Consider the following 136,329-nt stretch of genomic DNA (forward strand, 5'->3'; position numbering starts at 1 on the left):
ACTTCTAAGGAAGGAGATTCCACCACCTCCCTAGGGAACCCATTCCAGTGCTTCACCACCCTCCTAGTTAAATAGTGTTTCCTAATATCCAACCTAAACCTCCCCCACTGCAACTTGAGACCATTACTCCTCGTTCTGTCATCTTCCACCACTGAGAACAGTCTAGAGCCATCCTCTTTGGAACCCCCTTTCAGAGAGTTGAAAGCAGCTATCAAATCCCCCCTCATTCTTCTCTTCCGCAGACTAAACAATCCCAGTTCCCTCAGCCTCTCCTCATAAGTCGTGTGTTCCAGACCCCTAATCATTTTTGGTGCCCTCCGCTGGACTCTCTCCGATTCGTCCACATCCCTTCTCTAGTGTGGGCCCCAAAACTGGACGCAGTACTCCAGATGAGGCCTCACCAATACTGAAGAGAGGGGAATGATCACGTCCCTCGGCCTGCTGGCAATGCTCTTACTAATGCAGCCCAATATGCCATTGGCCTTCTTGGCAACAAGGGCACACTGTTGACTCATATCCAGCTTCTCGTCCACTGTGATCCCCAGGTCCTTTTCTGCAGAACGGCTGCTGAGCCAGGTGGTCCCCAGCCTGTAGCGGTGCCTGGGATTCTTCCGTCCTAAGTGCAGGACTCTGCACTTGTCTGTGTAGCTGTTCTGCACTGTCAGAGGAGGGCAGGGCATTCAGCTCCTTTGCCAAGTCCTCCTGGCCCCTTTCTGCTCCCCGGCACCCCACCAAACTCTACAGCTGGCCATGCCCGTGCAGGTTTGAACCCCACTGACGGTGCCAATGGGCCATGTTGGCGCCTGCTTGGACCGGTACGCAGCTCCGTCACCGCCTGCCCTGTAACATCAGGGGCCTCTGCGCTGTGGGGGTCTGGGTCAATTCCCTGCCATCAGCCGCCTGCCCACGAGCACCAGCTCTCACTCTGGCTCTCCCCAGCCTTGTAGGGCAAGGGCAACACCCCTTCTGGTCCTGGGTCTCCCACATCCACCCTCCGAGTTCTTAATGCTCAGGCCCTGGGACCGTCCCCTCTGGTGCGTCAGCATGAAACCAGCCCCCCAGACACCAGCTCACTTTGGGGCACGCGCTCCCCCCAGTTTGCACCCCAGTGACCGGCTTGGGGGGAAAATAAACGTTTATTTCATGGGAAAACTGCAGATTCCCAGAGGAAATAGGGCTGTGGGGGGAGGGGAGCAAACCCACCGAGTTACACAGACAGTAACGATGCACCCTCGGGTGTTACACTTCCAGCCTAGACAAAGTCCTGGGTGCAAGTAGCGTTCCCTGGTGCCCTAAACCAGTCCCACCGTGTCCCTGCAGCTACAGGAGGGCTCCCGGCTTCCTGGCCAGCCTCCTGCCGCGGGACTGTGCCCCAGGGCTGCTCACTCAAAGCCCTTCCATTGTGGCCGGGTTTGCGGTTGTTTGCGTCACTCGCTGTAGAGACTCCAGTGGGGAAAGTTCCCTCCTTTCTCAGTGGCCGAAGCCTGGCGCTTCCTTTTCCCGCAGTTTTATCCTGGGACGGACAATGGCTCAGGGCCCGAAGCCGGGCTCATCCGCTAGCCCCTCCCTGCCAGGCTGCGAGGTGGGGCTGGTCACATTGCTGTTGCAAGGGCCTAGGCACACATCCCTTCACCCCTGACCTGGCCGCATGGTGCCTGCCGGCTGGGAGGGGCCATGCCGCAAACTGACATAACACGCCAACGGCTGGTTTAACTGCTTATGGGCGGGTGGGTTTAAACCTCTGGTTCTCCCCCTGGGGTCTCTGGACCCTGATTGCCCAGGTGTGCTGAGTGCCGGGCCCTAGAGCGGGGCTGGGTCGGGGACCCAAACCATGTGTTTGCTGCACAGCCCCTTCCAGCCGTCCAGCCCCACTGCTCCCTCCCGCCCACCACCTGCACCACACAGGCTGAGGGCAGAGGAGTCGGTTCTCCGTTGCCCTCTGCCGGGACCATGGGCCGAGAAACTGGAACTCCCGGCCAGCCTAGGGGAGCGCCTGACCCCAGGGTGGCTGCACCGCTGGCTCACCAGACCTGTCACTATCCCGGGGCAAAGCTGGCTGAGCAGTGGGCCCCTCTCCCCTCCCGGCTGTGCTCTGGCCATGGGGGAGAGGCAGCGGAGAGTCCAGGTGTCATGTCTTGGGCAGGCTCTTTCCTGGCAGGGTGACAGACGCTTGTCTGCTCCCCGTGTATGGGGCGTCCCGATGGAGGCCTGTTTGCAGACTGAGCCAGATGCTGATTAAGAGATTGTGAAAGCTACACGAAAGACGGATCCAGGCAAAGACACCCGGGGGTGGGGCCGGGGTTCGTGAATAAGGCAGGTGGATGGTTCTGATACATCTGGGGATGCAAACAGGTGTCTGGGATCTTTCTCGGGGGGCAGGGAGCTGCCAGCTGCCCCGTCCCACTGGTGGAAGATGACAACCAGGCCTGGCTGTCCAACGCTGGAAGGACTCAGAGGGAGCGTTGCTCTCGAGGTGAAAGTATCTTGTTAAAGAGCTCGAGGCTCCAGAACGTGTCCGATGGTTTTCTTTGACAGGTGGCCATTTGCTGCCCGCCTGTCTCCTGCCCATCACTCGGCTCGCTGAACCTTGTGCCATGGCCTCTGCCTCGGTTTCTCTAGAGCCGTCTGGGAGCGCTGGGTGTGCGTCCGTGCGGTGACGGGGCAGCCGGCGTCACTGTTCCCAGGGAGCTGCAGGTGGGTGAATGCCGCGTGCCCAGCGGAGCAAGGGCCGGGTGCTCCTGGGGGCGCTCCGAGGGCCTGGGACTGGCCTGCCGGGGACGGGGGGGCCTGGCAGGCAGAGCGGGGAGGGCTTGTGCAGCTGGTGGCCGGCAGAGCTGGGGAGCTGGTCCCGGCCGGCACAGATGGTCCTCACACTCGGGGCAGGTGTAGTGCAGTGCCGCACAGCCCTGGGTCCCCCCCGGGCAGCATCACACCCCTCCCCTAGTGCTCTCCGCTTCCTCCCCATCCCCAGGGGGCAGTTTTCTTGGCTGCTCTCCCCATCTAACCCCTCCCACCTGCCCCAATGCCTCCTCACCTCCCTGCCCCCCCCACCCCTCACCTTCTCCTCACACACCCCGTCACCCTGCCCATCCCAGAGCTGTCCCTCTTGGTCCTCACCTGCCTCTGCAGCAGTGCAGGGTGGGTGGCAGTGAGCGGGTGGGCAGTGGCAGGGGGCTGGGTATTGGTGAGGGGGGGTGGATGGCAGTGAGGGGGTTGGTGGTGAGGGGGGTGGGCAGTGGCAGGGGGCTGGGTGGTGGCAAGGGGGGTGGAAGTGAGGGGGTGGGTGGCAGTGGTGGGTGGCGGGTGAGGGAGATAGGCAGTGACATGGGACTGGGTAGCAGCCAAGAGGTGGGTGGCAGTGAGGGGTTGGGCAGTGGCAGGGGGCAGCGGGGTGGCAAGGGGGGGTGGAAGTAAGGGGCTGGGTGGTGGTAAGGCAGCCAGGGGGTGGGCAGCAGCTGGGGAGCTGGGTGGTGGCGAGGGGGGTGGCAGTGACATGGGGGTGGGTGGTTGTGAGGGGGGGTGGGCGATGATGTGGGGCTGGGTGGGTGGTTGTGAGAGGAGGTGGGCGGTGATGTGGGGCTGGGTGGTGGTAAGGGGGGTGGGCGGCAGCCAGGGGGTGGGCAGTAGGAGGGGCCTGGATGGTGGTGAGGGGGATGGGAGGTGACGTGGGGCTGGGTGGTGGTGAGGGGGGTGGGCAGTGACGTGGGGGTGGGTGGTTGTGAGGGGGGTGGCAGTGAGGGGGTGGGTGGGTGGTTGTGAGGGGGGGTGGCGGTGATGTGGGGCTGGGTGGTGGTAAGGGGGCTGGGCGGCAGCCAGGGGGTGGGTAGCGGCAGGGGCCTGGGTGGTGGTGACGGGGCTGGGCGGTGGTGAGGGGGATGGGCGGTGGTGAGGGGGATGGGCGGTGGTGAGGGGGCTGGGCGGTGGTGACGGGGCTGGGCGGTGGTGAGGGGGCTGGGCGGTGGTGAGGGGGCTGGGCGGTGGTGAGGGGGCTGGGCGGTGGTGACGGGGCTGGGCGGTGATGTGGGGCTGGGTGGTGGTGACGGGGATGGGCGGTGGTGACGGGGATGGGCGGTGATGTGGGGCTGGGTGGTGGTGACGGGGATGGGCGGTGATGTGGGGCTGGGTGGTGGTGAGGGGGCTGGGCGGTGATGTGGGGTGGGTGGTGGTGAGGGGGCTGGGCGGTGATGTGGGGCTGGGTGGTGGTGAGGGGGCTGGGCGGTGATGTGGGGCTGGGTGGTGGTGAGGGGGCTGGGCGGTGATGTGGGGCTGGGCGGTGGTGAGGGGATTGGGCGGTGATGTGGGGCTGGGTGGTGGTAAGGGGGGTGGGCGGCAGCCAGGGGGTGGGCAGCGGCAGGGGGGCTGGGTGGTGGTGAGGGGGCTGGGCGGTGACGTGGGGCTGGGTGGTGGTGAGGGGGCTGGGCGGTGATGTGGGGCTGGGTGGTGGTGAGGGGGATGGGCGGTGATGTGGGGCTGGGTGGTGGTGAGGGGGCTGGGCAGTGGCAGGGGGCTGGGCGGCAGCCAGGGGGTGGGCAGCGGCAGGGGCCTGGGTGGTGGTGAGGGGGATGGGCGGTGATGTGGGGCTGGGTGGTGGTGAGGGGGATGGGCGGTGGCAGGGGGCTGGGTGGTGGTGACGGGGATGGGCGGTGATGTGGGGCTGGGTGGTGGTGAGGGGGATGGGCGGTGATGTGGGGCTGGGTGGTGTGGTGAGGAGGATGGGCGGTGGCAGGGGGCTGGGTGGTGGTGGGGGGGCTGGGCGGTGATGTGGGGCTGGGTGGTGGTGAGGGGGCTGGGCGGTGATGTGGGGCTGGGTGGCGGTGAGGGGGTGGGCAGCGGCAGGGGGCTGGGTGGTGGTGAGGGGGCTGGGCGGTGATGTGGGGCTGGGTGGTGGTGACGGAGATGGGCGGTGATGTGGGGCTGGGTGGTGGTGAGGGGGCTGGGCGGTGATGTGGGGCTGGGCGGTGGTGAGGGGGATGGGCGGTGGTGAGGGGCTGGGTGGTGGTGAGGGGGCTGGGCAGTGGTGAGGGGCTGGGTGGTGGTGAGGGGGCTGGGCGGTGGTGAGGGGGCTGGGCGGTGGGTGAGGGGGATGGGCAGTGGCAGGGGGCTGGGCAGTGGCAGGGGGCTGGGTGGTGGTGGGGGGGCTGGGCGGTGATGTGGGGCTGGGTGGTGGTGAGGGGGCTGGGCGGTGATGTGGGGCTGGGTGGTGGTGAGGGGGCTGGGCGGTGATGTGGGGCTGGGTGGTGGTGAGGGGGATGGGCAGTGGCAGGGGGCTGGGTGGTGGTGGGGGGGCTGGGCGGTGATGTGGGGCTGGGTGGTGGTGAGGGGGCTGGGCGGTGATGTGGGGCTGGGTGGTGGTGAGGGGGATGGGCAGTGGCAGGGGGCTGGGTGGTGGTGGGGGGGCTGGGCGGTGATGTGGGGCTGGGCGGTGGTGAGGGGGCTGGGTGGCGGTGAGGGGGTGGGCAGCGGCAGGGGGCTGGGTGGTGGTGAGGGGGCTGGGCGGTGATGTGGGGCTGGGTGGTGGTGAGGGGGCTGGGTGGCGGTGAGGGGGCTGGGCGGTGATGTGGGGCTGGGCGGTGGTGAGGGGGCTGGGTGGTGGTGAGGGGGCTGGGCGGTGATGTGGGGCTGGGCGGTGATGTGGGGCTGGGTGGTGGTGACGGAGATGGGCGGTGATGTGGGGCTGGGTGGTGGTGAGGGGGCTGGGCGGTGATGTGGGGCTGGGCGGTGGTGAGGGGGATGGGCAGTGGCAGGGGGCTGGGTGGTGGGGGGGGGGGCTGGGCGGTGATGTGGGGCTGGGTGGTGGTGAGGGGGCTGGGTGGCGGTGAGGGGGTGGGCAGCGGCAGGGGCTGGGTGGTGGTGAGGGGGCTGGGCGGTGATGTGGGGCTGGGTGGTGGTGAGGGGGCTGGGCGGTGATGTGGGGCTGGGTGGTGGTGACGGAGATGGGCGGTGATGTGGGGCTGGGTGGTGGTGAGGGGGCTGGGCGGTGATGTGGGGCTGGGCGGTGGTGAGGGGGATGGGCAGTGGCAGGGGCTGGGCGGCAGCCAGGGGGTGGGCAGCGGCAGGGGCCTGGGTGGTGGTGAGGGGGCTGGGCGGTGATGTGGGGCTGGGTGGTGGTGAGGGGGATGGGCAGTGGCAGGGGGCTGGGTGGTGGGGGGGGGCTGGGCGGTGATGTGGGGCTGGGTGGTGGTGAGGGGGCTGGGCGGGTGATGTGGGGCTGGGTGGTGGTGAGGGGGCTGGGTGGCGGTGAGGGGGCTGGGCGGTGATGTGGGGCTGGGCGGTGGTGAGGGGGATGGGCAGTGGCAGGGGGCTGGGTGGTGGTGGGGGGGCTGGGCGGTGATGTGGGGCTTGGGTGGTGGTGAGGGGGCTGGGCGGTGATGTGGGGCTGGGTGGTGGTGAGGGGGCTGGGTGGCGGTGAGGGGGCTGGGCGGTGATGTGGGGCTGGGTGGTGGTGAGGGGGATGGGCAGTGGCAGGGGGCTGGGTGGTGGTGGGGGGGCTGGGCGGTGATGTGGGGCTGGGTGGTGGTGAGGGGGGCTGGGCGGTGATGTGGGGCTGGGTGGTGGTGACGGAGATGGGCGGTGATGTGGGGCTGGGCGGTGGTGAGGGGGCTGGGCGGTGATGTGGGGCTGGGTGGTGGTGAGGGGGATGGGCAGTGGCAGGGGGCTGGGTGGTGGGGGGGGGGCTGGGCGGTGATGTGGGGCTGGGTGGTGGTGAGGGGGCTGGGTGGCGGTGAGGGGGTGGGCAGCGGCAGGGGGCTGGGTGGTGGTGAGGGGGCTGGGCGGTGATGTGGGGCTGGGTGGTGGTGAGGGGGCTGGGTGGCGGTGAGGGGGTGGGCAGCGGCAGGGGGCTGGGTGGTGGTGAGGGGGCTGGGCGGTGATGTGGGGCTGGGTGGTGGTGACGGAGATGGGCGGTGATGTGGGGCTGGGCGGTGGTGAGGGGGCTGGGCGGTGATGTGGGGCTGGGTGGTGGTGAGGGGGCTGGGCGGTGATGTGGGGCTGGGTGGTGGTGAGGGGGCTGGGTGGCGGTGAGGGGGTGGGCAGCGGCAGGGGGCTGGGTGGTGGTGAGGGGGCTGGGCGGTGATGTGGGGCTGGGTGGTGGTGACGGAGATGGGCGGTGATGTGGGGCTGGGTGGTGGTGACGGGGATGGGCGGTGATGTGGGGCTGGGTGGTGGTGAGGGGGCTGGGCAGTGGCAGGGGCTGGGCGGCAGCCAGGGGGTGGGCAGCGGCAGGGGCCTGGGTGGTGGTGAGGGGGATGGGCGGTGATGTGGGGCTGGGTGGTGGTGAGGGGGATGGGCAGTGGCAGGGGGCTGGGTGGTGGTGGGGGGGCTGGGCGGTGATGTGGGGCTGGGTGGTGGTGAGGGGGCTGGGCGGTGATGTGGGGCTGGGTGGTGGTGAGGGGGCTGGGTGGCGGTGAGGGGGTGGGCAGCGGCAGGGGGCTGGGTGGTGGTGAGGGGGATGGGCGGTGATGTGGGGCTGGGTGGTGGTGAGGGGGATGGGCAGCAGCCAGGGGGTGGGCAGCAGCAGGGGGCTGGGCGGTGGTGAGGGGGCTTGGGCGGTGATGTGGGGCTGGGTGGTGGTGAGGGGGATGGGCGGTGATGTGGGGCTGGGCGGCGGTGAGGGGGCTGGGCGGTGATGTGGGGCTGGGTGGTGGTGACGGAGATGGGCGGTGATGTGGGGCTGGGTGGTGGTGACGGAGATGGGCGGTGATGTGGGGCTGGGCGGTGGTGAGGGGGCTGGGCGGTGGTGTGGGGCTGGGCGGTGGTGTGGGGCTGGGCGGTGGTGAGGGGGATGGGCAGCAGCCAGGGGGTGGGCAGCGGCAGGGGCCTGGGTGGTGGTGAGGGGCTGGGTGGTGGTGAGGGGGATGGGCAGCAGCCAGGGGGTGGGCAGCAGCAGGGGGCTGGGCGGTGATGTGGGGCTGGGTGGTGGTGAGGGGGATGGGCAGTGGCAGGGGGCTGGGGTGGTGGTGGGGGGGCTGGGCGGTGATGTGGGGCTGGGGCGGTGGTGAGGGGGCTGGGCGGTGATGTGGGGCTGGGTGGTGGTGAGGGGGCTGGGTGGTGGTGAGGGGGCTGGGCGGTGATGTGGGGCTGGGTGGTGGTGAGGGGGCTGGGCGGTGATGTGGGGCTGGGTGGTGGTGACGGAGATGGGCGGTGATGTGGGGCTGGGCGGTGGTGAGGGGGCTGGGCGGTGATGTGGGGCTGGGCGGTGGTGAGGGGGCTGGGCGGTGATGTGGGGCTGGGCGGTGGTGAGGGGGCTGGGCAGCAGCCAGGGGGTGGGCAGCAGCAGGGGGCTGGGCGGTGATGTGGGGGTGTCTGTGGGCACACGTGTGTGGGTCTGTGTGTGCTAAGGCAGGGGCAGGCAGGTGTGTGTCTCTACGCACCTCAGCCCAGCACGGAGGAGCCCAGGAGGACCTGGCCCCGGGGCAGCTGCCAACCGGAGGGCAGAGCCCTTTGCCAGGAGGAGACCGGCTGGGCTCAGCCGTGCCCACGGCTGGCTGCCAGTCACCTGGGCTGCGTGAACACGCGCTCTGGCCAGGCCAGCCCCAGCACCCCTCCCTCGCCAGCACAGGGCACCTCCAAGCAGGCGCTGGGCTAGTGCTCGACTCCCCGCGCTGCCCTGCAGTGACGGGCGCTGCTCTCTGGGCTGGGGGCCCACCGGCCGCCGGCATCCTTCACACACCTCAGCACTCTCGGGCTCCCCAGCCCCATGGCCAATGGGGAAACTGAGGCACAGACAGGGACGGGACCTGCCCAGTGTCACGGAATCCCCTTGGTCACCTCTTACCCCGACCCGCACATCCTCCTCCCCCAGTTGCAGGGCCCAGTTCAGCCAGAACAGCGCCGGGGGGCCGGGGTGTGTGTGTTTGATCCTAGGGCTTTGCAAACCGCCCCCACACCCCCCCCCCCCCACACACACAGCCCAGGGCTCGGAGCCACCGAACTGGTTGGAGTGTGACGTGCCCCACCTAGCGGGGGAACATGGCATGGCAGCCCCGTGGCTAGGAGAAGGGAAGGCAGCAAGCCGCAGACCTCAGCCGGCGAGGCAGGGACTGGGCCCCCATTAGCCCAGGGGCCAGGACTTGCTCTGTCTGGGGGGCCGTGCAGGGCAGCTCGCACAGGGCAGTGCCATGGGCCGAAACATTGCCCGATGGTTTCCAGCAGGCCGGAGCAGAGAGACGCAGCCAGGTGCCCCTGCCCTGCATGGCTGGAGCATCCCCCAGGTCCCCAGCACGGGACAGGGATGGTCTCGCCCATCCCCAGCCTCCATGGACAAGCGTGCCCACAGCCTAGACAGCCCCAGCCCCCTCCTGGCCAGCACCTCAGGCCTGGGCCAGCCCTCGGGGGAGGAACCGGGCCAGCTGGGTGATGCTCTGAACAGGCGGATCTGGGGGAGCCCGGAGCACTGCGGCAGCCTGGGGGCGCTGCAATCCCCAGGGCTAGCTCTGTGGCGGGAGAGGGGCGGGTTTGAGACCCCTGGGGGGTCAGGCAGCTGCTCCCTCCTAGACGTGACGGGGGTCGGCCCCTTGCAGGCCCGGGGGCTCTTTTCAATTGGGTGGTTGGCACAGCCGTATGGCCGATCGCCCAGGGAGTGACGTGGGAGGTGCCCGCCCTCACCCGGAGGAGGGACCATCAGACACAGCCTCTGAGGCAGGACGTGGGGCTGCTGGCCAGGCCGAGGTGCCCAGGCTGCTTCCCGCGGCCCCCACTCCCGCGGCCCCCCATTGGTTCCATGTCCCCACCCAAGGGCCAGCTGTGGAGGGGCGGGGGGAAGCCTGGCTGGCTGTGGGGCTGGCAGGGGGGTGACAGTCGGCGGCAGGGTGGGGGAGGGATCGGGGGGGAGATCTGCAGGGTGGGCCCCAGGGCTAGGGATGGGGCAAAGCCCCAGTGGATATACTGCAGGGGCCGCTCCCACCCCCGCCAGCCCCAGAGTGGGGGGGACCAGCAGGGTCCCCCAGTGCAAACAGCTGCGAGCGGAGAGGGAGGCCAAGTTTTACTGGGGCTTGGCCCCCCCCTCAAACCTGCAGGTCCCTGTCCCGCTCCAGCGGGGGCCGGTGGCGGATCACGTGGTGTGTGGACACATCCAGGTAGTCGAAGTAGTTGAGTTTGAGCTTGCGCGCGATCCGCCTGCCCAGAAACTCCATCTGCTGAGGGGCGACAGGCAGGGCAGGGGGCATGAGGCCGGGGCAGAGGCCCAGGGACAGTGGGTGGGCACCTGCAGGGTGGGGACATGAGGCCAGGCGAGGGGATGTGGACGGAGATGGGCGTACCCCCACCAAGCACCTGCCCCAGGGTGTCTCCCCCACACCCTGGAAGAGGGCACTCAGCATCCATGGCCCCTTCACTGCTTGACCTTGCCATGGGGCCTGGGAACACGAGCACCCCCAAACACCCCCCTCCCACACACACACACTTGTCCTGAGAGCCCCATGCTCCAAAGCAGCCCCCCGGCCTGCCAACAACTGTGCAAACTCAGCTGGGCTAGCAGGGTCAGGGTTGAGGGGCACCAGCAGAGCTCAGGGTTGGGGGGGAGCCCACGGCTGGGCTGGCAGGGGCCTTCAGGTTGGGAGTGCGGGGCGCTGGGAGTGCGGGGCTTGGGGGGACCCAGGGTTGGGCTGGCAGGAGCTGTGGGTTGGGAGTGAGGGGCATGGGCAGAGCTGGGGGGGCAGGGCTGGGCTAGCAGGGGCTGTGGGTCGACCGGCAGAGCTGGGGGGCACCCAGGGCTGGGCTAGCAGGGCTGTGGGCCAGAAGTGAGGGGCACCGGCAGGGCTTGGGGGGCACCCAGGGTTGGGCTGGCAGGGGCTGTGGGTTGGGAGTGAGGGGTACAGGCAGAGCTGGGGGGCACCCAGGGCTGGGCTAGCAGGGCTGCGGGCCAGGTGGTGGGGTGGAATTGAGCTCTCGCTGATCTCTCAGGTTCACAGCAGGCTCGTGGCTTTGGTGGCGGCATGCACCAGGGTCCAGCGCGGTGCCCGGCAGAGCAGGGCCAGGCCGGGCTGCTCACCTCGTACTTGTCGGACAGGCTAGCCAGGGCCAGCACCTCCAGCCCGTAGCCGTTGATGATGAGGCTGTAGAAGCATTTCCCGTAGGCTGCAGGACAGGACAGGACAGAGGCAGCCGGTGAGGGGTGAGAGTCCTGTGCAGGGGGCGGCTGCCCCAGGCCCCTCTCCCTGGGCAGGGGCCGTACCGTCCGTCTGGGCCGTCAGCCGGACGTAGATCTGGTTCCTCCCACAGCTGCCTCTTGATGTAGATCTGGTAGCAGCCCCGGGCGTGGTTGATGACCAGGTGCCGCTTGTGCATGGAGCTGAGGAGGAGCCAGAGGCCGACCAGGATCCCGTAGATGAAGAAGCCGGAGTAATCCTGGGAGACCTGTGGGGGATGGACCTGGGAGCCAAGACCCAGAGCTGGGGGGTGGAGGCAGGGCGAGCAAGCGAGAGGGACCTGCTGGCCACAGCTCCCAGGATGGGGAAGTAGCTGGAGGACTTGGGGGTGAGGGGTTCCCAGTTAGCTATAACCCACCCCGGGGGCGGGGAATGGAAACAATGCCCTTTGCCTGGCCCCAGTCGGGGGGCTCTGGGGCACAGCCTGGGACCAGCCACGGGCTCTCCTACCTTCTCACTCTTGAGGTAGAAGACACCGCCCAAGACACAGAGCAGGAAGATCAGGGCCCCCTTCCACAGCGTGTCCTTGTAATACTCCATGACAAACACTGGGGGTGATAGAGAGAGCTCAGCATGGGGCCAGGACCCAGACCCACCTGTCCCCATGCAAGCAAGGCCCCAGGAGAATCACCACACTGGGGGGACAAGCCTGGGGCTGCCCCAGGCAGGCCAGCAGCAAGGATCAAACCTGGGACCTTCAATTCTAAGACCAGCTCACTCTGTCCCCTGAGCCAGAGGGCCGAGCACACAATGGGAGCAGGTGGCAGGCTCTTCCCTTTGGCGTGTGCCAGTCAGCGTAAGGTGCCATAGGCACTCGCGCCAAGGCAGTGAGTTCCCTGGGGCAGGCAGAATGCCAGAGGGTTCCAGAGCAAGGAAGCTGAACGGTTGCACAATTTGGAGCAGGGAAGGCAGCGCATTTGTGGGTTCCAGATCACAGTCTGGAGCAGGGAAGGCAGAGCAAGTGCCGGTCCCAGAATGGGCTCTGCAGTATGTAATGCAGAACTCTTGCTGGCTCTGGAGCAGGAAGACAGAACAATTGTGGTTTCTGGAGTGGGGAAGGCAGAACCTCTGTGGGGTCCGGAACAGTTTCTGGAGGAGAGCAGACAGAAGCAGGTTCCAGAGCAGGTTCTGGAGTGCAGGAGCCAGCATGGCAGTGAGTTCTAGAGTGGGCTCTGGAATGGAGGACAGACGATTGCTATTTCGGAGAGGGGAAAGAAGAGTGTTTGCAAGCTCCAGAGCAGAGTATGGAGCAGGGGAGGCTGGTTGTGGAGCTGGGAGGGCAACCCTTGCTAGTTTTGGAGTGGGTTCTGGAGCAGGGAAGGCAGGAGGCGTGTGGATTCTGGAGTGGGGCAGGCTGAACATTTGTAGGTTCTGGAATGGGTTGTGCAGAACGTTAGTGAGTTCCAGAGCAGGCAGGAAGCCACTGGGTTCTGAAGAGGAGTAGGCAGAGCACCAGTAGGTTCTGGAGCAGGGTGTGCAGAACATTAATGGGTTCCAGAGCAGTTTCTGGAGTGCCGAAGGCGGTCTCATGGTCCCTCTTCATGACACACCAACCCCACGACGCTGCATCAGACACATCCTCCTGTGGGCATCTCAAACACCTCCAGGAGCTTCGGGTGATGTGGGACCATGTACCCTGGAGACCTCCAGGGCCTGGTGCCGGGGAGTGCTCCTCACCATTGGGCTGCTGCACCTGGAAGGGGTAATGCGCGTTCTGCTGCATCCTGCGTGCCAGGGTCCTCTCCACATTGAAGAAGCTGAGGTTCCAAAGCATGAAGGCACCTCGTAGCATGGCTGCTCCTGGGAGGTGGGCGTTCGCCCACACCAACGGGGGCTGTCAAGGGAAGGGCGAGGAGCCAGTCAGCAGGGAAATGCACCCTGTGCTACATACCGTGAACCCTGGAATTCATCAGGCCCATGTCAGCAGTGGGGAAACTAAGGCACAGAGCTGGGACGTGCCTCCACCAAGTCACCCTGGAGTCAGTGGTAGAGCTGGGAAAAGCCCCAAGAAGCCAAGCCCCAAGTTAATATCTCATGTTGCCATCTGGGAGGATCCCAAAGGGCTCCATAGACTCTGTCCACAGCCACCACTTCCCCAGCCACTGATATGCAGCCACCTCTGGGGTGGGATGCAGCAGCTGCTTAACAGCCGCTGTAACACCACACAACAGTAGGGGCAAAAGAAGCCCCGATCTACTTGAAAATACAGGGGGAACTGAGAGGCAGAATGGAATCCCCCGAGCTGGGCTTTGGCCAGGACATCAGCACGTCACAAAAACCGGGGTGGGATCTCAAAGGACCACAGGCAGTTAGGACCTTGGACTCATCTCAGTCAAAAGAGCACATCCAGCAGCAAGTACCCCAAGCATTGCTGACAGCAACACAGCATCCCCAGTGCCATGCTGGGGCATTGAGGTCAGCGCTGACTCAGAGAGGAGAGCACCCCCTCTCGAGCTCCCTGCAGCACAGCACCCCTCGCACCACCTGGGTCCTGGGGGTCAGCACTGATTCTATCCTGAGAAGTCTCCCATCTAATAACTGACCTGCCCCAACCCTGCTGAGCCAGTACGAGCTGAGAACATCACAGCCCCAGCTGGGGGCTCCGGAGAGACACCCACTGCTGTACCCATGACCCCACAGAGACTCTGCCACGCTCAGCACAGAGCCCCCCGGTCCCAGCACTTGCCAAGTCACCTGGCCAATTGTCAGTTCCCCCTAACCGCAGGAGCTGGAGAGTGCCGGGCTGGGGAACAGCGGGTCAACGAAGACTGATTCAAGGGCCTTGTCTGTGGCAAGGGAGGCTCAACAGCAAGGCCCTTGTGGGTGGCGGGTGGCATGGAGTGCACTGCTGTGCCATGGCAACCGGCCCCTGTGGGCTCTAGAACAGGCGGACAGAATTCTAGAGAACCCAGGACCCTGTTTCCGTGGCAGCTGTGCTCAGAGAAGGGCAGTGCCAAAGCAGGCCGTGTCTTCAGCCCCGGGCACCAGGCTCTAGAGGAGGAATGTGGGAGGGCATGGGAGTACGGGGGGGGCTTGGGAGGGACTAGCACCAAGACATTGGGCAGCATGCACATTGGCATGTGGGCCTGGGGGCAGCCTGGCTCCAGCTAGCACCCCATGCTTTCCTCGCTGGCTCCTAGGGAGCCTTGCCTTTAAAAGCCAGGACCTCCTGGCTAAGCACTCAGCTGCCAGCATTTCAGTGGGAAGGTCCCAGGCACCTGCTAGGAACCAACCCGACTCAGCAGGCGCCAGGCGTGGCCAGGCCAAACAACAGCTGCTGAGCACCCCTTACTCCTGAGGGAATTCTGCACCACTGCGCATGTGCAGAATTCATGTCCAGTGCAGAATTTGTTTTTCTGTGCAGAAAATACATTCTGCCTGAGAAGTGCTGCAGTTCTGCCTTTCTCCCACCAGAGGCTGCTGTAGCACCAGAACAGACTAACAGCTGACCACAGTTGCATTCATCACAGCACCCTGCCCACAGAGCCAGGTTAGGAGGTCTGACAAAGTGGGACTGTTCTTAATGTTTCCTCTGAATAGTGTGGGGTGCCTCAGGTTCCCCTGTGCAGTTCTTAAGTATCTAGGGGGTGGGGTAAGGGTGTATGATCACTGCAGAGCCCTAAAGGGCAGGTGTGTGCAGGGGTCTGGACACAGAGAATGGCCGACACCCTGTTTCCTGGCAACTGATGGCCTGGGTCCTTCCCCCCTGCAAGTTGAAAGCTAAAGAGTTGGAGAACAAAGGAATCAGGTGCCCTCCTGGCCGGGGAAAGGGACAAAGACCGGGGGGGGGGCTGGAGAGAGTTTCAGTTTGGGGCTGGTTGGGGACATGGAGTGAAGTGCAGACGTGGTTGTCTGGCTCACTGCCCCCCAAAATGGACCCAGCTGAGGGGTCCTGTTCTCTGCACCTACAAGCTCTGTTTCAGACCATGTTCCTGTCGTCTAATAAACCTTCTGTTTTACTGGCTGGCTGAGAGTCACGTCTGACTGCGAAGTTGTGGGGCAGGACCCTCTGGCTTCCCCAGGACCCCACCTGAGCGGACTCACTGTGGGAAGCGCATGGAGGGGCAGAGGATGCTGAATGCTCCGAGGTCAGACCCAGGAAGGTGGAAGCTGTGTGAGCTGTGTGTCCTGAAGACAGGCTGCTCACAGAAAGGAGACTTCCCTAGAGTCCTGCCTGGCTTCATGGGGAGCAGTTCCAGAATATCGCCCAGGGACTCCGTGACAAGAGGCACAGGATGTGTGTGTGTGTGGGGGGAGGGTCAGAGAGTCGTGCACATGGGGCTGCTGGGGGGGACACAGAAGCTAGCAGGGTGACAGCATTGAGCCAGGGGCTGAGTGGGAGGGGGCTGCAGGGCCACATGGGGACAGGGGCAGATGTGCTTGTCTAAATGGGAGAGGCTTGGGATCAGCCAGGGTCTGCATGGGGAAAGCTCCCCAACAATCCCTCCACCCCCCACAAATCTGTTCCATACTTCTCCCACCCACACCCAACACCCCTCCAGGTTCACTCCAAGGCTCCTTCTCCCTCCCTCAGCTCCTCCATTACTCCTGACTCCCCCAAGCCTTTGCACTGCTTTTTCTGGGGGGTGCAGGCAGTGGTGAGCTAGAGCCGGTTCGCTAGAACTGGTTGTTAAATTTAGAAGCCCTTTTAGAACCGGTTGTTCCACAAGGGAGAAACAGTTCTAAAAGGGCTTCTAAATTTAACCAGCCAAAAGTGGCGCCTTAAGTGCTGACTCCACGGGCGCTCCATCCCTGGAGCCTCCACGGGGAAAATCTGGTGGGTGCAGAGCCCCCACCTGCAGCTCCCCACCCCGTGCCTGGCCCCAGCTCCCCTCTGCCTCCGCCTCCTCCCCTGAACACGCCGCCCCGCTCTGCTTCTCCGCCCCGCCCCCGGCTTCCCAAGAATCAGCTGTTCGGCGGGAAGCCAGGGCAGGCTGAGAAGCAGGCGGCAGCTTCACGTTCAGGCCCAGGGAGGCGGAGGCGGAGCAGAGGTGAGCTCGGGGGGGGGGGGGGGATGAGGAGGGCCGCCTGCACCGCAGCAGGTAACCTGGGGGGGGGGGGACGGAGTAGGGGCACCGCTCCCCACCCCAGCTCACCTCCACCTCCCTGGGCCTGAGTGTGAAGCCACCACCTGCTTCTCAGCCCTCCCTGGCTTCCCGCCGAACAGCTGATTCGTGGGAAGTGGGGGAGGGGGGCAGAGAAGCAGAGCCGGGCGGTGTGTTCAGGGGAGGAGGCAGAGTCGAGGTGAGCTGGGGCTGGGCATGGGGCAGGGAGCTGCCGGTGGGGGCTCTGCACCCTCCAAATTTTGGTCCAGCCCTGGAGCACCCAGGGAGTCAGTGCTTAAGGCGACACTTTTGATGTGATCAGTGTGGGGAGCAGCCGTTCCCCCTGCTCCCTCCCTAGCTACGCTCCCCCACCACCTAGGAGCCAGAGAATCATAGAATCATAGAATATCAGGGTTGGAAGGGACCTCAGGAGGTCATCTAGTCCAACCCCCTGCCCAAAGCAGGACCAATCCCCAATTAAATCATCCCAGCCAGGGCTTTGTCAAGCCTGACCTTAAAAACTTCTAAGGAAGGAGATTCTACCACCTCCCTAGGTAACGCATTCCAGTGCTTCACCACCCTCCTAGTGAAAAAGTTTTTCCTAATATCCAACCTAAACCTCCCCCACTGCAACTTGAGACCATTACTCCTTGTCCTGTCATCAGCTACCACTGAGAACAGTCTAGAATCATCCTCTTTGGAACCACCTCTCAGGTAGTTGAAAGCAGCTATCAAATCCCCCCTCATTCTTCTCTTCCGCAGACTAAACATCCCCAGTGCCCTCAGCCTCTCCTCATAAGTCATGTGTTCCAGCCCCCTAATCATTTTTGTTGCCCTCTGCTGGACTCTTTCCAATTTTTCCACATCCTTCTTGTAGTGTGGGGCCCAAAACTGGACAGAGTACTCCAGATGAGGCCTCACCAATGTTGAATAGAGGGGAACGATCACGTCCCTTGATCTGCTGGCAATGCCCCTACCTATACATCCCAAAATGCCATTGGCCTTCTTGGCAACAAGGGCACACTGCTGACTCATATCCAGCTTCTCATCCACTGTAACCCCAGGTCCTTTTCTGCTGCCAAGGACCTGCCAGATGCTTCCTGGGAGCTGCCCCAGGTGAGCACTTCCGGGACTCCCCACCTCGCCCCCCGCCAGGTCCCTCTGGCTCTTAGGAATAGGGTGGGCACCCACTATGGTGGCCCACGAGACCCTCCTGCCTGGTTCTGGGGACAGGGGAGGGGGGTGGATGGGGCAGGTGTCCTGGGGGGGGGCGCGTCAAGGAATGTGGGGGGGTTGGATGGGACAGAAGTCCTGGGGGGCGGGGGTGGGCAATGACCCCCTCGTGGGGTGAGGAGGGAACCCATTGTTAAGATTTTGGCCGCTCATCACTGGGTGCAGGAAATATGGTCCTGTATTGTAGTTTAAATGAATTACTCCCAGTTCTGTAATAATATGCCTAGTAAGCAATCTGTTTGTCAAAAAACATTGTCTGAATCCTTTTTTGTTGTCTGCATTGTTACAGATACACTTGCTGAAACGTATTTTGAAATAAATTACCAAAATAATGGAACTGGTGTGATTATATTGTGTTATTTTGAAAAATAAAATATGCAGAATTTTAAAATATTGTGCACAGAATTTTTAATTTTCTTGGCACGGAATTCTCCCGGGAGTAACCCATGGGCCCAGTAACCATGGGTGGATGAATCTGGGAGCCAAGGACACCTATGCCTCTGCGGCGGGAAGGAAAGCCCTGCAGAGATTGCCCATCCCTTAGTGACTTGAAGGGCTCAGGGTCCCCAGGCCTCTGGGGAGGCAGGAAGGGTGGCCGGTGGGCCCTGCTCTTAGCCTGCTCTGCGTAGGCTCTCACTGGAGCTGTCCCCATGGGAGAGGAGCACCTGCCAGGCATGCATTAGGCCACGTGACTGACAGTCGGCATGGGTCCTTTCTTGGGCAAGCTAGGTCCCAGCTCTAGAATGGGGACAAAGCTTCCTTTCTCCTGGCCCCAGATCCAAGCTGAGTTGGCATCACACTGGCTCCTTTGAAGGCCTTTGAAGTAGCCGCATACAACCTCTCAACCCTGGCCTGCCTCCCACTATCCTATTGGCCTTGGATCTCTGCACTCAGGATATGGCTGGGCCTTCCAGAGAAATACAGGAGCAGGGCCCTGCCCTGGGAGATCACAATCCCCCCATCCTCCAGCACTCACCTGCCACCTGCAGAGCTGGGCTGAGAGGAGGTGATGCGGGGCCTGCCCAATCTGGGCACAACTGTGTCTATGCGTGGGGGGGGGGTGGTTGGTCCCTGGAGCGAGGGGCCAGGGAGGGGAACTGAGGCACAATGGAAGGGGAGGTCAGGGGGGGTCCCTGGAGCGAGAGGCTGAGGAAATCAAGGCACAGTGGGGTGGAGAGGCAGACAGGTTACCCCGCCCATACGGCTCCGGCCCGTACTTTGGAGCCCGGTCCGGGAGCAATCAGTTCAGTTGGGCTGGGGGGCAGGAACAGCAGCAGCTACTCCTCCCACCCCTGGGTGGCGGAGGCCGGTTACTGCAGGTAACTGGACTTTTAACATCCAGGCAGCTGGGCTGCCAGTTCCCCTTCTCAACCAGATGTTCCCCTCGAAAACTGGACCCCTGGCAACCCTACCCCTGTATCTGACCATCTTCACTGGAAGGGGTCGAGTGGGGTGTCAGCCAAAAGCTCAGAACTAGCTGACTGTCATGGCCATTGCAAGAGGTCTGGACGGGAAACGACTTGCAAGGAATGTGATGTGCAGGGTCCTGGCTTTCCAACCTGCTGAATAATAGACTCATAGACTTTAAAGTCAGAAGGGACCATTATGATCGTCTAGTCTGACCCCCTGCACAACGCAGGCCACGGAATCTCACCCACCCACTCCTGTAACAAACCCCTCACCTATGTCTGAGCTACTGAAGTCCTCAAATCGTGGTTTATAGACTTCAAGGTTCAGAGACTCCTCCAGCAAGTGACCCATGTCCCACGCTGCAGAGGAAGGCGAAAAACCCCCAGGGCCTCTGCCAATCTGCCCTGGGGGAAAATTCCTTCCTGATCCCAAATATGGCGATCAGCTAAACCCCGAGCATGTGGGCAAGACTCACCAGCCAGACACCCAGGAAAGAATTCTCTGTAGTAACTCAGATCCCACCCCACCGAATATCCCTGGCTGGGATGATTTAACTGGGAATTGGTCCTGCTTTGAGCAGGGGGTTGGACTAGATGACCTTCTGGGGTCCCTTCCAACCCTGATATTCTATGATTCTATGATCCCACCTCAGGCCATTGGGCAAATCTACCGCTAGTAGTCGAAGATCAATTAATTACCAAAATTAGGCTATCCCATCATATCATCCCCTCCATAAACTAATCAAGCTTAGTCTTGAAGCCAGATAGGTCTTTTGCCCCCACTGCTCCCCTTGGAAGGCTGTTCCAGGACTTCACTCCTCTGATGGTTAGAAACCTTCATCTAATTTCAAGTCTAAACTTCCTGAAGGCCAGTTTATATCCATTTGTTTTGTGTTCACATTGATACTGAGCTTAAATAATTCTTCTCCCTCCATGGTATTTATCCCTCTGATATATTTACAGAGAGCAATCATCTCTCTTCTCTGCCTTCTTTTGCTTAGTCTAAACAAGCCAAGCTCCTTGAGTCTCCTTTCATAAGACAGGTTTGCCATTCCTTGGATCATCCTAGTAGCCCTTCTCTGTACCTGTTCCAGTTTGAATTCATCCTTCTTAAACATGGGAGACCAGAACTGCACACAGTATTCCAGATGAGGGCTCACCAGGGCCTTGTATAATGGTACTAATACCGCCTTATCTTTACAGGAAATACCTCGCCTGATGCATCCCAAGACTGCATGAGCTTTTTTCACAACCATATCATGTTGGCAGCTCATAGTCATCCTGTGGTCAACCAATACTCCGAGGTCCTTCTCCTCTGTTACTTCCAAGTAATGTGTCCCCAGTTTATAACAGAAATTCTTGTAATTAAAACCTAAATGCATGACCTTGCACTTTTCACTATTAAATTTCATCCTATTACTATTACCCCAGTGAAACTTGTCACCTGAGCAGGCAGGTCTGAGCTATCAAGCCATGCTGAGAACAAGGCACAGCCATGGAGACAGCCGGGATTTCCTGGCTGGCCTGGCCGGAGAATTACAGACGGGAACCCCAGGCGAGCTCCTGGAAAAGGAGTCCTGGGCTCAGAGCCACTAGCCTGTGATTATATAAGCAGAAGTGGTTCTCCATTACAGGACAGACTTTGTCAGGGGACGGGGGAAGGTGTCTCATTAACAGTGGGCCTGAGCTGTAAGGACTGGCCGGGGGTGAGAAATCCCCTATTAGACAGGACAGGAACTTGCTAACGAGTGTCGACTTTTGATTGCGTCTTTTGTTGTTCCCTTGCCTGGAACCTTACGTTTCCAAACCCTTCTACTTGCTTTGATTTGAATCTCTGGCTCAGGCTCTGTTAAATAAACTTCAGTTTGGTTTCACTAGAACCCTAAGTGCCTGGTGCTAAGGAGACTGATGAACTGGGGTAAGACCTGTGAACTGGGGTGTTGTGTCCATGGAGGTAGCAGGTCAGTGTGCACTGCAGGTGTCCAGAAGACAAGGCACTGGGCACTTGGGTAGAACAAGGCCGGGTGTATAAATTGCTGGCCTGTATAAAGAAGGAGCCGGGCTGGAGAAGTTTCCCTGGGGGCACAGGCAGGGCTCCGTCCTGCTATGAGCCAGTGATAGCGATTCATCCCAGAAACCCTGACAAATGCCACAACCTAGCCTAGGAATTCAGCTCAGGAGAGGTATGGGCCAGAGAGGTGGTCTGTGTCCTGAGGTCCTCCAAGCCTCACAAAGCCCCTGGTGGAGAAACAGGGTTACAAAAGCCATGTGTTTGCTGGAATCCACTGGGCTTGATGGGCTGCAGTTCCCCACTCCTCCTGCCCCCAAGGGCTCTGACTCCCTGCCAGGCTGCAGCAGCGGGCAAGTCCCTCCCCGCGGTATCTGCGCCAGGCCCTGGGGACAGACCCACGAATTCCCTGCAGGAACAGCCCTTTATTCTGTAGCACCGGGCGCTGTGCTGGACAGTACAAATGCTGCAAAATCCAAGAGGAATGTCATACAAAAAGGGGCGCTATCAAAATGGGAAGCAGGGAACCAGGGACAGCTGCTCCTCCCGGGGGAACAGGCTGCTTGCTGCTACAGCACCAGGTGGGTGCCCAGGTCCCAGGTGCTGGCTGTGAGCTGCCCAGCACCCTGAGGGCATGGAGCCCCACTGCTCTGCCCACACTGCCAGGAATGTCCCAGTGAAACAGCAACGCCTGGCACTCAGCCTGTGCGTGGGGTTGCTCCAGATGCAGGAGCAGGGTCTGGGCCTCAGGCTGGTCTCTGGAGAGGGGAGGTGCTGGTGTCATTACGACGTATCCTGTGCAGCTGCCGGCTAGTCGGTGCTGGCCAGCAGCTTGCTCAAGCACTGGCGGATGTTGTCCTGGCCCCGATACACCTTCTTCATGCCTCGGGGCAGGTAGCGGCAGGAAGACAGGTTGAGGTAGCTCAGGGCAGGACAGCAGATGATCAGGGCACTGTGGGGGAAGCAGAAATGCCTTGAATTGCACCCCTCAGCGACATGGTGCTTCCCCCTAGACTTTAGCCCGTGGAGCAGCAGACCCAGAGCAGAGCAGAGCCATGGTGGGAGGCTGACGGAGGCAAGGGGCTGGCCCACATGCAAGTGGTGGCACAAGAGAAGGTGGGAACTGAGCAGAAGGGCCCAGCCAGGAAGAGGTGGCCCAGTGGGGCAGGGAAGAGCCAAGCAGGGCCGCAATGCGGAGGGAGAGCGGGGCAGTGAAGGGACTTGGGGTGCAGAGCCCTGCGTAGCAGGAGAGGCTGGTTTTCGGGGTGGCATCTGACAGGGGGAGAGGAGGTGCAGCAGCTGAGCTGCGAGCCAGCCACGCACAGAGTCACTTACACACAGCAGCTCTCCTGGCAAGAGGGAGGACAGAGGGCAGCTTTGCAGCTCCTCCCCAGGGGGGAACACAGCTGTGGCTGATGAGCCCCAAGCCTGGAAGTGCAGAGGGCTCCCAGCTGGCTGTGCGCTATGCGGATCTCCCTCTGCCTGCAGCCCTACCAGCCCCTCTGCCAGCACTCACCTGACAGTGCTCACAGTGACCTTGGTCCCGGTCATATTGAGGGATCGCAGGGCTGCCCGGCCACTGCCCTGCCCAAAGGCGGCCATGGCAAGCTCCAGGTCACGCTCGCTGAAGCTCTGCCCTGCCAGATCGAGCTCCTGCAGGCTGTGGTGCCACTTCCAGGTGAGCAGATGGCTGCCCTCCGAGGGCAAGAGCAGGTGGTTATCGCTGCAATATAAGCCCAGGTATAGCTGCTCTAGATCTGGGATGCAGAGAGAGATACAAAGTTACTCAAGAGAGTTAAGTCCCAGGCTGACTGCGAGGAGTTCCAAAGGGATCTCCCAAAGCTGGGTGACTGGGCAACACAATGGCAGATGAATTTCAATGTTGATAAATGCAAAGTAAGGTACATTTGAAAACATCATCCCAACTGTACATATAAAAATGATGGGGTCTAAATCAGTTGTCACCACTCAAGAAAGATCTTGAGTCAGTGTGGATAGTCCTCTGAAAACATCCACTCAACGTGCAGCGGCAGCCAAACAAGGTAACAGAATGTTAGGAACCATTAGGAAAGGGACAGATAATACGACAGTAAATATAATGCCTCTATATAAATCCTTGGTTCACCCACCCCTTGAATATGGCGTGTAGTTCTGGTTGCCCCACCCAAAAAAGATACATTAGAAAGGGAGAAGGTTCAGAGAAGGCCAACGGAAATGATCGGGGGTCTGGAATGGCTTCCGTCTGAGGGGAGATTAAAAGGCCTGGGACTGTTCAGTGTGGAAAGGAGATGGCTAAGAAGGGAGATGACAGAGGGCTGTAAAATCTTGACTGGGGTGGAGACGGGGAACAGGGACATGTTATTTACCCCTTCACATAACCAGAACCAGGGTCACCCAATGACATTAACAGGCAGCAGGTTTAAAACAAACAGAAGGAAGTATTTCTTCATACAACGCACAGTCAGTCCGTGGAACTCTTTGCCTGGGGATGTTGTGAAGGCCAAAAGTGTATCTGGATTCAATAAAGAGCTAGATAAGGTCCTGGAGGATAGGACCATTAATGGCTATTAGCCAAGCTGGTCAGGGATGCAGCCTCATGATCTGGGTGTTGCTAGCCTCTGACTGCCAGAAGCTAGGAATAGATCATGGGGGATGGATCACTTGATAATTGCCTTGTTCTGTTCATTCCCTCTGGGGCACCTAGCATTGGCCGCTGTCGGAAGACAGGCTGCAGGGCTAGATGGGCCATTGATCTGACCCAGTATGGCCGTTCTTATAAGATGGGGAGGGTTGCTTTAGAATAACTATATCCTCTCACATTTTCACAGCACCAGGCACCCCGCCACATTTACAATGGTGTCAGCTATGCTCAGGGCACAGGGCAGGGAGCTGGGACTCCTGGGTTATAGCCCCCTCTCTGTGCCTCAGTTTCCCCACCTGCAAAAGGGTGCTAATGACACCACTTCCCATTTGCAGAGCGCTGCGAGCACTACAGACCCACAGTTCTCTATACACATGGAGTATGAGCTAGCTAGCAATCACCACTGCCTCTAATCCACCTCTGTCTCTAGTCCTCCATGACGTTATTCAGAAATCCCTCAGTGGACTTTGCTCAAGCCAAACTCAGAGACCTTTTCTCTCTCCTCCTTGCTCCCCAGCTCCTTCCTCCCTTCTAACCCTGGCCGCCTGCGTGCCTCCACCTGAACTCACCGCCGCTGGGACAAGAGCCTTCTCCTCTTCAGCGGTTGCTCTCTAGAAGAGCCTTCAGTGCGTCCCCTGTGTCTCAGCAGCTCTGCAACTCATCTCCGCTCTCGGCCCCCTCACTCTGCTGCTGTCCTTTCCGACGGTATCACGCACTGACCCTGCACAACTCTGGGGACATAGCTGGCAGGAAGGATGCTGTGCAAAGCAGGACCCTACACCTCTGGAAAGGCTGTCCTTCTCAAGGCTCACCTATTCCAAAGCCCTGCTGAAATGCAGCCACTTCTGGGGTGGACAGCAGCTACTATTCCACAGAGCCCAAGGGCCCCCGAGACCTAGGCAAGGCAGGTGGACAGCAGTGCTTCCTCACCTGAGTGCTGCACAGAGGGGCTGGCCAAGGGCCAGGCACAGAACCAAAGCTCTCCGGCGTCTACACAGTGCTACGCATTAGGCTCAGGGCCTCACCAGGAGGGCAGAAAGACTGTCCCTAGCTGTACCAGATGCACCTGTCCTCCACACAAGATGCCCCCCCCAAAGATGGGGACTCCAAGGCTCACCGGGGCACGGCAGCTCCTGCAGCCCCTTGGGTGTCACACGGAAACAGCCCCGCAGGTCCAGCACCCGCAGCTTGGTGGAGGCCTGCAGGATCTTCTGCAGGACACTGTCACTGACGAAGGAATAAGAGGTAGTGGCCAGGCACAGCTCCTCCAGCTGAGGGAAGCCCAGGGAGGTGGGGGCAGACCGAGGGCTCTGTTTCAGGGTCCAGATCACATTGAGCAGACGTAGCACCTGGAAGGGAAACAGATGGGGGCAGGAATGACCCACCAACCCCAAGACAACAACCTCCCAGTCAGCCAGATTGGCTGACAACGATGGCTACCGGCAGGAGCAACCCCTGGCCTGCTCCATGCAGGGCTGCCTCAAAGAAGAGGCAGCAAACATTGGGCAGATGCAACTCCTGATGCATCGATACAGTGCAGCCCATTGACACCAACACTACAAAAAGAAGGATTCTAGGTGGACTCCTCCTGAAGGTCGAGACAGCAGACTGGACTTCTACATAGAGTGCTTCCGCCGACGTGCACGGGCTGAAAGAGTGGAAAAGCAGCATCACTTGCCCCATAACCTCAGCCGTGCAGAACACAACGCCATCCACAGCCTCAGAAACAACTCTGACATCATAATCAAAAAGGCTGACAAAGGAGGTGCTGTCGTCATCATGAATAGGTCGGAATATGAACAAGAGGCTGCTCGGCAGCTCTCCAACACCACTTTCTACAAGCCATTACCCTCTGATCCCACTGAGAGTTACCAAAAGAAACTACAGCATTTGCTCAAGAAACTCCCCGAAAAAGCACAAGAACAAATCCGCACAGACACACCCCTGGAACCCCGACTTGGGATATTCTATCTACTACCCAAGATCCATAAACCTGGAAATCCTGGGTGCCCCATCATCTCAGGCATTGGCACCCTGACAGCAGGATTGTCTGGCTATGTAGACTCCCTCCTCAGGCCCTACGCTACCAGCACTCCCAGCTACCTTCGAGACACCACTGCCTTCCTGAGGAAACTACAATCCATCGGTGATCTTCCTGATAACACCATCCCAGCCACTATGGATGTAGAAGCCCTCTACACCAACATTCCACACAAAGATGGACTACAAGCCGTCAAGAACACTATCCCCGATAATGTCACGGCTAACCTGGTGGCTGAACTTTGTGACTTTGTCCTTACCCATAACTATTTCACATTGGGGGACAATGTATACCTTCAGATCAGCGGCACTGCTATGGGTACCCGCATGGCCCCACAGTATGCCAACATTTTTATGGCTGACTTAGAACAACGCTTCCTCAGCTCTCATCCCCTAACGCCCCTACTCTACTTGCGCTACATTGATGACATCTTCATCATCTGGATCCATGGAAAAGAAGCCCTTGAGGAATTCCACCATGATTTCAACAATTTCCATCCCACCATCAACCTCAGCCTGGTCCAGTCCACACAAGAGATCCACTTCCTGGACACTACAGTGCTAATAAACGATGGTCACATAAACACCACCCTATACCGGAAACCTACTGACCGCTATTCCTACCTACATGCCTCCAGCTTTCACCCTGACCACACCACACGATCCATTGTCTACAGCCAAGCTCTACGATACAACTGCATTTGCTCCAACCCCTCAGACAGAGACAAACACCTACAAGATCTCTATCAAGCATTCTTACAACTACAATACCCACCTGCGGAAGTAAAGAAACAGATTGATAGAGCCAGAAGAGTTCCCAGAAGTCACCTACTACAGGACAGGCCTAACAAAGAAAATAACAGAACGCCACCAGCCGTCACCTTCAGCCCCCAACTAAAACCCCTCCAACGCATTATTAAGGATCTACAACCTATCCTGAAGGATGACCCAACACTCTCACAGATCTTGGCAGACAGGCCAGTTCTTGCCTACAGACAGCCCCCCAACCTGAAGCAAATACTCACCAGAAACCACATACCACATAACAGAACCACTAACCCAGGAACCTATCCTTGCAACAAAGCCCGTTGCCAACTGTGCCCACATATCTATTCAGGGGACACCACCACAGGGCCTAATCACAGCAGCCACACTATCAGAGGCTCGTTCACCTGCACATCCACCAATGTGATATATGCCATCATGTGCCAGCAATGCCCTTCTGCCATGTACATTGGCCAAACTGGACAGTCTCTACGTAAAAGAATAAATGGACACAAATCAGATGTCAAGAATTATAACATTCATAAACCAGTCGGAGAACACTTCAATCTCTCTGGTCACGTAATTACAGACATGAAAGTTGCGATATTACAACAAAAGAACTTCAAAACCAGACTCCAGCGAGAGACTGTTGAATTGGAATTCATTTGCAAATGGGATACAATTAACTTAGGCTTGAATAGAGTGGCTAAGTCATTATGCAAGGTAACCTATTTCCCCTTGTTTTTTCCTACCCCCCGCCCCCTCAGACGTTCTTGTTAAACCCTGGATTTGTGCTGGAAATGGCCCACCTGGATTATCATACACATTGTAAGGAGAGTGATCACTTTAGAGAAGTTTCAGAATAACAGCCGTGTTAGTCTGTATTCGCAAAAAGAAAAGGAGTACTTGTGGCACCTTAGAGACTAACCAATTTATTTGAGCATGAGCTTTCGTGAGCTACAGCTCACTTCATCAAAATGTATACTGTGGAAAGTGTAGAAGATCTTTTTAAAAGATTAGTTTTTAGATTGGTTAGTCTCTAAGGTGCCACAAGTACTCATTTTCTTTTTTCACTTTAGATAAGCTATTTCCAACAGGAGAGTGGGTGGCGGGGGGGGGGGGGAACCTGGATTTGTGCTGGAAATGGCCCAACTTGATTATCATACACACTGTAAGGAGAGTGCTCACTTTAGATAAGCTATTACCAGCAGGAGAGTGGGGTGGGGGGAGAGAAAACCTTTTGTAGTGGTAAACACCCATTTTTTCATGCTTTGTGTGTATAAAAAGATCTTCTATACTTTCCACAGTATGCATCCGATGAAGTGAGCTGTAGCTCACGAAAGCTTATGCTCAAATAAATTGGTTAGTCTCTAAGGTGCCACAAGTACTCCTTTTCTTTTTGCGAATTCAGACTAACACGGTTGTTACTCTGAAACCTGGTTCCCATCATGGGGATAGGAGGGCACAGGAGGATTAAAACAGCCAGTGCAGACCAACCCTACCTCCTCCCCTCCCTGCCTGCCTCCCACGAGGTGACAGGCACCCTGCTCCAGGCACTAATCCGAAGACAGAGGGAACAAACAGATCCTGCACTGTGTCCTAGAAAGAAAAGGAGTACTTGTGGCACCTTAGAGACTAACCAATTTATTTGAGCATAAGCTTTCGTGAGCGACAGCTCACTTCATCGGATGCTAGTGTCCTAGAACTGGCTTGGACAGGCTCTAGCAGCGGGCAGGAAGGGGTTCCTCTGAGGACATCCTGAAGTCCTGTCCCAGAAGGGGGCGGATGGCAAGATCTTCCCAATCGCAATGGGCACAGTGGGAGAGGCGACCCCTGCTCAGGGCCTTCCAGAAACGAACCAGGCCCTGGATGTGCACTGGGAAGGCAGGTGCAAGGCCCAAGCATTTGGGGATAGGAGCCAGGGCCGCAGGAGCCAGGCAAGGTGCTGATGCAGCTCTCAGTATCGCAAAGCTTGGGGTGCCCCGGATCTAACCAGTGAGCCCCAGCAGCGTTAAGCAGAGCCTTGCCATGCAACAACATCAGAAGAACTCCCTCCTGATCACATCGGCCATGGCAGCGCTGAGCACAGCACCAATAAAACTGGCCATGCCCTGCAGCGTACACTACAATCGTCTAAGCTACATCTGTCAAGATGCCCAGGGAAACTGGAGAAGGGGTGAGCTACAGACATTACCTCAGTGGCACACACTGCTGGGGTGGGCAGAGCTCCGGGCAAGGGAAGAAGCAGATCTGAAGGGGTGCCTGGTACCTTGGGTTTGGGAGGTCGGAAGGGGTCAGTGTGGGAGAAGGCAAGGCAATGCACGGCCATAAAGCAATGCCAGGACATACAGGCGTCAGGATATACAGGCGTCACCTGCTGAAAAGCAGCTGTCTGGCTGTGAATGCCTGCGAGCCCCTCCTCCGGGGACTGCCCACCCTCTCCAGGGAGAGAGCACCCAGCGGTAGGGGACGCCCTCAGGCGTCAGGAGATCTCTCCTGGCTGCAGGGGCACACTGGGGCAAGCGCACTGCATTGAACCGAGCACCATTTGGAGCCATGGGTGACCACACAAGCTGCTAGTGCAGTGGAGATGCAGACCAAACAGGAAAGGGTCAGGAGAATGAACCTACCTGAGCTTCCGGGAAGCCTGTTAAACCAGAACTGCCATGTGTCCAAGGGCAGCAAGCATGGCACTGCCCGGAACCACCCAGCAGGGGAAGGAATAAATTAGCATTGGAGCCGCAGGGCAGCAAAAGGTTACCAGGGTAGGGGAAGCAGAGGGAGGAAGATCAGAGGAGGAGCATGCAAGTAGGGAAGGAGAGCTCACGGGTACCTGCAGCTGCTGGCAGGCTGCCTGCAGCTGCTCTACTGAGAGTTGAAGGTGCTGGCTGCTCTGCTTGATCTCCGTGTTCACCTCCAGGAGCCGCAGCCCAAGGCAGCAACCACTCTGCAGAGGGGGCGACAGGTTCAGAGAATGAGGCACTCCCTGCTGCTCTGTCAGTCTCCGTGCCCACCCGCCTTGCTGAACCTTCCCAATGTGACCCAAGCGTAACTGAGGCAGTGACATCCGCAGATAGCCTGCAACAACAGCCCTGAGAGGTATGATCTGCCCTGTTCATCGCAATGGTGTGTTAACCCTGAAACCTAATGATACAAAGTGAGATGCTAACCATTTCACAGCTGATCAGAGCTGCCAGAAAGAGGAATGATTACAATGGAAATCTGAAACTGACTCCATGGCATCTCATTTCAGAGTCATGAATGGAAAGGTCCCGGCTTGTGGGCAGAGCCTGGGAAAGCACCACTCCCAATTCAACGCCCGCCTCTTGTTGTTCCAGTCTCAGCAGAAGCAGCTTCACGGGTCTCATAAGCCTCTGCCGAAGCAGGCTGAGAAAGAGTCCCATCCCACACACGTATGGTGCAGTCCAGCTCTGACAGGGAACGCTCGGGCAAGGCCAGCCCCTCTACAACTCCCACTCCCCAGGCGGTCTTTGCCAGGCTTACCGAGAGCGTGGTGACGATGGCATTCATCCGGCTGCTGTACGTTAGCCAGAGCTGCCGGATCCGAGAGCCAGCGGCCTCCAGAAAGCTCACCACAGCTGAGGAGTCAACCTGGGAACAAACCAGAGAAGGCCACCCAGGGAGGGGTTACTACCCAGCACTTGGCAGCGACATCCTGCACAATGCTCAAAGCCATAGGAGGAGGGGCTGGCTAATTAGCAACAGGAAAAGATCCACTGCTGTACACAGCTGCTGGCTACGGCAGATTAGGACGCCCCCGTCTGGGCCAGGGTAAGGGGCTCGTCAAGCCATGTCTGGGAGGGGGCTGGGCGCTGTCCCATGCAATGGAGTTGACAGTCTCGGAGCAGGCGCAGTGGGTTTGACTGGCTGTAGCTCAGTGTTCTCCCATTCCTAGGGGACCAGAGGGCTGGCAGATGGTTCCTTTCTGGCAGGGCACACAGTGCTCCCCGGAGGGTGAACGGGGAGACTTTGGCAAACCAGTAAAGTGCCTGAAACCACTATGGCTTATTGCTAAAAGCAGCCAAGTCAACGGGCTGTAAATTGGCCAAGTCAGCAGGCTTAGCTTAACCAAGGTGTGGGGGGGGTGTCTTTGGATGCCACAGAGAGGGCAGCTTGACCCCGAATCCTTTCTGTTAAGAATTGTGTTGAAGTGGCTGATACATGCATTTTAGAAGATCAGGATGTGCCCCAGGAATGTCTACTGGGGGCCTCAAGGCTGCAAACTCTGGAAAAACCCACACCTGGTTAATCAATAATCATAAGGAACCTTTTGCTGGACCACTGAAACTGCTTGTAACAAGTTTCAGAGTAGCAGCCATGTTAGTCTGTATCCGCAAAAAGAAAAGGAGGACTTGTGGCACCTTAGAGACTAACCAATTTATTTGAGCATAAGCTTTCGAAAGCTTACGCTCAAATAAATTGGTTAGTCTCTAAGGTGCCACAAGTCCTCCTTTTCTTTTTGCTTGTAACAAGTTTTCTTTAGGGGACATGTCTAATGTATAAATAAGGGGGCAAAGTTTGAGGTAGTTGGACTCTTTTTGGACTCTCCCTCTGGATACATCTTGCAGTCCCCACCGCAGACGGAAGATTTGGCCACCGGAAGCCTGCAGCTGTGTCACTTGAGAGCCACACTCAGCTTTGGTAATTATCAAGGGTTGGGGTGTTTTACTAACCTTTTGCAGACGTGTGTAAGTGCTTGAGACTAAGTAAAGTTTAGCTGTAAGTGAAAGCACTCTTGTGTTGTCCTGTTTGTGCCAGCTATCTATCGGTCGGATGGCCGTGTCTCCCCTGATTTATTCCCTAACACCACCTCGCACCGAGTAAAAGTTACCAAGAGCTTTGGGTTGAAAGAACCCCGGGGAGCAGGGGGCTGTGCAGGATGGGCCTCACGACACATTTCCTAGTCTCTCACCCACAGCAGGTAGCAACAGTGACGTGGCTGCAGCATCGCCCCGCAGGACGGCACCCTTGTATTTCTGGGAGGGCCTCAGGGGATCCCTGGCCAAAACTGACCCCCTCTCCACCCCGGCTCAGCAGAGCCCCACACACCCCTACCTGGGAATTCTGCAGGTTTAAGCTTTCCAGCCGGGGGCAGCATTCGGCCACTGCACTCAGGGACTCGGTGGTCACTCCACTGCAGTGGGTCAGCTTGAGGGATACGAGAAGGGGGCAGGACTCCGCAAGGGCCTGTAACAAGAGAGGGTGGTGAGCCAGCCAGTCCTGCCATCCCACGAGCAGACCCTGTAAAAGGCAGGCTACACGCAGGCTGGGGGATTCACGTTCTCCACCTCGCTCCAATTAAATTCTTTGCAAAGAAGACGATTCTGATCTCAGTTCTTCCAGGCTGACAGGGGCTATGTGACTAATAGCAGAGAGGGCCCCAAACTTGGAGCCCGAGGGCTGGATATCCTTTGCATGAAAAGGACAGAACTTTGTGCCACTGGCTCTTAGTTGCAGAAAGCCTCCTGTTCTTAGAGCTATGGCTACATCTATCCAAAACCAGGGATCGGAGCGGGACAGTCGGTGTCCAAGGGCAGAAGGGCATGATATCATGCCAAACTGAACCCTGCCTTCTCACCTTCAGGACAACAGGCACGTGGCTCTTCCAGTGGCAAAGAGCAAAGTCCCGGAGAAGTGAAAACCTGCATGGAGGAAACAGAGTTAATCTGGCTGCCGAGCCAGCATACATCCAGCTGTCCAGAGGACGGTATAAAGGGAGGAGGGGAGAGGAGCAGGAGTAGGGGCAGCACAACGTACAGCCCCTACGGGGAGCTGGAGTGGGAAAAAATGTGGGGGTGACACAGCAGGAGAGGGCCAAAGCATGTGTCATGCACAGGGGATAGGACACCCCCCATCTATAACGCAGCACCCACCTGTTCTGGACCAGCCACTCCATCGTGCTGAGGATTCTTTTCTCGGTCTGGGGAGGCTGCTTTTTGCCAGGCTCCACCCAGCAGAAGCCGATTGACACCTTCTGCCACAGCATGGGATTGGAAGCTGCCCCGTACCACAGCCGGCACACACGGGCCACCCTGGGGATGGAGACACCCGTCACTGCAACGGCACATGCCAGGTTAGACAGGCAGTGGAGGTGGGACTAGAGCCATCTCAGAACAGAGGGCCCGCAGGGGCCCACTGCCAGGGGGTGAGAGCCCAGCTAATTGTCAGGCAGAGCTTTTCAAGGGGGTAAGACCCCCTTCCCCCAGCCCTTCCACCTGAAACGTCGCTGGGAGCCCCCCGGGAAATGCCCCTCAGGCTGGAGTGGTGGCAAAACAGGCCGCGTGCGGGCTCCAGGGCCTCTGCCCATGGAGAGTCGGTGATGCACACACTCCATGAGTGTCACTGGCCACCCACTATCCACCAGGCCCTTGCTCTTGGGCTTTCATACCTTGCACATTATAGGGCCAGCTGTCCATGCCACTGAGGTGCCCGAGACTGAACAAGAGGTACCACTGGCCATCTCCACTGAGGAGTAGACTCCGGCCCGTCCTCCTCCTTGTTGAGTGCCAGCACGCACTGGTGATGCCCCTTAAGGCCAGAATCAAGCTACTGGGTCAAATTCAGCCATGGAGTAGGAGGCAGCAACACCTGGTGACTTCAGCAGGGATCTGCAAGCGCTTGCCCCAGGACTGACTTTGGTCCCAGGTGTCCTCAGTCCGCTGGTTTACAGTGGGGTTCTGGGGACTGAGATGACAGTGTTGGGGGTTGGTTTGCCCCCAGCGACACCCTGGACTTATCAGCCAGGCCCTGCTCTGGGAGGTTTATATTTCGGCTTGGCAGAATTCACTTTTTATTCTTTTTAATTCTCACAAATAATATCAATGGTCTAGTTAATACTTAGTCCTACCAGGAGTGCAGAGGACGGGACGCTCTGACCTCTCGAGGTCCTTGCCAGTCCTACCGTTCTTGGATTCTGTTTATTTTTAAGCCTCTTTTTAAGACTTTTACCAATTTACGTTTTCACGGTCATGTGACATTATGGGGGGCGGGCGTTGAGCACAGACAATAATTATTAAACAAAAGCAGCAGTTGAGATTCAAAAGTTAAAGCTACCTAAGTGGCACCTCTGCTCCAGCTCCCTCAGTGCCAGTATTACGACACGCTTTATACAAAAGGGGCATTTCTCTTACTTTGCCCGTCTGTACACGCTGATTATTAGCACTGGGAACACCTTTTCCTCGGTTTGTGGGTGTGCATGCTGAAATCAACGTTTACCACTGTCTACCAATACAAATCTAATCTTTCCAAGCCCATTTAGATTGGTTCAAGTGCCCAGAGGCAGGGCACCTGCGCAGAATGTCCATGTAAGATTCCCCTGGGGATACTGGAGGCCCATAATGCAGGGGCTGCAGGCCAACCCCCTGAGGCCTTGAGCTACCTCACTACCCCATCAGGTGGGACCCAGGAAGGTGGAGAGACAGGAGGGGAGATCACTGCTGATATGCTGCATGCTGATAAAACAACATGGTGAAACGAGCTTCAGAAATACCTTAGAGACGTTGTCAAGTGAGGGGTTTCTAAGCTCTGGGAGAAGAGCCCCCTCATGGCTGCCTGTCTTCTCTTCCTGGACTAGTGCTTTACAAAACTAGTTCAAAGCCACGTCGGTGATATGACACACGATGCCAGGGGGCCTGGACGACTCTGGTACGTGAATCCCACCACTCTAGGCATAAGGCTGTGGGTCTGCAAAGTGCCCCCTTTGTACTCGACTGCCCAGCTCCTGGTCCGTCTCGAAGATTGGCTCCACTGAGCATTCATTACGATGGGCCAGGGCAGCATGCAGGGCCAATGCAGCCATGTGATTCTGAGCGGCATCTTTGCTGCTCTTTTTCCCTTCGCTCTTGAGTGTATTTGTCTTGTTTTGTCTTTTAGGGAACGGGATTGGACTTTAACATCAGAAGCAATGCCAGCTCCAGCCTATCTCTACTAATGTTGTCTCTCTTCCCCCCAGGACAGTTACTGCCATCTTTAACACCAGCTGAGTGTCTAACGGAGGGTTGTTTCTAAAAACTTGCTCCAGCGAAAGGGAACAAGGGATGCTGTTAAAATGATTACGATCTGACATTTCAAATGCTTTCTCTTTTTACCCCCTCCCTTCTTTTCTGGGTCTTTAATAAGGGTGCAAAGGACGTTTAATGGAGTGTTTTCCATGGCCCCTATGCAGGCTGAGGTCTCTGCATACCAAACCCCGAACCTCATTCAACACGATTTAATGCTGTACAGGTACAGCATCTTGTTAACACCTTTGAGTCTTTGGGCCCCTTTATTCCATCTAAATGAATATACCTTACAGCCCCCATTACCAGAGGATCTGAGCATTGCACACTCTTCATGGATTTAGCAATTGATCCTCACAAACGGCCCTGGGAGGCAGGGCACAGCTACTGTCCCCTCTGGAGAGAAAGGGAACTTAGACAGAGAGACGAAGGCCAGATTTTTAAAGGTATTTAGATGCCTAGTGGGATTTTCAAAGGCATCTAGAACCTAACTCCCATTGATTTCAAGAACTTTACAAAGCTGGCTGTAAGTGACTTGCCCGAGGTCACACAGAAAGTCTGTGGCACAGCAAGGAATTCATAGATTCCAAGGCCGGAAGGGACCATTGTGATCATGTGAATGGAACCAAAGTCCCAAGCTAGTGCCCTAATCACTGGACCATCCTTCCTCTCATCACCCCGGCCCCCCCACTCCCTCCGACCCCAGCAAAGCAGGACGCAAGGATGGAATGCCAACCCAAACAGAGAAAAAAGCCCACGAGCTTGTTCCCGTAAGCACTGAGTGACTGTGCAGTGCTGACCGCATGGTCCCCGCTAACCCACTTCCCAGTACCTCCACATACCGGCAGAGCAAGGGCACGGCCCCCTCAGAGGCCACCAAAGACTGGAAGATCCGCACCAGGATTTCCACTGGGAGGCGCTCTCCCCAGGAGGCCCCAGCAGCTGCCCCGCTTTCCGCAGCCTGGCCCCCAAGTACAGGCTCCTTTGCAGTTGGAGCCCCTCCTTTCTCTCTCTTTCTCTCTCCTGCCACGCCGGTCCTTTGGACATGCTGCAGCTGCTGCTTCTTTGCTAGCGCTTGGTGCTTTCTCTTTGCCACTTTCCTGGGTGGGCGGTCTTGCCCATCGCCTATGTTGGAAATGATCAGCAGCATATCATTGTCCGTCTCATGAACAAAGTAGTCTGGGGCCACTCTCCTGGGGGCCTTGAAAGCCTTCTTCTTTTTAGAGGCCTTGCTGGCATCCCCTGGTCCTGGTCTCCCACTTGCTTTGGTGCCCTGCTTCTTGGAAGCATTCTGCCCTGTGCCGGACGGTTCTGAAGAAGTCCCAGCTTCTCTCAAGTTCTCTGCTGTCCTGGGCTCTTCCATAGTAGCCCGCATAGGCTGGGTTAATCGGCAGGGACAATCTGGCAGCACATTTCTGGCAAAAAAGACAGGTGACAATCACTGCTAGGAGCATTCGGGTACTTTTGCTGCACGTTCCTACCGAGGCACCCTGGGATCTAAGTGAAAACCAACACAGGCCAAGGACAAAAGCTGAATCTCACTCACTGGTTCCAGCCTCCGAGCGTTCACTGGTGGACAGGGCGTGGCGCTCAAAATGACAGGATGTGTGTTCTATTCCTGGCTCTGATGGTGATGTTCGACCCCAGGTGACCCACCTCACCTCTCTGCCACTCAGTTTCCCCAGCTGTAAATTGGGAATGACCATTAATGGATTTTACGACCAGAAGGGACCATTCTGACCATCTAGTCTGAACTCCTGCATAGCACAGGCCAGAGAACCCTACCAGTGAGAGTCTGGATCCAGTCTGAGCTAGAGCGTATCTTCTAGAAAGACTCTAACCCAACACACAAGGGATGGCCTACCCAGAGCACGGAGAGATCGACGGGGGGAAATAAAGTATTACTGTTCCAACCAGTCATCTCCCTGCTGCCCAACTTTACATGCATGGCCCTAACTTCCCGCTTCCCCCACACAGCGCCTAATGAACTCCTGTCAGTGCCCCTGGAGACATCTGCCTATCTTCAGAGCTTCGCACCCTGGGGTCACCCCTAGCCCTGCGCCCCGTTTTTGATCTGCCATGGGAGTGACTTGCTGGTACTTGTGGCTGGGCACGCTGCAGGAGCTGGGTGACACTCCAGTAACCGGCATAGCACTGGGGGCAAATCTGCATTTATGTCAATGTGGTGGGTGAATTTACTGGTGGCGGATGGGGGCGGCTTGCCAGCCGGAGACAGTGGGGGGCTGTCCTTGCCCTGTCTAGCCAGAGAATGGCACTGCTTCAGGCCAGCACTGGGGGGGCTGGGATCCTCCTGCACAGAGCCCTGCTGGGAGCCCCACGCTGCTGGGTCCGGCCCAGCGGGAAGGGCAGAAGGGGAGGTGAAGACACAAGGCCTGAATCTGCAATGCTCAGAAGGGGCAGTGGGGGTGGGGGAGGAGGGACGGGACTCGGGGTGGGGGAGGGGTGAGAGGTGGGAGGGGTGAGAAGGGGGTGAGAAGGAAGAGGGGGCGGTGGGACGGGACTCAGGGGAGGGGAGGGGGAGAAAGGGGAGGGGGCGGGACTCGGGGTGGGGTGAGAAGGGGGAGGGGACGGTGCGGGTGAGGGAGGAGGGACGGGACTCGGGGTGGGGGAGGGGTGAGAAGGGGAGGGGGCGGTGCGGGTGGGGGAGGGGGGATGGGACTCAGGGTGGGGGAGGGGTTAGAAGGGGAGGGGGTGGTGCAGGTGAAGGAAGAGGGGCGGGACTCAGGGTGGGGGAGGAGCGGTGGGGGAGGGGGGACGGGACTCGGGGTGGGGGAGGGGTGAGAAGGGGAGGGGGCGGTGCGGGTGGGGGAGGGGGGATGGGACTCAGGGTGGGGGAGGGGTTAGAAGGTGAGGGGGTGGTGCAGGTGAAGGAAGAGGGGCGGGACTCAGGGTGGGGGAGGAGCGGTGGGGGAGGGGAGACGGGACTCGGGGTGGGGGAGGGGTGAGAAGGGGAGGGGGCGGTGCGGGTGGGGGAGGGGAGACGGGACTCGGGGTGGGGGAGGGGTGAGAAGGGGAGGGGGCGGTGCGGGTGGGGGAGGGGAGACGGGACTCGGGGTGGGGGAGGGGTGAGAAGGGGAGGGGGCGGTGCGGGTGGGGGAGGGGCGGGACTCGGGGTGGGGGAGGGGTGAGAAGGGGAGGGGGCGGTGCGGGTGGGGGAGGGGGGACGGGACTCGGGGTGGGGGAGGGGTGAGAAGGGGAGGGGTGAGAAGGGGAGGGGGCGGTGCGGGTGGGGGAGGGGGGACGGGACTCGGGGTGGGGGAGGGGTGAGAAGGGGAGGGGGCGGTGCGGGTGGGGGAGGGGGGATGGGACTCAGGGTGGGGGAGGGGTTAGAAGGTGAGGGGGTGGTGCAGGTGAAGGAAGAGGGGCGGGACTCAGGGTGGGGGAGGAGCGGTGGGGGAGGGGAGACGGGACTCGGGGTGGGGGAGGGGTGAGAAGGGGAGGGGGCGGTGCGGGTGGGGGAGGGGAGACGGGACTCGGGGTGGGGGAGGGGTGAGAAGGGGAGGGGGCGGTGCGGGTGGGGGAGGGGGGACGGGACTCGGGGTGGGGGAGGGGTGAGAAGGGGAGGGGGCGGTGCGGGTGGGGGAGGGGGGACGGGACTCGGGGTGGGGGAGGACCGGTGGGGGAGGGGTGAGAAGCGGGGGGGGGCGGTGGGCAGGGAGGCCCCAGGGTGACGCGGTAGCGGGGATCCCGGGAGGAGGAGGGGGCCCCCCCCGGGGGTCCCGCGCTGAGGATTGTGGGAAGGGGCAGGGGAGCCGCGCGCTGCTGACCGGGATCCCCGCGCGCCGCCGGCTCCTCAGCCAGGGGCCCGCCAGGCCGGAGGTTGCGGCGCCTTCCGGGTCCGTCACTTCCGGGGCGGGGCCGCCTCGGGGAACCGGGAAGGAGGCTGGAGCCGCGTGTGTGAGTGAGAGAGAGAGAGAGAGAGAGAGAGTGGGGGGAAGTGGGGGCTGGGGGGCGGTGAGGAGGGGGGAAGTGGGGGCTGGGGGGCGGTGAGGAGGGGGGTGGGGAAAGTGTGGGCAGGGGGGAAGTGGGCTCTGGGGGGACAGGACAGGGGAAGTGGGGGCTGGGGGGCGGTGAGGAGGGGGGCTGGGGGGTGGTGAGGAGGGGGGGAAGTGGGGGCTGGGGGGACAGGACAGGGGAAGTGGGGGCTGGGGGGCGGTGAGGAGGGGGGCTGGGGGGTGGTGAGGAGGGGGGGAAGTGGGGGCTGGGGGGCGGTGAGGAGGGGGGTGGGGAAAGTGTGGGCAGGGGGGAAGTGGGCTCTGGGGGGACAGGACAGGGGAAGTGGGGGCTGGGGGGCGGTGAGGAGGGGGGCTGGGGGGCGGTGAGGAGTGGGGGGAAGTGGGGGCTGGGGGGCGGTGAGGAGGGGGGTGGGGAAAGTGTGGGCAGGGGGGAAGTGGGCTCTGGGGGGACAGGACAGGGGAAGTGGGGGCTGGGGGGCGGTGAGGAGGGGGGCTGGGGGGTGGTGAGGAGGGGGGGAAGTGGGGGCTGGGGGGCGGTGAGGAGGGGGGTGGGGAAAGTGTGGGCAGGGGGGAAGTGGGCTCTGGGGGGACAGGACAGGGGAAGTGGGGGCTGGGGGGCGGTGAGGAGGGGGGCTGGGGGGTGGTGAGGAGGGGGGAAGTGGGGGCTGGGGGGCGGTGAGGAGGGGGGTGGGGAAAGTGTGGGCAGGGGGGAAGTGGGCTCTGGGGGGACAGGACAGGGGAAGTGGGGGCTGGGGGGCGGTGAGGAGGGGGGCTGGGGGGTGGTGAGGAGGGGGGGAAGTGGGGGCTGGGGGGCGGTGAGGAGGGGGGTGGGGAAAGTGTGGGCAGGGGGGAAGTGGGCTCTGGGGGGACAGGACAGGGGAAGTGGGGGCTGGGGGGCGGTGAGGAGGGGGGCTGGGGGGTGGTGAGGAGGGGGGGAAGTGGGGGCTGGGGGGCGGTGAGGAGGGGGGTGGGGAAAGTGTGGGCAGGGGGGAAGTGGGCTCTGGGGGGACAGGACAGGGGAAGTGGGATGGGATGCGGGGGTCCAGGGGGACGTGCCCGGAGCCCCGCGGCGGTCACAACCCATAGCTGTGCCCAGGGCTTGGCCTGGGGGGCTGGTGAGCCCCCTGGCAGGAGCAGAGCCAGGGGCCTGGCCTGGGGAGATTCCTGTCCGTGGGGGGAGCTGGGAAAGCCCCCAGGGCCCCCAGCCCAGCGTAGCCAGAGCCCAGGCAGGCGTGGGCTAGGGGCAGCATGGGGCTAGCAGACCCCAGAGCAGCTGCTGTGAGGGGCTTTTAAGCCATTGTACAGACCAGCAGCTCTGGCCCTTTCTGGGCCAGGCCCGCCCCCCCCTTGCAGGACTCGGATTTGTCCCCCCGCCCCCCCCCCAGTTTCACCTCACTTCAAAACTGCTCGCTTCAAAAATCAGACACACACCCAGCAGTGTCAGCCAGGCCAGGACTGAGCATGGCCTCCCTTCTCCCTATCGGCATCAAATCCGTCACCTGGAGTGTAACTATCCCACGTGCATCTCAGGGTACAGTGCAGAGAGCCGTGTAAACAAGTCAGGGTGTGACATTGGAGTTTGTCCTGACTTCTGTAGCCTGTTGTAAAACTAGGCAAATCTCAAGATGAGTTGATGTACCACCCCCGTACCCCCGCTAGATCTCTCAGGACCCCTGCGGTACACATATCCCGGTTGAGAGCCACTAGCATATATAACTCCTAAATAACACAGGCCATAAGGAGTGCAGTCAGGGGTGGGTCTGGGTGGGGGGTCACTTGGGATCCAGCCAGCTCAGTCCTCAATCAAGCAACTCTGACCGGCTGGCTGTGGGGTTCTCAGAAGAAGCCAATAAACTAGCAGATAAGAGGGGCCCATTGGGTGCTTGGTGGGGATTTCACAACACTTTTGATAAGGCTTCTCCACAAAAAGCTGTTGGGGAAATGAATAACCCCTGGTAGGAGGGGAAGCCTTGTGGTGTGTTGGCTGCTGGCTGGGTGGGACGAAGCAGGGAGCTGTGGTGAGCAGCAGCTGGCCTGTTTGGATAGAGGTTGATAGTGAGTGACTTGTTTGGCTGCTCCATGGCCATGTGCATGATTTAGAGGAGGGAGTGACCGGGGGTTGATGAAATTCACCAATGCCCCTAATGTTGTTATGCCAACAAAACTACACAGGATAGTTTCAGGGGACAAGACAAGATGTCACGTTTATTATAACACAATTTGATTTAAGACCAATAACGAATATCTAATACCTATGTATACACAGACACACCCCAAATGTTCTGCAGCTGCGGTATAGTTACCAGTCCTGAATGTAGCTTGTGGCGGCTCACTGGCCAGGAAAGCCGGGCACAAGGAAGAGCTGGGTCTCTGTTGGGCATGCACTGATGCCCTTCCATGTTGGCAGCAGAATGTTACCCTCCAAAGTCTTCCATCTCATCCATCCTGTTTGTAGGCTTTAGTTTGAATCCAGAGTCTATAGTTCTTGCTGTGTCATGCTTCCTCTGGGTTCAGTGTGACTGATCACCCGTCAATTGCAGACGTGACTTTCAGCCTAGGAGCTGGCTTTGATGTTTCTTCAATTGTACTTTTGTTTTTTCTTTTTAGGGTGGACTCTTCTTTCTTTGTCAGGGCTGTTGTCTGCATCTTCAGCCCTTGGTGTTTACACATTATTTCATCAGGACAGGCTGGGGCTGGAGGTTGATTCCATCATCCATCCATCCCTCATCCCCACATCTAAACTACACTAATCAGATTACAGCAGGGTTTAGCAAAAATGAAGTGAGCATTTTAAAATGGGTTACAACATGGACACATGTAAGGAATGGCAAACAGGGAGCAGAAGTTACAATGTTGAAGCAGTGCAAGTTTCAGTAGTTTTAGCAGCAATTGGATTGAAAGTGAAACTCAATTAGCCAGTTATTGGGGTAACCGGTTTTATGAATGAATGTTGTTTCATTCATGAAACTTTGCTTATGAAGTTATATTAATAAAGTGAACAATTAAAACCAATTTCATTTGTCAGTTCTACAAGGTGTGTGAGAGGCACAGCTCCAGGTGGGGATGAGCACAGTAAAGGACTGGGCAGGTGGGATTAAGCGTGGCCATGGGTAAGGCAACGTGCGCCGGCGGAGATGATGTCTCACGCTGATGGGCTCTGCATTTCCAGGACTTGCCAGGAGGGAACTCAGGAGGTGTTGGGACATCAAGTGGTGCTGGAGTCTCAACTCACAGGCTGTCTGGCTGCCTCCCAACCATAAGGAAGAATCTGCTGAGGCTGCAGAGAAGGGCACTGAGGCTGGCCAGAGGTATGATGGGGTAACTTAGCCCTGGGATGAATGAGAACTGGTCCATCCAGCTTTCTTCTTCCTCCCATAATCTGCGCCCCTGGAGTTATGCAGGGACACTAGTGGCAGGTCCATTTAGCTCAGGTTAAAGCAGGTCCTGGTTTGTGGAGCAGACTCGTATGGCTTCCTGCGCAGGAGGGCAGGGAGATCAGTGCTGGGCTGGATCTGAAAGCTGCTGATAGCTTTGCAGCCGGGGCTGATGCTGGTAACTGTCGGGTTAAACTGGCAGCGGCTGGATCTTGTGGTTTTTGGAATCTTCTCTCTGCCTGCTCAGAAACGCCCATTGCACAACTTCCCCCAGGTCCCGTTGCACAGCGGGCACTGTGCACGCTGCCCGGGGGGAAGGAGCAGTGCACGTCTCTGGAGCAGCGGGGTTTGTCCCGGTGCTAGATGCTCATTCCAGCATCAGGGGAGCACCTGGCGCTCCGCTCTAGCGCTCAGCACGTTCCGTGCCCTGAAGAGCTTTTGACTGTGTACAAGACGAGGCAAAGAGCAGGGACGTTTGCAGAACCTGAATTCCTGAGACGTGCTGGGCTGTGTGATTTCCGGGGCAGCTCTGCATTTTTGACTTACCCACTCCTTCCTTGTAATAGGAACAGCCAGTTGTTCCCTCTCCCCCCTCCCCCACTTCTGTATCAGTGCAGTTGAGCAGGGGGCTGTTTTTAATCACAGGATTCCAAAGGGATCCGCCATCCTGACTTGTGACATGCCTGCTCTGTGCCAGCTGCCATAGGGTGACTGCCAGGAAGTCCTCCCAAGGGTGCAGTACGGGACTCTTGCTCCAGTAACACTTCAGTCACTTACCTTGTCCCATGGTCCCCTGAGATTAACCCCCTGAAGGGGCTAGAGGAAGCAGCATCAGGCTGGCTGGGAGGATGAGGAGCCGATAGGACATTCTGGGTTGTATCTGGAGCAGTGAGGGGCTGTCACCACTTGCCCTGCAGCCTGGGGTGCCTCCCAATGCTTTGCTACTGTAGGTCCCAACCTGGGCTCCTCAAACAGCCAAACAGCATGCAGGTCACACCCTGAGTGTGTGTGTGTAGCCACAGCCCTAGGCCAGCAGCTCTGACCCCAGCAGCCTGTCAGCAACACACCAGCCACACTCTGGCTTCCAGGAGCCTTGGGTTACAATCTTCAGGGTGATCCCAGCACACTCCCAGTCCTGCATTCCCCCCACTTTCTCCCTCTACACAAAGGTGGTTCTGCACTGTTCAGCCCTCTCCTCCTCAACAACCATCTGCTCCTGTAAATGAAGTTACCCAACCAATTCACAACGCTGGATTCGTTTTAATTAAAGAATGAAACAAATTTGTTTATTTACAAGGAGGGAGATTTTGAGTGAGTACAAGCATAAGGCATTAAAGTCGGAAATGCTTACAAGAGAGATAAAGATGAAAGCGTTCGGACGTGCACGCTCAGTACATTGTCCCACTGCACCGCCCCTGCTCAAGCCCTGGCCGCTGGAGTTCAGCATGCTGGGCCCTGGTAGGACAGTTCCAGCCCCAGCACACCAAAATGTCGGCTCTCTGGTAAAGGATGTTGTCTCTTTCAGCAATGGCTGGCTGTGGGGATCCCTGCTCCAGCAGCTCTGGACTCCTCGTTGCCCTTTGCCTGGCATAGCTCAGGCTGTTGGATTCGGTTTTGGATCCACCAGTCTATGAGGTAACCCTTTGCAGAGCTGGTGCTATTCACCAGTGGATGAGCTGGACCTGACCTTGTTCTCTTCTCTGTTGCCAGGGCTGAGGGAATGGCTGCGTCTGTGATGGGCCAGGCCATGATCACCCACGTGCTGGTGGCCCTTTTCGGAATGGGCTCCTGGGTCGCCGTGAACTCCTTGTGGGTGGAGCTCCCCGTGGTGGTGAAGTGGCTTCCAGAAGGTGAGGAGCAATGGTGTGCTAGGAGCTGATGGGTGGTGATAAAGCAGCGCCTGCGGGCCCGGCATGGGTGATGCCCCAGGCTTCACCTGGCACGTAGGAGCAGCCGCAGTGGGTGGTCAGGTGTCTTGCCTTCTGCTGTGCCATTCATCTCTCCTTTCTAGCTGCCACAACGCCCCGAAGCCAGCGGAGAGGAGGAAAGTGTTTAATGGGGAATTGCTGTCGTTACACAGTAACATCCCTGGGATCGTGAATGGGGCTGGAGGGGCTTAGACAATCCCCGTTCTAGGGAAACAGCTGAGAACCTGCTAGTCCGGGGCTCGGCGACTAGGGGAAAAGTCGGTGTTCTGGGGGCTGGGGAGTTCTCACTTAGCCCCTCCCCAGCAGCATGAGCCCTCCGAATGCTGCGTTAGCCTGCATGGCTGCGACTGCCCAAGCACGGGGGATCCTGCAGACCCTGAATAACCCAGCTGCTGGCCTGGGGTTCAGTCTGCCACTCCGCCCGAGCCAGGCACCGGGAGAGCAGCTGGAAACCTGCCGCCGGCCGTTTCCTGGACTCAGAGGGGCCAGCATCCGGTGCTGGTTGCGCAGAGGTGTTCTGCCCTGGAAGCATGCTGCACGTGTTGTTTTAGCTAGCGCCAGCTCAGAGCTCCAGGCAACAAACACGAGGTGCCAGCCGACCGGGCGGAGAACAAAGGCAGGAAGGGACAAACTCCTCCGGCTTCCAGAGGGTTTCCCGGCCCAGGGCGAAGAGTCATTGGAGGGTCCTTGGTGGAGAGGGAGGCAGCAAGGACACCGCTGGTGTGAACACGAGCAGCTGCCCTCTGGGCTCTGGATTCCTAGCTGGAGCCTGAGTGCAGAGTGTTGCCGTTGGACTGGGAACACAGGCCCCAAGGGAGCTTTGTCCTGCTCCCCAGCTGCTGCCCCGGACTGCTGTGGGGACGAGATGGCGGGGCTCAGCCGGCCTAGTGAAGAAGAACTGTGGAGTCCCTGGTGTCCAGCAGAACTTCTCCCCCAGGGGAGCCCTGCCTGGGGGGTGGTTGGGTTATCCCGGTCTCTGGGAGTGTGGATCTGGTGCTGGGAGCCAGCAGGTGCTGCCCAGCTCTGGCCCAGGCTTGCTGCCTGGCCTTGGCGTTCTGCCCTCCACCCGCACTTCCTGGAGGAGAACAGCCCTTAGCCTGTCGCTCGGGGGTGGAGACTAGCGCGTGCTGCGCTGGGGAAGGCCATCGGGGCAGACTGACTGGGTGTTTCCGGCATGCTGGGGCTGGCTCGTTAGCGGGATAGAGAGCGGTAGGCAGCTATTTCCAATACTCTTCTCCTGGTCCAAGGGCCGGGGGGCTCCGACCCAGTAAGTTAGTATTAGGGCTGTTCCAGTTCCACCCCCTCCCGTCCCCCAAACGAGTGACGCTCTGTTCATGCTGATGAGGGATTCTGCTGGGATCTGCACCGGCCCCACGGACGGCCCTGCGACAGCGACACCATGAGCGCAGGGAGGCAGCTCTTTGCCCGTTGCCTGGTCCGAGAGGGAACTCGCTGCCCCGACAGCAGGATCCGATCCCCCAGGCAGAGAGGGGCCTGCTCGCCTCTTCTGTAGCCGGATTGGCTAGGAGGAGCTGGCCATGAGGATCATCTGGCCTGGGGGTTCCAAACTCTCCCATGGGGTGGGCCACACCTTGGCGAGTCTGGCAACCCACTCCCCTCCTCCCTCCCCCCCCCCCAGCACTCGCATGTGGCAGAGATGGTGGAGGAGGAGCTGGGAGATTTCCTGGCTGATGTGCCCAGTGCCTAGGGAGTTACTTGCAGGCTCCTTTTGTTCCTCATTTAACTCCCCTTCTCTGCCACCCTGCACACACATGCCAGCCACCTGCCCCCCACACATACACTACCCAGCCTCTCGGGGGCCCTCTTCTCCCCTTCCCCTGCTCCCTTCTGATGTGGTGCCTGCACCCCCTGGGGCAGCTGTTTCTCCCCCTCCTCCGTGGAGCCGCAGCTCCAGCATGCCTCCCTCCAGGCCCGCCTCTGTCCCTCAGAGCCTGCATTGCTTGGAGCCAGCCCCTGGTGAGCAGCCAGCCCTCTGCACGCCCCCCACAAGTACTCCATGGGCCACGGCAAGGGAGCCCTGGGGCTGGAGAGGCCCTAGCTGCAGGAGACTGTCAGGCCAGCCCCATGGTCTGCACAGGCAGCATCCTGGGGGCGGGAGGCAGGCTGGCGTGCTTCCCCTGTGGGGTTATTGAAGGTGCCGGAGGCCTGGTCTCTGTCTCGTCAGGGCCGCCCACCTGAAGGCAGCCTCTGCACCTGCTGCAGGCACATGGTGTTCCCAGCTAAGCCCTGCCTGGGGCTGGAGTTGCTACCAGCCGTGCCAGCGGAGAGTGGGTCACGTTCCTGGCAGCGTAACCTCCCCGAACGAACGGCTGGATTCCCTCCATGGAATTCACATGCAGGCCCTGGCCTGGCCCCCTGCTGCTAGCAGCCGGCTGCCTGGGGCTCCCCTGTGAACAGCTGTGTTCTCGGCCCATCCCCACTGGTCCCCAGAACCCTTGCACAGTGAAGCGTCTCCATGCAGAGGCCCAGCACTCTTGTGGGGAGGCGGGGGGGGCAGCAGCAGAGCTGTGCCAGTTGCTTTGCTAGCAACGTTTCGTTAGCTGCAGAAGGGCCAGCGTCTGCCGTGGCCCTCTGTGCAGCTTCCCCCCGCCCCCCTCCTCGCTATCTGCGGGGAGATCAGCCCATGGGCTCCTTTCCCCCGTAGGTAGGGCTGCACTGTGCTAATCCCACGGGAGGCTGCATAGCCCCATGGGAGCACTGCCTTCTCTCTCTCCCCTCACACAACCAGAGCCGGGACGACGCAAAACCCAGGCGCTGGCCCCTTTCGGGTGCTGCCCTGAAGTCTGTTTGCAGCCTCTGCTTCCCTCTCTGGCCAGGGACGAAGGTGGGGGGCACGTGCTGGTCTCCAGGGAGCGAGGCGAGGCGGCTCTGCTGGCCTGCAATAGAAGGGGGAAGAATTACAGGCGGCATCACTCTGGACTGGGCCCTGGGGTGCCTGGCGCACCGAGGAGCCGGCTGCCCTGCACAGCAGCAGGGCGAAGGGCTCGGGTCGGCAGGGTGTCCCTAGTGCTACATCTCTCCCCCTCCAGGCTGGAATCTCCCTGCATACCTCTCAGTCCTCATCGCCCTGGGGAACGTGGGCCCCCTTGCTGTCACCCTGGCTCACAAGCTGGCCCCTGGGTGGCTGAAGGAGCGCTGGGTCATCCATGCCATCCAGGTGCTGGGTGTGGTGGCAGCCCTCTTCATGGCTCTCTTCTGGCACCGGACGGCGATGGTGGCGGGGGAGCCCCACAGTCTGGCCTTCCTGCTCCTGGCCTTCCTCCTGGCCTTCGTCTGCTGCACCTCCAATGTCACCTTCCTGCCCTTCATGTACCAGTTCCCCCAGCCGTTCATCCGCACCTTCTTCGTCGGCCAGGGCCTGAGCGCTCTCTTCCCTTGCGTGGTGGCCCTGGCCCAAGGGGTGGGCAAGCTGGAGTGTCGCAACGCCACCTCCGGCAACGGCTCCCAGCCCCACTACCTGGAGGAGAACTTCCCGGCGGACACCTACTTCTGGCTGATGTCCGCCATGCTCGCTGTCTCAGCGCTCTCCTTCCTGGGGCTGATCCTGCAGCGCAGCAGCTCCACCGCCGGCCAGGAGAGCTCTTCCAAGGGCAGCGTGGAGACGGAGGAGTCCTTCCCACTGCAGGACGGCACCCCCACATCGGACAGCGCCGCAGAGATCGCCAAGGACGCCCGCCCCCCGGCCCAGGCCACCTCCTTCTGGACGGGCCGGAACATCTGCCTGCTGGTGCTGCTGGGCGTCTCCAACGCGCTGACCAATGGTGCGCTGCCCTCGGTGCAGAGCTACTCCTGCCTGCCCTACGGGAGCGCGGCCTACCACCTCTCCGTGGTGCTCAGCAACATCGCCAACCCCGTGGCCTGCTTCATCGCCATGTTTGTGCTGTGCAGGTAGGGCAGGGTGCTGTAGGTGATACATGTACCAGCCTCCTCCCTTACACCCCTCTTCACCCTTGCCCTGGGTGTTGGTCCTCATCCCAGAGTGCGCTTCAGCACCGTCTGACCCCGCCCGCCCCCCCCCCCCGCCTGAGAGGGGGCCGTGCTGCGGGGCAGGATTGAGGGGCGTTGGTGCAGCTGTGGGGGGCCTCTGGACTGGGCCAGCAAGGGGAGCTGCACACCCAACTCTTAAGATGGTGGCCCTGTGTTAGGAGTTGGGTGCCCAGCACGTACCTGAGTCGTTCCTGATGATGTCCCTAGTGAGCAGCCAAGCGGGGTCCAGGGCTTGTGCACGTTAAATGTTTGTAAAACCGAGACCATATCCCCACCTCCCACTCCAAACCTGCCAGGTGCCCCCTATTGTCCAGTTGCCAGTGGGGAGGGGGCAAGCTCAGACTGATCGGGCAGGGGCCAGTGGGAGTCGGGGGATATTTATGGAAGGGGGGGGGCTGAGAGGAAGACTTGCCCAGCGGTTAGGCCCTAGGACTTGGGAGAGCTGAGTTCAGCTCCCTGCTCCGCAACAGACACAATGGGTGACCTTGGGCACGTTCCTTAATATCTCTCTGTCTCCGTTCCACACTTCACAACTCCCCCGGATGCTGTGAGGATAAACGCAGGGAAGGTTTGAGGTGCTCAGATATGACAGGGGTGGGGACATATAACTGCTATCTGTTGACTGGCTCTAGGGGGGCTGAAGCCCCCATCATCCCCCATTGCACAGCTTGGCCCCTTCCTTTCAGCCCCACTTTGCCCTACATTGGTCCAACACCCCCTCACCGCACAGACTCCCCTACCCCTGCTCCAAGCCCCCTATCTCCACACTGCTCTTTGCCCCCCACCCCACATGTCCCCACTGCTCTGAGCCCCCTCTACCTACACGTTCCCACTGCTCCGAGCCCCATCTGCCCACACGTCCCCACTGCTCTGAGCCCCCCTCCCCACACGTCCCCACTGCTCTGAGCCCCACCTAGCCTATGGGGAAGAGGCTCTTCACAGAGCAGGCTCAGAGAGGTGTGATGTGGCCCATTCATCTCAATGAGGTGTTCTCAGCTGGAGGAGGAGGTCCCATGGAGATGATGCAGGCTGACCCATCACCTTGGGGAGGTGTGAATTGCTCCAGCTGAGCAAGTTCTTTCTCTGTGTCCCCCCCCCCCCCCCCGGTCAGGTATGTCTACACCTAAAGTGCCACAGTTGTGCTGCTTCCCTGCTTCAGTGTAGACGGGAACGGACTGAGCTCAATCCCTCCCCTACAGAGCTCTGCTCTGAGCCCCAAGTGTGCACAAAATAACTTAAGGTACCTGTTGATTTAGTAACATGCTGGGGTTGGGGGAGGGGTTATCGTGGGAGCCCCTTTCTCAAATCACCCCAAATCTTGCTCATGAGCTCTGCCCGGCACCCCACAGAGCGCTTAGCACCCGCAGGAAGTGCTGCCCGATCTAACACGTACGGAGCTGGTGCGCTGCTCTGACCTCAGCAGTGCCCAGTGCTGCTCAGACAGCAGGGCAGTGCTCCTGTCCCCTGCCCCCACTCGCCCCATTGGCCCCCAGGCCGATATTCAGACTGGCAGCTCCGGCACCGAGCTCGTCTGCAGCCCGCGACTGACCCTCGTTTGTCTTCTCTCTACCCCCCAGGTCAGCGGTGGGCTTGGGCGTCATCTCTGTGCTGGGAGGCGTCTTTGCGGCCTATCTGATGGTGCTGGCCGCGCTCAGCCCCTGCCCTCCCCTGCTGGGCAATGCCGCAGGAGTCGCCCTGGTGGTGAGTACGGTGGAGTCCGGGCCCCGGTCTCTCCGAAGGCCTCTGCACCGGGCTGCAAAAGGAGCCATCAGAGCATCCCCTGCTGTTGGGCTGAGGCTTCGCTCCAGGCACTGTTCTCTGGGGCACCGTCCAGTTGGCCTCTGGAGGGGGCTTCAAATGAGGGGGCTTCCCAGGGCTAATGTCTCTCTGCCCTTGGGAAACGTCCCTCCGGTCTCCTCCCATGGCTCCCGGTTCTGCCCCTCCTGCCCTGTTCTGCTTCTCGGGGTTCAGTCTCCCGGTGTCTGATACCAGGCTCACAGGGCTGGAGAACTGTCTGAGAGTCCAGGCAATGCCCGGGATCCCCAGGGGCTGGTGAGTGCTTTCCCCCCCGTGCCCACCGCTGGTGGGTGACCCCTGGTTCTCAGCCCGGCCACCCAGGCCTGTTTGCTCCCAGAGGGTCTCGGGCCCATGAGGTGGGGATGGCTGCATTGGTCCTGTCTGTCGCGACCCCTGGGTTCCCTTGGGTTGCTGTGGTCGGCCCCCGTTACTGGCTGAGGCCATGTCTGTCCCCGACAGGTGCTGTCCTGGATCCTGTTCCTGGGGCTCTTCTCCTACCTCAAGGTGGTGATCGGCAGCCTGCTGCACGAGGCCGGCCATGCGGCGCTGGTGTGGTGTGGAGCGGTCATCCAGGTGGGCTCCTTGGTGGGGGCCCTGGCCATGTTCCCCATTGTCAGCATCTATCACCTCTTCCAGAGCGGGCAGGACTGTACCGACAGCTGCGGGGCATGAGCTGGGGGCAGGACACGGCAGCCCCATGGGGGGCTCTGCCCGGATGGAACTGGCACCCGCTGGCCTCTGCCTTAGGGACGTAAGAATTGCTGTAGAGGTTCAGAGCACTGGGCCATCTCGTCCCGCAGCTCCTGGCCAATAGCTGATGCTTCAGAGGAAAAGCCCCTGGTGCCCCGGCCAGCTGGGAACCTTTGCCCTCCCGGGGGAAGGCTGGCTCCTCCCCTGCTGCTCGGAGCACCGAGGGCTGTGGGCCGGTCACGCTGTCCTACAGACCAGGGGCTCGGAGGCCTGCCCAGCCCTGCTGCCTGGGGAGAGGGGTAGCAGCCCTGCCTTGCGGCCTGGTTCCCTGGGGCTGGCAGCTGCTGCACTCGCTGCTTCTCTGGCTGATTGTTAGGACGCACAGAGCTGGGGCTGGGGTGGGGGAGGCTTTGCTGACGCTGCTGACGCTGACGCTGCCAATGTCCCACTGTCAGAGCGGGGGGCCCCTGTGGCGCAGGACTAGGCTCCACGGGGTGTCATTCCCCCCTGCAGGGGATCCCACAGCAATGGCCGCTGACTGGATGGAGCCGCTGGGCGCCCTTCTCCTGCACCGTTCCACTTGCCCTGCGGCCTCCCCCAGCCATCCCAGCCCCCGCCCAGTGCTCTCAACACTCGTTAATCCTGAGCCCCCGCTGCCCCCGCCCTGGGCGTCCCTTCCCGCACCCTGCCCCCAGCGCTCCATTCCTGGGGCCTCTCCTCGGCACTGACCGAGCCCTCGGCTGAGCCTGGGGTTCTGGCGGACGTTAACGCTGGGGCTGGGGCTGCCCTGTGTTCGATACCCTCTGTGCTGTGTTAGCCCCACGGAATTAACCCCTGCTCACTGAAGAGTGGTGGGATTGTGGGGAGCCCAAGGAGGGGCTGGGCTCTGATCCCAGCCAGTGCAGCCTGCTCCCTCCAGTCTGCCCCAGAGCTGGTGTCTGTGCCCTGCCTTCAGGAGGATGTTCCCCAGCCACCTCCTGGGGGTGGGGGGTGCCCTGATGCCCAGCCAGCCCCATGCTTCACTCCCAGCAGCCTCTTCTCCAGCACGGAGCTGATCAGCCTCAGCCCAGGGAGTTTATCTTGGCAGGACAATGGGCAAACAGTTTTGCCTGACCCTCTGCAGGTCTGCATGGCTCCTGCCCCACAAAATTGGGGGGATGGGGGTTCCCCACTGCGTGTGGCGGGGGGAGGCGCTCCGCTCCCTGAGCAGCCTGGGACCAAAGCCAGCAGGGAGCCTCCATGCAGAAATCTGCAGCCTTGGGGGTCTCCTAAGCCATGCCCTGTCTTTCCAGCCTGTGCAGGGTGGCACACGCTGCCTGGTTATTAGCCGTGTCACCTCCACGTGCCCTGTTGAATGTTGCCCGGTGTGCTCATGCCACTGTGTCTTACTGGCTCCTGCAGGGGCTCCATGGGGCTTTGCTTGGGGCGGGCAGGCGGGCAAGCAGCAATCTGTCCCTGTGGCGTTAGAAAGATGGTGATTTTGTGTAGACGCTGACCCCCCGCCCATGGGCCAAGGCAGGGGTGGAACAGGAATAAAGTTTCGTATCACAATCACTGGGGCTTGGCACTGGTGTCCCTGGGCAGGGGCCCTGGCCTGGGGGGGCCTGGGGCTGACGCGTCCCCCTGGGGGGGACTGAGCTAGCTGCACGGATTGCTCGTCACGGCGCCATTCTGGGAGCAGGCGACGGGATGGGTCACTTGATGATTCCCTGGTCTGTTCACTCCCTCCGGGGCCCCTGGCATTGGCCACTGTCGGCAGACAGGACACTGGGCTAGATGGACCCTTGGTCTGACCCCGTCTGGCTGTTTTTATGCAGCTACTGGGGCGTACGGGGGTCCTGCTCCTCCAACCTGCCCAGGCGCGCCAGCCCCCGTGGAGGTGGCTCCCCACTGGAGGGCCAGGCCCGCCTGAGCAGCAGTTGTGTGTAGGCCCCATGCAGGAAGGAAGCCTGGCTCCAGGGGGGTGCAGTGTGCTCTGGTGCCAGGGCCCCCCGTGCGGCCCACGCAGGTGTGAGCACTCCCCAGTTAGTGATGCCCCGGGGCAGCGCCGTGGCCCGGCTCTGGGCCTCGGGTGGGTCTGGCTGCTGAGCGTCAGGCGCTGTCCATGCAGAACAGTGCGCCCTTTGTCCGTGCGATGGAGGGAGCTGCAGGCAGCAGCCGTGCCGCACCACGAGGGCGTTTGGGCCTGGGGCCGGCTCCTGGAATGCTCTACGGCCTTCAGATTGCTACAGCCTCTGGCAAACCGCAGCTGCTCTCCACAAGCCGGTGTGATCTCGGGAGCACGTGAAGCACAGGGCTGTGCCGGGCCTGGAGCCAGGCAGCAGGGGCACCAGGAGGACAAGTGACGGGGGCTGCGTGACCTGAGAGCCTTGGGGGCGACGTGTCCTGGAGAGCATTGCCGGGATGCAATGGCCGTAGAGGGGAGCTCCTGGGGAAGGTGGCCTGAGGTGGGGAGCTGGGCTGGCTCAAGAGGGGAGGAAGGCTGCAGGACCAGGGGTGGGGTGGGGGGGAGGCAGGAGGCAGCTCCATGTTGGTCCCTGCCTGCTGCATGGGGAAGGGTGCCTGGAAGGCTGATTGTTGGGCAGCTCAGGCAGTGGGGCGCATGACTAGGCCTGCCCTGGGGGCTGTTCTGTGCTCTGCATAGCGTAGGGCAGGGCTGGGGCCAAAGTCCCTTTGAGTGTGAAGTCAAAGTCCCTTGCCAAGGGTTCTGGGTACTACCGGAGCCTTCATGTTCTCGGAGGCCAACAGCGGGGGAATCTGTCCGCTCCTCCCCTCCATGGCTGGGGAGAAGATTGTGCCCCATCTTGCAGGCCCAGGGCTGGCCAGGGCGCCCCACACATCTGGGGCTGCTGGGCTTGGATCCTGCAGCTTATTCCAGCTGGTGAGGGAGCTGCCTTGTTAATGTTTCCCCTGGCCCCTGCTGCCCCACACTACTCTGGTTCCCTGCTGAACGGGGCCGGTTGGAGAGATACCTGAGACCATGGCTTCCCGGCAGGGCTGCATTCCACTGTGCCAGTGAACCTGCCAGCCCAGAGGCCCAGGCTGGTGTGTGCGGGAGATGGAAGTTTCCCCACAGCTGGGTCTGGCCTGGGGAACTCACTGCCACAAGAGAGAAGAGATCCCGCAGCCTCACTGTACTCAGAGCCACGGGCAGGGTCTAGCTTTGGGCCTTGTCTCTTCCTCTGTGGGCTCTTCAAAGCCATCCCTTCTCTCACCCCCAGCCGACAGATCACTCCCATTTCTCTTCTCAGCTGGGCGCAGTTTAGATCGGTTGGTGGCATCCGGATGCCCTGGTGCTGGGCCTGGAGAAGCACCTGCCTGGGTGTGAGTGGTGTGCCGCTGGCCTGGGCCCTGGAGAGAGCCCTAGTGCGTAGGTAACACTCCCACCCCTGCCCCTCTGTGGGAGCTGGGGTCAGGGTTGGGCCAGTTTCATAACTGCTGCGCATTGACACGTGCCTAGAGCTCAGCTCACTTCCCCTGGGCCGGCTCCATCCTTCCACCGCTCCCCCCAGCAGCTGGCAGTGCTCAGGCCCGACTTCTGAACACGCCTGACGGGGCCAGTGGGCTCCTCCAGCCTGGAGGGAGACGCAGAGGAATCAGCTCCTTCCAGCCACATGGACTCCAGGGCTGACACCCAGCCAGCTCTGGGGTGGAGCATGGCAGGGGCACAGCACTGGTGTAGAACAGGGCCCAAGGAAGAACCCCATATCCTTGGAAACGACGGGGTGTTAAATAAGCCAAACAGAAAACCCTCTGCTGGGATTTGGCTGTGGCAGCAGGGGGCTGGTGCTCCGGGCCCTGGGAATTACAGCGGCTCGCAGGCTCCAGGCCCAGCCTGTGGGCACAGTGCAGTCGGTTCTGCTCTGACTCAGAGGGGAGAGCCTGAGTCACCAGCAGCCCTCCCGGCCCAGCCAAGGCAGCGCCAGCCCAAGGGTGCTGGGCTTGTGCAATCAAGCCAGGTGCTCGGGCTGTCTGGGGAAAGCAGCGCCTCTCACCCACTGCAGGGGTGCAAGACAGGAGCCCTGGCGATGGAAGCGGTCACTGATGGTGCCCATGCTGCGTGGGGCAATGCCAGCCCCCCCCCCTTTGAAAAAAGGCTGCCCCAAGCTGGGCTGGCTGCCTGGTACCCTCTGAGACCTGGATGCTCGTGTCACACCGAGCGTGGTCAAGGCCACAACTCGTGCCCTCAGGAGTGGCCAGCCTGGTGCCTGAGGATGCTGCTCCGTGCAGGGAGCTCCAATGTGAAGCTTTCCTGTCCTGCAACTTCAGCTTCTTGAATGCAAGGTGTGCCCCGTCCATGCCAGGGTTGGGTTGCCCCTGCCCTGGTTGGGGGCTAGGGTTGTGGCTGCCACTCCTGGACACCCCTACCATAACGCCACTATACAAGGCCATGCTGTGCCCAGGCTTTGGATACGGCAGGCAGGGCTGGTCGCCCCAGCTCAAAAAAGCAACGTTAGAACTGGAAAAGGGCAACAAAAATGACGAGGGGTCTGGAACGGCAGCCGGATGAGGAGAGATTAATAAGACCGGGACTGTTCAGCTTGGAAAAGAGACGAGTAAGGGGGGATATGACAGAGGTCTATAAAATCAGAACTGCTGTGGAGAAAGTGAATAAGGAAGTGTTATTTACCCCTTCTGATAACAAGAACTAGGGGTCACCCAAAGAAATTAACAGGCAGCAGGATTAAAACAAACCAAAGGAGGTATTGCTTCATGCAACGCCCAGTCAACCTGTGGAACTCCTTGCCGGGGGATGTTGTGAAGGCCAAGAAAACAGAACTAGGCATCTCGGCAGAGCTGCGTGGGCCCTGGGGCTGTGCCGTTTCTGTTGCCTGGGGCGTCTATTCCCGGCCTCTGCATGGAGCTCTCCCTCGGCTGGGCCATGCCCCCACTCACCCTGCAGGAGGGCACTCAGTGGAGAATAGTATTGCCCTCCCCCATGTGCCCGCCTGGAAAGCGTTAATGCCAAGGGGGGTGGACTGTGAAAGGGACTCAGGGTGCCCTGGCGGGGGTGGGGGGTGGGGCTGGGAGGGCACAGCAGGATGCGCAGGGCTGAGCTGCTGTTTTGCTGATTCATCCCAGCTCAGCTCCCACCTGTGCCAGGCGGGGGAGAGAGCTTCCGTTTCCCTGCAGGGCCTTCCCTGGGCACGGGGCCAGCCTGGCTCTCACAGCACCCACGGGCCTGTGCTCAGGGGCATGGGGGTGCTGCAGCCGCCTGCTCTCCGGGGCGGGGAAGGCTCCGGTTTTTATCGGTGAATTTCCATTACGCTGCACAGGCATGAAGCCAGGGAAGAGTATTTCCCTGGGTGATCCGGGCATGGTCCAGCTGCGGCTCGAGAACGTGGGATCCTGTGGCTGGAGGCTGGGCCCGAGGGAGAATTTGACACGTGATGGTGCTGGTGTGTGTGTTACAGGTGGTCTGGATTTAACGTTCTGCATCTGCCCCGTCGTTCCATCATCGTCTGACGCTCCCCGGAATATCCCGCAGCTGTGAAATCCAAATCAATCCAAATATGCTCAAAAATGGACACCGATTATCCGCCAAATCCTGCCCAGCCTGGTCTGTGTGAGCAGCTGCTGCACCTGGGCAGAGCGCGGCACCACCCGCCCCGTGGCCGCTCTGCAATGCCAAGCTGGGCACCTCTTCCTGCCTTAGCCGCTGTGGGCACCGACCGGCCCCTGCCACAGGGACTCACTGCTGACGCATGAGCGAGCTGTGTCCCCCGGGAGAGGAACCTTTGCCCCCCAGGATCCCAGCAAGTAAAGCCACCTCCTGTCCCTGGAACAGTCCTGGCTCAGCTGCCGGCACCGGCTCAAGTGTGCGATGGGCTGGGGCGGCAGCAGGGTCCAGCCTGGGGGGTCAGGGGCTTCCGGCTTCTCAGCCCTGCTGCAATGCTGACTGGCCATGTGAGTGCCCCGCCAGGGCTTGTCTCCAGCTCTGAGGATGGGGCTAGTCCCCGTGGGGCCCCTCGCGGCAGCAAACAGCCAAGCTAGGTCGTAATGACTGGACAGGTGCTTCTCGAGCCTGCTGGCCACAGAGAGCACCCAGAGCGATGCTGTTAGCCCTCCCCATGCTGGCTTCATGCACAGCGCTTCCTTCAGGCACTGCAGTGCTGGGGTGTCCACGATCCCCAGCACTGAATGAGGCAGGGCTCTGGGGGGAGGGCTGTGCACTGAATGAGGCAGGTCTCTGAAGGTTGGGGGGCTGTGCACTGAATGAGGCAGGGCTCTGGGGGGGAGGGCTGTGCACTGAATGAGGCAGGGCTCCGGGGGGTGGGGGCTGTGCACTGAATGAGGCAGGGCTCCGGGGGGTGGGGCCTGTGCACTGAATGAGGCAGGGCTCCGGGGGGCCTGTGCACTGAATGAGGCAGGTCTCTGAAGGTTGGGGGGCTGTGCACTGAATGAGGCAGGGCTCTGGGGGGGAGGGCTGTGCACTGAATGAGGCAGGGCTCCGGGGGGTGGGGGCTGTGCACTGAATGAGGCAGGGCTCCGGGGGGTGGGGCCTGTGCACTGAATGAGGCAGGGCTCCGGGGGGCCTGTGCACTGAATGAGGCAGGTCTCTGAAGGTTGGGGGGGCTGTGCACTGAATGAGGCAGGGCTCTGGGGGGAGGGCTGTGCACTGAATGAGGCAGGGCTCCGGGGGGTGGGGGCTGTGCACTGAATGAGGCAGGGCTCCAGGGGGTGGGGCCTGTGCACTGAATGAGGCAGGGCTCCGGGGGGCCTGTGCACTGAATGAGGCAGGGCTCTGGGGGGAGGGCTGTGCACTGAATGAGGCAGGGCTCCGGGGGGTGGGGGCTGTGCACTGAATGAGGCAGGGCTCCGGGGGGTGGGGGCTGTGCACTGAATGAGGCAGGGCTCCAGGGGGTGGGGGCTGTGCACTGAATGAGGCAGGGCTCCGGGGGGTGGGGGCTGTGCACTGAATGAGGCAGGGCTCTGGGGGGTGGGGGCTGTGCACTGAATGAGGCAGGGCTCCGGGGGGTGGGGGCTGTGCACTGAATGAGGCAGGGCTCCGGGGGGTGGGGGGCGAGGCTGTGCACTGGCATTACAGCCAGTATCACAGGACGTCTGCCCCAGGGGGCCAAGGTCAGATACGGGCAGCTTCATTCTGCTCTTGCCCAGCTTGCAGCCCTGGCACCAGTCCTTCCACACTGCGTGAGGTGGATTCTGGCTCCGCCTGGGAGCCCCAGCCACGGCCCAGGCCCCCGCTGCATTCGGTGCTGCACAGCCCCAGAATAAAGAGCCCACCCCTGCCCCACAGAGCTTCTGATCTAAGTCCAGGAGGAGAGACACCAGCCAGACACAGGCAGACCCATAGGAGAGTCACATGCACTGCGCCCAGTTAATTTCACCCGAGGCAGGTTCACCAGCTGGGCCAGGTGCCTCTGCGGCCCCCTCCATCTCCCGCCGAGCGAAGTGGCTTCATGCCATCCCCCGGCTGGGCTCCGTCCCTCCTCACCCCTGCTGCGGCTGGGCCCCAGAGCCATAAACCCCCCGGGCCAGGCGGTTACACGGGCCAGGGCAGCCCGCGCTCCCCTGCCCACCTCCAGGGCAGCATCCCGGCCCAACAGAGGGCCAATCTCTGCCACTGCCCCGGGCAGCATGTTACGTAGGCAGAGCAGCCAGGAAAGGCTAAGGCAGCAGGGCGGGGCCCCGAGCCTTCCACTTCCAGCTCAGAGCAGTCAGCGGGCGGGAGGACAGGCCAGCTCTGCGAGGTAGGAGAGGGCAGGAAAGCAGCCGGGGAGGGGACCTGCGGGCAGCCGGGCCAGGCTGCCAAGGGACAGGGCGGGGATGCAAGAGGAGAGAGGGGAGATGGGGGAGCTTTTCGGGAATGTGTAACAGGCGGCGTCTGCCTGTGCACATACGTGTGTGTGTGTGAGAGAGAGAGAGAGATGCCTGTCGGGTGACATGGTGGGTGTGTGATGACACCTCTCTGGTGACATGGTGGGTGTATGGGCATGTGTGTATGTGTGTGATGATGCCTGTCGGGTGACATGGCCGGTGGTGTGCATGCGTGTGTGTGTGTATGTGTGAGATGATGCGTGTTGGGTGACATGGTGTATACGTGTGTGTGTGTGAGAGAGAGAGAGAGATGATGCCTGTCGAGTGACGTGTGTGTGTGATCACACCTGTCAAGTGATTTGCTGTGGGTGTGCATGTGCATGTGTGTGTGTGTGATGACACCAGTCAAGTGACATGCTGTGTCTGTGAGCATGTGTGTGTGTGTCTGTGTGATGATGCCTGTTGACTGACATGGGGGGGTTGTGTGTGTGTGTGCGAGAGAGAGAGATATGATGCCTGTTGGGTGACATGGTGTGTGTGTGTGTGTGTGTGTGTGTGTGTGTGTGTGTGATGACGCCTGTTGGGTGACATGGTGTGTGTGTGTGTGTGTGTGTGTGATGACGCCTGTCGGGTGACATGGGGTGTGTGTGTGTGTGTGTGTGTGATGACGCCTGTCAGGTGACATGGGGTGTGTGTGTGTGTGTGTGATGACGCCTGTCGGGTGACATGGTGTGTGTGTGTGTGTGTAGGTGGATGGGTGTGCGGTGACGCCTGTCGGGTGACATGGGGTGTGTGTGTGTGCGTAGGTGGATGGGTGTGCGGTGACACCTGTCGGGTGACATGGGGTGTGTGTGTGTGTGTGTGTGTGATGACGCCTGTCAGGTGACATGGGGTGTGTGTGTGTGTGTGTGTGTGTGATGACGCCTGTCGGGTGACATGGTGTGTGTGTGTGTGCGTAGGTGGATGGGTGTGCGGTGACACCTGTCGGGTGACATGGGGTGTGTGTGTGTGCGTAGGTGGATGGGTGTGCGGTGACGCCTGTCGGGTGACCCAGGGGGTGTGCGGTGGTGCCTGCCAGAGGACCGGCATTGCAGCCATTTGTCCCGTGGGCAGAGCCCCAGCTCGCAGCGGGACACCAGCCCTGGGTGGGGACCCGTGTGAGTGCACAGGGTACAAGGTGCCCAGGGGTGACGGTGCAGAGCCCTCTCCCACGGGGACCCCAGCCAGAATCCCCTCGTGCTCACGCTCACGTTCACGCTGCCGGCGCCGCACACGCACCTGGGGGAACGGACACTGGGGCTGACTAGCTGGACACGTCCCAGTGGGGATTCATCCCCCAGGGGAAGGGGAGACCCGCATTGCTTGGGGCCTAACGTGACCCCAGAGACCAGGCTGCAGCAGGAAGCCTGCCCTGCCCCTGGAGGAGGAACAGATGAGCCCCCACGGGGCCTTTCCTGCCTCTGAGCTCTGGGGCTGCAGCTCATTTACCCACCAGGGGCTTTTCCCAGCAGGGATTTAGCTCCATCCCCCAGGCCGGGGGAGCTGAGTGACAGTATCTGACAAGACAGGAACGGACTGCTGGCCCCATGCATTGCCCCAGATGGTCCAGGTGCTGGACTCTGCCTCGGGTCAGTCAGATCCTGGGGCCCAGCCCTCCCCCTGCCCCCCCCCAGGGGCCCAGCTGTGTCTGTTGTGTGCTGGATGCAGACTGAGCAGCCAGAGAACGGGGGGTGCACAGTGAGGAGGGGAGGTCTTGCCCCCCCTTGGGTCACATCCCAGGCTCGCTCAGTGTTGGGGGGGACTGCAGGGGTGGAGGGGAGCAGGCAGAAGCTGGCAGTCATGTGCTGCCTGGGGGAGGGCTTCCCACACGCACCCTGGCTCCCCCCACGGGGAGAAGGGCTCAAGACACCCCCCACTCCTGGGCCAGGCCCCCCTTGTGCAAGGTGCTGCAGAAACACAGATCAAAGCTGCCAGCCTGGGTGTAAGCTGGACACAGAGCCCTGGGGCAGCCCAAGGAAAGGGCAGCACGAGTCGTCCCACAGGGCTCGGGGACGATGAGCAGCGTCGTAATGAAGGGTTAATTGAGCGCTACAGCGTCAAGGGGTCACTAGGCCGCTCCCCCCCCCACCAGACCTGCAGCCCCCGGGCCGTGCCAGGCGTCCCTGGAATCCTTTGTGACCCTTCCCAGAGCGCGGGAGCAGCTGGAAAAGGAGGGTTAATCTTGGCCGGTCCTGGCCGCTGGCTCTGCTCAGCCCCGTGAGAGGGTCGAGCCAAACGGGTGACCCCAATGGCCGGACCTTGGCCCAGGAATTCAATGCTGAGCGTAGCGACTCCCTGGGAGCTGCCTGCAGCCCCAGAGCAGGAGTTAAAGCCTAACCGAGCTGTGGTCACTTATTACAGGGCCGGGGGCGTGTGGGTGTCTCTGTGGGGGTGTGCACGCACGTGTGTCTGTGTGTGTGTGTGTGTGTCTGGGGGTGTGCACGCACATGTGTCTGTGTGTGTGTCTGTGTGTGTGTCCGTGTGCCTCTGGGGGTGTGCACGCATATGTGTGTGTGTGTGTGCGTGTGTGTGTGTGCGTGCCTCTGGGGGTGTGCACGCACGTGTGTCTCTGTGTGTGTGTCTCTGGGGGTGTGCACGCACGTGTATCTGTGTGTGTGTGTGCGTGTGCGTGCCTCTGGGGGTGTACACACAGTGTGTGTGTGTGTGTGTGCATCTGGGGGTATGCACGCACGTGTGTCTCTGTGTGTGTGTCTGCACACACATGTGTCTCTGTGTGTGTGCCTCTGGGGGTGTGCACGCACGTGTGTCTCTGTGTGTGTGCCTCTGGGGGTGTGCACGCACGTGTGTCTGTGTGTGTGTGCACACACGTGTGTCTCTGTGTGTGTCTCTGGGGTGTGCACGCACGTGTGTCTCTGTGTGTGTGTGCACACACGTGTGTCTCTGTGTGTGTGCCTCTGGGGGTGTGCACACACGTGTGTCTCTGTGTGTGTGCCTCTGGGGGTGTGCACGCACGTGTGTCTCTATGTGTGTGTCTCTGAGGGTGTGCACACACGTGTGTCTCTGTGTGTGTGTGTGTCTGTGTGTGTGTGTGTCTCTGGGGGTGTGCACGCACATGTGTCTGTGTGTGTGTGTGTGTCTCTGGGGGTGTGCACGCACGTGTGTCTCTGTGTGTGTGTCTGCACACACGTGTGTCTCTGGGGGTGTGCACGCACATGTGTCTCTGTGTGTGTGTGCACACACGTGTGTCTCTGGGGGTGTGTACACACATGTGTGTGTCTCTGGGGGTGTGCACGCACGTGTGTGTGTGTGCGTGCCTATGGGGGTGTGCACGCACGTGTGAGTGTGTGTGTGTGTGTGCGCACGCACGTGTGTCTCTGGCAGTGTGCCTCTGGGGGTGTGCACGCACATGTGTCTGAGTGTGTGTGTGCATGCACGTGTGTCTCTCTGTGTGTGCCTCTGGGGGTGTGCACGCACGTGTGTGTGTGTGTGCACACACGTGTGTCTCTGGCAGTGTGCCTCTGGGGGTGTGCACGCACATGTGTCTGAGTGTGTGTGTGCATGCACGTGTGTCTCTGTGTGTGTGTGTGTCTCTGGGGGTGTGCACGCACATGTGTCTCTGTGTGTGTGCCTCTGGGGGTGTGCACGCACGTGTGTCTGTGTGTGTGTGTCTCTGGGGGTGTGCACGAACGTGTGTCTCTGTGTGTGTGTGTCTCGGGGTGTGCACGCACGTGTGTCTCTGTGTGTGTGCCTCTGGGGGTGTGCGCACACATGTGTCTGTGTGTGTGTGTGCACACACGTGTGTCTCTGTGTGTGTGCCTCTGGGGGTGTGCACGCACGTGTGTCTGTGTGTGTGTGTGTGTGCATGCACGTGTGTCTGTGTGTGTGTGCCTCTGGGGGTGTGCACACACGTGTGCTTGTGTGTGTGTGTGTGTGCGTGTGTGTGTGTGCCTCTGGGGGTGTGCACACACGTGTGCTTGTGTGTGTGTGTGTGTGCGTGTGTGTGTGTGCCTCTGGGGGTGTGCACGCACGTGTGTCTGTGTGTGTGTGCACGCACGTGTGTCTCTGGCAGTGTGCCTCTGGGGGTGTGCACGCACATGTGTCTGAGTGTGTGTGTGCACGCACATGTGTGTGTGCGTGTGTGTGTGCGTGCCTCTGGGGGTGTGCACGCACATGTGTCTCTGTGTGTCTGTGGGGGTGTGTGCGCACGTGTGTGTGTGTGCCTCCACCCCCAGAGGCATGCACACACACACGCACACACACACAGAGACACACGTGTGTGCACACCCCCAGAGGCACACACACACGTGTGTGTGCACACCCCCACAGGCACACACACACAGACACACGCACGTGCACACCCCCAGAGGCATGCACACACACAGACACACAGACACATGTGCGTGCACACCCCCAGACACACACACACACACAGACACACGTGCGTGCACACCCCCCAGAGGCACACACAGAGAGACACACGTGCGTGCACACACACACTCAGACACATGTGCGTGCACACCCCCAGAGGCACACTGCCAGAGACACACGTGCGTGCACACACACACACAGACACACGTGCGTGCACACCCCCAGAGGCACAGACACAGAGACACACATGCGTGCGCACACACACACACACTCACACAGACACATGTGCGTGCACACCCCCAGAGGCACGCACACACACACACGTGCGTGCACAGCCCCAGAGGCGCGCGCACACAGAGACACACACACACGTGCGTGCACACCCCCAGAGACACACACCCCCAGAGACACACACACATGTGCATGCACACCCCCAGAGACACACGTGTGTGCACACACACAGAGACACACGTGCGTGCACACCCCCAGAGACACACGTGTGTGCACACACACACACAGAGACACACATGCGTGCACACCCCCAGAGACACACACACACACACAGACACATGTGTGTGCACACCCCCAGAGACACACACACACACAGACCCACACACAGAGACACATGTGCGTGCACACCCCCAGAGACACACACACACACAGAGAAACACATGTGTGCACACCCCCAGAGGCACACACACAGAGACACACGTGCGTGCACACCCCTGTGTGTGTGCCTGTGGGGGTGTGCACGCATGTGTGTCTCTGTGTGTGTGTGTGTCTCTGGGGGTGTGCACGCACGTGTGTCTCTGTGTGTGTGTGCCGCACATGCTGCGCATGTCCGTGCGTTGGGGTGTGCGTGCATCCCTGGGACTGGGCTTCCCAAGGCTGGTCCCATTGGGAAGCTCGCTGCTCCTTGCTGCCTTGGGGTTGTGGGGGGAGGTCGAGCATGGCACGCAGGCAGGAGGAGGTGGTGCTGGGGGTTACCCTGGCTTGGAGGGGCAGGGCGTGGTGCACAGATGGGAGGAGTTGATGGTGGGGGGTACCCCGGCTTTGGGGGCTGGCAGGGGGTTGCCCCAGCTTTGGGAGGGGGCAGGGGGTTATCTGGTGGTGCTGGGGGTTACCCTGTCTTGAGGGGCAGGGCGTGGTACACAGGTGCGAGGAGGTGATGGTGGGGGTTTACCCTGGCTTTGTGGGGGCAGCAGGGGGTTATCCGGCTTTGGGGTCACATCCAGGCTGCTGCGCTGGCTTTCCAGGGAGCCCCTGTCCTGGCCCTGTGCTGGGCCTGCAGCTGTGCCCCCACCCCGGGGCCCTGGCCGCATGCCCGCCGCTCTGATTTAATGCCTCCCTCTCTGTTTGGCTCTCAGGCCCAGCGTGCCGGCGGAAGCCATGGCACTGGTGGTGCACATCCTCGCCTGCCTCCTGGGCACGGGCTCGTGGGTGGCCATCAACGGCATGTGGGTGGAGCTGCCCCTCCTTGTGCCCCAGGTGCCGGAGGGCTGGTACCTGCCGTCCTACCTCACGGTGCTGATCCAGTTCGCCAACGTGGGGCCGCTCTTCGTCACTCTCATGCACCACCTCCAGCCCGGGCAGCTCAGCGAGGCCGGCATCCTCTACACCATCATCAGCCTCGGGGCGCTGGCCTGCGTCCTGCTGGCCTTCTTCTGGCAGGAGACCAGCGTGGTGGGGGGCGCAGCCCACAGCACCGCCCTCCTCATCCTTCTCTTCTTCCTCTCCCTGGTGGACTGTACCTCCTCCGTCACCTTCCTGCCCTTCATGTTGCGATTCCGGGCCCGGTACCTGACCACCTACTTTGTGGGCGAGGGGCTGAGCGGCCTGGTGCCCGGCCTGGTGGCCCTGGCCCAGGGGGTGGGGGTGGCCCGGTGTGTGAACGGCAGCCTGGCGGGGAACGCATCGGGCACGGGGCTGCGGACGGAGTACCAGCCGGCCAGGTTCTCCATTCGCTTCTTCTTCCTCTTCCTCGGCGGCATGATGGGCCTGTGTCTTGCCGCCTTCGTCCTGCTCAACCACCTCCCGGCCGCCCGGCAGGAGCGGGCCAAGGAGCGGTTCCGGGCCCAGGCCCGGGTGGAGGCAGGCTCGGGCCTGCAGGCCGTGGTGGAGGAGCAGCCCACGGTCAGCCCCAGCGAGAGCTGCTGGCTCAACAGCTACTTCGGCACCGGCAGGTACTCCTGGCCCCAGGTGGCCTACATCTTCCTGGTGCTGGCCTGGGTCAACGCGCTGACCAATGCGGTGCTGCCCGCAGTGCAGTCCTACTCCTGCCTGCCCTACGGCAACTCAGCCTACCACCTCTCGGCCACGCTGGCCGCCATGGCCAACCCACTCGCCTGCTTCATCGGCATGTTCCTGCCCAACAGGTGGGCGTCCCGGCGGCCACGCAGACGTGCTGCTCCCCCAGCTGGGGGGCGCCCCACACCCGGCCACCGGAGCTGCCCTCCCATGGCACCAGGAGCACGTGGCTTGGCACCGGGCTGGGCAGCTGCAGGAGCTGAGTTTAATGCCCCTGCTGCAGAGGGTGCCCGGATGGTCCAGGGTCACCAAGAGGGCTGAGGGGAGACTGGCACCACTCTGGGTGGGGGTTGGGGCAGGCTGGCGTCACTGGGGAGCTGGGACAGGCGGGTATCACGGGGGGGTCATGGCCTGGGGATAGGGTCTGGGGTCACTGCGAGTCAGGGCGTGGGGGTTGGGGTAGGCTGCCTGGGGGAGCTGGGGGAGCTGGAGCAGACAGCTATCATGGGGGGGCAGGACCTGGGGGTCTGGGGCAGGCTGGGGGAGCTGGGGCAGGCAGGTATCACGGGCGGGGGCAGGGCCTGGAGGTCTGGGGGACCTGGGGCAGGCAGGCATCACGGAGGGCAGGGGAGCAGGACCCGGGGGTCTGCGGGTAGGGGCTGGCATCACTGGGGGTCAGGGCCTGGGAGTTGGGGCAGGTGGGTATCATGGTGGGGCAGGGCCTGGGGTAGGGGCTGGGGTCACTGGGGCTAACTGACGCTTCTCCCTTCGCCCCCCGGTGCTTTGCCCCCCAGGTGTTTGCTGACGCTCGGCCTCCTGTCCGCGGCGGGCTCCGGGTTCGGCTGCTACCTCATGGCCATGGCGGTGCTGAGCCCATGCCCGCCCCTGCTGCACAGCCACGCCGGGGTGGTGCTCGTCGTAAGTCAGCGCAAGCCCCCGCTCCGGCCCTCTGCCCTTCGGCCAAGGGATCCCGACTCCGCCACGGGTCCCTGGCGTCGGCAGGCAGCTGCGCAGTCCCACTGCCCCCCGTCCCCCACCCCCAGGCCCGGGATGAGTAGCCTGCTTGGTGCCCCCATAGGGGCCGCGTTGGGAGGCCAGGGCTGGGCCTGCCTGACGTGCCGCGCTCTCCCCTGCCCAGGTGCTGTGCTGGGTTCTCTTCGTGGGCTCGCTGTCCTACGTGAAGCTGATGATCGGCGTGATCCTGCGGGACGAGGGGCACAGCGCCCTGGTGTGGTGCGGGGCCGTGGTGCAGCTGGGCTCCATGCTGGGGGCCCTCACCATGTTCCCGCTGGTCAGCGTCTACAGCCTCTTCCACTCCGGAGACCCCTGCAACACCCGCTGCCCCAGCTGAGCTCCGTGCGTCCAGCCTCAGCGCTCACTCGCGGGCCCAGACGGGGCTTCCCCGGGAACACTCCTCCTACTGGCACTGCACCACCGCCCTCTGCTGAATGAACTGCGCCATCCAGCATCATCAGCCCTATACTGCTATCAGCTACTGGTGATGCTCCATTAACCCCCTGGTAGATCAGGATTATGTCCATTTTACACATGGGGAAACTGAGGCACTGGGAGGTGAAGGGACTTGCCCAAGGTCACCCAGCAAGTCAGTGGCTGAGATGGGAATAGAACCCAGGAGTCCTGCCACCCGCTGCTGTGCAAGATGACAGGAGCAGCCCAGTGTCTTCAGAGATCCCCATCACCTGGGTACCGGAACGTGTCACCGGGCTGCTCTTGGTCAGCTGCTGAGCTGCCTGGTAAAAGCTGCTCCAGGAAACAACTCCCACTTCCCCCGGGGGGTTTGAAACATCAGAGCCAGGATGGGCTGGGACCAACTGTGCTGCCCCAGAGCAGGTAAGGACTGGACCCTGCTCCCCAGCCCGCCGCCCTCCCTCAGCCTGTCCTGAAATGGACAGTGGGGCCTGGCCTCCCCGCTTAGACTAAAGGTCACCAGGTGTGAGGTGTATGAAACCCATTGGTCAGGGTGTTTGTCCCCTCTAGCTGCTGGGCCACAGAGGATAAGAGCCTACTACTGCTGCAGCAGCCCATGACCAGAGTGACTCCTCTAGCTCAGACAGCAGAATTCTGTGCTGTGAAACCGAAGGGCCCCAGTTCTAATCCTCCTGCCTACGTGTGCTCGAGCCATTCCCTGCTAGGCAGCCCACCCCCTGTGGGCAGCTAGCACCAAGCAGGGCAGCAGGTTGCTCTTAGTGTGGGTCGTAGGAAAGGCTGGGTGACCATGTTGGGGGGAAGGGGTGACCCCAACAACTCCCCAGTGAGGTGCATTGATTCCTGGGTAGAAGTTTGGCTCCCCTTCTGTGTCCAATCCAGCTGGCAGGTTCCCAAAGAAGCTCCCAGAGGCCATTGTTGTGGCTCGGGTGATTCAAAGGGGGAGCGTGATGGGTTCCCTGGGATGCTGCAAAGTGGTACTGTGGTACCACTAAGCTCTCTGGCTTACTCACTGGGGCTCCCTCTCACATGGTGAGGCTGTGGCAAGCTGCAAACCCCGCCAGGTCCTGAACTCACCCCGCCATCCACAGGCAGGGACATGTCCAGCTGAGTTACATGACTGCTTCTCCCAGCCACTTATGAGCTAACAGCAGAGAGACTCCAGCCAGTTGCCCCCAGAGCTGTACCATCCTGCCCTGATCACAAGCCTGACCAGTGTAAGTTTATAACCCAGCCCGCCCGCTCCTTCAACGTGGCGAGGACACGCACCAGTTTTTGGATACTAAGCAGAAGTTTCCCCAGCACTTCAAGCAAAATACACGGTTTTAGTTAAAATATAAAACACGTTTATTAACTCCAGAAAGATCGATTTTAAGTGGTTATAAGTGGCAGGCAGAAAAGGACAGAGATGGTTTCCAAAGAGAAGAAAATAAGTGCCCAGTCTAAATTCTATAAACTAAAGAGCATTGGAAAGAAGCATGTCCTCACCCCACTGCCGGTTACAGTCCTTAACGCTCAGACGTCCCTCCTGACGTCTGAACCAGTACCCTCCGATGAGCTTCATCTTCTCGGCATCCCAGTTGTTTCCAGTGTGGGGCGGGGGGCATGGGGGTGGACAAAGGCTCCTCATGCTGCAACTGTTCCTTATTTTGTACCTTTGGCCCATGTGCCTGGCAGAAGCCAGCCCTGCTGGGCCCCGAGTCACGGTGACCGATCAGTTCCCATTGTGTGGTGCTTGGGCAGTTGAGTCACACATTTGATTAATGGGTGGTCACTGGTCAACCCCGCCCGGGGCAGGGATCCTTTGCCGGTAACTAGGAACCTTACGGCTCGTTTTGGTAACACTCATACAGCACAATCGCATACCTGGGTACACACTAATGATACACCTATTGAAATAGAACAACTGGTTTCAGCAGCTCTTGACTTTTCCTATGATACCTTACATGGGTGCTTTGTCTGGACTATCACAGCCATGTAGGAATGATGACTAGGGGGGTTCAGTGTCCTTCTGAGGTACAGTGTGTCACAGGAAGGGAGGGCAGCTGGTGCAAAGGATTTTGGGGTGACGCTCCCTGAAGACACCCAGCCCCCCTTCCCCTTCAGGGATCTAAGGGCAGAAGCAAGTGGCCCAGGCATGGCCCGGCAGCAGGTGAGCAGGGTCCTGCAGGACGTCTCTCCCCTGCCTCGGCGCCCAGGGAGCAGGCGGCCCCCAGAGCCCAAGAACCCGTAAGCAGCAGCAGCCATGAGCTAAGAAGCAGAAATTCACAGCCTCACATTCCCTCTAAAGCACATCACACCATGCCCTAGCAGGACCCAGCGCCACCAGAGTTAAAAACAGATCTTAAGATGTTTACAGAAAACGTTGCTTGAAGCCTCCTGTCTGGCAAGGACCCACGTCTCACCAGCTGTGACTGTCAAATCCCCCCTTCTATTGTTCTGCCTTCACGGTCCCCACTTCTCCAGGGTTTCTCTGTAGGGTCTGGCTGGCTGGTTCCTTGCTTGGTTCTGTCTGTTGCGTGGCTAGTCTTGCAAGGTGTAAGTCAGCCAAGGTGGTGGGGTCTGAAGGGGCTAGGACTGGTGAGAAGTACTGTCTTGTACTTTAAAATGACGGGTGAAGGCCCAGCTACGCAGGACTCAAGTTTCGCTGTATGAACTGGGGTCCACAAGGAAGTGCTTTGGGACCAACTCCAGGACACGGCCCAAGAGCAGAGGTGCCAGACCTCGGCACCCAGCCCGTGACACCGGGCAGAAACTGGAGTCCCCGGATGACCTGATCCTGACTGGCCACCAGGGAAAGCTCCGGTCTCCTTGGGAGCGGGGAGCGTTGTGTGCTCAGCATGTGTGTTCTGTTGTGGTGACTGGTAATCAATAGAGGTTAGGGTTATTACTGTGTGAGGCTCTTTCTCTGGGAAAAGGCTCCACAAACCCACAGAAGAGAATGTCCTGAGCCCTAGGAACGGGGTAAGGGGGGGCGGTGCCTAAATGAAGCAGGTTATGCCTTGAGCCCACAGAACCGTAAAGGTGGGGTGCCCTAGAGTATGCGGGTAACAGGGACTTGCCCACATCCTCAGGGCACGGTCAGCACTTTCAGCCAGAGACAGGGGGGAGGGGGGATGACACATGAGGGGGGGGCCCCGCAGGGGGCCACGTGGCAGGGCCTCCAGGCGGTGCACGAGGGAAGAGGGGCTCAGCCGCTTGGAGGGGGTGGGAGACCCTAGAGAAACAGCAAAGCAGCCCCATCAATCTTCTCATAAGAACATAAGAACGGCCAAACTGGGTCAGACCAAAGGTCCATTCAGCCCAGTATCCTGTCTACCGACAGTGGCCAATTCCAGGTGCCCCAGAGGCAGTGAACCTAACAGGTAATGATCAAGTGATCTCTCTCCTGCGATCCATCTCCACCCTCTGACAAACAGAGGCTAGGGACACCATTCCTTACCCATCCTGGCTAATAGCCATTAATGGGCTTAACCTCCATGAATTTATCCAGTTCTCTTTTAAACCTGTTATAGTCCTAGCCTTCACAACCTCCTCAGGCAAGGAGTTCCACAGGTTGACTGTGCGCTGAGTGAAGAAGAACTTCCTTTTATTTGTTTTAAACCTGCTGCCCATTAATTTCATTTGGTGGCCCCTCGTTCTTGTGTTATGGGAACAAGTAAATGACTTTTCCTTATTCACTTTCTCCACACCACTCATGATTTTGTGGACCTCTATCATACCCCCCCTTCGTCTCCTCTTTTCCAAGCTGAAAAGTCCTGGCCTCTTTAATCTCTCCTCATATGGGACCCGTTCCAACCCTCTCGTCATTTTAGTTGCCCTTTTCTGAACCTTTTCTAATGCCCGTATATCTTTTTTGAGATGAGGGGACCACATCTATACGCAGTATTCAAGATGTGGGCATACCATGGATTTATATAAGGGCAATAAGATATTCTCTATCTTATTCTCTGTCCCTTTTTTAATGATTCCTAACATCCCGTTTGCTTTTTTGACTGCGACTGCACACTGCGTGGAGAGCTTCAGAGAACTATCCACAATGTTCTTCAGAGAACTATCCACAATGACTCCAAGATCTTTCTCCTGATTAGTTGTAGCTAAATTAGCCCTCATCATATTGTATGTATAGTTGGGGTTATATTTTCCAATGGGCATTACTTTACATTTATCCACATTAAATTTCATTTGCCATTTTGTTGCCCAATCACTTAGTTTTGTGAGATCTTTTTGAAATTCTTCACAGTCATCTTTGGTCTTCACTATCTTGAGCAGTTTAGTATCATCTGCAAACCTTGCGACCTCACTGTTTACCCCTTTCTCCAGATCATTTATGAATAAGTTGAATAGGACTGGTCCTAGGACTGACCCTTGGGGAACACCACGAGTTACCCCACTCCATTCTGAAAATTTACCGTTTATTCCTCCCTTTTGTTCCCTGTCTTTTAACCAGTTCTCAATCCATGAAAGGATCTTCCCTCCTATCCCATGACAACTTAATTTGTGTAAGAGCCTTTGGGGAGAACAGGACATAACAGGTCATTGCGGGGAGAGGGGGGAGTGTCACTATATGTGAAAGAAAATGTAGAATCAAATGAAATAAAAATCTTAAATGAATCCACATGTTCCATAGAATCTCTATGGATAGTAATTCCAGGCTCTACTAAGAATATAACAGTAGGGATCTATTATCGACCACCTGACCAGGACAGTGACAGTGATGATGAAATGCTAAGGGAGATTAGAGAGGCTATCAAAATAAAGAACTCAATAATAGTGGGGGATTTCAATTATCTCCATATGGACTGGGTACATGTCACCTCAGGATGAAATGCAGAGACAAAATGTCTCGATACTTTAAATGACTGCTTCTTGGAGCAGCTGGTACGGGAACCCACAAGGGGAGAGGCAACTCTCGATCTAGCCCCGAGTAGAGCACAGGATCTGGTCCAAGAGGTAACTATAACAGGACCGCTTGGAAATAGTGACCATAATATAACAACATTTAACATTCCTGTGGTGGGAAGAACACCTCAACAGCCCGACACTGTGGCCTTTAATTTCAGAAAGGGAACTACGCAAAAATGAGCAGGTTAGTTAAACAGAAATTAAAAGGTACAGTGACTGGGGTGAAATCCCTGCAAGCTGTAGGGACACTTTTCAAAGACACCATAATAGAGACTCAACTTAAATGAATACCCCAAATTAAAAAACAGAGTAAAAGAACTAGAAAAGAGCCACCGTGGCTTAACAACCATGTAAAAGAAGCAATGAGAGATAAAAAGGCATCTTTTTGAAAATGGAAGTCAAATCCTAGTGAGGTAAATAGAAAGGAGCATAAACACTGCCAAATTAAATGTAAAAATGTAATAAGAAAAGCCAAATAGGAGTTTGAAGAACAGCTAGCCAAAAACTCAAAAGGTAACAACAAAATGTTTTTTAAGTACATCAGAAGCAGAAGCCTGCTAAACAACCAGTGGGGCCCCTAGAAGATCGAGATACAAAAGGAGCACTTAAAGACGATAAAGTCATCGCAGAAAACTAAATGAATTCTTTGCTTCAGTCTTGATTCTATGATTCTTCATGGCTGAGGATGTTAGGGAGATTCCCAAACCTGAGCCGTCTTTTGTAGGTGACAATTCTGAGGAATTGTCACAGATTGAAGTGTCACTAGACGATGTTTTGGAATTAATTGAGAAACTTAACAGTAACAAGTCACCGGGACCAGATGGCATTCACCCACGAGTTCTGAAAGAACTCAAATGTGAAATAGCAGAACTATTAACTATGGTTTGTAGCCTGTCCTTTAAATCAGCTTCTGTACCCAGTGACTGGAAGATAGTTAATGTAATGCCAATATTTAAGAAGGGCTCTAGGGGTGATCCCGGCAATTACAGACCGGTAAGTCTAACGTCAGTACCAGGCAAATTAGTTGAAACAACAGTAAAGAATAAAATTGTCAGACACATAGAAGAACATGAATTGTTGCACAAAAGTCAACATGGTTTCTGCAAAGGGAAATCATGTCTTACTAATCTATTAGAGTTCTTTGAGGAGGTCAACAAACATGTGGACAAGGGGGATCCAGTGGACACAGTGTACTTAGATTTCCAGAAAGCCTTTGACAAGGTCCCTCACCAAAGGCTCTTATCTCCAGCCATAAGCACGCCCCGTCCTGTGCACAGGCGATGGGCAGACCTGTACCAGGCAAGGGGGGAGAGTGACTAGATTGCAGCTTGGCTGGCTCAGGACTATCTCCCATCAGCCTGACCCACCTCCAACCCAGGCTGGCCCTGCAGTGCCGGGAGAGGGGTATCCTTGGCATGAGACCTTTGCCCCAAGGCTGGAATGGCTTGGGGCAGGGCCAATGGGACATGGAACCAGTCACCACAACAGGCCCCACAGCATTCCCGTCCTACGTTCCACCGGGCAGACCCAGCCCTGCCCTCCTGTGGGCCAGAGACTGTCCTGGCGTCCCCGGGCAATGCTCTGGAACTGCTCCCTACGAAGCGAGGCAGGACTCTGGGGAAGTCTCCTCTCTGGGAGCAGCCTGTCTGCAGGGCAAAAAGCTCACACAGCTTCCACCTTCTTGGGTCTGACCTCGGAGCATTCAGCATCCTCCACCCCTCCGTGCGCTTCCCACAGCGAGTCCGCCCAGGCGGGGTCCTGGGGAAGCCAGAGGGTCCTGCCCCCCAACACCACAGTCAGACGGGACTCTCAGCCAGCCAGTAAAACAGAGGTTTATTAAACGACAGGAACATGGTCTAACACAGAGCTTGTAGGTGCAGAGAACAGGACCCCTCAGCCGGGTCCATTTTGGGGGGCAGTGAGCCAGACAGCCACGTCTGCCCTTCACTCCATGTCCCCAGCCAGCCCCAAATTGACTCCCCCTCTAGCCCCTCCTCCTCTGGGCTTTGTCCCTTTCCTGGGCCAGGAGGGCACCTGAGTCCTTTGTTCTCCAACCCTTTAGCTCTCACCTTGCAGAGGGGAAGGGCCCAGGCCACCAGTTGCCAGGAGACAGCGTGTTGGCCATTTATGTACACTGGCCCTTTGCTCTGCAACAATTACACCCCCTCATCCCATCCGCTAGAGACTTTAGAAATGCCTAGGGGAAACTGAGGCACCCCTACAGTATTCAGAGGAAACATTAAGAACAGTCCCACTTCATCACAGAGACACACACACACACACACACACACCCACCAGGCACAGAGCCCCCAGAGGACTCCCCAAAACCCAGGGCATTGGCCAGTGCTCAGCTGACTGAGTGGGGCATACAGATAGCTCCTTTCCTGGGGTGAAATCATACCAGCCAGCACCTTTCTGCCCCTTTGCCATGGTGTGGAGGTCGCTGGCATGGGGGTTGGTGCAGCACAGGGCTGGGCTCCCAGCCGGTCTCTGCCTGGCCAGCGCAGTGCCAGGCCCTCTGGGGCAGGGCTGGATGAAAGCAACCCGCCTGCTAGCATCACGCTGTGGCCAGGGCACCCTGAGAACCCGTGCTGGGGAGGCTCAGGGACGCCAACCCCAATTTCTCCCCTAGGTGGCAGCATCTCCAAGGGGACCATGAGCCTGAGCACTGGCAGGGAACCGACCCGCTGGAGAGCCCGGGACCCAGGAGTCCGGTGTCGCACCTGTCCAGCAGCCCCTGGGCTCTGTGGAGCCGCCGTGGCTCCTCTCCCCTTCCTAGCCCCACTAGACCGGCCTGGTTCCCCCACAGTGTCCTGGTGGGAGCAAAGGAGGGCGGGCGGGGGGCAGACGTATCTGTGGGGGGTGTCAGCCCATCCTGTGCCAAGGGCAGGGCCCCAGGGCCTGGGGCAGGAGGGGGAGGTGACGGGCCGGCCCAGGGTGGGAGTTTCACAGGGGGAGAGCAGCCAGGCAGCGTTGTGGGGGCCACAGCTACGGTTCCACGGACACGCGGATGCCCAACATGGGGTTCCGTGGGGCTCAGTGTCAAAGGTGCTGTGTGCCTGCAATTTGTACTGGGCACTGCAGGTGCTCGGCACCGCCGGGGGGGAGGGTCAGGCCCACGGGGTCTCGGCACCGCCAGGGGGGAGGGTCAGGCACACGGGGTCTCGGCACCGCCGGGGCAGGAGGGTCAGGCCCACGGGGTTTCGACACCGCCGGGGGGGAGGGTCAGGCCCACGGGGTCTCGGCACCGCCGGGGGGGAGGGTCAGGCCCACGGGGTCTCGGCACCGCTGGGCGGGGGGGGGGGGTGTGACGATGTGACTCAGCAGGGAGGGGGGAGCGTTGACCTGGGAATGTGCCCTGGGGATGGGAGACCTGAGAACCTGTCACCTGAGCCAGGAGGGGGAGGGGGAGGTGACACCTCTGCCCAGGAATGTGAACAGAGGCTGCAGAAGGGAGCCTGCTGGGGGGGTTTAGTTTCAGTTTGGGGCTGGGGAGAGGAACACAGGGAACCCCAGGGCTGGGGTCTAAGCTCCCTGCTCCCCCAGAAGGACGTGATTGAGGGGTCCTGGTTGTACCCACAAGCTCTGTTTTGGACTGTGTTCCTGTTGTCCAATAAACCTTCTGTTTTACTGGCTGGCTGAGAGTCTCAGTGGATCCCAGGAAGAGGGGTGCAGGGCCTGGACTCCCCCACACTCCGTGACAACTGGTGGTAGCGGTGGGATCTACTGCACCCCGTGAACGGCGCTTCCTGCAGTAAGTGACTGGGGAGCAGTAAAACGAAGGGGAATTGACGGGGACCAGGCGTGCTGAAGATTCAGAGAGAGACGGTTTCGGGGGGCGGTTAACCCCTGGGAATGTGTGACCAGAGAGAAGGACTTTTGCAGTAACAGGGTCCCCCGGGGGATTGCAGCGAGCGGTCCCAGGGGCGGAGGAGTCTGCAGCTCGACCCTGGCAAAGAGTCGGTGACCTCAAGAAGGACTGGCACACGAGGGGCTTTTCCTGGAAACCGTGGGAAGCTGCCCGGCCTGTGAGTGGCCAGCAGGGAGATGTACGCTAAACGCCTTAAGAGCGACCTGGTGGAGCTGTGCAGGCAGAGGGGGCTGCGCATCGGGAGGTCCACCAAGGAACAGCTGATTGCCCAGTTGGAGGAGAGGGATCGCTTGGATGACCCGATCCCTGTCCCTGAGGGAAGCTGCCCGGGGGACGCAGCGTGGGCCCTGGGGCCTGACCGGGCTGGGAGGGGTCAGACTGCTGCTGAGGACATCCCGAGACCCTTCCTACCTATGTCTGGGGGAGGGGTTGGGGGAAGCCCAGCGAATACCGAGGGCACCCTGACCCCGGCAGCCAGCAGGGGATCCTCCCGGCAGAGCTCCCCATCCCTGGAGCGGAGGCGGCTGGAATGGGAGAGGGAGATGAAAATGAGGGAGCTGGAGGATCATGAAAAACAATGTCAACATGAGGAGAAACAACGTCAACATGAGCAGGAGGAGAAGGAGAGGGAGCGTCAGGAGAAGGAGAAACAAAGACAGCATGAACTGGAGCTGGCCAGGCTGAGGAGCAGTGGGGTCCCGGCTGCGGTGAGTGCGAGGGGACCCAAGACTGCAAGGAGCTTTGATAAGTGCTTCCTGGCCCAGCGGAAGGAGGGGGAGGACATAGATAGCTTCCTGACGGCCTTTGAGAATGCCTGCGAGATGCACAGGGTTGACTCCGCAGACAGGCTCCAGTTCCTCACCCCCTTACTGGACCCCAAAGCCGTGGAGGTGTACAGCCGAATGACAGGGGCGGAGGCAGGGGACTATGAACTGTTCAAACAGGCCCTGCTCCGTGAGTTTGGGCTGACCCCTGAGATGTACCGGGGAAGGTTCCGGAGTCAGCGTAAAACGCCTGAGGTCACCTACCTACAACTGGTCAACCGGATGCAGGGGTATGCCCGCAAGTGGACAGCTGGGGCCCGAGCTAAAGAGGACCTGCTGGACCTAATCGTACTGGAGCAACTGTATGATCAGTGCCCTTCCGACCTGAGGCTGTGGTTGGTGGACAAAAAGCTCGAGAACCCCCAGCACGCAGGGCAGCTGGCCGACGAGTTTGTGAACAGTCGGTCAGGGGGTAGCCGGGAGGAGCCCCAAAAGAACAGGCCCGAGAGTCACCATGGGGCCTCCCAGCGGGGAAATAGGGAGAACCCCCTCCCACGGGGAACGCCTGGCGTCGGGCCCCTCCGACCCGCTCGAGGGGACCAACGTGACCTGAGCTGCTATCACTATGGCCAGAGAGGCCACGTGCGGTCCCAGTGCCCCGGGCTCAGGGACAAACTGAGCAGACCCAAGCTACCCAGGGTTAACTGGGTAGGGACTCAGCTGGATGAGGGGCAGACGACCCAGGAAAGGGGGGCTGCCAGTTTACCCCCTGCTCAGGAGGGAAGAGTACCCCAGGCCAGCTCCGCCAGAGGGCTGGAGGCTCTGGACTCAGGGTGCTCGGTTTACAGGGTGGGCGCGGGGCTGTCCCTCCGGAGAGAGTGCCTTGTTCCCCTGGAGGTGGATGGGAGGAAGGTCAATGGATACTGGGATACGGGCGCGGAGGTGACGCTGGCCCGGCCCGAGGTGGTGGCCCCAGAGCGGGTGGTGCCCAACACCTACCTGACCCTGACAGGGGTGGGCGGGACCCCATTTAAGGTGCCCGTGGCAAGGGTACACCTGAAATGGGGGGCCAAGGAGGGCCCCAAGGATGTGGGGGTGCACCTCCATTTGCCCACTGAGGTTTTGATGGGGGGAGACCTAGAGGACTGGCCAAGCACGCCCCAGGCTGCCCTGGTTGTGACCCGTAGCCAGAGCCGGCGAGGGGCACTGCGCCCTGACCTCGGGGAGGGTATCACACCGGAGGCGCAGGACCCTACCCTGGTGGGGAGGGAGCGCCGAGGGGCACGGCTCAGAGAGGCTGAGGCCTCAGACCTGGCCAGCGAGAGGGAACCGGGCCCCACCCCTTCCCCAGCCGCTGAGTTCCAGGCCGAGTTGAGGAAAGATCCCTCCTTGCGGAAGCTCAGGGACCTGGCCGACCTCAGGGTGGGACGGACCATGAGGAGAGGCTGCCAGGAGAGGTTCCTGTGGGAGAAGGGGTTCCTGTACCGAGAATGGGCTCCCACAAGGGAAGTAGAGTCCTGTGGGATCAGGAGGCAGCTGGTGGTCCCCCAGAAGTATCGCCGCAAGCTCCTGTCCCTGGCCCATGACATCCCCCTCGCAGGGCACCAGGGAATCCGGCGCACCCGGCAGAGGTTGCTACAGAACTTTTACTGGCCCGGGGTCTTTACCACGGTCCGGCAGTATTGCCGATCCTGTGACCCCTGTCGGAGGGTGGGGAAGGCCCGGGACAAGGGGAAAGCGGCTTTGAGACCTTTGCCCATCATAGAGGAGCCTTTCCAGAAGGTGGCCATGGACATCGTGGGGCCTCTCAGCAGGACGACCCGGTTCGGGAAGAAATACATTCTGGTGGTGGTAGATTTTGCCACCCGCTACCCCGAGGCAGTGCCCTTAGCTTCCATTGAAGCAGACACCATGGCCGATGTGCTCCTGACCATTTTCAGCCGAGTGGGGTTCCCCAAGGAAGTCTTGACAGACCAAGGCTCCAACTTCATGTCGGCCCTGCTCCGGTGCTTGTGGGAGAAATGTGGGGTCCGGCACGACTGGGCCTCAGCGTATCACCCCCAGTCCAATGGGCTGGTGGAGAGGTTTAACGGGACGCTAAAGATGATGCTGAAAACCTTTATGAACCAGCACCCACAGGATTGGGACAAGTACTTACCTCACCTGCTGTTCGCGTACAGGGAGGTGCCCCAGGAGTCGACCGGATTTTCGCCTTTCGAACTGTTATATGGCAGGAGGGTGAGGGGCCCCCTGGACCTGATGAGAGACGAGTGGGAGGGGAAGGCCACTCCCGATGGAGAGACAGTGGTGGAGTATGTCCTGACCTTCCGAGAGAGACTGGCTGAACTCATGGGCCTGGCCAGGGAGAATCTGGCCAGAGCCCAGAGGAAGCAGAAGGTCTGGTATGACCGCACGGCACGGGCCCGTGCCTACGCCACCGGGGATCAGGTGATGGTTCTCATCCCAGTGAGAAAGAACAAACTACCGGCCGCCTGGGAGGGCCCTTTCAAGGTCGTCAAGCAGCTCAATGAGGTAAACTATGTGGTGGAGCTGTCGAACCGGGCGCACCACCGCCGGGTGTACCATGTGAATATGATGAAGCCATATTATGCCAGGGGGAATGTGGTGTTGGCCGTGTGTGGACAGTGGGAAGAGCAGGGAGATGACCCTTTAGTAGATCTATTCCCTGGGACCAGAGCTGGTTTCCCCCTGGAAACAATTCCCCTCTCGGATCAGCTAACCCCTGCCCAGCAAGCTGAGGTCAGGGAGGTGCTGCATCCGTACCGACAGCTGTTTTCCAACCAGCCTGGATGCACTAATCTGACTGTCCACCGGGTGCAGACAGGGTCGCACCCGCCGATAAGATGCTCCCCCTTCCGAGTCACAGGGAAAACTGCTCAGGACCTGGAAAGAGAGGTCCGGGACATGCTGGCTTTGGGGGTGATCCAGCCATCTGCCAGCCCTTGGGCCTCGCCGGTGGTGCTGGTCCCCAAAAAGGACGGGTCGGTCCGGTTCTGTGTGGACTATCGGAAGCTCAATGCCATCACTGTATCTGATGCCTACCCCATGCCCAGGCCGGACGAGCTCCTAGACAAGCTGGGAGGAGCTCGGTACCTTACCACCATGGACCTTACAAAGGGCTACTGGCAAGTGCCGCTGGATGCAGATGCCCGACTGAAATCGGCCTTTATCACCCCTCTGGGGCTCTATGAGTTCCTGACCCTGCCTTTCGGCCTCAAGGGAGCGCCGGCCACCTTCCAGCGCCTAGTGGACCAGCTCCTGAGGGGGATGGAGAGTTTTGCCGTGGCGTATATTGATGACATCTGTGTCTTTAGCCAGACCTGGGAGGACCACGTGTCCCAGGTTAGACAAGTGCTGGACCGACTCCAGGGGGCTGGGCTGACTGTAAAAGCGGAGAAGTGCAAGGTGGGGATGGCTGAAGTATCTTACCTGGGCCATCGGGTGGGGAGCGGCCGCCTAAAGCCGGAACCAGCCAAGGTGGAGGTGATCAGAGACTGGCCCGCTCCCCACACCAAAAAGCAGGTCCAAGCCTTTATTGGGATGGCAGGATACTACCGAAGATTTGTGCCCCACTTTAGCGCCATCGCCACCCCCATCACGGAGCTATGCAAGAAGGGGAAGCCAGACAAGGTGGTCTGGACCGAGCAGTGCCAGGAGGCTTTCCGGGCGCTGAAGAAGGCTCTGGTCAGTGGCCCAGTTCTGGCAAACCCAGACTTTGACAAGCCCTTTGTGGTGTTCACCGACCCCTCAGACACGGGACTGGGGGCGGTGTTAATGCAGGAGGATGAAAAGGGGGAGAGAGACACCCCATCGTGTACCTGAGCAAGAAGTTGCTACCCCGGGAGCAACACTACGCGGCCTTCGAGAAGGAGTGCCTGGCCATGGTGTGGGCCCTCAAGAAACTAGAGCCCTATCTCTTCGGGCGACACTTCACCGTCTACACCGACCACTCTCCCCTGACCTGGCTGCACCAGATGAAAGGAGCCAACGCCAAGCTCCTGAGATGGAGCCTGCTCCTGCAGGATTACGACATGGACGTGGTCCACGTGAAGGGAAGTGCCAACCTGATAGCGGATGCGCTGTCCCGGAGAGGGGGCCCCGAACTTCCCCAGGTCACTGGTCACAGTGACCCCGCTCAGTTCAGTCTCGAAGGGGGGAGAGATGTGACGATGTGACTCAGCAGGGAGGGGGGAGTGTTGACCTGGGAATGTGCCCTGGGGATGGGAGACCTGAGAACCTGTCACCTGAGCCAGGAGGGGGAGGGGGAGGTAACACCTCTGCCCAGGAATGTGAACAGAGGCTGCAGCAGGGAACCTGCTGGGTGGGTTTAGTTTCAGTTTGGGGCTGGGGAGAGGAACACAGGGAACCCCAGGGCTGGGGTCTAAGCTCCCTGCTCCCCCAGAAGGACGTGATTGAGGGGTCCTGGTTGTACCCACAAGCTCTGTTTTGGACTGTGTTCCTGTTGTCCAATAAACCTGTTTTACTGGCTGGCTGAGAGTCTCAGTGGATCCCAGGAAGAGGGGTGCAGGGCCTGGACTCCCCCACACTCCGTGACAGGGGGTCAGGCCCACGGGGTCTCAGCGCCGCTGGGGGGGGTCAGGCACCCAAAATCAGTACCCATTTTTGGAGCTGTGGCCTTGGTGAGCAGGCACACAAGAGGACCAGTCAGGAACTCAGGCCATACCTCCAGCCGGGACCCCCTCTCCAGCAGTGGGTGCCTGCTGCTTGCTGGATTCGCCTCCTCGCTGGAGACAGCAAAACCATCAGGACACGTAGGGCTGGCTGTGGGGCCCCTTCTGGCCATGGGGCTCCTTCTGCAGGGTTCTGCTTTGGCCTTTGAAATGGGCCAGCTGCCACCACACAGAATCACTGTAACAGAATCATTCCCTGGGGCTAGGGGGTGTGGGGGTCGCCACGGGGTCTCTGTCCTCAGCTTCCAGTCCAAGCCACCGGCCTGAATGTCTTAGACCAGCCATGGCCCCAGGGGATTCCAGCCAAGTGCAGCCTAGTCCCGGTCTGGGGGGTGCCCAGGCAAGCGGCTTCCCTCCTCAGCTTGGTGAGCAGACAGCGGGGCTGGTTCAGTGGGAATACGAGGGAACAGATTCCTCCGTCCCCGGGGCAATCACAGCCGCACACATAATGTAGGCACGGACTTGGGCACATAGATACCCAGATTCCCTGGCCAGACAAGACCAGTGTGACCATCCAGGCCAGAGACCCGCCCCCAGATCATTCCCAGAGTAGAGCTGTTAGAAACACAGCCAGGCTGGATTTTGAAATGGCCAATGATGGAGAATCCACCAGGACCCTTGGCAAGCTGGTCCAGTGGTGAATTACTCCCACTGCTAAAACTTCACTCCTTGTTTCCAGTCTGAATTTATCTCGCTTCAACTTCCAGCCATTGGATGGTGTTAGACCTTCCTAGACCTTCCTCTGCTAGACTGAAAAGTCCATTCTTACATTTCTGTTCCCACACAGGTACTTACAGACTGTGATCAAATCACCCATAACCCTCTCCTTGTTCAGCTAGATAGCTGGAGCTCCTGGAGTCTCAGATTTTCTAACCCTTTAATCATTCTCGTGGCTCTTCTCTGAACCCTCCCCAATTTACCAACATCCTTCTTGAATTGGGGGCCACCAGAACTGGGCCCAGGATCCCAGCAGCGCTCGCACTGAATGCAGAGGTAAAACCTCTCTGCTCCTCCCCGGGGTTGCCCTGTTTCTACACTGTAGGATCCCATTACCCCTCGTGCTCACAGCGTCACACTGTGTTCAGCTGATTATCCACCATCACCCCAAATCCTGCTCTGAGTCGCTGCTTCCCGGGACAGAGGCCCCCAGCATGGACTCACGCCTGCGTTCCTGGCCTCCAGCCTGAATTGCTGCAATTCATTCCCTGTGGGAACAAGGCCGCTTGCCCTGGCAGACCTCCAATTGCTGCAGAGGCCAGCCGCCTGTCTGCTCCGCAGCACGGGTCACTGTGAGAGCTTTGCCCGCTCCTGCAGCCTCAGCACTAATCCCGCACTGAGCAGAGCCTCGTTCCAGGTTATGGTCTCTCTCCTCCCGACCCTCAAAGCCTCCTGCCCTGGCCTGGCCCAGTGACCCAAGAAACCCTGCCCTGCAGCAGCCGGGTCCCACTGAGACAATCAAACTGCTGACAGACGGACGGGGAGGCCGAGCGCAGGACGTGGCTATTAACCGGGAGCCGAACCTAGGCTGGGCTCCAGCAGCCCTGTCCATGTGGGAGGCGCTCTGGCATGTCAGGGGCTGGTGTAGGATCCACACACCGGGGGGCAGGGGCGTGTGGGGGGGCTGATGTAGGATCCACACACTGGGGGGCTGGGGCGTGTGGGGGGGCTGGTGTAGGATACACACACCAGAGGGCTGGGGCGTGTGGGGGGCTGGTGTAGGATCCACACACCGGGGGGCTGGGGCATGTGGGGGGCTGGTGTAGGATCCACACACCAGGGGGCTGGGGTGTGTTGGGGGGCTGGTGTAGGATACACACACCAGGGGGCTGGGGCGTGCAGAGAGCCAGGTTAGGACACACATCAGGGGGGCTGGGGCGTGCAAGGAGCCAGCGTAGGTATGACATTATGAGTGTTATATAATATCTCATTGAAAGGTGACAGGGCCAGAAAGAGCTAATTAACTCACAGACTGACCTGACCCATGGCCGGACTGTAGAGACTGGTTAGGAAAAGATGAAAATGAAGAGAGCTGTGAAATGCAGTCAGCATGGTTAGAGATAGACGAGTAGATGTTTGCTCAGGTCTTGTGACATCCGCAAACAAGCCTTGTCTATGGCTACGGCTTTGATTCAAAGATTAAAAAAAAAAAGGAATATTGACATTTAGGAAGACACTGGAGTGACAGAGTATTATTGTCTATGTCTCTTTGAAGGTTGTGGTAACCTGTGTCTGAACTGTTAAAGGGATAAATGACCCTGTGCTAATTGCCAGGATGTTTGGGAGAAGGAAAGTCAAGCCGATTGTTTTCTCAGGCCATAAGGCTGCAGGAAATGTATAAAACCCTGGGACACGATCCTTCTTCATCTCAGATCTGCTTTGGGTTTCAAGAGGGGGAAACCTTAAGCCATCAGGATTGAGATCCCCAGTCACTGACTGGAGTCACCCTGAATGTGGACATTGGACTATAACCTCTGGACTATTTCTAAGAGGACTTTTGGCAACTACAAGCTCATCTCTGCTCTGTATCTGGACCTCAAGAATTGAACTCAAATCTGTCTGTATATTGATCTTTTAACCAACGAGCTCTCTCTTTTCTTTTTAAATACATTTTAGTTTAGTTAATAAGAATTGGCTATAAGCGTGTATTTTGGGTAAGATCTAAGTTATAATTGGACCTGGGTGTGTGGCTGACCCTTTGGGGTTGGAAGAACCTTTTGATTTATATGATGAGGTAAGATTTTCAGTAACCAACATCATATCTGACAGGTGTGTCTGGATGGAGGCCTGAGGCTGGCTACTTTAAGGGAACTGCATTGTTTGGACGTCTGAGTACCCAGAGAGGTGCTGTAGAAGCTGCTTTGGGCTGGCTGGGTAAATCTAACTATTGCAATATCCATCAGCGTTTCGGGTTTGTCTGCCCTGGTCTGTTTGCAGTTCAACCTGATTGAGCGACCTCAGCTGGCTCCCGCGGGCAGCATGGTCACAGTGGCATAGTCAGCAGGATCCACAGAACCAGGTCAATTAATGGCCAGGGATCAGGAGGCAGGAGCACAGCCGTTACCTGATGCTACAGAAGATGCAGAAAAAATTAGACTGCAAAAGGCAGCAAATAAATTGCAACTTGAGCATGAACAGAAACTAGCAGATCTTCGATTGCTGGAAAAGCAAAAGAATGCTGAATTAGAAAGAGAAGCTGATAAAAGAAAGAAGGTTTCAGAGGAACAGCCGTGTTAGTCTGTATTCGCAAAAAGAAAAGGAGTACTTGTGGCACCTTAGAGACTAACCAATTTATTTGAGCATGAGCTTTCGTGAGCTACAGCTCACTTCATCAGATGTTTACCGTGGAAACTGCAGCAGACTTTATATACACACAGAAATCATGAAACAATACCTCCTCCCACCCCACTGTCCTGCTGGTAATAGCTTATCTAAAGTGATCAACAGGTGGGACATTTCCAGCACAAATCCAGGTTTTCTCACCCTCCACCCCCCCACACAAATTCACTCTCCTGCTGGTGCTAGCCCATCCAAAGTGACAACTCTTTACATAATCAAGTCGGGCTATTTCCTGCATAGATCAAGGTTTTCTCACATCCCCCCCACCCCCATACACACACAAACTCACTCTCCTGCTGGTAATAGCTCATCTAAACTGACCACTCTCCAGGTTTAAATCCAAGTTAAACCAGAACATCTGGGGGGGGGGGTAGGAAAAAACAAGAGGAAACAGGCTACCTTGCATAATGACTTAGCCACTCCCAGTCTCTATTTAAGCCTAAATTAATAGTATCCAATTTGCAAATGAATTCCAATTCAGCAGTTTCTCGCTGGAGTCTGGATTTGAAGTTTTTTTGTTTTAAGATAGCGACCTTCATGTCTGTGATTGCGTGACCAGAGAGATTGAAGTGTTCTCCGACTGGTTTATGAATGTTATAATTCTTGACATCTGATTTGTGTCCATTTATTCTTTTACGTAGAGACTGTCCAGTTTGACCAATGTACATGGCAGAGGGGCATTGCTGGCACATGATGGCATAGATCACATTGGTGGATGTGCAGGTGAACGAGCCTCTGATAGTGTGGCTCATGTTATTAGGCCCTGTGATGGTGTCCCCTGAATAGATATGTGGGCACAATTGGCAACGGGCTTTGTTGCAAGGATAAGTTCCTGGGTTAGTGGTTCTGTTGTGTGGTATGTGGTTGTTGGTGAGTATTTGCTTCAGGTTGCGGGGCTGTCTGTAGGCAAGGACTGGCCTGTCTCCCAAGACTTGTGAGAGTGTTGGGTCATCCTTTAGGATAGGTTGTAGATCCTTAATAATGCGTTGGAGGGGTTTTAGTTGGGGGCTGAAGGTGACGGCTAGTGGCGTTCTGTTATTTTCTTTGTTAGGCCTGTCCTGTAGTAGGTAACTTCTGGGAACTCTTCTGGCTCTATCAATCTGTTTCTTTACTTCTGCAGGTGGGTATTGTAGTTGTAAGAAAGCTTGACAGAGATCTTGTAGGTGTTTGTCTCTGTCTGAGGGGTTGGAGCAAATGCGGTTGTATCGCAGAGCTTGGCTGTAGACGATGGATCGTGTGGTGTGGTCAGGGTGAAAGCTGGAGGCATGCAGGTAGGAATAGCGGTCAGTAGGTTTACGGTATAGGGTGGTGTTTATGTGGCCATTGTTTATTAGCACTGTAGTGTCCAGGAAGTGGATCTCTTGTGTGGACTGGACCAGGCTGAGGTTGGTGGTGGGATGGAAATTGTTGAAATCATGGTGGAATTCCTCAAGGGCTTCTTTTCCATGGGTCCAGATGATGAAGATGTCATCAATATAGCGCAAGTAGAGTAGGGGCTTTAGGGGACGAGAGCTGAGGAAGCGTTGTTCTAAATCAGCCATAAAAATGTTGGCATACTGTGGGGCCATGCGGGTACCCATAGCAGTGCCGCTGATCTGAAGGTATACATTGTCCCCAAATGTGAAATAGTTATGGGTAAGGACAAAGTCACAAAGTTCAGCCACCAGGTTAGCCGTGACATTATCGGGGATAGTGTTCTTGACGGCTTGTAGTCCATCTTTGTGTGGAATGTTGGTGTAGAGGGCTTCTACATCCATAGTAGCCAGGATGGTGTTATCAGGAAGATCACCGATGGATTGAAGTTTCCTCAGGAAGTCAGTGGTGTCTCGAAGGTAGCTGGGAGTGCTGGTAGCGTAGGGCCTGAGGAGGGAGTCTACATAGCCAGACAATCCTGCTGTCAGGGTGCCAATGCCTGAGATGATGGGGCGCCCAGGATTTCCAGGTTTATGGATCTTGGGTAGTAGATAGAATATCCCAGGTCGGGGTTCCAGGGGGCTGATGAGAGAGAAGAGAGAGCTCGTAAGGGGCGTCTGGAGCTGCTGGCTGCTGAAGAGAAAGCTCGACAGACAGCCAAACTTCAGCTCCAAGTCATGGAAGAACAGAGAAAGTCATCACCACCTGGTACTCCACTTCCTCACCGCCACAAGAAAAACTGGGAGAGGATGTGTCCCATTTACGATACTGAGGATCTAGAGGAGTTTTTGTCTACCTTTGAATGCCTCTGCAATCTGTACCAGATCCCCGATGATCAGCGAATGCCTGTCCTGCTGACCAGACTGACTGGAAAAGCCAGGTAGGTATTTAATGAACTGGGGGAACAAGAAGCCTTGGATTATGAGCGGTTTAAAGATTCTGTGTTGAGGCGGTTCAAGGTTACTCCTGATTCTTACCGTTTAGAAAGTCTAAAATGTCCAATGATTGTACTTCTGTAGAATGTGCTCATAAGCTGATGGGTTTTGTTAAAAAGTGGGTTGTGGGAGCAAAGGCGCAGGGGAGTTTTGAGAAACTGCTGGATTTGATAACTTGGGAACGGTTCTTAGAGATTGTGCCTGACCAGGTGAGAGCAGCTGTGTGTGATAGGGACTCTGAGTCAATCCTATGGGCTGCAGAGATTGCGGATGCCCATACCCAAAACAGGGCTTGGGAAGGGTATAAACCCCAGGAGAAAATTAATCACTGTTCTCCCCAGTTCAAGAGGAGGGAAGGATTTAAAAGTAAACCTGGCCCTGATTCTTATAAAGGAGCTCATGGGGGCCCAGAGCAGAAAAACTCCTACTCCAAGGGAAAACAAGCGGTACGTCATTTGTCTGGTACACCTGGGCACATCAAACCAGAGCGTCCAATGTAAAAAATAAAACCCCAAATGCCACTGTAAATGCTAATCCTGTTACTTTAAACTCACAGGCAAGCAGCACAGAGCCCAGCGCTGGTGCCCTGTGTGCAAATGCTGTTTCTGTGGTTTCTGAAGAATTTGACCTTAAAACTCATATTAAAGCTAAATATGGGAAAAATAATGCAGAGGTTATTAGCAGGGCAGAAGTGAATGGAGTGAGGTGTGTGGCATGGAGGGACACCGTAGCAGATATTACGTTGGTTAAAGCAAGTCTTGTCAGGGAGGAAGATTATTTGCCAAGTGAAGGTGTAACTGTTGTAGCCCTCTCTTGAGTATTTTGTCAGGGTGCCTTTGGCTAAAATCCACCTTAAATGGAAGGGATTTGAGGGCACCATGATTGTGGGAATGAAAAACACAATCCCTAAGGATCTTATGATTGAAATGAGATGAAAGCTATGTTCAGTCAGGTTAACATGAACCAGGCACAGGAGAGGATTAATCCTAAGATTGTGTCTATGGAGAGTTTTTCCAAAAGTTTGTCTTTCGAAAGTAGCTGTTTGACTGTGAATGAAGTTTCTGAATGTCTATCTGATGTTCCAGAAGTAAATCTGGAATTAGATCAAGCAAAGGGAGAGGAGAACAAGGAGATTTTGGATGAGTCTAGGCAGCCTAGTGAGCTGATGGCTTTGTCTAGTCAGCAGGGTGGGAAGGCGAGGAGAGTGGAAGATGAGTGTCCCTGGACCTTACCTGTTAGCTGGGTGGAGAATTGTGACAGTGAAGGAAATGTGCCTGTGTCTGTCAGGGGTATTGACTTGCCTGTGGAGGGAGCTACCCTGGTCTCCAAGCAGCTGTCTGTGACCAGCCTTGTGTGCTGGGACAAGGGGAATGAGATCCCAAGCTGGGTGTCTGGGAAAGGAGAAAGTGTGTCCGGCTCTTTGTCTGTGGAGCAGACAGAAGGGGCCTTTCAGCCTGTGATGGTTGAGGGTCGTGCAGTTGTCTCAGAGCTGGTTCTGGATTCAGCTAAAGCCCAGGAAGGGAATGGCCCTAAGTTTGTGTCTGCTCGGGAGAATGGCCCTGTAACTAGGTCGCATCCAGTTAGTGTCTATGTAAAATCCCAGAGACCAGACAATTCTGGTGCTTGTATTTTGCCTGTTGCTAGTGTGTTGTTGGGAAGGGGTGGAGCAACTCTGTCTAATCAGGGTGACACCCCAGCTGGGGCACAAGGAGAGCAGAAAGGTGATTTAATTGTGTTACCTACTGATGGTGTTGTTGCCGGCACCCAGTGCCCAGAGACAAAACAACAGCAGGGGTTCGTTACCCGGTATGCTTCACCCAATAATCACAACAGGGTGGAGAAGCAGAAAAGTTTATTTGCAGCTGCAAACAAGGTACAGGGAGAATAGAATCTCAAATCCTGCACATCAGAGCAGGTTATTACACACACTTTTATATTTTTTAATGCTACTGCACTACACATTAGCCAATCAAAACTTTGCACAAATACTCTGCCTTCCTTATATGGGTTACAACAATGTTTATTTTCTGCAACCTTTAACAAGCATTTTTAGCAACTTAAACAACCAGCACATTTTGTCTGGCCTCGTAACTGTTTTTTTTATTATTTTTAATTTGGCGTCAGCAAACCTTACACTATAAGGCATTATTTACAACTGCAACATTGTTTTAAGAGCAAAAGAGCTTACTTAAATCAGCCAGGCCTGAATTTTATTAAGGGGGGTTGAGAAGAAGCCCTCCTCCAAGGAGGAGACCTCCTTGACCCTTATGGCCTTCCATCCCCTCAACTTAACTAGTGGCCATGCCCTGGGGTCTCCAACAATTCCCTTTTTTGAGAATACTCATTTTTATTTCTTGAGTCTTTTCATTTTTATTTATTTACTAGTGGGCTATGCATAAAATTAAAATTTTTAAAACTATGCAAAATAAGCATTTTTACACAGGACCACATATAACACGGTAAACATAACATGATTAATACAGGGAAAAAGACTTAAATAATAGGCTAAACAATCTACTTAGCCACGGGGAAAGGCCCCAACCAGAAAATAGAGAGCGTAGCCAATTTTTTCCAGTTTGCTGACGAATGCTCTTTGCCAGCTGCTTTAGGCGTTGTAAATTAGCTTTTACGGCTGGCCCTGCATCTGTTATATTAAAGCAACACATGCCTGCAAACTCCTGGCATAGGTGACCACAGCATAGAAGCAAATAGTTTACAGCCAGCCTGTTTTGTAGCATATTTTGACGTACTTTCCCTAACTCATGTGAGAGTTGGGCCAGGATGGTTGAGGTTAAATTAATGGCCTTAAAGATACCAACTAAGTTAATGGCCTTTGCCACCGTGCAGGCAAGGTGCTTTACGGCGTGAGAATTATGCACCGCAAGCCCAGGGATACCACCTAAGAAAAGGCCAGAGCTGCTGCCTCATTTTTTGAGAAGAAGGTTACCTCTGACCTACAGGTGGAATCAAGGGGAATAGCGTCCCTTTTATGACGGGCAGATAACTGCGGAGGGTATGGAAAAATTAATGGGGCCACGTGACCAAGAGAGCAGGGACCCCCAGAACTATTGGCCGGGACACAGGAATATGCATGTTTGCCACATATAAGGAACCACCCTGCTGGCAATTTCATGTGCCCGTAGGCAAAGGAGATTTTTACATTGTTATTACATTTAAGTTTTTTATTGGTGAGATTTTTCCCAATGTGAGTAGCATTTACAAACCTCATACAAGAGGGGGCAAGGGTTGTATTGGCTAGGAAATAAGAAAACATGGAGGCATTTAACTTATACTGGGCAGATTCAAGGGTATATAAATCAGTATAAGTAAATGTTTTATTTATGGTTTTTAACAGGGAATAATGCTGAACCAGGGTTGGGGCTGCACATACACCAATAAAACAAGTCTCCATGATTGCACCCACTGAAAATGTATGTGGCAAACAAAACGACATTGCGTTTACTGCACTCTGGACCAGTGCCAGCCAGGTATTTACGGGTACAATGCCTGAAACAACAGTACCAGTTAGGCACATGGCCAAGAGGGGGAATAAAATATACCCTTTTATCTATTTTCCTGCCTTTTCGGCGGGCTGCCGTTTAAATAGTAATTTTAGTTTAAGATTTTTAGTGGAGGGGGCTGAATGCACGGTTTACCTTTTAGCCGGGGGGGGGGGTTGACACCTCTTTTAGCTGGGTATAATGAATTTAATTTTTGTGTTCCTTGACCTTTGCTGCCGTGTGGGAGACCAGCAGGACGGTATAGGGTTTTTTCCACTTTTCCTGGAGGGGCTTGACTTTTTAGGTACGTACGAGCACTGAATTACCAGGCTGCAGGGAGTGGATGGGCGAATTCAAGGGTAGAGGCTGGGAATTCTTAGTATACCTGTGAAGAGACAAAAGAACAGCAGACAGGGAACACATATACTGAGACAGAAACCCGTTTTTTAATTTTTACTTTTTTCCTGACACAACCGGTGTACCATTTATAGACCATGCCCTTTCAAACATAATTTTAAAGGGACTGAGCCCTAATTTACCCTTTGGGAGAGCACGGATCCGGAGCAGAACTAGGGGCAGGGCATTAGGCCACCGTAGGGAGGCCTCCTGGCATAATTTTGAGAGATGTTGCTTAAGGGTTTGATTGGTTTGCTTCACTACCCCACTGGCTTGTGGTTTTTAGGGTGTATGGAGCTTTTAGGGGATTTGTAAGGCGTCTGAGATGCTTTGGATGATTTTTGACATGAAGTGTGTTTTATTGTTAGATTTTATTCACTGGGGAAGTCCAAAGCGAGGAATAATTTTTTTAACAAACTTGAGAGCCATTGTTTTGGCAGTGCAATTGTGATATGGAAAGGCTTTTGACCATTTACTGAATTTATTCACTATAACAAGGAGATATTTGAATCCTTGGGTCCAGGGAAACTTAGTAAAGTTTATTTGCCACACCCGTCCGGGGCCCGGAGTGGGTTTCAGGGCTGCTGGTGGTACTGGGTGTCCTGGTCGGGGATTATTTTTTTGACAGACTAGGCATTCCGCCTGTACCTGGGCAGCCAGGGGTCTGAGTCTGGAGGTTATGAAGTACTTTCCCATTAGTTGGATGAGTGCCTCCCTGCCAGCGTGAGTGGTTTGATGTCATTTTTGTAATACTGGCAGAATTGGGCCCTTTGGTAAGAGGACTTTCCCTTCCAGGGAATTAAGCCATTCCTTTTTTTTTTTGGAGACCAAGTTTGTCAGCTAGCTGTTTTTTTTTTTTTTTAGAATACTGAGGGGTCGGGAGCTCCCCCACTGATGGGATCAGGGCATGCACATAGGTGTTCTCAGTCTGAGGGGATGGCAGGGTGGCAGCATGCTTTGCCTCTCTATCTGCCCTGGCATTACCCCTGGTCACATCTTGATCCTCCCTCTGAGGGGCCTAACAGTGTACCACTGCCCCTTCCGAAGGGAGTTGCACGGCCTCTAGGAGCCGGAGAATTTGGGGCCCATACTTGACTGGGGAGCCTTGGGCTGTCAGCATTCCCCTCTGCTTCCACAGGCCAGCATGGGCATGCAGTGCACCAAAAGCATATTTGGAATCAATGGAAATATTGACCCGGTTTTTTTTGGACAGTTTGAGTGCACGGGTCAGGGCCACTAGCTCAGCCAACTGGGCAGAGGTCCCAGCGGGCAAACTTTTAGCTTTCACGGTGTTATTGAGGGTCACAATAGCATAACCCGCCCTTTTTTGCCCTTTAGTACCATGCTGCTACCATTAGTGTACCACTTATAATTTGCATTTGAGAGGGGCACATCCTTCAAGTCCGGGCGGCTAGAATATTGGGCATTTATGATTTTTAAACAGTCATGTTTTTGTTTTTTAGTTTTTGGTAAGAGGGTGGCAGGGTTAAGGGATGGACAAGGCTGCAGTGTGACCTTAGGGTTTTTTAAGAGCTTTGCTTGGTATCTTGCCATACGTGCTTGTGTGAGCCAGAGGCCGCCCTTAACATCCAGTAAAGCGCGTACCATGTGTGGTGTAAAAACCTGTATTGTTTTCCCTAGTGTTAGTTTTTCTGCTTTTGCCAGGGTCAGGGCGGTGGCTGCCACTGCCCGCAGACACGCTGGCCAGCCCTTGGCTACTTGGTTTAATTGTTTAGAAAAATATGCCACCGGACGTTTTTATGCTTTTAGCAGCTGTGTGAGTACTCCCAGAGCCACCCCCTTTTGTTCATGTACATACAACTGAAATGGCTTGGAGAGATCTGGCAGACCTAGAGCTGGGGCTTCTATTAGCCTTTTTTTTTTAGGATTTTAAATGCCCTGTTAGCCTCTGGGATCCAATGAAAGGGGTCATGGTTTGCTCCTTTTACCCAGTTGTACAGGGGTTTAGCCCATAGTTTAAACTTCGGGATTTATATTTTACAGAAGCCTGCCATTTCCAGAAATGCTTTGAGCCACTTGCGATTACTTGGGATAGAAACTTGGCATATGGATTCCTTCCTCTCATTTGAAATCTGGCATTTCCCCTGCCGTATGTAGAACCCTAGGTCCTGTACCTGCGGGAGAGCAATTTGAGCCTAACTTTGTGCTACCCGATATTTTCGGAGTTTCACAAAATTTAGGAGACTTACGGTGGCTTTAAGGCAGGGAGTTAAGCCCACGGTGGCAATTAACAGATTATTTACATATTGCAAAAGGAGGGCTTTCTTATTATCCCACTCCTCTAGGTCCCTGGCCAGAGCCTGGCCAAAGAGGGTGGGGGAATTTTTAAACCCCTGTGCTAACACTGTTCAGCAAAGTTGCTTTTTAACTTTGTTTCGGTCCTCCCATTCGAAGGAGAAAATTTCCTGTGATGAGGTGTCAACTGGGATGGCAAAAAAAGCATTTTTTAAATTAAGAACTGAAAAATGGGCATACTGTCCCCCTATAGAAGCCAATAGGGTATACGGGTTAGGGACAAGAAGGTGCAAAGTCTTAACCCATTCATTAACTGCCCTTAGGTCTTGTACCAGCTGGTACGTGGCATCAGGTTTCTGTACGGGTAAAATGGGAGTGTTCCAGGCTGACTGACATTCCTGGAGAATACTGTACGTTAGAAATCGATTTATGGTTTCCTGTAACCCCTTTCTGGCTTCCTTCTTGATTGGATATTGCTTTACCCGCACCTGGCCTTTCCCGGGTATGAGCTGGACATGAATGGGGGGTTGGTGAATAGCTTTTCCTGGGATCCCTGATGCCCACACAAGGGGATACACTTGAACTTCCCACTGGTCCCATTCTGGGGCTTGCATAGCTGAGGGTTCAACTGCAAGGGTCATAATCCATGCATTTTCAGGGGGTAAGCTAAGGGTTATTTCATCTTGAGTAAAATGCAGGGTGGCACCTAGGCGACACAGCAGGTCCCATCCCAGCAACGGCGTTGGGCATTCAGGGAGGTATACCAGCTTGTGGGATATTGTTCTGTTTCCCAAAGCATAGTTTGCTGGGGCATACACAAGGCACTTGGTATCTTTGCCTGTGGCTCCTGTCACAGTGAGGGAGTCTGCTACTGGCAACTGAAGAGGTTGATTTACAGCAGTTTGTGCCACTCCAGAGTCCACTAAAAAAATCTATTTTTTCATTTCCCACCCGCATTTTTACTCGGGGTTCTAAGGGTAGGATGATCCGTCTCCCCTGACACCCCTATTCCTGTTCTTCTGTTGCCATCATAGAGGTACCCCCCCTTTCCTTCTTGTTTGGGCACTCATTCTTCCAGTGTCCCTCTTGCTGACACAGGGACACTGATTGCTCCCCAGTTGTCTCTCCCGCGGGCCTGGACGTCCGCGTCCACGGCCCCTTCCTTCTCGTTCACTTTCCTTCATGCGTGCCTGCCTGCAAAGCCGCTACCATCAATCTCACTTGCTCCTTTTTTCTTTTTCACTTCTTTTAAACTATACACTTGATTTGCTGCTTCTAAAATCTGTGCCATGGTCATACCCATTAAATCCTCCTTTTTCTGTAGCTTTCTCTTAATGTCGGGGGCTGCCCTGCTTGTAAATACTTCTTTAATAATTGCCTCAGTTTGCAGATCATTAGGATCTGCATTGGTATACTGTCGGATCGCGTCTCGAATGCGCTGTAAAAAGGCTCCAGGGCTTTCCTTTGGGTCCTGCACTACCTCATATGGTTTAGTCCAATTATTCTGTCTGACAGCTGCATGACGGAGTCCATACAGTAGCAGCTCCTTATAGGAGGTGAGGTGGGTCACAGCCTGATTGTCATTTGGGTCCCACCTAGGATCCTTTACGGGAACCTGATCATCTGGGGTCGGGATATTGTTACGGTCCTGGTCATATCGCCTCTTTGCTTCCTCCCTTGCTTTAGCTATGACCTGTTCTCGTTCAACCTCAGTCAATAATGTTCGCAGAAGGACATTACAATCATCCCAGTCTGTCTTGTAGCTACTAAGACATCCCTCAAAAACCGATACAAACTTGCTTGGGTTGATAGAAAATTCTCCAGCCTGTGCTTTGAAAGCGGCCAGGTCCATAGGATTAAAAGGTGCATGAGTATAGACCTGCATAGTTAGGGCTGGTCTATCTTCTGCTGCATTCCGAGCAATTTTAGTCTCGGTAAGTAACGGGTATAATCCAGCAGATGGAGCTCGAACCTCACTATGAGCTTCACTAGGAATCTTACTCTGAGCCTCGCTCTGTGTGGGTGGTAGGGGCCGAAGGGGGCACACTCTGTGTGGGTGTAGGGGCCGAAGGAGCCTCACTCTATGTGGGTGTAGGGGCCGAAGGAGACACCGGATCTGCCATTACATTTGGGGTGGGGGTCCGGGGACTGACATTAATTGCTACCAGGCCAATCGGGGTTAAATTACAGCGTTGTAAAATATCAGTACGAGACCACAAGGTCATAAACAAGTAAGCATACGAATGCTCATTCCACTTCCCCGTTCACTGACAGAACAGGAGTAACTGGAGGATTGTATTATGATTTAGTGATCCTCCGGGAGGCCACTGTTCCTGGTCCTCTAATTGGTACTGAGGCCAGTCAACCGTACAAAATTGCTTCAATTTACCTTTAGTGGTTGGATCTGATCCAAATACCTTCCAATTTACTAAAATACACTCTAGGGGCGTGCACCGTACCCTACCTCCCGTGCTCTGTTCCTGTCCCATACCTACAGGGTAACTCTGGGCGTCCCCAGGTTCCAACAGAGCATACAATCTGGATTTCAAAAGGTTCCTACCTTATCCAAGGGACCGGTTCCTCACCGTCGCCCACAGCTGCTTCTCCACTATATGAGTGTGTTGCATCGTTGTGCCCTCCGGGGTCGATCAAATCGCGTCTCCTCCGAGGCCCCCAATGAACTCACTGGTGTGCGCTGGGCGTCGATTGTCGCTCCAGAAAGGATCCGGGCAAGGCTAAATAGCAGCCTCATCGCCCCACGTTGGGCGCCAAAAGCTGTTGCCGGCACCCAGTGCCCAGAGACAAAACACCAGCAGGGGTTCATTACCCGGTGTGCTTCACTCAATAATCACAACGGGGTGGAGAAGCAGAAAAGTTTATTTGCAGCTGCAAACAAGGTACAGGGAGAATAGAATCTCAAATCCTGCACCCAGAGCAGGTCATTACACACACTTTTATATTTCTTAATGCTACTGCACTACACATTAGCCAATCAAAACTTTGCACAAATACTCTGCCTTCCTTATATGGGTTACAGCAATGTTTATTTTCTGCAACCTTTAACAAGCATTTTTAGCAACTTAAACAACCAGCACATTTTGTCTGGCCTCGTAACTGTTTTTTTTATTATTTTTAATTTGGCGTCAGCAAACCTTACACTATAAGGCATTATTTACAACTGCAACATTGTTTTAAGAGCAAAAGAGCTTACTCAAACCAGCCAGGCCTGAATTTTATTAAGGGGGGTTGAGAAGAAGCCCTTAGACCTTCAACAGGGAGACATCCTTGACCCTTATGGCCTTCCATCCCCTCAACTTAACTAGTGGCCATGCCCTGGGGTCTCCAACAGTGTGGAAACTTGTAGCAAGAAGGAAAAGATTCCTGAACTTGTGTGTGGCAAAGGGAAGGAGAATGCTTCTGACCTTTTGTCTAGTGAGTCTATAAATTTGCTTGAAAGGGGATTGTGTAGGAATCCGCCTGCCAAAGGTGATCATGGATGTAAGTGAGACCCAGAAAGAGTCTGTTGTTGCTCAGGAAAGTGTTCCTCTAGAGCAAGCCCTCGGTGAAGAGGGTAAGGGCAGAATTTCTGAGAGGGGTGAATTGTTGCTTAGAGAATCTCCCAGGAAAAGAGATCCTCATGGTAGTCTATGCAAGCAGTTTGCCGCAATTGAAGGGTGCAAAAGTGAGTTAATCAAGGAAGTTTCAGTGCCTAACAGCCAGAAATTTTCTGTGGTGAATGGATCCACTGACTTTCCTGTTGAAAGATGCAGTGTGGATAGCTTTGAGAAGGTCTCAGATGGAGTAAGAGCTGTTAAAGTAAGAGCATGGTAATTTTGTAATGAATGTGTTGCTAATACCAAGAATTGTAAAAATGTACAACGGGCCCAATCTTTTGGAAAATCCCTTAAACATGTTGAAAGTGATACATAAGAACACACCTTATGTTAAAAGGCCTTGCAATACGGATGGTGCACTGTTAATGCCTGTAAACAGTATTGGAACTTTTCACAGGGGAAAAGACATTCCAGACTTGATGTGCTGTATGAAAAGGGAAACTGAGGCACGCTACCATATTGCTTTCACGGCTAAATGCCAAGATTCCTGTACTATGGACAACATTAATATCTACATTGACTTGATGTAAATTGGATTCCAAACATTTGCCAGAGCTTGTATGGATAAAGTAGCTATTTTCTTTAGCTCTTGGCAAAATCACATGAGACATACAGGAACCACGCTGCAAGAGCAGATCCAATCCACTGTTGTTCTAACCAAGTTGTATCTTAAGTTTGTAAAGAGATTCAATCATGTTATTGAACATGACTTTGGAAAATAATTTTTGTTATAGACTAATACGGCTTCTAACCCAGTACAAGCTATAATGAGACAGAACCCAGGATGGGGAGCTCTTGGGATGCACTCAGTGATGTTTGTGTCATCCCCTCCTGCATCACTGAGGGTGTGACGTTAAGAGTGTGATATAATATCTCATTGAAAAGTGACAGGCCAGAAAGAGCTAATTAACTCACAGACTGACCTGACCCATGGCTGGACTGCAGAGACTGGTTAGGAAGATGTGTAAATGAACAGACCTTTGAAATGCAAGTCTGCATTGTTAGAGGAGTAGATGTTTGCTCAGGTCTTCTGATGTCAGCAAACAAGTCTTGTCTGTTGCTATAGCTTTGATTCAAAGATAAAAAAAAAAAAGGAATATTGACATTTATGAAGACACTGGAGTGACAGAGTATTATTGTCTATGTCTCTTTGAAGGTTGTGGTAACCTGTGTCTGAACTGTTTAATGGATAAACTACCCCTTGCTAATTGCCAGGATGTTTGGGAGAAGGAAAGTCAAGCCGATTGTTTTCTCAGGCCAAATAGCTGCAGGAAATGTATAAAACCCTGGGACATGATCCTTCTTCATCTCAGATCTGCTTTGGGTTTCAAGAGGGGGAAACCTTAAGCCATCAGGATTGAGATCCCCAGTCACTGACTGGAGTCACCCTGAACATGGCCATTGGACTATAACCTCTGGAATATTCTGGAATATTTTGTATAAGTAGGGGCATAGCGAGCAGATCGAGGGACGTGATCGTTCCCCTCTATTCGACATTGGTGAGGCCTCATCTGGAGTACTGTGTCCAGTTTTGGGCCCCACACTTCAAGAAGGATGTGGATAAATTGGAGAGAGTCCAGCGAAGGGCAACAAAAATGATTAGGGGTCTGGAACACATGAGTTATGAGGAGAGGCTGAGGGAGCTGGGATTGTTTAGCCTGCAGAAGAGAAGAATGAGGGGGGATTTGATAGCTGCTTTCAACTACCTGAAAGGGGGTTCCAAAGAGGATGGCTCTAGACTGTTCTCAATGGTAGCAGATGACAGAACGAGGAGTAATGGTCTCAAGTTGCAGTGGGGGAGGTTTAGATTGGATATTAGGAAAAACTTTTTTACTAAGAGGGTGGTGAAACACTGGAATGCGTTACCTAGGGAGGTGGTAGAATCTCCTTCCTTAGAGGTTTTTAAGGTCAGGCTTGACAAAGCCCTGGCTGGGATGATTTAACTGGGAATTGGTCCTGCTTTGAGCAGGGGGTTGGACTAGATGACCTTCTGGGGTCCCTTCCAACCCTGATATTCTATGATTCTATGATTCTAAAAGGACTTTTGGCAACTACAAGCTCATCTCTGCTCTGTATCTGGACCTCAAGAATTGAACTCAAGTCTGTCTGTATATTGATCTTTTAACCAACACTCTCTCTTTTCTTTTTAAATAAATTTTAGTTTAGTTAATAAGAGTTGGCTAGAAGCGTGTATTTTGGGTAAGATCTAAGTTATCATTGGACCTGGGTGTGTGGCTTACCTTTTGGGATCAGAAGGACATTTTCTTTTATATAAGATTTTCAGTAACCATCATCATATCTGACATGTATGTCTGGATGGAGGTCTGAGGCTGGGCATTTTAAGAGAACTGCATTGTTTGGACTTCTGACTAACCAGTGAGGTGATACAGAAGCTGCTTTGGGCTGGCTTGGTAAATCTAAGTGTTGGGATATCCACCAGCATTTGGGATTTGTTTACCCCATTTTGTTTGCAGTTCAACCTGATTGAGTGATCTCAGCACCATCATCACAGTAGGATACACTCCGGGGGGCTGGGGCGTGTGGGGGGCTGATGCAGGATACACGCTGGGGTGTGTGGGGGGCTGATGCAGGATACACGCTGCGGCGTGTGGGGAGCTGGGGCGTGCTGGGGACCTGGGGTATGATACACCCCAGGGGGCTGGGGCATGTGGGGAGCTGGGGTACGATACGCACACTGGGAACCTGGGGTACGATACACCTCAGGGGGCTGGGGCATATCCTACACCAGCTCCCCACACGCTCCAGCCCCCCAGTGTGTGTATCCTACATCAGCTCCCCACATGCCCCAGTGTGTATCGTACCCCAGGCCCCCAGTGTGTGTATCGTACCCTGGCTCCCCACACACCCCAGCCTCCCAGTGTGTGTATCCTACCCTGGCTCCCCACATGCCCCAGCCCCACCCATGCCCCAGCCCCCCAGTGTGTATTATACCCTGGCTCCTCACACACCCCAGCCCCCCAGGGTGTATCCTACCCCAGCCCCCCACACACACTGGGGGTCTGGGGCGTGTGGGGGGCCAGGGTACGATACACCCTGGGGGACTGGGGCATGTGGGGGGCTGGGGTAGGACACACCCTGGGGGTCTGGGACGTGTGGGGGGCCGGGGTACGATACACCCTGGGGGTCTGGGGCGTGGGTGGGGCCGGGGTACGATACACACCAGGGGTCTGGGGCGTGTGGGGGGCCGGGGTACGATACACCCTGGGGGACTGGGGCATGTGGGGGGCTGGGGTAGGACACACCCTGGGGGTCTGGGACGTGTGGGGGGCTGGGGTACGATACACACCGGGGGTCTGGGACGTGTGGGGGGCCGGGTACGATACACACCAGGGGTCTGGGGCGTGTGGGGGGCCGGGGTACGATACACCCTGGGGGACTGGGGCATGTGGGGGGCCGGGGTAGGACACACCCTGGGGGTCTGGGGCGTGTGGGGGGCCGGGGTACGATACACACCAGGGCCGGGGTACGATACACACCCGCACCCTGCAGGGCTCTGGCTGCTCTGTCCCCTCCAGACACAGCCCCACCCACCCTGAGACTCCGCTGGGCCCAGCCCCCACGAGCAGCCAGAGCCCCGACCTGCGGAACTCCCCGCCACACGGTGCGCGGACACGCCCGCCCCGCCCCCAGCGCCTCGCCCCAGCCCCGCCCCGTCCAGCTTCAGGGCGGGCCCACATGAGGGCCCCGCCCATTCTGCCCACCACTGCGACGGGGGCCTGCGGGCCAATCAGCGAGCGCAATGCGGCTTGGGGGCGGGGCCTGAGTCCGCAGGGTCCCGTCAGAGCGGGGCACGAGAGGCGCCGCGATCCGGGCGGGCCAATCGGCGCTCGCGGTGAGCGAGGGGGTGGAGCCTGGGAGCGGGCGGGCCAATCGACGCGGGGCTGAGTGAGGGGGCGGGGTCTCGGCGGCCCGTGGCGGCGGTGGCGGACGGTGACAGCGGCGGTCATGGAGCTGCGGCGGACGGTGAGGAGAACTGCGGGCCCCGCGCCTGGGCGGGGGCTGCCGGGACCGGACCCCGGGGCCTGGGTCCACCCGGCTGCGGGGCGGGGGGCGGCCGGGACTGGGGCTGGCTCCTCCTCCGCCCGCGGGCTGGTTACTGTGTTTACGGTGTCGCCCCCCCCCGCCGTGCATTCCGCGGGCTGGCTATTGTGTGCATTACGGTACCGCCCCGGTGCTTCCCGCGGGCTGGCTATTGTGTGCATTACGGTACCGCCCCGGTGCTTCCCTCGCGCTCGTTATTGGGTTCATTACGGTACCTTCCGCCCCCCGCCCCGGTGCTTCCCGCGGGCTGGCTATTGTGTGCATTACGGTACTGCCTTGGTGTTTCCCTCACGCTCGCTATTGGGTGCATTACGGTACCGTCCGTCCCCCCACGCTTCCCGAGTTAGTGGGTCCATTACTGTGTGCATTACGGTACCGCCCCCCCCCGCCCTCCCTAGTGTTGGGTATTATGTGGATTTTACGATATTCCCCCCCACACACCTGTGGTTCCTGAGTGCTCGTTGTTATGTGCATTACGGTACCCCCCCCCTATGGTGCACTCACCCCCCCCCCCATGGTGCACTCACCCCCCCCCCCCCATGGTGCCAGGTGCTGCACTGGCCTGGGGCTCCCACAGTCGGAGAGCCCCAAGCTCTGTGCTGCCAGTTTCCCCTCTGCCCCAGCCTGGCCGGGCTGCACAGACGCCCTTGGGAGTCGGTCTCTGCCACGCCGGGTCCCGGCGGGCTTTGACCACGACAGGCAGCCCCTGTGGCTGGCTAGCGTGGCCGGGGCAGGGGAGGCGGATGCCTGCTCCCGGGCCTGGTCTGCCCCAGACGTCGCCCCAGCTGGGACATCGCACCGGGGACCCTTGCCAGGCAGGGCTGGTGGCTCACTCCTGGGACGAGGGAGGCCGTTTGCGCCCGGGCACCAGATCCGCCCAGTGTGCCTGGCACTGGAAAAACACCCCGAGGCCGATTAGGAAACAGCTTCCTGAAGGCGACTTGCCAAGGCCGGCTGGGGGGCTGTGCTGGGGTGGGGGTGAGGGGGAGGGGGAGGAGAGGGGGCTGCGGCTGCAGCCTTGAACCACCGCCGCCATGGGACTGGCGGGAGGCTCCTTGATCTCATGTTTCCTCCCTCCCCCAAGGACAAGTTGTTAATCCAGCCTGAGGCTGGAAATGGGGAAAAAGCCACCAGCTCCTTGTGAGTGCCCATGCTGGGCTCCCAGACAGGGACTGGGGTGCCCCATGGTGCTGCCCGGGGCGGCCCAGCTGTGCACAGCCTGGCAGGGAGCAGTCGGGGTGGCAGATCTGCCACCTCTCCTCCCACTGGGTGGCATGAGGGAGGGTGCGAAGGCAGGAGCCAGGGCAGTGTGCCCGCAGCTCGGCCAGGCTTTGGGCAGTCAGCGCCCATGGGGTGAAGCTGGTTTTGCCTGCTGGCTGCTGGGGGCAGGGACTGCCTGGGCTGGGCACTGTGCCAGGGGACCCTACGCCAGGGATGGGCAGCCCCAGGGCCACGTCGGGTTCCCAGATCATTTTATTTGGCCCACCACAGCCCAGGGCGGAGCAGCAGTCTGGTGGTGCCAGGGCTTAAGGCCACAAAGGGGTGCTGCGGGGGGAGGCCCCCTCGGTCTGTATCGTGTGATGCTATGGTGAGAGCCAATGGCCAGAGCTGGGCCCAGCCCTGCGGGACAGGCCCCTACCTGACCCCTCCTTCCCCAGCATCACTCGCCATCCTGGGGGCATGACCTGACCCCTCCTCCCCCAGCTTCAGCCACCACCCCTCCCCCGGCTTCGCCCACCCACTCCGGGGACAGGACCCGACCCCCCCTCTCCCGGCTTTACCCACCCACCCCAGGGACAGGACCTGACCTTCCCGCTCCCGGCTTCGCCCACCCATCCACCCCAGGGGCAGGACCCGACCCCCCCCAGCCCGGCTTCACTCCCCCCCCCACCCCCGGGGGCAGGCCCAACCCCCTCCTGCTCACAGCCCCTGGCCCACCAAAAGGTGGCTCTCTACCACCTGACAGCTGCCCATCCCTGGATGCCATTGAACTGTAGAGAGAAGTAGCGGCCAGCACACCTGTGGAAGGCGCAGTGAGCACCACGTGAACGGGCGTTACACTCCCGGTATTGATCTAACCCACGTCTATGGGGAGTTGGGGTGTGACGTTCACCGACTGGAACGCGCTCTCCCAGCGTCCGGGTCACCCCAGCAGGTGTCCCCGGCACTTTGCCGGCGTTCGAGGGCAGGCAGGCTGTGAAAGCTGGGAGAGGAAGGGGGCTGTCGCCTCGCCCCCCCCCCCCGGGCTGGCACTCAGCATCTGCCACGGAGACAAGGTGAGGACAGAGCATTCAGGCCCGGGCGGGCACAGTCTGGTGACTGCAATCCAGCTGGGAACCCGGCTGGCTGGAATGCAGGTCCCCGAGGGGATGGGTTGCGAGATACGTCTCCTCTGGGAGCGGGTTCTCCTTTCCCGGGCTTTGCACCAGCGTTTGGCTCCGGCCGCCATTTGGTCTCTAGAACAAGTCAGCTGCTCCTCTTCGCTAACGAGTGCGGCCGGGAGCCGGCTCAGCGCCCGTGGGGCTTGTTCTGGGCTGCGCTGAGAGGGCTTCTCCGCCACGGCGGGGTGGGAAAGCTTTCTCCTAGGCCGGCTGGCCCAGACCATGGGGGAGCGGCCTGTTCCCAAACGCCCAGCCAGCTCCCAGCCTGCGCCCGCTTGCTGACTTCCCCAGTGGTTGAAGCAGTCGACTCCCGAGGCATGTGCTTGCGACATAACACCCGTTTACCCAGCGTAACGACGCAGTGCTGATCCAAACAGGTCTAGCGGGCCCCTCGCTCCCCACGCAATGCCTCCGCCTGCCCGGGGAGCAGCGAGGTCTCACTGCGTCCTCACCTCCTGCGGCCCAGCGCGGTCAGCTGGCGGGAAGTGGGCCTGCTCGGCAGGACTCCTGGGTTCTGCTGTAGGGTGACCGGCTGGCAAGTGTGAAAAATGGAGACGGGGGTGGGGGGTGATAGGCACCTGTGTCAGGCAAAGCCCCGAATATCAGGATTGCGCCTATAAGATCAGGACAGCTGGTCACCCGAGTTCCGTGCTCTGCCTCTGCCGCTGTGACGCATTAGGGAGGGGGGAGTGTTGACCTGGGAATGTGCCCTGGGGATGGGAGACCTGAGAGCCTGTCACCTGAGCCAGGAGGGGGACGGGGAGGTAACACCTCTGCCCAGGAATGTGAACAGAGGCTGCAGGAGGGAGCCTGCTGGGGGGGCTTAGTTTCAGTTTGGGGCTGGGTGGAGGAACACAGGGAACCCCAGGGCTGGGGTCTAAGCTCCCTGCTCCCCCAGAAGGACTTGACTCAGGGGTCCAGGGTGTACCCACAAGCTCCGTTTTGGACTGTGTTCCTGTTGTCCAATAAACCTTCTGTTTTACTGGCTGGCTGAGAGTCTCAGTGAATCCCAGGAAGAGGGGTGCAGGGCCTGGACTCCCCCACACTCCGTGCTCTGCAGTGCAGCTAGGTGATGGTTTGGGTGCGGCTGAGCGAGGTGGGACGGGCATGCTGCCAGTTCTGTGCCTCTCCGGGTTTCCCTGGGGGCAGCTGGGGATGGGAGAAGCTCTGGCTGAGGGAAACTCTGGCTGGTGTCCCACGGTTCTGCTCTGGGAATGTCCCGGGCCCTGGCAGGTCCTGGTGGCAGTGAGTTCCGCAGGCAGTGCCCAGGGTGGCCGTTCCTCGCCTGCACTCTCGGGGTCCCGCTGATCTTTGCGCCTTGCCCCCCAGGTGCAGCTCTGCCGCTTTCACTCCCTCCTGCTGCAGAGGAGGTGCCCATGGCAGCCACCCGCCCTGCACTGCAGACACAGGCCCACCCCTCCGATGCAACGGTAAGCCCGGGGAGCCAGGAGTCCCCAGGACCATCCCCTGCCACCTGGGTGTGTTGGAAACGGCCCTCCCCACGGTGCCCAGCCCCGCCCAGGGCCTGTCTGCACCTGCCTGCCGGGCAGGGTGTGAAATAACGGGGTGGGACGGACCATTGGTGCCTAGGGGGGCCCACACTGAGCTTGCTCAGTCAGGGCAAACTGCAGAGAATGGGGCAGACGATCCCCAAACTGGTGGATTATTCTAACACTTCGATTCACCCAGCCAGCAACAAAACAGCTTCTACAATACCTTGGTGGCGACCCAGGAGCCAACACACACTCCCCTAGAGCGACCCAGCCCGGGGCTCCCCGCCCCCGCAGCCCAGTCAGACGCCATGAGGATGCTTGAGAGTCTTGCTCATCGTGTATAAAGTTCTGCCAGTCCCCAGGGGTCGGCCACGTCACCCCCCAGCTCAATGGATAGTTCAGATCTTACCCAAACACACGCTTCCAGCCAGCTCGTATTAACCACGCTAAGACTGATTAAACAAGACGAGAGAGGGTGGTGGGTCAAAGCTGGTTACACATCCGGATATGAACCGAGCTCTCCCAGCAGTTTCACAGCAGACATGGTGAGCTGCTGAGTGCAAAAAGTCCATGTGTAGGTTTCAGAGGAGCAGCCGTGTTCGTCTGTATCCGCAAAAAGAACAGGAGGACTTGTGGCACCTTAGAGACTCACCCATTTATCGGAGCATGAGCTTTCGTGAGCTACAGCTGAATGCGTCCGATGCAGTGAGCCGTAGCTCACAAAAGCTTATGCTCCAGTAAATGGGTTAGTCTCTAAGGTGCCACAAGTCCTCCTGTTCTTAGTCCATGTGTAATTTGTTCTAATTCTTCCACAAGGAGGAGCAGGGACTCCAGACTGGAGCTGGAGATCTCAGTCTTGTGACTCAGGCTTCCTCTGATGAAGCTTAAGCAGATCTGAGCTACAGGATCAGGGCCCTAGAGTTCCTTTATAGATCCCCGGCAGCCTGCGACAGCCTCTGGCCAGCAGGCATTCCTCGGGTGCAGCATTGTGGCTTTGCCGTAAAACCTCCAGTTGCCTTTGTATGCGCACGTAACTCGTTGCGTTCACCAGCACAAGGTAATTCTCCACTGGGCACTTGGCAAACTTCACTGAGAACTAGAGCCAGTGACGTCATCCCACCCAGGTTCCAGCTCCACGGTAATGTCCCCGTCTGATCTCGGGAGCAATAGGCTCCAGGGCCAGCCAGGGGCCGGCTGGTTACCTGGGTACCCTCTGACAAGAGCGAGGCACACAGCCAGTTAGGATTCGCCGCTAATGCTCTCGCAATCCCGGTTTGCGTCTCCAAGCGCTGGTCTCTCTGCCGTGGCTGGAGCTGTTTGTCAGGACGGGCCCAGTGACCATTTACAGACTTTTCTAATACGTCTGTAAAGGTAGAAGTTGGGTCATTTCGCCTGCCAGTGGCATGACCCTGTCCTGTCCAGCTCCATGTCACAGGGGGTTGGGCACTGCCCCTCCGCTAGCAGGCCCCGTCGGTTCACCCTTGCTGGGCCGCCAGCCAAGGCCTGTCTGGAGGGGGTGTGGCCTGGCTCTGCTGCACGGGGGGGGCATGGCGGGCACTGGCAGCGGGGGCCATGGAGGGTGGGGTGGGGCCGGGCAGGGCGGTCCCAGGTGCCGTGGAGGTCCCAAGAGCGTGGGGCAGTCACAGGGGGGTGTGGTGACCCCGGGGTGGGGTGGGGCAGTCACAGGAGGGGGCGGAGGTCATGGGGGGGCTCTCACCACTGTCCCCTTGTCCCTCCAGCGGGGGCCGGCGCAGGGGCCTGCTGTGGAAAGCGCTGCTGGCTGCGGGGTTGGGGCTGCCCCTGGCGGCCGGGACGCGCTACGGCCTGGCTGATGCCCAGGAGCGGAGGAAGATGCGGCTGCTGGTGGAGGGCGTCGGGCGCTTCGGCAGGTGGGTGTCGGCAGTGTCACACACACACCCCCCACCCCAGTACGAGGGGCTCCCTCTGCACGGGCGCCCAGGCGACTCCAGGGAAGGAGCAAGCTCCCAGGCCCCACTGCAGGGGGAATCAGGTCTCCTGGGTTCTCTGCCGGCCCCAGGCCAGTTGTCCTTCCCGTGGCCGTGCTGAGCCGTCCCGCCCTGTCGCTGCAGGTCCCTGTACCTGGGCATGCGGATCTCGTTGGATTACTGGTGGACGGCCCACGTGGTGCTGCGGGGCGTGGACGAGGTATGTTCCCTGCTGCATGGGGACCCGTGTGCCCCTTGGCTGCGACCCAGTGCCAGTCCCCTCCCGAGCCAGATGGGTCACTGCCAGGCGCCCCGATCCCACGGTGATGGGCATGGGGTCAGTGTGCAGGGGGTCACAGATGCTGTCTGGAGGGGTTTTCAGAGGGGGAGCCCCTCTCCTGCCACTGCTGCTGGCGTCCTGGGCAGGTCCCGCCTCCCTGGCCATGCAGCCCCCAGGGCGCAGCGCCCCCTGCTGGTGGGCGTGTCCCTCCATCGAAGCCCCATTACCCCTTTGCTTGGGACATGTCTTCTGCTGGCCATCCCCAGGCGCCCCCTGCTGGCCGGGTCCCTGTGCCCGTGCCCCCTGCTGGCCGCACTCTGGCACCCGTGCCCCCTGCTGGCCGTGACCGGACACCCACTGCTGGCCGCACCTGGGCGCCCGCGCCCCCTGCTGGCCGTGCCCTGCCGGTGCTAACGGCTGCTCCCTGCCCCGTCTCCCTGTCGGCAGAACAGCCCGGAGTACAAGGAGGCGACGTCAGCCTGTCATCAGCGAGCGGCCGACTGCCTGGTGCAGGGCGCCATCCGCAGCGGGGGCCTGTACATCAAGCTGGGCCAGGGCCTGTGCGCCTTCAACCACCTGCTGCCGCCCGAGTACATCAGCACCCTGCGCGTGCTGGAGGACCAGGCCCTCAAGAGGGGCTGCGGGGAGGTGAGTGCCGGCTCTGCGGGGCTCCTGGAGACGGGCATCACTTCAGCCACCACCACTGCCCCCAGGGCGAGGGGCCAGGCTGGCAGCCCTGGGGCTGGAGCCCCCTCTGCCTCTAGCTTCCCCCAGCTGCACCGGGGGAGGGGGGGGCTGGGCAGAGCTCTCCATTCTGCACAGCACTGACTGAGCACCCGCCGCCCCCCCCCTCTGGAGCATGGGCGCTGGTTGCTCCTGCAGGCTGGGTGAGGGGGACACCTGCCCGAATCCCCCCCCCCCTCAACTCATAGCACACAGAGCACAGCTGGAAACTCTGGTTTGGTCTCTGCTGCCCTGGGGCCGCTCAGAACCAGAGCTCCCGCGCGTGGCATCTTCAGCGGCTGAGCCCTCCCGGCCAGCCCTGCCCGCTCTGGGCACGAGCCGGTGCCGGAGGGCAGCTCCCTGATGGCCAGCCCTCCCTGTCCCCTGCTGCAGGTGGATGAGTTGTTCCTGGAAGATTTCAAGGCCACAGCCGACACGCTCTTCCGGGAGTTCAACTACCACCCCATGGCCGCAGCCAGCCTGGCCCAGGTGCACAAGGCCCGGCTCCAGGACGGCACGCTGGTGGCTGTGAAGGTGCGTGAGCCGGAAGGGCTGGTGTGACTGACCTCCCTTGCTGGGGCTGGCTCCATACGGGGCCCTTGCCTCCCCCGCGGTCCCAGTCAGAACAGCCGGGCTGGGGTCATGGAGCCAGAGGGGCCCAGCTGCAGCCCTCTTCAGCCCCACAGTCCTGGCCCCAGCCTGGGCTGAGAGCAGCCCTGCGTTGCTGGGTGGGAGCAGGGGCAGGCAGCTCAGGCTGATGGAGGGGGCCTGCAGGGTGGAGGACAGGCTAGGACCCGAGGCAACTCCCAAGACTTGCCTCCATGGGAAATCTCCAGCAGCTGCTCCCCTAGGGCTGGGGCTGGGAGGGAGATGGGGGCTCTGCCCCAGGCAGGGGTGTGTAGTGCCCAGCATGGAGCAGCCCCGATCCCTGCTGGAAGCCTCCCGGGCACGGATACTCAGCATGAGGAGCCAGGACGCTGCCGGCTCCGTGGGGCTGCAGTCTGAGCCCTGCAGGGGGTGCTGCCAACGCGAGGCCCCCTGCTCTGCAGGCAGACAGGGCAGCATGTGGGGGGGGGGTCCGGCCCCAGGCCGGGGGTGGTGAATTGCATTCTGGGACGTGTCGTCCCTGAGGGCAGCCAGCGGCTGAGGCGGGTCTCTGCCCCCCAGGTGCAGTACATCGACCTGAGGGACAGGTTCGACGGGGACATCCGCACGCTGGAGCTGCTGCTGCGCATCATCGAGTTCATGCACCCCAGCTTCGGGTTCAGCTGGGTCCTGAAGGTACCGGCGCCGCCCGAGCCCCTTGGACTGGTGCCACATCCCGGGTGCAGGGCCGGTGCTGCCGGGTGCGGGCGCTCCAGGCTCCGTTCGCCCCGGGCCTGGGCTGTTAGCGCCCGCCCGTGGGCCCTGCCCCAGGCCAGGAGCTTCCCTCCGTGCCAGCAGGACAAGGCGCTGAGCGGAAATCAGGGCAGTTGGTGCCCCGTGCTGCGGGATATGTGCCCCCCCTTGGCATAGGAACGCTCTGGCTAGCCCAGCTGTAAGGGGCCCCTGGCCATGCCATTGCCCACCCCTGCCCTCCCTCCCCCTCCGCAGGACCTGAAGGGGACGCTGGCCCAGGAGCTGGACTTCGAGAACGAGGGCCGGAACGCGGAGCGCTGTGCCGAGGACCTGCGCCACTTCCCATACGTCGTGGTCCCCAAGGTGCACTGGGACAAGTGCAGCAAGGTGGGGACGAAGGATGGCCGTGCCCCGGCCATGGCTCCAGCTGCCCACGCTGCACCCCGGGCGCGGGGGCCCAGCCATGTCTCCAGCCGCCAGCTGGGTAGGACGCCTGGCTGCAGCCTGAGCTGCACAGGCCCCTCCTCTCCTGGGGCCGGGTGGGTTTAGCCCCCAGCCCCAGCAGGCAGCTGGGGTCACCCCCTCACCCCAGATGTGGGCTCTATGGAGACTAGCTCCTTCCCCCCCAAGGGGACACAGGAGACCCCCCTCGCCCTGGTAACTAGGCCCAACACCAGGGGAAGGACCTGCGCCCCAGCCCCTGCACCCCAGCCCCTGGGGCCGTAGGGCTTACCCTAGTTCTCTCTGGCTGCATCCTGGAGAGCAGGGCCCCAGCCCCCGCCCCCGCCCACCCCCTCCTGATCCCCATCTTCTCCCTGCAGAGAGTCCTGACAGCAGATTACTGCGAAGGCTGCAAAATCAACAATGTAGAGAGCATCAGGGCGCAGGGCCTGGGCCTGAAGGACGTGAGTGAGGCGTTGCTGTTCGGTGAAGGGGGAGCTTCCCTGGGGTGATTGGGGACCAGGAAGGAGGGCCCAACAGGCAGAGTCCCAGTGGATTCTGTGAACCTGCCCCTGGGCATAGGGCTGCCATGTTTAAGCTCCCCACCCCCCACAGCCGCTCGTAGCGTTCCTGCAGGTTGGGACTCAGCTGCCACGGTCCACCCCAGAGGCGGCTGCATTCACTGGCAGGCAAAGCACTCCCCTTCCGCACGAGCACTGCGGAACGGCTGAATGATGGCACTTGCTGAAGGCCCTTCCCTGTTCAATGGAGCCCCGGTGCTGCCCTTGGCTGCCAGGCACCAGTGTCTGCAGGCTTGGCCCATCTGCTGCCCTTGGGGTGGGTGTCTGCCTTAGGGCACTCAGCAGCTCACCCCCGTCTCGCCCTCTTGCAGACCGCAGACAAGCTGATCCAGATGTTTGCCGAGCAGATCTTCTACACGGGCTTCATCCACGCGGACCCGCACCCTGGGAACGGTACGGGGGGAGCAGGGAAAGCCCAGCACAGAGGCACTGCCCTCTCCCCTCCAGGGGCACCTTTGCCTTCGTGGCCCCCAGGCTGGGCGGGGCCAGGGGTTCTCTCCAGAGCAGGCCGGCTGCAGCCCCCTGCCCGAGCGCCAAGGGGAGGCGGCCAGTGGAGGAAGCAGGTTGGGCGCCGAGGGGAGGGCTGGGTGCTGTGCAGTGACCTGCTCTGTGTTGCAGTGCTGGTGCGGAAGGGTCCTGACGGGAAGGCCCAGCTGGTGCTGTTGGATCACGGCCTCTACGAGTTCCTCAGTGAGAGGTAGGGACCGGGCAGGGGGCCGGGGGTTCGTGGATAGGGGGCAGCGCACCAGGGCCCAATGTCTCCACCCCTGCAGGCAGCCCTGGGTGACGCGGTCCCACCCCCCCCCGTGGGGCAGGCAGCCCTGGGTGACGCGGTCCCACCCCCCCCGTGGGGCAGGCAGCCCTGGGTGACGCGGTCCCTCTCCCTGTGGCAGTGACCGGACGGCACTGTGCAAGCTGTGGCGAGCCATCATCCTGCGGGACGACGCAGCCATGAGGGCCTGCTCCGCCGAGCTGGGCGTGAAGGGTGAGTGAGGCTTGGGGGGTCTCTGGCCTGGGCATGGGAGATGTGGTGAGAGGGGCCCCAGCCAATTCCCATGCTGGGGGCTGGTTCACTGCACTAAGCTCTGTCTCCACCTCGCTCGCCGGGGAGGGGGGGCGCAGAGGCTGGGAGGATTGAGTGGTTCAGACCCTCCGGCTCCTAGCCTGGGCCCCTGGGCTCTGCCCCCACCTCGCTCGCCGGGGAAGGGGGGCGCAGAGGCTGGGAGGATTGAGTGGTTCAGACCCTCCGGCTCCTAGCCTGGGCCCCTGGGCTCTGCCCCGGCTCCCCTGACGGCCAGGCTTGGCCTCGCCCCAGATTATTTCCTCTTCTGCGAGATCCTGATGCAGAGGCCCATCCACATGGGGCAGCTAAGGCTGGCCAACATCCTGACGCGGGAGGAGACGCTCTACATGCAGGCCATGGCCCGGCACCACTTCGACCGCATCATGCAGGTGCTCAAGGACCTGCCCCGGCCCATGCTGCTCGTCTTCCGTAACATCAACACGGTGCGCAGCATCAACATCGCCCTGGGCGCCCCCGTCGACCGCTACTTCGTCATGGCCAAGAGGTGAGCGGGGCTGCCCCCCAGCTCCCGGGTACAGGCTGCAGCAACAGAGGGGAGCCCGTGGCGCCAGCATGCAGCCCTGCCCGGCCCCCCTGCACCAGGGTGGGCTTGTGCCCAGTACAGAGGGCGATGGGCGCCAAGGGGAGCCCCGGGCCTGACCTGGCTCCTCTGTCTCTGCAGTGCTGTGAAGGGCTGGAGCAGGATCGCCGGCCACAAATCCTCAGGCATCCGCAGCAGCAGCCTCGTCTGCTGGCTCCGGGTGAAGTGGGAGAGCCTCAAGTTCGAGATTGCCCTCAGGTAAGGTGGGGTGCGGGTGCGAGCTCGGGCTCCTGCACCGGGATGTTGACTCGAAGCAGGGGTGCTGCCGGCGCACGCTTCACAGGGTCTCTTTCTTCCTCCCCAGGCTGGAGACGTTCTCCATGAGGCTGATGGCCTCCTTCATTCGCTTCCTCGCTGACGTGGGCTTCCTCTCCGAGAGTGACCAAATCTACGAGTACCTCCAGGCCTAGCTGAGCTGCCAGCGCAGACAAGGGCAGACCCAGGCCTGCTGCGGCCTCGCGGGCTGACTGGATTGGACGCCAGGGGCAGCGAGCCTTGCCAGCGGGAGCCTGGGCCTTTCCCTGTGGCTGCATCAGCTCCGGGGGCCGCACAGACCCTGGTCTTACACTAATAAAAGGTGTGTGGGCACCCCACAGCAGGTGGTCAGTGGTGCTGCAAGGGGAGCGGTGGGGGGAAAGGAGCCAGGCCCCCTCCCTCAATGGCTTTCCGTGCAAGGGAGCCTGTACGGGGGGGCGGAGACACCCACTTCTCCAGACAGGTTGCCTGTGCGGCCATGGCCCCTCCTGGCCAGTGCTGGGGCTGGAGGGCAGGGGATGAGGCACATGCCTGCCCCTTCACCCTGGGGTTGCAGCCAGGGCCATGCTCTGCCCTGGCCCCCAGCCTGCTGCAGCCTGGCGGGCCAGCATCTCTCTCTGTGCCAGCCGCCAGCAGGGCTCTGCCCTGTAAGCATCAGCCCCCAGCAAACACCACAGCCAGGAGCGCATTGTGCTTTTTCTTTACAAACCCCACCCAGTTCGTACAAAGTCGGGCCGGGCACTCCTAGCCCGGACTCCGAGGAATTTACAAGAGCTGGGGCAGGTGCTGGCCCTGCGGCCCCGTCTGCCCAGAGTCCATTAGAAATGAGCCGTGACGCGGTCAATTTCCAACAAGTCCTCCAGGATCTGCAGGGAAAGAAGCAGGCAAGTTAGGGGAGGGGTTACTGACTGGGGAGTGGGTGGCTAACCCCTCTGGGGTGGGGCTGCCACAGCCCAGGGGCCAGCCTGCAGTCAGAGCGAGGGGCCCGACTCACAATGTCTGGCGTGGTGCCGATCTTCTTGGCCAGCTCGTTGCGCTCCATGGCGCTCAGGTAGAGGTAGCGGGTCAGCAGCTCCCCGTCCAGGATGTTGCGCACGGCATTCTGCAGGGTCCGGCGGTCCACGTGCAGCATCCTGCAGGAGAGGAGCTGCAGCTACCAGCAGGGACAGCCAGCCGAGGCGGGGCAGCGGCCCAGGCTGGCGTGCCGCCCCGCTGCCCTTCCCACGGGGTCCGGGCACTTCGGATGGCCCAGGGAAAGGCACCGGGTGAAAGCCCCGTGTCCCCCTGAAGGGAGAGCTGGGGAAGCTCGCTGACCTTGGTGAGGCTGCTGGGATGGCAGGTTTGTGCTATGGCCAACAGGCCATGGGGGACCACATGGAGCCCCAGCTCCTCTCCCCAAGAGCCCTAGCACCTCCTGGGCCCTGCCCCAGCGGAAGACACCCTCCTGCATCAAAGCCTCCCACCCTGCATGGAGTCCTAGGAAGAGGCTGGCCCTGCCCCAGGAGCCCCACACACTGTTTTGAGGTCTATCCCCCCTTGCTGTAGAGCTGGGGGGCACCAGGGCTGAGTGCAGCCCCACGCAGGCACACCCAGCACCTCCCTGGAGACACTTCACCACATCTCTCCTGCTACTGGCAGGGGGCAGCTGAGCCCAGGGTCATGCCCGTAGGACACAGCCCTTCCCCCTGACCGAGGGTACAGGGTACTGGCACCCAGCAGCTGATCCCTGCCCCTCCAGGGTCAGACAGGCTAAATGCCATCCTTCCTTAAGGGTCCCCTAGAGCTCAGCCCAGATGCCTCCACCTCTGGGGTGGAGAGCAGCCACCAGGCGCACACCAGGAGGGGAGGGGGGTCTGGCCAAGGGCAGCGGGGCAAGGCAGAGGCTGGGAGCAGATGGTGTGTGGGGAGTGGGGCAGTACCTGAAGGCCCGGGGGTTGAGGCCGGCATGGTGTGGCAGCATGGTGGTGAGGGCGTTCTGCAGCATCAGCAAGCGCCGGTACGTCTTCTCCAGCATGGGCAGGAGGAGGCCGATCCCACCGTCCAGCGTGGCTGGGGGGAGGAGAACAGCCCAGTCAGGGAAACCCGGAACGCCCCGCCGCGAAGGGAGGCTCCCTGGGCTGGGCCAGCAGCAAGCCCTGGGAGCTCAGGGTAACAGGGAATGGGCCTCAGGTGCCCCCTGCAAGATAACCCCTTCCATTGCAGAACCCGGAGCGAGGCCGGCAGCTCCAACGCCTTCCCCGCCCGCTAGCCCCACCCTGTCCTACTCCGGACACCAGTGCTGGGACGCACTTCCCACAGCCCCAGGCAAGCCCCTGCTCCCATTGCAGGCTGTGCACATCCCCTGTGGTCCTGACCTGGCCTGCGCCTGGCCCCACAGATGCACCTGATGCCCACTCCGACCCCATCTCCCCCCACAAGCCACCGCGTGGCTCCTCCGCTTCCCGGCACCGAACACGAGCTCCTCCACGACCACGTCCCCCGGCAGACCTGAGCCCCGCACTGGTCCGCCCACGTCTCTTTCTGCTTTGCCTGCCTCCCTGGCCCATGTCAGCCCCTCTACATGCCTACCCCAACCCGGCTGGAAGCCTCTGGGGCAAAGCCTCCAGAGCACAGCCCCGCGTGGAGGACACAGATGTAGGGCCGGGGTGGAGACACACTCGACCTTCACTCCCCCCACCCACATGGCAGCTGCCTCCGGAGACGGCCACCTGCTCGGCCCAGGCACCATCTCAGTTTGTACAGCCCCCGGCACAACAGGGGTCCAGCCTGGCTGCTCCCCCAGCATGTGGATGGGTCAGAACTGGGCACAGCGCTGCCCTCTGCAGGCCGGAGCCCAACCTACCGAACCAGGTGATGTGCTTGCTCTCCCAGGCACTGGACTTCTTGGTGACGCCGTCGGTGGCCCAGCGGCACGGCGTCCTCCAGAAGGTGTTGACGTGGGCGCCCACGTGGAAGTCGGCCCTGCGCAGCAGCCGCATCCCACCGAAGCTCTCCTTGGCTAAGAGAAGGAGCAGGAGCAATTCCATCAGGGCGAGGTGTGGCCCATGGAGACTACAGTTCCCAGCATGCTCCGCTCCACAGGTGATGGAGCATGGCACGCTGAGCGCTGGAGTCTCCATGGGCCGCACTCCCGAAGGGGCTGGACTAGCTGGAGTCCTCAGGCTCCCACCCAGCTACCGATGCGGCTCTGGCTGCGCCGGCAGGAAGGACTTTCCAGTCCCATGTTCAGGGGGCCACAGGTTGTTAGATGTTCCTGTGGGTTCCATGCTGCTCTGTTTACGTGCAGCCCTACAGTATTATTATCCGGCACTGCAACAGGCCAGAAACAGAGCCAGATGGGGAACGACCACAGTGGGGCAGACCAATGGTCCATCTGGCCTAGTATCCTGTCTTCCAGCAGTGGCCGGTGCCAGGTGCTTGAGAGAGAACAAACAACGGGGCGATTTCAGTGACCCGTCCTATGAGCCAGTCCCTGGTTCTGGCAGTTGGAGGCTCGTGGTGGGTGTCCCTAGCTAATTAGACCCTGGGCTAATCAGAGGCAAGGTGGGTGAACCACAGTGGTCGGTGTAGCTGGAACGCCTGGCTCTCACCCAGAGAAGCTGGCCCAATAAAAGCTGTTCCCTCCCCCCTGGTGTTTCTGACACAGCTCAGCCAGCAGCCACCAACGGACTGGGCTCTTCTCCAGCCTATTTGGCTGGGCTCCCAAAGCACCAGACAAATACGAGTGTCATTGTGTCTGTGCTAGAGGGGAAGGGACTGGCCCCCTCACAGCCCCAGAGCGAGTCATTGGGAGAGCAGGGGCTATCCCTGGTCCTGTGTGCTAGCCATGGCCCTCTGCAGGGAGGGGCATGGCTTAGAAGCGGAGGGTGCAGAAGGCCTTACCTTCAGGCAGGTACATATAGACCATGAGGTTGCGATCGCGATCTGACACTGCGGGGAGAGAACAGATCAACAACGTTGCTCTGGGCAGCATTTCAGCCCCACCAGAAACACAGAGCTACCCAAGAGCCCCCACCCTGGTGGGCACGCTCCAGCTCCCCCGCCCTGGGCCCAAACCTGGATCCAGCCCCCATCCTGATCTGCCCACAGCTGCTGGCTCTGCCCTCAACACCCCCCACCCGCAGCAGCTCTCAGTTCTCAGCATGGTCACCGCACTGAGAAGAGAGGGCCCAGGCAGTTCCAGCCCCACCAGCTTGTCCAGCCGGGACTGGGGTTGCCCATGGGGGTCTCCCTCCCTTGCTGGCCTCCCTGGCTCTGGGCAGGACGCCCAGCCAAGCCCTATGTGCGGGGGATGGAGAAGGAGCAGCACATACCCAGGAAGCCCAGCTGGTCGGTGTCCACCATGAAGTCCACACTGTACACCTCCAAGGGCTTGGCATCCTGCAGCAGGAGAAACGGGTCAGGGGGAGTGCACACAGCCACGGGCGGGGACCCAGCACCCCCCAGCACCACGTCAGGGAGTGACTAAGGTACCATGCTGAGCCCTGCTCTTGGCTCCGGGCAGACCCCTCCTTCCCGCAGAGCCTCTCCACCCTCCCAGCTCCCCCGTGGGCCAGGTCCTGCAGACACCCCCCGGGCCCAGCCCACACCCGGCTGACGAGCGACAGCGTCTTGCTCTCCTCCTGGTAGCGCAGCAGCGAGATGCTCTTCATGACGTCAGCCGCCAGGATGAAGTTCTTGACGCTGATCATCTGGTGGATGTAGAGCTGCGTGTCGATGAAGGCCATGCCCGTCAGGTCGTTGTCCTTCAGGCTCCACAGGAAAATCTGCAGGGGGCAAGGGCGCCAGGCTCACGGCCATGGACAGGCAATGCAGCAGGGGGCAGACTGCCTGAGATGGGGCCTGACTGGAACCAGTAACCTGGAATATCCCCCGCCCCACTCCTATCCCAGGGCTGGGTGAGAGCCAGCGCTCCCAGAGGGAACAGGCCCCATATTCCATAACCACACCCCCTGAGCCAGCCATTCACCACCCCCCACACACCCTCTGGGGCTGGATCAGAACCAGCGCTCCCCAGAGGGAACAGGCCTCATACCCCGCTCCCTGCCAGCCCACCCTAAAGGCAGCGGCTGCCCTGTGGTGTCTCAGGCTGGCACTGGTTCATGCTCAGACTCCACCGCCCAGGGCACTTGGTCCCCAAGACCAGCTGGAGGAGACGGGACTCTGTTCCCCAGGTGGTGCCCTCCCTGAATCGGGACGGTTAGCCGCCGGGCAGCTGCTGGAATGGGGTGGCACCAAGGGCCCGTTTCTTGCCCACAGCCCCCTCTGGGCCAAGCTTCTCGGCAGAGTTTTGTGCAGTTTCTCTGTGGTGGGGGAGGACAATGAGAGGCTCCTGGCGGCCCCTGCTGGTCCAGCTGGGGAACAGGCCCCTCACCTTCTGGCCAATGGCCGACACCAGGTAGCCGTGGCAGTGACAGAGTGCCGTCACCGGGCCCTTCTGCTCCTTCTCATACAGCACCTTGAACTTGTTCTTGGTAAGCGGCTGCCCCGGCTCCGGCACCACCTCGATGATGTCCATGATGAGGATCTGCAGAGACGGGTGGGACAGGGGGCTGTGAGCGAGGGGCCGCTCCCTCCCAGCTGCCCTGAGAGCCCGGCCGCAGGGCTGCCCGCACCAGGCTCCACACACCGGCCTGGGCTGAGGGAGGGAGGCGACCCCCACCCCCAGGGCCCATCAGAGCCGCGGAGAAAGCATGCCCCACAAGGAGCCCGGCTTCATGGAGAGAGTCGGGGAAGTGACACCTGCCCTCCTGCCCCCCATGACAGGTATCTCTTGGGCACAGTCCAGCAGCTCCCACGCGGCGACCTGGCCAAGTGCTGGGTGCAGATGATGGCTCCGCCAAGGGAAGGTGGGGTCAGCACAGTCCAGCCTCCATCAAGGTGCAAGGTGGAGGGGGCAGCCAGGAGGGCAGAGGGATGGGCTTAGTAGGGGGCGCTGTGATGCAGGGAGCGGGGCCGGGGCTTGGTGGGAGGACGTGCAGGGAAAGGATGGGGGAGGCAAGCCCCAGGCCCCCCAGGGTGCTGCTGGGGCAAAGCGAGGCCAGCCCGCACTCACCCGGCCGCGGCAGGTCACCTCCTCGCCCTGCATGAGACACGTGCCGGCGGCAATGTAACCCTTCAGCCCCGACACCGTCTCCTCGCTCTTCAGCGACACCGTCTTCATGCAGGTCACGTGCTCCCATTCCTCCAGCTCGATCCTGGGCAAGCGGGAGAGGCAGGCACAGGTCAGGGGAGCAGGGAGCCCCACACCAGAGCAGCCAGGGCCAGGATGGGAACTGGCCCTTTTGGCCCAGGGCACCAGGCTCCTCCTCCCAGACACAACCACTCATGGGCCAGCATCCTGCCCCATCTCCCTCTGCTGTGGGGGGCAGGGGGAGGCCAGCGCCTGCTTCCCACCCTCTGCCCTCCCGGTGCAGGGCTGGGCCCTTGCCCATGCAGCACTCCCAGGGCCAGCCTCCTCGTCCCCCTGCCTGGCAGAGCCCCGGAAGCCCGTCTCCAGGAGAGGAGTGCCAGGGCGCAGCCAAGCCCAGCCGCCTGCCCCACTCACGGGCCCTTACCGGGTGTTGGGGATGGTCTCCCAGCTCACCGGTGAGATCAGCTGGATGGAGAAGGCCTCCTGCTGAGGGTGGATGTAGCGCTCGTCTGGGGGAGAGACCAACACAGCTCCAGTCCCCAGCTGGCCCCCAGGAGAGAGTATGGGGCTGGTGCAGGCACAGCAGGCCTCCTGCCGATGTCACGCACCGACCCAGCCCAGGAAGGTTTGATGGCACCCCCCATCCCACAGCTCTGCCCCATGGGAGGACACAGCTCTACCCCAGGGACCCCACCCCAGGACTCTGTGTGCTGGGGGGACCTTCACAGCCATGGGCACAACGGTGAGACCCCCGCGGAGCCCACTGGGACCTGTGCCAAAGGGGGCCAGGAGCCGGGCCATTGGGCCCACGCAGGACAGGGAGTGCCGGCCTGAACCTGGCCCGTAACTGCCCTGCAGGAACCTCTGCCAGCGCTGCACACCCAGTGCCAATGTGCTCCCCACACATCCCTCCCGCTCAGTGGGGCCTGGGGGGGACCCGGGAGGGGCCCCTGCAGGGCAGGTCTCTACTCACCCCGCTCAATGCTCTCAAACTCCTTCTCCTCTCCCGTCATGCGGGGGATGCGGGTGCAGGGGTTGACAACACTGGTGGCCACGGCATAGACCTGCCAGAGACATGCAGCCGTTAACAGGCCACCGGGGCGCAGCACCAAGAATGGGGGCCCCCTCTCTGACCCCCCTGACTGCTGCAATCCTCCAACCACGCAGTGTGGACACAGGAGACACCAGCTGCTCCCTGGGGGCTCCCCTCCCCCTCGGCTGGCGTTGTGCAGGCTGCCAGTATGGGGCATGCAGCAGAGCCAGGCAGGACAGGTCTGAAGCACCCGCCTTGGGGGCTGTGCTCTGCAAGGCCAGATGCCCCTTGACCAGGATGGGGGATAGGCAGCATCTGCAGAGTGGCGGGTCCTGGGCCGGCAGAGCTGAGCTCTCGGGGGACGCTGTGCCCCAGAAGGGGATCCCCAAAGCAAAGCCCGTTCCCACACGGCAGAGCTGCCCCAGCAGCACCCCAGTACCTTGGACTCCACGTGATAAGCCACGTAGTGTGTGGTGCAGCGCAGCGGGATCTTCCTCACAGGCCACGGAGCGTCGTAGGAGAGGTACGCGGGCAGGACGCTGATCCGCAGCTCCCCCTGCGAGCAGAGCCCACCGTCAGCCCCTCCCCTCAGTTCAGCCCCCCCAAACAGCCCCCGCCTTTCCCCACGCCCTCGAGAGAAGAGCTGCTGGCCAGACAGCCGTGCCCAGATGGAGCAGCGAGTGCTGGGACCTGTAGGCCTTCCGCACCCCACCTCCACAAAGAGCCCAGGCAGTGTCTGTCTGCCCCTTGTGGGGCCCTGGGCTCTGCCCCCAAGCCAGCCGTGCCCCACATACCTGCCGGTTGAAATAGAGAAAGCCCTTGGGGCAGTTGACATTGTGGAAGGGAGCGAAGGACTCGATTAAGCCGTCGATCGTCATGGGGTGCAGGCGCAGGGCCCCCCGGGCCGTCACCAGCAGCCAGTGCGGGGAGGGCCCACAGATGAACACCTGGGAGCAGAGCCAGCACCGGGGTCAGCGTGGGGAGCCCAGGGTCCGCTGCCAGGCTGCTTCGGACCAGGGGCTCCCGCTCGGACTCTCCACGGGCTCTTTCCTGGCCAGCACGCCAGCTGCAACACAGGGCTGACTCACCAACCCACAGCCCCGGCCCTGCCCAGGTCTCCCCTCCAAGTGCCGGCCGAGCCAGTCCTGCTTAGCTTCTGGGCTCTCACAGGATGGCAGCCCGCAGCAGGAGGTCGGGAAATCCTGCGGCGTCACTTCCCCAGTGCAGCAGCCAAAGCCGGCTGCAGACAGCGCAGAGCCCAACCTCCTACCAGCACCCTGCAGGGTCTAACTGCCCCAGGGACATGCCCGAATGGGGCTGCCCCACCGGCTCTCTCCTGCTGGCAGCCCCCGATACCAGCAGCTGAGCCTGGGGTCAATCTGAACAGTGAGGGACTGACCCAGAGGCAGCCCCTGCTGCCCTGCCAGCCCCCAGGACAAGCCCTGGCAGTGGTTCTGAGGCAGGCCTGCCCCTGTGGCTCACCCCCGAGTAGCCGTAGATGTCCTCAAAGAAGCGGAAGCGTGCGACCCGGCCCCGCGCTCCCCCCGACTCCTCACCCCCTGCACTCTCTGATTTCTTTTTGGACAGCTTCAGCTTCTTCTCCCGGAAGTTGATGTTGTGGGGGACCTGACAGGGAGGAGAGATGGTCACAGACAAGCCAGGGCCCCCAGGCACCAATGGGACTGGAACCCTGCAGTTGAGGCTGGGAGGGGCAAGCACCAAGTGGGGAACCCACACAACAGGTGGGGGGGTCCCCACCTTTCCATGCCCACAGCCACGTCACCTGCGGAGGGCACTGCAGACCGCACCCCAATACTCCCTGGCCCTGCCCAGCGCTGGCCCCCAGGGAAGTGGCTGAGGACAGTCTGAGCTGCAGCCATTCAGCTGCTTTGCACCTGGGACACACACTTTAAACCAGGGCACTCGCCCCAGACCAGCCCCCCAGAAAGGAACAAGCTGCTTGGGAGTTTTACCTGCCACTGGGTCAAGATGGTGCATTGTGTGCTGGGAGCTGAAGTCATATGGATGGGACCTCGAGAGGTCGTCTAGTCCAGTCCCCTGCACATGTGACAGGTGTTTGTCTAACCTGCTCTTAAACTTCTCCAACGACAGATTCCACAACCTCCCTGGGCAATTTATTCCAGTGCTTAACCACCAGGACAGTTAGGAAGTTTTTCCTAATGTCCAACCTAAACCTCCCTCGCTGCAATTTAAGCCCATTGCTTCTGACCCTGTCCTCAGCGGTCAAGGAGAACAATTTTTCTCTCTCCTCCTGTAACAACCTTTTATGTGCTTGAAAATTGTTATCATGTTCCCTCTTAGTCTTCCCTTCTCCAGACTAAACAAACCCAATGTTTTCAATCGTCCCTCAGAGGTCATGTTTTCTAGACCTTTACTCATTTTTGTTTCTCCTCTCTTGATTTTCTCCAATTTGTCCACATCTTTTCTGAAATGTGGCGCCCAGAACTGGACACAATCCTCCAGTTGAGACCTAATCAGCACAGAGTAGAGCAAAAGAATTACTTCTCGTGTCTTGCTTACAATACTCCTGCTAATATAGCCCCGAATGATGTTTGCTTTTTTCTTGCAACAGTGTTACACTGTTGACTCATATTTAGCTTGTGATCCACTATGACCCCAGATCCCTTTCCGCAGTACTCCTTTGTAAGCAGTCGTTTTCCATTTTGTATGTGTGCAACTGATTGTTCCTTCCTAAGTGGAGCACTTTGCATTTGTCCTTATTGAATTTCATTCTATTTACTTCAGACCATTTCTCCAGATCATTTTGAATTTTAATTCTATTCTCCAAAGCACTTGCAACCCCTCCCAGCTTGGTATCGTCCACAAACTTCATCAGTGTATTCTCTGTGCCATTATCTAAATCACTGATGAAGATATTGAACAGAACCGAACCCAAAACTGATCCCTGCAGGACCCCACTCATTATGCCCTTCCAGCATGAGTGTGAACCACTGATAACTCCTCTCTGGGCACGGTTTTCCAACCAGTTTTGCACCCACCTTGTCGTAGCTCCATCTAGGTTGCATTTCCCTAGTTTGTTTATGAGAAAGTCATGCAAGACAGTATCAAAAGCCTTACTAAAGTCAAGATTACCACGTCTACCACTCCCTCACTATCCACAAGGCTAAACGCTGTCACAGAAAGCTATCAGTTGGTTTGACACATTCCCACTGGCGTGGAGGGTGACTATGAAGCAGAACTTTGTGGGTTGCTTTGGGCCCCCCTGCTCCATATCGGCTGGGTGTGATGGCAGGAGGACACATGGTTGGCCTCAAACACTCCCCTGTTACCTTCTTAAACCGGACTTTCAGGTTACTCTGGCCCAGCTGGGAGTCGTGGCTGAAAGCCTCATAAATCAGCAGCTCCTGGTCCACGTGAACCTGCCAAAAGGACGAGAAGAGCTGAGACTCCTGCCCCTCCCGTGCTCACCCAGAGACCACCCCACCTCACCCCCGTACCCACAGGTCACACTTGGTCCCTGCTCCAGGCAGCGGAGCTGGGGCAGTGGCAGGAGGCGTGTGAAGCTGTGCTGTGAAAGGAAGCCTACCCAGCGATCGCAGGGTTGGAGTAACCCCAGCGGGTCCAACCCTCAAGACAGGGCAGGATGGTACCCCTCAGACAGACACCCCAGGGCATGGCAGGCGGCTACCCTTCACACAGACATCCCAGGGATGGGCTCCCACACTGCGCTGGGGAGTCAATTCCCAACCAGCGCTTCTTTGTGCGGTGAACGTTACCTTAATATTCAGCCTACGTTTCCCTTTGCTTCATCCCCCACTCACCCCCCAACCTCACACTGGTGGGCCAGAGCGCTATAGCCCCCATCCCCTGCCGTGCCCCCTGCAGCACACTCAGACTGCCCAGCTGGCCCCTCCCAGCTTGGTATCGCCCACACACTTTATCAGTGTACTCTCTATGCCATTCTCTAAATCACTGATGAAGATATTGAACAGACCCGGACCCAGAACCAATCCCTGCGGGACCCCACTCGTTATGCCTTTCCAGCATGACTGTGAACCACTGATAACTCCTCTCTGGGAAGGGTTTTCTGCACCCCCCCGCTGCAGTAAGCGGCCATCTGCACCCCGCCCTGCAGCCCCCTCGCTGCTCCCCTGCCTGGTACGTGCACACACCAAGTGCAGCAGTGAGCGCCCACGACCCAGCTCACCAGCAGGTACGGCCGGCTCTGGCGATTGCCCAGTGCCACCAGCAGGACCTCCTTCACCAGGGGCATCTCCCCCTGTCGCGTCACCTCCTCCTTCTTGGTGTCCCCCTGGGCCGCAGGCTGCCCGAACGAGCTGTCCACCAGCACCCGCTGGCCCATGGGGAAGTTCTTCACCAGGAAGACCAGACGCCAGTCGGGCAGCTGATAGATCTGCAGGGAGAGAGACAGCAACTGAGCTAGGCAGGGGCCCAGGGAGGCTCCTCGTAGGAATCCGCACACGAGGTCAGAGCAGGGTCTGCCTCGCCCACTCCCAGCTGTCCCAAGGAAGCTGCAGGGAACCCTGCAAGGGCCATCCCCAGATAACAGCCCATGGAGAAATGTCTCCCAAGCCCCCTCCCTCGGCCTGGCACTGACCCGGGAGTAGGATGGCTGTTGTTGTTACTCTCATTAGCCACGTGAATGTTATGGCCTTTCTATGCTTCTAGATTCAGTCTTGTGGCCAGGAGTTCCACAGGTTAATCACACGTGGGGGTCAACATTATTTCCTTGTCTCAGTTTAACTGCTCCCCTTTAGGGCCCCTGCACACTGAACCAAGAGTGATTTCATGCAAGGGGGAACCCTAGAAATACCCCAGAACAGGCCCAGCAGCAGCATGGGGTCACAGCTCAGTGGGAATTCTGTACCCAGCCGACTCGCCGGGGGATTCAGAGCAGAGCTGGGATCTGGCTGGGACTGACCGCCCAACTCTGGGGGTAAACACGAACTAGGCCTTGGTTTCACACCTCACCCACCAGCAGCACAGCACCTCCTGGGGGTCCCCTGGGGTCAGCGCCCCCACAGGCTCACTAATGCCACAGCGTCCCCTAGTACCGCACTGGGGCATTAGTCAGCACTGATTCCAGGGGGAGGACACCTCGTACTAAGCCCCCCACCCCACTCCCTGCAGGCTGTTTTGAACCCGGAGGTCTCCCATCCAAGCCTTGACAAGACTGAACCTTGCTTAGCCTACAAGATCCAAGGGGCTCAGCACTAGGTGGGCAGGGGCTGCCCTCCGGGCAGTGCCAGATCAGGGTCCTCAGGCCTTACCTCCATGGCTCCATTCTCCCGCACCAGCACACACCAGTGTGTGGGCTCCACTTTGTACTGATGGGGGTCCCTGTCAGACAGTGGGAGGCTGCTGCGGCGCGGCTCCTCCTTGGTGGGGCTGAAGAGGGAACTGGAATCCCCGTAGAGCATCTCCTCCTCGTCGTCCACCGTGTTACTGTGCCGGGCGGCCGGGGCGGGGGAAGCAGGGAGAGGCTGTTACGGGGGGTCCTGAGCTCCTTCCCACCCTGTGCACACAGGGACACGCCCATGCTTGGGGGGAGACTCATGCACCCTCTCTTGGCCGGGAGCGGCAGGCGCAGGACGTAGGGATCACTGCCAATGACTCACATGGCACAGAAGCAGCAGCCTGGAGGGGTGGGGGGGCTGCCCCCAGCTGTGCCCTGTCACACAGATCACCCACCCTCATTCCCTATGCCATTCATGCAGACACGGCTCCTCTCCCCTGCCACGTGCTGCTGGGCACGGCTCGACTGCCGCTCGGCCAGGACAAGGGGCGCTAAAGCCCCCCTGCCATGTGCGTCTCTCCCCGCCCACCTGCCCATCCCCGATGGCCAGGGAAAGGCCCCAGCCTCTTTCGCACCTGATGTCCTGGATGACGGTCTCCACCTCTGAGTGGCTCCTGAGGGAGAGCTCGTCCCTGGAGCTGGTCGTCCTGCTCTCCGTGGTGAACATGCCTCTGACGTCGCGGTACACACACAGTGCGATCACCTTGGATTGCTGCAAGGGAGAGGCGCTGCAGGTCCCACCCCGCACAGCAAGGAGACGCCCAGGCTGTCCCCAGCCCCTGAGCCCTATGTGCACGTGACAGCACACGCCCCTGCATTCACACCCTGCTCGCTACTGTGACCATCTCAGTACAAGGTACGCCTGGTGAGGGACCACTGAAAACTCATCACGGGCTGGTCAGTATCAGCCTGGTAACGTGCGTGTGGCAACATTGTGTGATACGACTCCCCTACCTGGTGCGATTTACACACGTGCCAAACCCCACTCCCCTCCCCAGGCAGACGTTGGCAAACAGGCCTGTCCTACAGCAAGGAATGGGTGCTCCGCTTAATTTGCATTTAAGAGTAAACAGAGTCATCAAACAGGGAGGGAAGACAAAGTAAGTTCAAACAGGTGAGGAAAAGCAGCAGGGAACATCCTTCCACACAGACTCTGTGTCTCCTGGTGCCCAGCTGGAATCGTTTTTCAAGAGGGGGCCTGAAACTATAGAACTGAGGGACAAACACCCCCAGCCTCCCTCTCCTTCCCCATTGCATTCACTGCTCCCAAAGAGACAAGGGAAGCAGGCCTTGGACTCTGGGGGAAGGGGTTGGTCAGTAACCTGCTGGAGCATGTGGTGAGAAACTTTGCTTGAATCCAATATAGTTTGTTAAGTTAGTTATTAGTAAATGTCTGGTTTTTATTTTCTTGTGACCATTTCTGACTTTTAGGCCTCATTACTTGGACTCAATCTCTCTCAGTGTCGTTAATAAACTTGTTTTACTGTTTTATCTAATCCCGTGTGTTTAAACCAAAGCGTCGGAATAACTATTTGAGATAATAAACTGGCATATTCTTCCCTTACTTAAAGGAAAGTATTTGTCCTGCCCAGGAGTGGGCTGGGCAGTACAGGACATACAGTTCTGGGAGAAGATCCGGGACGGGGTTGGGGGTGTGTGTTGGGGTCACCCTGCAGCGTAACCGAGGCTGGCAACCCAGGTGTGGCTGGCAGGCTGCAGTCACACACACACATTCAGGGGGTGGCTCACATGCTGGCAGGCTGGTTGTGGGCGGCTCTGGGGGGAGCTGCAGCAGGAAGGCATTGTGAAGCAGCCAAGGCTGCAGGGCAGGGCTGGGGTGACACAGCTCCCCACTGGTCTGGACTGTACCCTGGTATGTCACACATGCCCACCCCGACCGACAGCACCCGGGCGTGTCCCTCCACCCCCACCCCGATGGACAGCCCCAGTGTCACACAGACATCAGGACAGGGGCATGGCAGCCTGTCCCCCACAGCAGCACCGCCTGCTCAGACTCACGTGGTGCAGCTGGGGCTTCTGCAGGGTGAGCCGGTGCGTCCTGCCCCCGTACGTGTCGCTCTTCAGCACGAACATGGTCACCTGGCCCTCGGCGCTCATGATCACCACGTAGGGGTCGGCCACGGCGCAGTGCACGATGGGGGAGCCCAGGTCCACAGGGATGAAGTGCAGCTGATTCACTGGAAGACAGAGCCACCCGGCTGAGCCACGGCCATGCCCAGGGCCACAAGGCCCAGCCCCAGCCCGCCACCCTAGCACCCCCCTTCAGATCGGAGCAACGGGTTCCTCCAGCCCTGCATCCCCCCATGAGGAATAGACCAAGGTGGCCCTGCTCCCAGATCAGAATGGGGGGCCATGGAGGTCGCCAGCATGCACCAGTCCCGCCAGCACCAGCCACTGCAGATGGCCCCAGCTGCTCGGTTCCAGTGTGGTGACCGGAGCAGGCAGGCCAGCCTGAGGGGGTCGGCAGGAAGAGACATGGCGGCTCTGCCCACCCGCAGTGCCCACCTCCTTCCAGCAGCCGGATGCCCAGGGGTGACACTTGCACGATGTAGCGGTTCTCTCCGATGTTGCCAGCGAACACGGTGGGCCCCTGCGTGGCGAACCCACTTGTGTCCAGCTCCATGATCTCCTGACCCGTCTGCAGGATCTAAGGGGCACAAGACCAGAGGGCAGTCAGCGCGGAGAGTGCCCAACCCTGCCCGAGCCCCTACACTAACCCACCTGCCTGTCACCTCAGCAGGCATACAAGGAGCCAACCCCGCCCCTTTAAAAACGGGCAGGTACCCCCCCACCCCCCCCAATGCAGCCACCTCCAAGGTGGAGCATGTCAGCTGATTAACAGAGCCCAGCAACACCAGGGAAGGCAGGAGACAAAGCTCCCCATGTCCCGATGAACCCACAGGGAAATCAGGGAGCTGGAACAGAACGATCCAAGCTGGATGGGAGGTTCACGCCCCACATGCCGGGAAAAGGGCCAGGGCCTGTGTTCTCTCTCACCCGAATACAGCCCCTCCAGAGGCACAGTGCACTCGGGCTCCCTCCACCCGGCCTCTGAGGCAGTTCGCTGCTGGGGCACTTCCCCAGAGATGGAACTGACTCCATGCACACTCCAGTGCCGCAGTCCCCTGGGGACAGCTGCCTGGGCTGGCATCACTGCCAGGGCCCTTACCATGGTGGAGTCTTCGCGGCTCAGGATCAGGAACCCATGTCTCTTGCCATCGTCCTCAGGTTCGGGGTGGCTGGGCTCCTTCTCTGCAGTCTCCCCTTTGGCACTCTCGTCCTGCAGAAGGAGAGAATGAAGCCAGGCCCTGGGAGTGCACAGCACCCCCCAGTCCCTAGGAGCCGAGCCCACAGTGATGGGGTGCTATGGGGCACAGTGCTAACCAGCCCAGCCAGGGGCCTTTACCCCAGCAATGGGGCCGGGGCGGGGGGGGGGCACTCCTCCAAGAGACATCTCCTGCCTCGCCAGGCCAGACACAGCGAAGGAGCACACCCAGAAGCGAGTCCTTGGCATGCTGGGATCAGCTTGAAGGAACTGGGGCTTGGTGGAAGCCAGCGGAGGTGCCAGGAGCTCTAGGGGCAGGCGGCTGATGGGCCAACCCAGAGCCTCCCCCTCCAAGCTGCAGGCAGCCAACCACTGACCTCTTCCTTCTTCTGGGGTGAGATCACGGTCCACATGTCGTAGCAGCCGGGCAGCTCAAAGGTTGTCACCACTTGGGGGCGGATGCTTTTCTGTTGGGACGAGGCGGAGGCTAGAATTGCAGCTTCCCAGTCCCCCCAGCCTGGTGGGAGAAGCGCCGAGACCCAAGACTCCCTCCCTGGAGACCCCCATTGCTCCTGAACACTGGCACGGAGCCCAAACTCTGCCCAGCCGCGAGCCACCCCTCGCCATGTGCACTGCCAAGGGAGCAGCCCGCAGAGAGCACGCAGCCCTGCATGCCCAGCAGCTGCAGCATTGCATGCGGTCATGTGGCTGCGCCTTTAGACTGGAGAGAAGGGGCCACGCGCCAGCCAGCCCTGCCGTGACAAGCGCCAGACGCCCCCTTCCACCGAGCGACCTGGGGTAGCAGAGCTCACTCCCCCGGCCCTGTCTGCTCCTCCCCACCCCCCATCCCTCAGGCAGGGCCCGTCTCTGCCCCGCTGGGCGCCCCCGCTGCAGGGATTGCCAGGCACCGCACCCCACCCCACCCCTCCCATAGCCTCGAGGCAGATCTGCAGGGCGGAGATGCCTGAAGCCCAGAGCCCGGATGTGGGACCTTCGCACGGTGACAGCCCTCCCCATGCCACACTTGGACCAGCCAGGGCTCACACAATACCCTCACCCCTGGGCACAGACTCCGCCTCCCCTGCCTGTGCCGGGCTCACTCTGGGGCACAGACATACTCCCCCGCTGGCCCCACGCTCCCCCAGCACAGATGCCCGCCCCTCCTGCCCATCGGGGCCAGACTCTTCCCGGCACAGATGCTCGCCCGCCCACCCATCCCGCCCATTGGGGCTAGGCTCCCCCCAGCACAGATGCTCCCCGTCCCACTGGCACTGTGCTCACCTGCAGGACAGAAAGGGCCCCGTTCTTCCCATAGCCTGAACAAACCACGATCTCCAGGTCTGGCTCCGGGCTGTTCTGAAACTGTAGCCATGGAGACAAGCACCGGATGTCAGGAGCTGCCCCACCCCCAAAGGGAGGGAAGCCCCCTGTCCCCCCCACCCAGGACTGGCTGCTGCCAGGGCCTCCTGCGGGCCCTGTGCTGGAGGGCTGGCACCCAGGCCTGGGGCTGCTGCTCCTGCATGCTGACGGCTCCACAGACCCCAGACCCCCTATAGCCCCCCGCCCTTCACCCCACTGGCTCTCACCGCCTCGGCTCCGTGGAGCACAGAGGGAGACCTACTCCAGCCCCTGCACCCATCCTGTCAGAGTCCTGACCTCCCGCCCAGCTGCCCTGCAGCGACAGGGACTCGGGCAGGCAGTGAGCTGGGAACGGCCATTGCTAGTGACTTGGCTTTGTGGGGGATTAGACAGGACAGGAGGGAACAGCCGGACTGGACTTCCCAAAGCAGCCCACGTGCTGGCTGTTCTCAGGGGGCAGAGGGAGAAGAATGAGGATCGGAAGGACTGGGGGGTCTTGGAAAGCGTTGTCAGCTCAGGTCAAATGCCACCCTGGCTCAAGCTGCACAGAGCACAGCCCTCCCATAGCAGGCAGCAGCCCAGGGAGACTCCAGATCCCAGCATGCACTGCAGCCAGGCCGCCTGGAGCATGGCCTGCTGGGACCTGTAGGCAGCACATGGACGCGAGGGGAGCAGAGCGCCGTGGGCTCTGGCACGGTACGCACCTCCTCGGACAGGAAGGCCGGCTCCCCCATGGCTGCGTTGGCACAGGGCCCGATGTTGAGGATGCTGTCGCACACCTGCAAGATTCAAGAGAGGGTCAGCGCCCTGCGCCATAGACCAGGCTGGGGGAGTTCGGGGGGAGGGCTTCAGGGATTGGAAACGGAGCTTTCAGCCTCGGGGCAGCAGCTCCAACCCAGCCCCAGGGCCAGGAGAACGGGACATGTGGCCCTACCCCGCAGGGCTCCAGCTCCAGCCTGGCCCCAACCACCATGGAGCTGGTGGGGATCAGCCCGGTTCCTACATGAGAAGGGTCAGCACCACCAAGTCACTGGCCCGGGCCCCTGCCGGGGACCATCTGAAGGGAGGGGCATGAGGGAGGGGGTCAGCGTGGGAGGGGAAACAGAGCCCCCACTGCCTAGCCGGGGCCCTGGGCGTGTCAGGGGAAGTGGGGGGAACTCACCCCCTGGGCTGACACCAATGAGCAAGCGGAGCAGCCTAGGGAGAGCTCAGCTCAGGGAAGAGCTCAGTCTCTTGGGGCAGCAGGGGCCTGGGTCCCACCTAGCTGCTGCCAGCCCCCCAGGCCGCTGGGCAGGGAGCCACAGCCAGCCCCCCCGGCCAGAACGGCAGGTCCAGGGTGTTCAGGCAGCTCCGCAGAGCGAGTACCTCGAAGGAGTAGGTGGCCAGCTGGGTCCCGGACTGGGCCTCGCTGCCGTACACCTCGATCTCATCCACCTCGTCCTGCGGGGCCGACTTCCCCCCTGCAACACAACAGCGAGCCGGAGCCTGGGACAGAGCTGCACCCCCCTGTGCTCCTGCCCCGAGCCACGCCAGCCTCCCTCTCCCACCGCAACACAACAGCGAGCCAGAGCCTGGGTCAGAGCTGGGGGCAACGCTGTGCCCCCCTGTACTCCTGCCCCAAGCCACGCCAGCCTCCTGCACCCCACTGTGTGCCCCAGCTCCCCCACCCTGAGCCACACCAGCCTCATGTGTCCCCCGCACACACTGTACCCCCAGCTCCCCTGCACTGCGGTGCATGGGGGTCCGGCCCTAGGGCTGGGCAGCCGCTGCCAGGCACCCCTGGCCAATCCTGGGATGCAGAGACTGGCTCAGTCGGACCCCTTCGCCCCCCGACCCCGAGGAGGCGCCCACCTACCAGCCCAGTTCCCGGACGATTCCGATCGCTTCTTCTTGACAGGGGGCTCCTCCTGTGGGGAACAGAGAAGCCAGCAGTGACTCCCCACCTCTGGCCCCGAGCTAGGGAACTCCAACCCTTCCAATCACCCTGCAAATGGGAGGAAGGATGGGGCTGTTTGCTGTTTGGTGCTGATGGTCAGGCCAGCAGTGACCCACGGCAATAGCCACTCAGTGGGAGGAGCTGGGGGCTCTCAGGCCTGCTCTAAGGAAAGCCACAGCACATGGGTACAAGCCAGACCCTACACTGGCAGCCTCCAGAGAGGCCAGGGACCAGCCGGAGACAGACACCTGGGCAGAGAAAAGGTGGGCAGGTGGGGTTTGCCTGCTCGGCTGCCCGCTGGGCTGTCCATGGTCTGGGACAGGGCTGAGCCTGGCACCTCTTCTGGAGCTTTCATCACCTCCAGTTCCTCAGCTGTCCAGTTGGACACCACATGGACGTGGGGCTAACGGCTACTAGGTCACAGAGCCATGCCCTGTAGCCCCTCGCCACGCTGACCCGTAGCAGCCGCTGGGCCAATCCCCCGAAGGACGGCGCAGCAGCGATGTAGGGAATGTAGCCAGGCTGGCTTGGGCCACAGCAGAAGCCCAGGAGGGGCAGGGTGGGGCAAAGAGCACATGGAGGAGGAAGCACCCACAGGCCCTGGGCTGCCCTGACCTGCTTGTCGGCCGGGTCCTTGACGACGTTCATGGGGGGCTCCTGCAGCTTCTCCGTGTACTTGAGGAGGAGAGAGTTACCGAGCCGCGAGCCCAGGAACAGGTAACCCGGCTCCATTGTGATCATCTGAGGGGAGCAGGGAAATGGACGCTCAACAGATCCACCCCTGCGCCGCTCTGGGACTCAGACACAAAGGGCCGGGCCACGTGGCCCGCACCAGCCCGCCCCTGGGCCCGATCCGCACTGGCACTCCCAGAGCCGCATAGATGTTGCTGTCAAGCCTACACAGCTCTTTTTAGAGCAGCAGCACAAGCCGGAGTCTGTGGAGCCAGGCTCGGCAGCTCACTGGCACTGGCTGTGTAGACGTGCCCTGCAGAGGGCAGTGAAACCAGGCCTGGGGCCACGAGCTCCTCTGAGCCCCCAGAGCACATGGGTCACTCGCAGGAATGCTGACACGATCAGTGACTGATCCCCCCAGGCCTGGCCTGGAAGCCTAGCAGCCACCTGCTAGTGCATAAGTGCCCCACAGCAGCCCCTCTGACTGCCCATTCGGGCTCAGCCCTGCTGACCGGCCTTGTGCGGAGTCGGCATCACTCTTGGCACCAGTGTCCCGCCCACACCTGCTCCCCCACATTGGGCCACCAGTTCATCCCCAGGCACACGACGGGGATCCCTGGGAAGCATGGCACCTACCCCATGGTCCCCATCTGCCCGCTGAGGTCTCTGTAGCCTAGTTACCCTGGCAAAGAGAAAGGCACTAGCCTAGCACAAGGCAAGAGCTGGGATCCCACCTAGCCAGGTCCAGGAGAGTCCCCAGGCAATTACTAGCACCCCCGTGACAGGCCCCCCGGGACACCCCTCCTCAGCGCAGCGGCTTACACAGGTAGTGAGGACGCTGGCTGCTGCCTTGTCGAAATGGAAGGAGCGGACGCTTCTCATCCCGTCTGTGATGAGGGTCAGGACGTAGCTAAGGAGAGACAGGGAGAGCGGTGAGGCCAGAAGCTTGTCCTGGGTCCCGCAGGGCTGCTGTGGGCCAGCTGGAAGCTCTGACGAGCTGCTGAAACAGGCTCCGCAATCAGCCCCCACTGCGGAGCCGGGCACGGCTCAGGAGCCTGGGGAGGGGCCAGGGCAAGCTCTTGCGCACCGCACCGCGAGGGCGGCACCCAGGGGTCAAGCTCCACAGCAGATCAGAGCTTGCGCTCTGCGTGGCAGGGGAAGCACACGGGAGCAATGGACGGGGGAGGGGGAACCCCTGCATGGGCACGGACCATGCTGGCGAAATCACAGCAAGAGCACCAGGGCGTAAAGCTCTGCACGGGTGAATTTCTAACACTGGGGTCGGGAGACTCCGTGGAGACTGGCAGGAAAGTGAGTCAGAGTCAAACCATGAGCTCCCCAAAACCGCAGGCACCTGCTGGCCATTCTCCTAGCCACTAGTGTTCTCTCTTGCCCCCCGGGGGTCTCCAGAGGGCACGCCAAGCAGCGTGTGTGGAGCCCACCCTGTGGCCCTTCGCCCATCCCTTTCCTCTCGGGGCTGGCCGCACTGTGCACAGGATGATTTAATTGGGTATGGGTCCTGCTTTTGAGCAGGGGGTTGGACTAGATGACCTCCTGAGGTCCCTTCCAACCCTGATATTCTATGATTCACCACCCAGAAGCACCTCCGACGCAACGAGCCAGTGCCACCATCCCTGCCTCACACACACGCAGGGCAGGGACTTGCCCCGGGCCGCTGAGGAGAAATGAACAGACCCAGGAGTCCTGCCTCCCAGTCTTCCACTCTAGCCCTAGACCCCAGTACCCCCACAACAGCTCCTACGAACCTGCAGCTGCTGGGGGGACCGGCTCCTTTCAAACCCTGGCTATTTAGAATCCGTGACCTCCCCACCACCCGCCAACTAGGAGCGAGAGGGAACAGCAGCAGCTCAAAGCTCCCAGCTCCCTGGGACAGACCCAGCTACCAAAGGCAAGGTCAGGTGAGCCGGGCCAAGCTCCCGGGGCCACCGCTGAGGTCTTACATCTCCCCTCCTTTCAGCGAGATCACCATCTTGTCGTAGGAGATGAACGCTGCCTGTGCACAGTCCAGCGTTACCTTCACTCCGTCCTGAATGCCTGCAGAGAGAGGGCCCTGCTCAGTGGCAGTCCAGGGACATGACGCAGCCCCATGGCCCAGCTCGGCCGGCCACGCCACCACGACCCCCAGGGCTGTGCCTGAGCTGGGGGAAAGGAACCGGGACAGCTAATTGGCAAGCATGGCCCACACAGACTACATGTCCCAGCATGCATTGCTCTATGCGCTGCATTGCATCAGGCCTATAGGCTGCACCTATGCTGCGGCCCCCTGCTCTGAATGCTGCCCCCTCCACACCTCCTTGCACCACAAATGCAGGGGGCATAGCTCTGCCGTGGCACACACTGATGCCAGTGGTCTATCGGAGGGCAAAGGAGCGCACCGATGGGCATGTTAGAGACCCACGGGCACTGCTGCAGTCTCCCCGGGTGAGCAAGGCCACCCTAACCCACCGGTCCCTTGCAGACTAACGACCCCCCACAAAGCACGTCTGCAGCTGGCACCAGGTCCTCCAGTTGGAGCAGACCCCAAGTCCTGAGGGGAGGTTCACACCCCCAGCCCCACAACGAGAGCTGTCGTCTCTAGCCTGACAGCTGCTGGACCGATGGCAGGTCACTTTTACTGTCTCCGCGGCCCTTTCCCAGCGCGGCCCTTTCCCAGCGCGGCCCTTTCCCAGCGCGGCCCTTTCCCAGCGCGGCCCTTTCCCAGCGCGGCCCTTTCCCAGCGCGGCCCTTTCCCAGCGCGGCCCTTTCCCAGCGCGGCCCTTTCCCAGCGCGGTGCTCTGCTCCCCCGCAGGGCCAGGGCGAGCCTGGTGCACACACTCTGGGGAAAGCAGCACTCTGCAGGGACCTGACTGTCGGGCAGGTGGGTGCGGCATCCGGCTGTCCAGAGCAGGCGGGAATTCAGCACTGGAGAAAGGTCTCAGAGTGGAGAGCTCAGGACGTCTTCCCCCACCCACTGCCCACAGGCCTCGAACCGGACCCAGACAGGCCACAGGAGAACTGGCAGTGGAGTCACCATTCAGGGCTGGCCTGTCTGATGACAATGCAGGAGCCAGCTGGCGGGAGCCCCTGGCTCATCTCACATGCATCACTGAGCGACAGCAGCCCAAGCGGGCACCACACCCCTCTACCCGCCACAGCTAGGCCCCCTCATGGGCTGTCAGCAGCAAACTCCCCACACCCAAAGTGCCCGGGACAGTCGTTCTCTGGGCTACACGCGCCGCGGCCATCGGATTGCTCAGACCCCGGCTCCCAACTGGGCCAGAGTCAGTAACAAGCCCTCAACAGCATCACTGCCATCGCTTCGGCAGCTGGCATCTCCCACTCAGGCCAAGATCGCCCAGCCTATCTCCCCACCTTGGTGCCCATCAGCCCCCTAAGCTCTGCCCAGAGAACTGCCTCTCCAGAGGCCCCAGAGGCCCATCCCACACGGAGCCAGGCCCAGGACAGAGAGCCGCGAAGAGAAGGACAGGCACGCCAGCTTACGCAGGGGGAACACCGTGGTCCCGGTGGTCAGGCAGTTGAGAGACACGCCGTACGGCGGGACGCTCTGGTTCAGATACAGCAGGGAGTTAACCGCGAAGATCACCACGCCTCCTAGAGAGAGGACGAGCGCAGCTGTAAGTGTCAGGGGACACCAGGGCAGAGCAGGGACTGCCCTGGGGACAGAGCTCCTCCATGCTATCCACACATGAGTGCTGACTGGAGGGCAGTTTGTGGGGTGGGCAGCTGGCGTGAGACCCATGGACTCATTGCACACACGGCCCCACGCAGCTCTCCGGGCCAGCCTGGGCACAGTGAGCTGAAGGCGAAGGGCTCCGGATCCCGGACCAGAGTGCTCCTCACTAGACCTGCAGTTCAGCCCATTCTTCAGGGAAGATTTGTCGGGACTTGGGCTCACGTTCCCCGGCATGAGCGGATCAGCTCCCCCAGGACCCATGCAGGTCCAGGGCTGGCGGCAGGGAAGGACACTGCGCAGAGGACAGCCCTGGAGCTCTTGCTTATAGGACCCAGCACGAGGCACCCCCAAGCCAAACTGGGGTGGGTTCCTGCGCTGGGTAAATTAGATCAACCCGGGATCCTTGCCCTGCTTTAAACCCTTCCCCTGGGGCTGGGTGAGGAAGGATTTGCAGAACTCACGGCACCAGTTCCTGGGGAACGGGCTGGGTCTGACCCCTTCCTCTCAGAACCGAGGGGTCTCTCTGCACCAACCCAGGGGGGAACTGGCGGGGCTGGTGATGCAGGCTCACGTCTGAGCTCCAGGGACAGCAGATGGTCAGAGAGGAGTCTGGGAGGAAATGGGGCTCCTTTAGCTCCACCCTCAGCCCCCCCCATATCGTGCTCCAGAGGAGTGAGTGCCCCGCACAGCAGGTGCCATTCTGTCCGTACGGGTGGCGAGCATTAGCCAGTGCCCTGCATTAGCCAGACACTGGGCTGGCCAAACCAGGGAGGCGGTAATAATGCTATGATCCTGCACTTACCGGCCACCCGATGAGCCACATGCAAAGCCCCGCACTGCCGCCCGAGCCCCGGGGGATAGGCAACCACTGGACTCGTGTTCCAGGGTCTCGAAGAGGCTGAGCAATTTGGCCAAGGCCTCAAAGGGTCAGCAGCGGAGCGGGGACAGAGCCCAGGAGTCGTGCTAGAGTCATGCTCTAGCCACCAGGTCGCACCCCACACCTGGGAAGCAGACGCTCGTCTCACCTATTGGCTTGGGCACAGCCAGGGCCTGCGTGCAGTCGAAGGGCAGGTTGCTGAGGGACCAGATGACCGGATGGACCTTCTGCATGATGTTCAGAGAGATGGCCACGATGCTGCATGTGTCCTGGCGCACAGCCACCCGCCTGCACCGAGGGGAAGGAGAGACGGCAGCTCGCATACACTCCGCCCCCAGGCCTGCTCAGGGAGCCCGGAGCAAGACAAGCCGTAACAGTGTGAGAAGCGAGCGGGGAGAGATGCCACGGGAAGTGGGTGGAAGGGGAGAATGGTGGGGTGGGGTCTCCCCCAGAAAGCTGGCTGCCCTGTGCTTCACTATCATTGGTCACGTGCTCCCCACCAGCCCCCACGTCCTCCGTTTCCCCAGTGACTACGTCCGTCTCTGCTGCTGCTCAACTCACCTCTGCGAACCCGTCTCCCCTGCTGGGTCCCACAAGGTTTGGTGCCACCACCCCAGCCCCTCCACACTGCACCAGTGAGCCCCTCCTCCCAGTGCTGCGGGTCCATGCTGGGCAGCGAGTCGTGCCACGGCACTCACTGGGATTGATCTGCACTCCAGCTCAGCAGGGGCTGCATCAGCCGCCCCTGGCAGCCCAGAGCCCCCTGCAAACAGAAATCATTACCCCCACCACAGGGACACAGCACAGCGCCCCCCAGCACCAACTCAGACCAGAGCAGACCTGCCAAGTCGCCCTCCAGCACCTCCATTCAGCACCTAGCAGGCCCAGCCTTGCATGGGGTCCGTCCCGCTCAGTGCCCACAGTGGGCTGGCCGGGACTCCAAGCTGGCAGCAACCCAGGGGGGAGGAGGGACGCAGGAGGGACGCACCCCGGCCAGGTCTGATTGGGCTCGAACAGGATGAGCAGGGTGGGCTCATAGTAGCCATACAGGAACTGCATGTCGATGATGTTAAGCAGCTTCTCGTCCAGCTCCCGCACGTCAATGATATAGCTGGGCAGGAAACTCGATTTCTGGCTGCAATTGGGCGGGGAGAGGAGGGAAAACACCATCACACAGAGTCTGGGAGGCCGAGCCTAGCAGGCCACCCCGCTCCAGCCCAGCCACCCCCACGGCACCTTCCCCACAGCCTCCAGGCA

At 59.4% G+C, this 136,329-nt stretch overlaps 5 protein-coding genes across 19 annotated transcripts in view; 3 read left to right on the top strand and 2 right to left on the bottom strand.

Moving 5' to 3' along the window:
* Window positions 1-21,249: 21,249 nt before the first annotated feature.
* Window positions 21,250-38,172, bottom strand: FBXL6 (F-box and leucine rich repeat protein 6). 5 transcript variants are annotated; one of them, XM_073329862.1, is made up of 10 exons: window positions 38,092-38,172; window positions 35,146-35,718; window positions 32,180-32,338; window positions 31,885-31,948; window positions 31,362-31,493; window positions 29,790-29,897; window positions 29,119-29,232; window positions 24,598-24,829; window positions 22,356-22,596; window positions 21,250-21,791 (listed from the first exon to the last, which is right to left on the bottom strand). In XM_073329862.1, exons 2-10 carry the CDS (start codon window positions 35,676-35,678, stop codon window positions 21,650-21,652), a joined length of 1,725 nt encoding a protein of 574 aa, XP_073185963.1. In that variant the 5' UTR covers window positions 35,679-35,718; window positions 38,092-38,172; the 3' UTR covers window positions 21,250-21,649. The 5 variants fall into 5 exon arrangements, with proteins under 5 accessions (XP_073185963.1, XP_073185964.1, XP_073185965.1 ...); XM_073329863.1 differs by having other exon boundaries at window positions 35,146-35,800; XM_073329864.1 differs by lacking the exon at window positions 38,092-38,172 and adding an exon at window positions 36,503-36,730.
* On the top strand, window positions 38,096-51,631 carry SLC52A2 (solute carrier family 52 member 2). 8 transcript variants are annotated; one of them, XM_073329869.1, is made up of 7 exons: window positions 38,096-38,221; window positions 40,888-41,061; window positions 41,450-41,588; window positions 43,180-43,289; window positions 43,365-43,504; window positions 46,633-47,491; window positions 49,168-49,939. In XM_073329869.1, the coding sequence occupies exons 4-7, from the start codon at window positions 43,285-43,287 to the stop codon at window positions 49,574-49,576; spliced, it is 1,413 nt and encodes a 470-aa protein (XP_073185970.1). In that variant the 5' UTR covers window positions 38,096-38,221; window positions 40,888-41,061; window positions 41,450-41,588; window positions 43,180-43,284; the 3' UTR covers window positions 49,577-49,939. The 8 variants fall into 8 exon arrangements, with proteins under 8 accessions (XP_073185970.1, XP_073185969.1, XP_073185975.1 ...); XM_073329875.1 differs by lacking the exon at window positions 40,888-41,061 and having other exon boundaries at window positions 38,104-38,221; window positions 49,168-49,291; window positions 49,847-51,631; XM_073329870.1 differs by lacking the exon at window positions 38,096-38,221 and adding an exon at window positions 39,333-39,811.
* A 6,042-nt stretch (window positions 51,632-57,673) lies between these two features.
* On the top strand, window positions 57,674-70,535 carry LOC140906258 (riboflavin transporter 2-like). 2 transcript variants are annotated; one of them, XM_073329877.1, is made up of 4 exons: window positions 57,674-57,789; window positions 63,592-64,407; window positions 65,266-65,389; window positions 65,610-70,535. In XM_073329877.1, exons 1-4 carry the CDS (start codon window positions 57,677-57,679, stop codon window positions 65,820-65,822), a joined length of 1,266 nt encoding a protein of 421 aa, XP_073185978.1. In that variant the 5' UTR covers window positions 57,674-57,676; the 3' UTR covers window positions 65,823-70,535. The 2 variants fall into 2 exon arrangements, with proteins under 2 accessions (XP_073185978.1, XP_073185977.1); XM_073329876.1 differs by having other exon boundaries at window positions 57,676-57,789; window positions 63,592-64,599.
* Window positions 70,536-99,530: 28,995 nt separating this feature from the next.
* ADCK5 (aarF domain containing kinase 5) lies at window positions 99,531-113,003 on the top strand. 2 transcript variants are annotated; one of them, XR_012157052.1, is made up of 16 exons: window positions 99,531-99,603; window positions 103,392-103,492; window positions 105,295-105,444; window positions 105,646-105,721; window positions 106,229-106,429; window positions 106,898-107,038; window positions 107,672-107,785; window positions 108,098-108,229; window positions 108,664-108,747; window positions 109,176-109,257; window positions 109,483-109,561; window positions 109,758-109,849; window positions 110,180-110,432; window positions 110,610-110,726; window positions 110,833-111,105; window positions 112,986-113,003. XR_012157052.1 is itself a non-coding variant. In XM_073329885.1 (15 exons), exons 1-15 carry the CDS (start codon window positions 99,586-99,588, stop codon window positions 110,936-110,938), a joined length of 1,746 nt encoding a protein of 581 aa, XP_073185986.1. In that variant the 5' UTR covers window positions 99,531-99,585; the 3' UTR covers window positions 110,939-111,121. The 2 variants fall into 2 exon arrangements, 1 of the variants encoding a protein (XP_073185986.1); XM_073329885.1 differs by lacking the exon at window positions 112,986-113,003 and having other exon boundaries at window positions 110,833-111,121.
* Window positions 111,468-136,329, bottom strand: part of CPSF1 (cleavage and polyadenylation specific factor 1) — a 36,954-nt gene continuing 12,092 nt past the window's right edge. The window contains exons 7-38 of one of the 2 annotated variants that reach the window (XM_073329878.1): window positions 136,061-136,207; window positions 135,221-135,360; window positions 134,003-134,113; window positions 132,463-132,556; window positions 131,324-131,411; window positions 130,445-130,570; window positions 129,749-129,800; window positions 129,259-129,353; window positions 128,598-128,672; window positions 127,816-127,896; window positions 126,912-127,001; window positions 126,439-126,549; window positions 125,775-125,916; window positions 125,268-125,446; window positions 123,824-123,960; window positions 123,223-123,397; window positions 122,139-122,345; window positions 121,261-121,350; window positions 119,432-119,575; window positions 118,744-118,896; window positions 118,389-118,505; window positions 117,890-117,980; window positions 117,341-117,425; window positions 116,839-116,980; window positions 116,158-116,310; window positions 115,373-115,549; window positions 115,097-115,163; window positions 114,666-114,713; window positions 113,626-113,781; window positions 112,703-112,832; window positions 111,778-111,916; window positions 111,468-111,649 (exon numbers count right to left, since the gene is read on the bottom strand). In XM_073329878.1, coding sequence (XP_073185979.1) covers window positions 111,602-111,649; window positions 111,778-111,916; window positions 112,703-112,832; window positions 113,626-113,781; window positions 114,666-114,713; window positions 115,097-115,163; window positions 115,373-115,549; window positions 116,158-116,310; window positions 116,839-116,980; window positions 117,341-117,425; window positions 117,890-117,980; window positions 118,389-118,505; window positions 118,744-118,896; window positions 119,432-119,575; window positions 121,261-121,350; window positions 122,139-122,345; window positions 123,223-123,397; window positions 123,824-123,960; window positions 125,268-125,446; window positions 125,775-125,916; window positions 126,439-126,549; window positions 126,912-127,001; window positions 127,816-127,896; window positions 128,598-128,672; window positions 129,259-129,353; window positions 129,749-129,800; window positions 130,445-130,570; window positions 131,324-131,411; window positions 132,463-132,556; window positions 134,003-134,113; window positions 135,221-135,360; window positions 136,061-136,207 — 3,790 coding nt within the window. In that variant the 3' untranslated portion in view covers window positions 111,468-111,601. The remainder of the gene's footprint in view (window positions 111,650-111,777; window positions 111,917-112,702; window positions 112,833-113,625; window positions 113,782-114,665; window positions 114,714-115,096; window positions 115,164-115,372; window positions 115,550-116,157; window positions 116,311-116,838; window positions 116,981-117,340; window positions 117,426-117,889; window positions 117,981-118,388; window positions 118,506-118,743; window positions 118,897-119,431; window positions 119,576-121,260; window positions 121,351-122,138; window positions 122,346-123,222; window positions 123,398-123,823; window positions 123,961-125,267; window positions 125,447-125,774; window positions 125,917-126,438; window positions 126,550-126,911; window positions 127,002-127,815; window positions 127,897-128,597; window positions 128,673-129,258; window positions 129,354-129,748; window positions 129,801-130,444; window positions 130,571-131,323; window positions 131,412-132,462; window positions 132,557-134,002; window positions 134,114-135,220; window positions 135,361-136,060; window positions 136,208-136,329) is intronic. The other variant, XM_073329879.1, reaches the window with a different exon arrangement.

Source organism: Lepidochelys kempii, chromosome 2 (genome assembly GCF_965140265.1).
Source record: "Lepidochelys kempii isolate rLepKem1 chromosome 2, rLepKem1.hap2, whole genome shotgun sequence".
NCBI lineage: Eukaryota > Metazoa > Chordata > Testudines > Cheloniidae > Lepidochelys > Lepidochelys kempii.

Coding starts and splice junctions, on each gene's coding strand:
- FBXL6 (XM_073329867.1), bottom strand. CDS start 36,009: ATGGTCATTCCCAATTTACAGCTGGGGAAACTGAGTGGCAGAGAGGTG. Junction 29,898..31,361: donor TAAACCTGCAGAATTCCCAG/GTAGGGGTGTGT, acceptor GTTTGTTCCCAG/GTTGACTCCTCAGCTGTGGT. Junction 21,792..22,355: donor GTCACTGTGAGCACTGTCAG/GTGAGTGCTGGC, acceptor CTTCCCCCACAG/TGCCCTGATCATCTGCTGTC.
- SLC52A2 (XM_073329869.1), top strand. Junction 43,505..46,632: donor GGTGAAGTGGCTTCCAGAAG/GTGAGGAGCAAT, acceptor CTCCCCCTCCAG/GCTGGAATCTCCCTGCATAC. Junction 47,492..49,167: donor GCCATGTTTGTGCTGTGCAG/GTAGGGCAGGGT, acceptor TCTACCCCCCAG/GTCAGCGGTGGGCTTGGGCG.
- LOC140906258 (XM_073329876.1), top strand. CDS start 57,677: ATGTTACGTAGGCAGAGCAGCCAGGAAAGGCTAAGGCAGCAGGGCGGG. Junction 64,600..65,265: donor GGCATGTTCCTGCCCAACAG/GTGGGCGTCCCG, acceptor TTTGCCCCCCAG/GTGTTTGCTGACGCTCGGCC. Junction 65,390..65,609: donor ACGCCGGGGTGGTGCTCGTC/GTAAGTCAGCGC, acceptor TCCCCTGCCCAG/GTGCTGTGCTGGGTTCTCTT.
- ADCK5 (XM_073329885.1), top strand. Junction 105,445..105,645: donor GGCGTCGGGCGCTTCGGCAG/GTGGGTGTCGGC, acceptor CTGTCGCTGCAG/GTCCCTGTACCTGGGCATGC. Junction 110,433..110,609: donor TACTTCGTCATGGCCAAGAG/GTGAGCGGGGCT, acceptor CTGTCTCTGCAG/TGCTGTGAAGGGCTGGAGCA.